The sequence below is a fragment of the Lepisma saccharinum genome, chromosome 22 (assembly GCF_977018435.1).
Source record: "Lepisma saccharinum chromosome 22, izLepSacc3.1, whole genome shotgun sequence".
NCBI lineage: Eukaryota > Metazoa > Arthropoda > Insecta > Zygentoma > Lepismatidae > Lepisma > Lepisma saccharinum.
Window position 1 is genome coordinate 65,297,696 of NC_139250.1, and position 144,179 is coordinate 65,441,874.

Sequence of the window (144,179 nt, forward strand, 5' to 3'; positions counted from 1 at the left end):
TGATCACCAAATCAAATGGTATAGGCACTCACAAACAAACTGGCATCATTGCAACATTCAAACCTAATATGAATTTATGGAGCCAATCATCTACACTCCATCCCCAATATTATATTTTCCTGTGTGCCATAATAGAATAGATTATATTGAATTGATGGTCACTAATGAAAAAGAAGAATTAGTTGATTTTGCTGGAGCCACAACAACTGCTATCATAGAGATTAATATTTAAATAAAAATACATACAAAAAAAAATGGAAAATATTGAGAGTTATGAGCTACAATCATTCCCTCCAAACAGGAGGACATTTGCAAATTTAAATCAACCCAACACAGAAATTGAGGTTGATCTTGATGTAGGGGATGGCTTTATACACCCCCACAGAGCAGATCTATACATCAAATTTGATGTTGTAAAGCTCGATGGAACAGATTATCCGGCAAATTCAAATATAAGATTGGTGGACAATTTTGTGCCGCATCTGTTCTCTGAAATTGAGATCAGAAAGCATGGTGTTGTTATAAACAGAGTGGATTATCCCGGCATTACCTCCACAGCTTTGGCCACTCTAAAATTATCCAAAACCGAGGCTTCTTACTACAAAATAGGTGGATTTGAGTCTGGTGATAAGATATTATCTAAGAACCACACAGTGCTGTTCCCGATGCGCCTGTTGCCAGGATTCTTCTCAGATTACAAAGATATTATGTGGAAGGGTGGTTTAAGAATCACATTTAGAAGAGCTGCCAATGATAATAATGCTTTGATGAGGTACAGCACATAAACTCTACAGGGGAAGCTCTGCCCAATACCCTACCTGATGAAGGCAAATGCATTATTCAGACTATGGAGCTAAGAATCCCAGTTGTTGAATATGAGGCCAGTTATGCTCTTAAATACAAAGCAGATATAATAAAAAATCCACAGATTCCTTTACTATTTTATACATATCAATGTGTACAGAAGCCCGCATCTGGTACTTATTATGAGTTTGATGCTACAAATTCATTCTCCAGTATACAATATGACATGCCGGATTTTGTGGTGGTATTGTTTCAGAATGGAAGACACAATAATCAGGAAAAAAATTCAAGTAGATTTGATAACTGCAACTTCAAAAACATATATCTTAAAAATGGCAGAAATGAGGTATTTCCTAGAGAAAATTATAATTTAGACATTTCCAAGGATGATTTCCTTAAATTATATGAAGCATTTACAGCATACAAAAGGGTCACTACTGGCAATACTGACATGTATTACACACCAGATGAATTCAAAACACAGAGACCCATGTTTGTCATCAGTGCTTCAAAAAGGAAACAAGTTGTGGTGAATGACAGGACAAACATTAAAATTATCTGTGAATTCCATGAGGCATTACCTAATGACACCATATGTAGTGTTATTCTCATAGGAGAAAAATCATATGTTTATGATGTAAGAAATGAGAGAGTCACAGAACAATTCTAGAAAAATTATATTATCTTAATACTAGATATACAAGTTGAGCCTGGTGCCCAATTGAACTTAAACCGGAAGTAAATATGTGTGTGTGTGTGGGTGTATGTGTGTGTGTGTGTGTGTGTGTGTGTGTGTGTGTATGTGTGTGTGTGTTAATACGTTTGGCGTAGTTTTAGGTGTGGGCAAAAAAAATCAAAAGGGGCATATTTTTAACAAATTTATGGACAACAATCTCACAGAAGTGCCTTTTATAAGTGTAGGCAAATCAATCTGAGGGGGCTCATCATTTCACGGGAACTTCCCGAGGGCATTTTTACAAAAATCTTTGATTAGGCAGGGTTCCACACTTGAGCAAAAAGCTCATATGGGCATGTTGAGCCTGTTTTAAGTGTAGGCAAATCTGCCTGAGAGGGGCTCATCCTTTCCGGTCCTGGTTGTAGCACAAATTACACTACTCAAACCAAACCTACATTACCATGTCCTTCACTCGAACCTATCATACCGTATAGTTATTTAAGAAACAATTGTGAGTTTTGTCCTAGGTTTGTTTCTTTACTCATGTATTTTTTTGTACTGATATTCATGATATTACAGATGATGCCGAGTAGTTGATGATTTTTTGTAATCTATCAGAACCCATCTATCGCGATATAAAGGACACATACCATAAGAGTAACGCATCATCATGACATTACTCTTTAATAAGGCACCGAGGACCATGGCTTCCTCATATGAAAACACTCAACCAACATCCCTGAACGACCTATGAAAGATTGTCGGTAGACTTCTGATCCATCCTATATGTTTACTATACCGCTATATCTGCAATTAAGAGATTTCATTATGGTGTGCAACCTTCATTTGCAGTGTCTTTTGGTGGTATCGCAGGATTGTTTTTTGGAGGAAGCCTTCTTTCAGTTGTAGAAGTTGTGTACATATTTACAATGTATGCACTTTACATATTTGGGAGAAGGAAAGTCAGTTCTGCCCGTATGGGATGTAACAGATATGATAAGAAAGTTTATACCAGGCAACACATACCAATCTACCAAGGCAGAAAGGAGAACCCTAGATTGTGGCGAATAAGGAATTATAAAGATAATGTTAAGCAGCCACCAATACATACAACATATCTAGATCAAAGGCAAATCAGGGGAAGATCAGTGAATTACAAGTTTAGAAGGTAAGAATAACTAGGATTGTAATTATACTACTACGTACAAAAAGTACCCGGAATTTGTGAAGAAAACACAAAATACGTAGTTAATCATCAACTTTTATTTTGTCGCCTTCAAAATAGGCCCCATCAGATGCAACACACATATGCGAACGCTTCACCCAGTTTTCAAAACACTTATCAAATGCAGAAGGCAGTATCGCCCTGAGTTCCTTCTGCGAATTTCCTTTAATGGATTCAATTGATTGAAAACGCTTTCCCTAAAGTGGTAACTTGAGTCGCGGAAAGAGAAAAAAATCACACGGAGCCATATCTGGAGAATATGGGGCTTGGGCGAGAACATGTGTTGAGTTTTTGGCCAAAAACTCGCGAACGAACAAGAGTCGACGTATGCGTCAACGCATTATTGTGGTGGAAAATCCAAGAATTGTTTTTCCATAACTCTTTTCTTTTCATTCGAACATTCTCACGCAGACGCCTCATAACGATCATATAAAACTTCTTATTCACAGTTTGTTCCGCTGGAAGGAATTCTGAATGCACAACACCATGATAATCAAAGAAAACAATGAGCAAGACCTTAATTTGCGAGCGACTTTGGGGTGGTTTTTTGGGTTTTGGTTCATTTTCGAAGCACCATTCCGAAGAATGTTGACCTGTTTGCATGTCATACTCATACACCCATGTCTCGTCACCAGCTATGATGCATTTCATGAAGGTTGAGTCACTAGAGGCTCGCGAAATCATGTCTTCAGCAACATCCCTGCTATGTACTTTTTGCAGGAAATTCAGCTCCTTCGGAACAATTCGTGCCGCGACGCGTTTCATGTCTAACATGTCATTCCAAATGTTGTGAACGGGCATGTATGATATGCCAATCTAACGAGCCACCTCTCTCACACTCACACACACACGATGGTTTTCAAACACCATTGTCCTGACTTTTCCGACGTTTTCGTCAGTCGTCGATGTGGAAGGTCGACCAGAACGGTTCAAATCGGCAACAACTTCTCTGCCTTCTATGAAAGACTTGTGCCATGCATACGCTTGTGTTTTCGACAGACACTAATCACCAAAGGCCTTTTGTAGCATTTTCAACGATTCAGCACACGACAGTCTGTTGGCAACACAAAATTTCAAACAAATTCTTTGCTCGATATTTGTCTCCATTCTGCAAATCGCAGGACACTCGTCAACACAACTAATGTAAACAGCTGCTGTACACAAACTAATTAGTAGATTACTCTACCCCTCTGCGTGGTCATTTAGTAGTGCTGCATTCCTACGGACAAAATTAATTCTCGATACCTCCAATGTGGGATTTTTTCCAGCCAAATTCCTGGTACTTTTTTTACTTTATAGATATTTGTGTTATTAGCGCGGTATGTGATACATAATTTTCTCATAAAATCTTAGCAACGATGAAGGATATGGTTCTAACATTTTTTGCCTTGCTAACACATACTTATTGATATAATTGCAGTATATTCATCATCTACAAAAACGAATTATAATTAGCACTGTATAAGATTTATGAGTTTTATAATAATTACAATTATAACACCATTAAGCCTTCTTTCCATGATATGAAAAACTCAATATGCTGACCAAGGCAGAAATTTATTTTATTATAAAATATAAACTAAACGTAACGTTTCAACCTTCTAGCAAGGTCTTCTTCAGTCTCTGTACCAAGTACAAATGTAACAAGATACACAGCAGGACGATATATATACACACAAAAATACTTCCCTCCAGACTATTACAAAGTAGTCCTGGCTGGAACAATCTAGCAGGTGGCTTTTCCTTGTCAACTGTACTTTCACCTGAAAGAGAATGTGGTTGGACTCTTTGTCTCATGCTCGTTCTCCTTCATTCTTCTTCCTTCTTCTCTTCTCTTTCTCTATTGTGTTTTCCACTCTTTCTAACACCTTCTTCCATTCATTATTTAACTTAAGTCCCCCATTCCAGTTCATTGTGTCTTCTTCACCTTTCTTCTCTATTTCCTTGGTCTCCTTCCATTTTCTTACTTGTATTCTCTTCTCCCTTCCTATCTGGTTAGCCTCATCCAACTCTGTGTCATGTCCTGTTTCTCTCGTGTGCTTAAATATCGCATTTCTCTCTCTCTTAAGTCGTACAACATCCCTATGTTGTTTCAACCTGTCTTTCAGCCTCTTTTTCGTTTCTCCTATTTACACACTCTGACATTTTTTATATTTCATTTCGTAGATAATTCCTTCCTCTTCTCTGTTTTCCTTTTTGTTGTTTGTATTCTTCACTATTGTTAAGATGCTTCTCCCTCCTTTCCTGTAAGTTTTAATGCCCGCTTTTCAAACCATTTTGCATATCTTTTCTGTGGTCTTCCCCACACCCCATATTCCAAACCTTCTCTCTTTCTCTTCCTCTTTTTCTTTCTCTTCCAATTCTCCCCTGCCACTTTTTCTTCCTACTTCTGTCTATGTCCAGTCTATCCTCCTTCTCATAGCCATTCTTTTATAGCTGTTTCTATAGGCTATTTTTCTTGTCCTCTTTTTCACATTCTTTCGTGCATATTTTCTATATTCTGTCCTCCATATTCTTTATTAAATTAATTCTTGTCACCTCACTTACATCGTTTCTTTTGTGGCAGAATACCCCTGCCTCACAGTTCTTCTGATGCCAAGCTATTTCAATTTTTATCCACTCTTCCTTTGCATCAATATATTTAGATAGCTAATCTTGTCTTCTTCTTCTATCTCGAGTTCGAATAATATCCCTTCTTCTTCATGTTGTATTTCTTTGGCAAATATGTCGAGCTGTCTTTTCATTCCCTTCCATATGCCAAAACAATCGTCCACATATATACAAAACAGAATAATTTTGTCACCTTATTTTTCTATCACTTTCTTTTCCCATTCATTCATAACCAATTCAGCCAATGCTTGGCTTAGGCTTAGGCTTAACTTTCTTTAATGTCATTTCCAAGGGTTCCAAAAAAATGTTTCTGCAGTACATTGCTGGTCCCAACATTATTTCTTTAATTATCAACTTATTTAACTTATCTCTTTAATTCGTGAATTTCTTCCCGAAAAATATATGCGGATTTTTACTGAACTACATAAAAATACACATAGGCTTTCAATATAGCAAATTGTGTTTAACCCATTAGTGCATAGAGTTTACTAATAATGTTTTTTGCATTTGTTCATATTTTGGTACTCATGAGGTGCAAATGTGAAACAAATGCCATAATTTCAGTTTTATTGTTGGTAACAATAAAATTACGGGGTGTGCAAAATGTTTCATGCTGTGCATAGTTAACATGTGTATTGTTTTTTCACATCACAATTAAATCTTGGTTTCAACTCAGAACATATTTTTCACTGAAACCTATGACTTTACTTAATGCTACAAATTGTTACAAGCTTTTACCATTAGCACACTTTAACATTTTTTGAATAATAACAATAATTATAATCATATATTATAACTGGTTATCAGTTTTCACGTGGTATTGTAGGAAACACTCAAGATGGAGTCCAACGTTACATTTGTTACATATGTATTTACCTCTCCCTGAACACATCTCCTGACTTCAGGTATTTTCACTAGCCAGTGATTCATCCTGTCATACCACACATCGACTAATGGAGTAGCAGCTTGCTTTCCCTGGTCTGTATCTTCTTCAATCATTTTAACAATGCAAGAACTATGTATCTTCGAAATGAGAGAAGGGATTCTGTACTGTTTCTTGAATTCACCTTTTTACTCAAAATCCAAACGTTGAAAACAGAGACATCCAAAAATATGCAAATACTGGCCACCACCACTTTTTCTGACTAATTTGTGTGCGGTAGGCAGCAACATTTTGGTCCATTTGGTCCATTTGGTCCACTCCTCCCATCCCTTTATTGTAGCGAGATATAAGATTCGGTTGCGTGACTGTATTTTTTGCTATATTTGCCTGAGACCAATGATTGACTTGCCCAATTGAGAGTTCATCAAAGTTTGTAGCTACGGTAACGACGCTATTGTCGTTCCACTGTACAAGAAGTACATCATCACACGAACAATAATCATGCTCTCCTCTTTCCTTTTTCTCATGTCCTTCTTTTCCACTAGAGGGCATTTTATTGTTCTTCCACCCTGTATTGTCCCTGTAGCGCATATGCCATATGCAGATAGCTCTTTCGTAAGAGCTACAGAGGTGAAATAATTGTAAAAAGAAATTTATGTCCTACATCAAAGATAACACAATATCTCTTCCATGTCCAAACTGGTGAATGCCACTGCTTTTCTTCCAGTATATATTTGCAATGTTATCAAGTACCCAGAACTAGAACACAGAGCCCAATTTCTAAAACTGAAAACAATTGGTTTTCATCTAATAAATTGTTTGGCTGAATGTCTTCCGTAATATGGTATCATGCTTTCATCGATATACAAATTTTCATCTATGCCCCCATATTTTTTGAAGGCAAATTTTATTTTTCCCAGAAACGGCAGCAATTTGAAAAGTCTGTCAGTGCCACAATTCTTACTGTTGTCATTGACATGCATATTCCGCAAAATTAATTCAAACCTGTTGCATCGTATGTTTTCTGCAAGAATCGTTGGACTGTCATTTTCTTTGTTCCAAAACATGCGTTTATTTGGATACTTGGCGTACACTGACAACAGCAAACCACCAAACACAACCAAAATTTCCTCTTTTGTAACGGAAAGATTTATGTTTTTTTGGGCAGCATACAGATTTGTTTGTTCACACATCAAGTCAAGAACATCGTCACTGAAAAATAATCGGAAGAAATCCAACGGACATTTGCATTCACTAGCCACATCTGGAGGAGGAACAGGAGTACAAACAGTAACCTTCTGAAACGAAGGTACCGTCTTCTTCCATGCGATGTTTCTTTTCACAACACTTACCTTGCTTTTCTTGCATACAGGTTCTGGTGTTCCCTCATCTGATCCCACAGGTTCCACAATTTCTGGCGAAAGAGAATGGTCAAGTCTGTCAGTCAATAAATTTTTCTCAAACTGTACTTTATCTGAATTATGGTCTTGAAGTGTTTGCAGTTCACAGGTACTCAGCAATATTCTCCGGCCAAGATGATCCAAGTTGGCATCATGGTCATCATCTGACTTATCACTGTCTTGATCAGTGTCTTCCGCCTCAGTTGGTGGAGTAATATATATGAGGTGTTCTTCTTTACAATCCTCCTCCTCCAGAGTTGTTAGAATTTCGTGCATATTCAACCTGAAACAAGGAAAAAGTTTTTGAGGAAGAAGAGCATAGCACGTATTGATAAATTAGTGTTTGAAGTAAAAACGAAAACAGTATGTGCCCTCTTTATTAAATGTCATTATTTTCTAACAATAACAAGCTACAAACATTGTTGTATAACAAGATTCAACAATTACTAGATAAAGAAATTATGAAGGAAAAGCTAGTGCAACATTTCAAGCAGAATGCAAGCCGCAATCATGAAACAATGGTTTTCAAAGAGGTTGCTATGCATAGCGTACAATTATTGTACACCTAACTTTTATTGTTTCCAGATATCTATGTAAACCGATTCTTTGTGCAAATATGGACTGTACACAATCATGCAATACACAGCTTCCTGGTAAGAAAAAAAAGTGATATGAAATGTAAAATAAAATTTATAATTTGAAATTTGCTTACCCAGTGCGTGTTACTTTGAGCCATTTTTGAGACTTCTTGTTCTTCTTCAGCTTCAACAATGACAATTGCCACGACGTTATTAAAAATGTGATTCTTGATGTTCCGAAAACCGTCTTATACAAATACAGAATCATTTTAAGAATTTGATAGAAGAATAGAAGAATATTAGTGAATGTACAATATATTGCACACTATTCACTAATGGGTAAATTTGTTAATAAATAAAATGCTTTTATTTTATAAGTAGTTTTTAACGGATAATATATTGTCGAAATAACGCAAATGAATCCATTATTGAAATTTTATCCGTTTTTTCATTGCACCATTTATATTCAAGTCATAATTTCAGAGAGAAATAATTTTTACTTAGCACAATATAACACAAAAATGGTAATGGAATCAATGTTTATGCACAGTTCTAGAAACGAGGCATCAACCCAAAGAAGAGTATATAGTATTTGGGAAACTCTATCCTCCTCAATTCAAGAATATGCTGAGAATTCTTCACTTCATGGCGTTTCGTACCTCAAGAAATCTTCACTACCTTGTTCATTCAAGTAAGTTCACCAAATTGGTTAATATTAGGTCCAAACATAAATTATTTTATTTATTTATTTATTTGGCATTTAAAGTGAAAGACGTATCTCCAACTACAGTGGCATAAATATAAAAATATGAATGTAAGTGAAATGAAATGGCATGCATATTACACGTAAGTACCTAGGTAACTGTGTGTTTCACCTACGTCACAAACTGTTTCGTTGTGGGTTATAGCAGCCATGATTGAGGTCAGTTCTTGTAAGCATACGGAATTCAATCGGGCGGGCGGCAAATAACGAACGCTACGTGCTGGATATTTCCTTGCAAACGATAATGAAATTGGCATCAGACATGGCGGCTGTGCGCATCCTGACGTCATGAACCCCAGCTATAGATATAATGTATTATAATGACGTGCTCGTATACTAAGCCCCGCGACAGGTTAAGTTTGAAGCAGGTTTTATGTATCATTCCGCCGAGATCTGAGCTCAGAATCTTCCGTGTCAGTCTTGCCTCAACCGCCGAGCTGTTTACATCGCAGACACTGAGAAATTCCGCAGTATTGCCAACCGCACAACACACGAAAACCCTCACATGCATGTAAAGCGGAATGTATTTTTGTCTCTTTCTGTCTCCTGAAACATATAGTTTTTAAAGTACTTTCTGCGCATAGATTATTTCAAATTCGATATTGTTTATTTGAGTGGGCGAGGTTCAGCCTGAGGCTGATCTGCCACCTAACCCATGTCATTGAGTACATTTAAATTTACATTTCTTATATGTACGTACAAAATAAACCGTATGATTTAGCTATAAAATACTGCTTTTCATCAAAAAATTATAATAAATGTTACATGAATAAAATGATACATGGAATGGTGAAAAGACAACATAAGAAAAAGTAAAATGAAAAATGAAAATGAAAATAAATGTGTCATTACTTAATGCAAATCGCGAAATATCTTCGAAACAAGAGGGCATGTGTGTACATTTTGAGCACGCAGAAAAGAAAAAGACAAAGGCAAAACTAAACGACAGACCCCTTTTGAATTCAATGACGAGTTATTGTTTTTTGGTTTCGAAAGAAATATTCTATCAAAAACTTGGCTGTTTCGTTCGCAACAGATCCGTTTCTATAAGACACACGCACTTCAAGTTTATAACACCAAAAAGGCATGATTTGTTGTTGGTGATATGTACAATGAAAAACATTGTCTGCTACTATTACTTTGTTTGGTTTCAATTTATGAATCACTTCACTAAACCAGGATTCAAATCTTCGTCTGTCCATTTCTTGGTAATAATCACCCTTCCCTTTCTTTGCATGGAAGAGTAAACATGCGTCTTCAAAAACACCTTCATTGCCACCAGTGGGTGAAACAATATACGCCCCATTCCCCTTTCCCGTCGTCTGCTTTAAGCCCTGGCGGTGGTTTGCAAGGTGGTATCACGCTTGATTCAATGTAAACCCCGCGTTGGCGGATGTCTAGTCCACATAAAAACATATTTCTTCTCACGGCGAAATCTTTTAATACCGCGGAAATTCTTTTGCCGTCAATCAACAAACAATCCTTTCCTCCTCCTGGCGGCAAATCACCTCACGCCCATATTTATTCTGGTCTTGTTGCTGTAAGGAGGAATATGTATTTAAAACAACTTGCTTGACTTTGAAGAGCCTTTCCCTTCGGATGGTGCCCAAAATAACACTCGGACAAATCCTCGCCCTGAAAGGCGATCTCGATGCATCCATTCTCGGCTCTGAATAGCACGATTAGCAATGAATCACGATAAAAGGGTTAAAATAGTGCGATTTGCAACACTGGTATCACCGACTTCACGAGCTCTGCAACATATTCAGTTTCGCTCGACTTGCTCTGGAGTTTCAGTGTCTCTTCAACGAAATAGACATCTCAGTTGACGAATCTGCGGTTCCACGTTCGTCTGATCAGTAAACGATCAAGTACATACCTGCTAATGGATGTATTATTTTGTCTGTATATTACAAGTTAAATAACTGTTTTCCTGCAGGTATGCAGTTGTGTCGAAAAAGAACCTGCCTCAGCGGAACTATATTCTCCGGGCATGTTTGGATCTACATATGCAAAAACCTGCTGCAAAGTTGACTTGCCGCCCAGTTTATATATATAGTACCAATTAATACAAAATCAACATTATTATTACAAAATATAGTCTGAAGTCAAATATTTCATGAAACCATGTGTAGATTAGATTTGGCTAGATAAAATATTGCCATAATAGGATAGAAAGAGTAACGCATACATTTTATATGCATAATGTTATAAGAGTAAGTTATGGTGAAATAATGAGGCTGTACGAATCCTTTTAAAACTCTACAGTGAATGAGTGAGTTTTGCCACACGATATATAGCTAATACACATGTTGCCTTTAGTTTCGATCTCATCAATGCTTTTTCACAGTTTTTGTAAATTTTGAAATGTTGTTTAACTCTGCATTTGCACATTTTTTGGAAAACGGATGAAATAACAGACAATAATAAGGTAATGCTTAAGAATTCACTATCCGCACATATCGTGGAATTCATAAGAGTAAATATCTCAAACGTTTGAAATGTTTATAATATTTTTTTTAATTATCTCGACAACTATCACGGAAGGAAATTATAATTATTGTTTTCTGTGTGGTGGGATGAACAGCGAGACGTGAAGTCATAGAACAAATTTTATGTTTCATGACACGGATACATTTGCATAAAGAAATATTGTGAGATCTGCAACACTTGCATAGTTTAAAATGACAAATGTTTCAATTGCAAACAACGGTGATATCGTTAGATCGGGAGTAAGAGATCAGGACACATTATCCATCCAAAATCCATTGGAGGTAGTGGTTCTTCCATGCCAGAGATCGTACACCATACAGATTAAGGTTTTCATTTGACTGACCCCCGTATATTATTGCAATTAACAAAATATTATTTAAAAGTTATCGATGCTACTTCGCTGACGAGTGTGATAGTTTCTGTCTTTTGTCATTCCTTTTTGGAATGAAGGGGAAGAGAATGCAAAAACTGTGATTAGAAATAAAAAAGGTTTGAGAAGATCTCACTAGCAGTCGCTAAAAAATGAGATCAATCACGACGTAGGATGGAGAGGTGACTGGAGAAGTCAAAGAAAAGGAAAGGAAAAGATAAGATCAGAGGACAAAGGAAAATAGATGAGAGGAGAGGAGATGGCAGGAGAAGAGAGAAGAGGAATGGAGAGAAAAGCTAAGAAGTGGAAAAAGAATTTAGGAAAGAAAGAAATTATATGCTCATCAATTAAATAATACAGCATATCTTTTAAAAATATCAGAACTCAGTAGTGTAATATGCGGTATTATTGGGCCAAAACTTTTCTTGTATTAAATTAGGCTAAAATGCCTATAAAAGTTTATTATTCAAGTGTCCCCCTCTATCAAATTTAAGATTTTTGTCAATATTACTGGGATGAAGAGGGAAGAGGTATTTTTGACTGAATAGAAATATTTAAAACTAAGGCAAAATGTCTATAAAATCTTATTGCTACTGTGTGTAACCTACGATTTTTGAGCTTCTGAGAAAGGATGACCTCTTTTTTTAGATTAATTTGGATACAGCTGTATCTGTCAGATTGTTTTTCATAAGATTGTTAAAAATATGATTCTCTCGACACTATTTTAGCTTTACTTAAAACTAATCCAATAAGCTCATAAGAGTTTTTTGATTACACTGTAGTATACTGTAATATAATCTTAAATACTTGTTTAAAATATTTTTGTACTATTATGTTAATATGTTGACTTGTAATATTCTGAATTAGAACTAGGCTCAACTTGCTTATCTAATACTAAAACAAAGTAATATGCAAAACTCTTCTAGAATTGCTCTGCTTGGCTTCGCGTGGCTATTCTCAATGAGTCTCGCTGCTTGGCTTCGCGTGGGTGAGTCTCGTTGCATGGCTTCGCGTGGCTATTCTTGATTTGTTGAGTCTCGCTGCTTGGTTTCGCGTTTGATAGATAGATACAGCAATATACAAGATCGAAACATAACACACGCTTTTGGGTCACTGCCACCGACGTGCCTGTACTAACACGCAATTGAGGAAGGTCATTGAATCTGCATGCCAGTGTTACTGTCGTTCAATACTTATTCTACTTTTGTGCACGTAAGCCATTGGCATTACAACCTGTCATTTATTAAGTATAAAATTTTGATTTGAACCCCAAGAAATTGTATATAATAAACCTAGGATAAAAAAATACATACACACTAAATATATACACTAAGTATACAAAACATATTGCTAAACCTTATTGAAATTTTATATTAAATATAGAGTTTTAATTTAAACCCCAAAAAATCTTATATAATAAATTAATAATAAAAATGCCAAATCAAAAATATTGTAATCAATGCAATAACAATATATCTAGCTCTAATTGGGCTAGGCACCAAAAAAATTGTAATAAACATAAAAATACTTATTATATACAACCATCTACATCTTCATCTGGTCTAAAAAGGAAACTTAAAACATCTAATAATACTAGATCAGCAAAGAAGCCACGCTATGCACCTATTCGTAGCAGTTTTAATGGTCAACTAAGTGATTACCGTTTTATATCAGACCCAAAATGTGATATTAAGAATTTTTTGAATAATATCAATTCTGATGTGCAGGATATTCTAAATAAACAAAATAGCTCTTATAAATTATCTTTCAAATTATTTACACAATATAAGAAAGCAAATGGAACAAAATTTACACACCCCCATATAACAGAAACTGTATAGCTGTTTATTCAAATAGAAATTTAAACAAAATAATAAGTAGTTTGATAGAGCAATTAATTATTAAACATTCAGAATTTGCTGCAAAAGAATCAGGATGGAGTTTATGTGGAAGTCCACACAAGTTATATATTAATATTTCTAAATTTAACCCACTACAAGGTTCGACATATGTGCCATTACCTGCCAATATTAAAAACAAAAGAGCCGTGATTAACATAAAAAAAAATAATGATGACAAATGTTTTCTGTGGTGTATTTTAGCTGCTTTATATCCAATTTTAAATCATCCAAAAAGAATAAGTTATTATAAAAAATATGAACACGATTTTGATAACGCAACGGAGGGCTTAGAATATCCAATGTATGTTCAGAATATTGATAAATTTGAAAAAAAGGCCATAGATATGAATGGTAAACCATTATCTATTAATGTATTTATTTGTTCTACTGGTGCTGGGAATTGCTTGATAGAACCTCTGAGAATTAGTGCACTTGATGACGATTTTGCTGTTCCAATTGATTTGCTTTTAATTGAAGGAGATGGCACATACCATTATACTTTGATACATAATCTTGAAGCTTTAGTAAGAAAACAAATAAATAAATCTAATACAATATTCAAGTTGTGCCGAAGATGTTTAACTGTATTTGATGGTAGAAAAATAATAAATGGTGTTCGTAAAGAGAATGCAGAAATTGCTAAAAGCAAATTAGTTGAACATTTAAAATATTGTGGGAATCATAAACCTGTTCATATGGTAATGCCTATGCCAACTGAAAATGCCAAATTTAAAAAATTTGAAGCTTTGTTGGAACACCCAGCATATATAGTTTGTGATTTTGAATCAAACCTCAAACCCCTTGCATTCTGCAACCCAGATCGTGATGAATCTTCAATTACATCATACCAATTACATGAACCTTCTAGTTTTTGTTATATAATTATACGGGATGGTGTAGCTAGTGAACCACACTTATCCATGGAACCAAATGCTATCAAAGAATTTGCACATAGAATAGAAAATGAGTGCCATGATATAGCATCTAATATTTTATTAAAATCAAGACCTATGATGCCTTTAACAAAAGAACAAATAAAAAATTTCAATAATGCAGAAAAATGCCTGGTATGTGATTGTGAATTTTCAGATACAAATATCAAGGTGAAACACCATTCCCATACAAGTGGTAAATTTTTAATGGCTCTGTGTAATAACTGTAATATTAAGATCCATAGACCAAAATTTGTCCAGATATTTTGCCATGGTGCATCTAATTATGATTTTCATCATCTGATCAGGTACGAGGGGTTTGACAAGCAGAATTTAAATATTTTAGCAGAAAATGATGAGAAATATATAGCTATTAGCAAGATAATTAAAGTTAATGGTGTTCCTATTCACTTAAGATTTCTTGATTCATACAGAATTTTGTCGGCAGCTTGGCTACTCTGGCCAGTCAATTATCTGATGATCAATTTAAAATTACTTGTGACACGTTTCCAAATCAGGACTTGAAATTAATTAGGCGAAAAGGTGTATATCCATATGACCATGTTACTGATTTTTCTAAATTTGATGAGTGTTCTCTGCCACCACAAAAAGCATTCTATAGTAAACTCAGGGCATCCGAAATCACTGATGAAGATTATCACCATGCTCAGTTGATGTGAACTAATTTAAAATGCCAGGTATTTGGTGATTATCACAAGGCATATTTAAAACTTGATGTAACTCTTTTAGCCGATATACTTCAGGCATTTAGAAAATCTTCAATAAAAAATTATAAGCCAGATCCAATTTATTTCTATAGTGCTCCAGGGCTAGCATGGTCTGCAATGTTTTTAAACACTAAAATGGAATTAAATTTAATCCAAGATCAAGATATGTACTTGTTAATGGAACAGTGTATAAGAGGGGGGCATGGTGCAATGTTCTCAGAGATATGCCAGAGCTAATAATAAATATATTTCTAATTATGATCCTGAATTGCCATCAAACTATTTACTTTATGTGGATGCAAATAGATTGTATGGCTACGCTATGATGGATAAATTGCCATATGCAGGACTTGAGTGGGTTGAAAATTTTAGTATTGGGGATCTTCAGGATTTTGATGACAGTCACTATGGTCTATTCTTAGAGGTTGATCTGATAATTCCTGAAGATTTACACAATAAGTTTTCTGATCTGCCCCCAATTTCTGAATTTAAGTGTTCACCTAATTCTAAACAAAAAAGCTAATGATGACTTTGAAAGCAAAACAGGATTATGTAATATATTACAAAAACCTTCAGTTTTTGATGCGTCACGGTGTTAAAGTAACTAAGGTTGGCAAACTTTTGAGGTTCAGGCACTGAAGATGGTTGAAATCATATATTGATACCAATACCGAGCTTCGAACATCTGCAGTAAGCCAATTTGATAAAACTTTGTTTAAATTAATTGAGCATAGTGATGTTAAATTAGTTACCGACCCCAGCCGGAGCAAAAAATTAGTGGCAAAGCCGAATTTTAATTATAGAAGAATTTATGATGAAAATATGGCGCTTTTTAATATGAAAAAACAAAAATTAAGTTTGATAAACCTATTTATGTAGGGGCGGTGATATTAGAATTGGCGAAATTACATATGTTAAAACTATATTATGATGTGTTGAAACCTTTTTATGATAATAGTATAAAATTAATGTATATGGACACAGATAGTTTTATTCTTCATATTCAAACAGAAGATGTTTATAAAGATATATCACATCCTGAATTATTTAAATATTTTGATACCAGTGAACATTCAAAAATTCAACCCCACAACAAAAAGGTGCCTGGCAAGTTAAAAGATGAGACACTTGGCGATGTTATTGTAGGACTTGCTGGGTTAAGAGCTAAAATGTATAGTTTTAAAACATGTAGTGGTGCTGTTGCCAAAAAAGCTAAGGGCATTGGTAGAGATACTGTAGATAAAGAGCTTGAATTTGAAGATTATAAAAATTGTCTCATGTCACAGAGGTTAATCAAAACATCAGAAAATAGAATTCAGAGTGTGGATCACTTGTTAACTAGCAATATTGTAAGAAAAGTGGCTCTAGACCCACATGACGATAAGAGATGTATTTTATCATGTGGCATACATACTCTACCGTGGGGGCATTGTGACTTGATAAGTGGTAATCAATGCCCAATTACAGAGCATGATTTAAAATAAATAAAACATGCCAATGAATTTATTTGGATTTAAAAAAAAGCTATTATGGACCTGCCAACACCAGCACCCTCTCCTGATATAATATCTAAAGTAAGTGCTTTGTTAATTATTCATCTGAATAGCATACTTACAGATGTTGATGATAAAACAGGCAAAACATTATACATATTTAACAATAATTTAAATCATTACCAATTACCTGTAGGTGGTCAATTACAATTTATTACAACTCCCGAGGGTGATGTCAAAATTTCAGTAGGGAGAAATATTTATAGAATTAAGCACTCAAACATGGTTTCTGGTACTGTATATACTGTTTCTGCTGGTGATTGTTTATATATTGAGGTCCCGGGATATTATGACAAACTTATACCTTTTTTATAGAATTAAGAATTAGATATTTTATAATAAATAACCCCTAAAACAAAATAAAAACAAAAATGCCTAATGATATATTTGGCCATACAAGACATGAAGATCACAGTGATGAGATTCTGATGCTAGATGTCAGAGTGAAAAAATTAAGAAGTGATTTACAAGTTTTACAAAGCACACTCAATGCCAGTCTTCAACTAGAAATTACAAATTTACAATCACAATGCATGGACCCTCTTCTTAAAATTGATTCAGAACTTAAATTATTGCTTCAAAAATATACTGATTTGACAACATTGGATAATTTTCAAAACTTAGAGGATGCTGTAGCAGCTCTTCAAGCCAAATTAAAAACTCAGAATACTAACTCTGAACAATTGAAACAACAACTAGAAGAGCAGATTAGTAGTGTCCAGGCACAGCTCCAAACAATTGTCAAAAGCATAAAATCACAAGAAGATTTTGATCTAGTAATTTCAACTCTAAAAGAACAGATTCAATCACTACAAATACCTAATCTGGACCCCTTGAACAACAACCCCTTGAACAACAACAACAACCCCTTGAACAAGAAAAAATTGAGACACTTGAAAATTTTATGAACAACTTACCATCTTCTGATGCTTTGAGTGCTATAACTCGTAGTGTAGCTAACATCAAGCTGCAACTTGAGACATATGAAGATTTTGGAAAAATTCAGAGTACCATAACTCACCTTGAGGGTACCATAGCAGCAGTACAAAGTGATCTGACAAATGTACAAGAAACTCTAGAATCCCGCTTGCCTGGTATTGTAGACACTCTTGTTAGTGTCCAGCAACAGATTACCAAACTTGAAAACCTCAACACCGAATCTGAGCTATCTCATTTTCATCACTTGATCGATGATATCCAAACAAAACTTGAAATTTTACAACAATCGACACCTACTCAGGCAGACATAACCCTGCTCCAAGATGCTATGTGTAGTGTGGCTGACGCTAGTGAATTAAATAGTGTGAAATTAGCACTTGAATCTTTGCAGAATACTGTAGCAAATCTGCCCACATCTCAGGAACTTAAAAATATTAAAAGAGCAGTGAATCGCATATTGAAATCAGAAGATATAAAAAATATCCAGACAGAGATCAAACAGCTTACTCAGACAGTGGCCACTCTACCAACCGATCAACATATTAATGAACTGCATGCTTTGTTTGAGGATATCAGAAGACAAGTCCATGATCTTACTGCCCAAAATTCTAAATTAGCTATTGTTGAAAATCTACAGCAAATTGTAGCCAACATCAAGCAACAACTAGGGACCATGGAATCCAACCAAGCAAATACCCTGTCTGTTTTTGCCACGCAACTTCAAGAAATTGTGCAACAATACAAAAAACTTGCTGTAGACATAAGAATAAAACGAGGCCACGATGAGATTGTTAAGACTATCAACGAGCATCTTGAATCTGTAATAAATAGATTACTTACAGCAGAAAAAGAAATAACTGGCCTAATCGAGAATCCTAAGCATACAATAATTCTTGAATTAAACAGTATCCCTAACAATGAATATAATTCACCATTTACACCAGGTGGGAAACTGTATAAGCTGTCCCCTGCACAATTTTATTACCAGTTTTTTCTTGGAGGTACAGTTAGACCAATTAAGATCAAACATTGGTTACAACCACAGGCACACCACTACCCTACCTTATCAATAACAAATGCTGACAACAAACCAAAAGTCACCAATATAGAGTTAGAAGATTTTACAGATCCCAATACATTAGAAACATCTTATGCTGAAGATGATGGATCTTTGGAATTTAAAATACAAATAGGAGACAAATGATATTTAGAAAATCCTGTAGTATCAGCTGCTGAACACCCCATAGTTGCAATATTCTTGTTTACATACTATGTCTAGACAAATTATTGTTGATGAATTACACAAACCAGCCAGACGTAACTATAAGCGACTGCCAGTGGTTACAAAAGGCATAGATGATTTATGGCAGTGTGACTTGGTGGAAATGGCACCTCATGGGGGACAGTTAAAAAACTTACACAAGGTCAACAAAGGATACAAGTATATACTTACTGTTATAGATACATTTTCAAAATTTGCCTGGGCATTGCCGCTAAAATCTAAGACTGGAAAATGTGTTACAGAAGCTTTCAGGACAATTATTAATCAGAGTTGAAGATCACCACGCTATCTACAAACAGATAATGGCAAAGAATTCTATAATTTGGTGTTCCAACAATTTATTAAAGCCGGTCAATAAAACATTACTCGAGTTACAGTGATCTCAAGGCCTCTATTGTAGAAAGATTTAACAGAACTCTAAAAAATCATATGTATAAACAATTTACCCTTCAAGGTAATTATCAATGGCTTACTATCCTACCAGAACTTTTAGATAGATATAATAATTCAGTTCACACTACAATCAACATGAAACCCTCTGAGGTAACTTCATCTGATGAGCAGAAATTAATTACCACTGTTTACTATCCTAAATACCAACCAACAACTAGAAAAGCTAAATACAAAGTTGGTGATCAAGTAAGAATTAGCAAATATAAGCACTTATTCAAAAGAGGTTTTACAAGAAACTGGAGTACTGAATTATTTACAGTGGTTCAAGTTAAACCTGGGGCTCGTAATACATATATAATAAAAGATCACCGAGGTGAAATTCTCAAAGGCAGGTTTTATGAAGAAGAACTTAACAAAACTAAACAGCCAGACACATATCTCATAGAAAAAATCATCCGCAGAAAAGGCAACAAGATACTGGTCAAATGGCTAGGTCTCCCAGAACACAGCTGGATCGAGGCAGACAAAGTGATACTATGAACACCTGGGATGTTATAAAGAGACTACCAGATCCTGAACAGCAGGTTAAGAGAAATGGCAAGCTGTTGCCTGATAATATTAGATGTCTTATTGTTGGACCATCGGCTTGTGGTTAAACTACACTAATGATTGATAATTTTTTATTGGCACCCAACTGGTTAGACTGGGAAAACAGGCACTTGTATGTTTTCTCTAAGAGCTTGGAACAATTAAAATATCAGCAGTTGATGAATCTATATGATGGACTGGATATAGCCACTTTTGAATCAGATGTTAAACCACTTCATGAATGTCTCTATAACTCTGTTGTTGTGTTTGATGACACTATATTAGAAAACCAAAACAAGGTTAGAAATTTTTTTACACAGGGCCGACACAAAAACATAGATTGCTTCTACCTGGCACAGACTTTTTCTAAAATACCAAAACAGTTGATAAGAGACAACAGCAATTTTATATGTGTGTTTCATCAATATCATACCAACCTCAAACACATACATGATGAATATGTAGGTGGTGACTTGAGCTACAATAATTTTTCTAAGTTTTGCAGTAGGTGCTGGAATCAGGATAGTTATGGGTTTGTTACAATTGATATGACAAGAAAACCTAATAGTAGTAAATATAGAAATAAAATTAACGATTTTCTAGATATTGAAACATATAAAAATAACCATGAAAAGACCAATTATTGATGATCTTAAATTAAGAGACTATCTTGTAAAAAGATTTAAGGGATGGAAAGTAGAGAACCGAGGTATCTATGAACAACACAAGCGCACAGAACAGCCGATTATTGATGCTATTAGTGAACTAGGTAAAAATATTAAAACTGTTACAAAGCAGAATCAAAATTTGATCACAGAGCTTGTACCTGTAGCTGCTAGGAACATATTAGATTATCCAATCACCGCATTTTCTAGTATTCATACACCTAGTCCTGTTGCTCCTCGAAGAATTGAAGCTACTCAGGATCCTATTGAATTGGGTCTTCTTGCTCAGAAATATTTAAGCACACCTAAAGACAACAAAGATGAGGTTTTTGGTTTATATGCCGACACAGAACATGATGGTAGCATCATACATAGAATTGGCAATTTTAGGGTAACATTTATGGGAGATGATCTAATAGTATATTCAGAATCTCATCTTGGAGAAAGAGGTGGTTTTGTTAAGTATCCTGGAACACCTGGATTATGGGAACTGATGACTCGTAAGAGACCTGGCAACTATACAGATCAAGATTATGAGCACTACAAAGAAATATTAATAAAATCAGAAGCTCTATACCAGAACAATGATCCCACACAAAAAAGAGTCAAGTCTAGCAGTGGAGCAAAATACAACAACTTAATCAAGCCCATATGGTCACAGATCAAGACAGGTAGTGGGATCAAACAGTACAACACATTGCCTAAAGAATTTGTCTGGGTTGACGATGTCAGGAAACTTGTAGATAGATTGCTAGTAATAGCTGGTGAAGAAAATGCAGGTAACCACAATTTTTACAATGAAAAGGTTGGAATTATGGACATGATAAGCACCAAATTGTCTAATTTTATAGTGAATGATACTAAGGGGATTGGATATCTTATAAAAATTATTAATACTCTACCACCTAAATTTTGGAATATCTCCGAGGGTCGGGGGCTAGTTAATGATATCATAAACAAGTTGCCATCTGAGCTACATATACCAGGCTATCAGTATTGTGGTTCCGGTACCAAACTAGACCATAGATTAAACAGAGGTGACCCTGTTGTTAATCCTCTAGATGCTGCTTGCAGAGACCATGACATAGCATACAACACACATACCGACCTTGACAAGCGACATGTGGCAGACAAAAAATTAGAAGAGGCTGCATTTGGTAGATTTGTAAGGAAAGATGCTTCTTTGGGTGAGAGAATAGCAGCATTGGGGACCACCATAGCTATGAACACTAAACAAAAACTGGGGTGGGGGTTGTAATATATTAAGTAAATTAGTTACAATTTAATTGAACTAGTTAATCCCAGAATATGTATATAATAAACCAAAAAAAATGAAGGCCAAAGGTGTTATGTGTCAGATACCTTAGGCAGGTCTTAAATCTCTTAAAACTATTGATAGTCTTCTAACCAAAAAACAGCGCAAGAAGAAAAGTTCTTGTCTTGCCAAGGTACATGGTATGAAATTGTTACTTAGTACCCCACAATTAAAAAAATTACAGCAATCTAGAAAAAAAAATCACATATAGGTGGATACATATTTAGTATCCCAGCTATTTTAGCAGCATTGTGGGCCGTGGGGAGCTTGGCTGGGGGATCAGCTGCTATAGCAAACTGTAATAGATGCCAAGAAAAATAAGACAAAATTAGATGAACAAAAGCGCCATAATCTCGCCATAGAAAAACAAGGCAAAGGTGTTAAGAGAGCTATGAATAAGTTAAAAAAAACAAGAGCCGCTTACCAACCAAGATATTGAAGCTTTAATCAAACCACTGGGCATCAAAAATTTTAGAGGAGTATACATGTCCGAGTCTTTACCAGAACAACCACTCAAAAAAGAGTGTGGCATAGTTAATTTGGATAAGTACAAAAATCAGGGCACTCACTGGATTTGTTATCTTAAATATTTAAACAATGAGGCATTTGTGTTTGATTCATTTGGAGGTGTTCCACCTGAGAATTTAGTAAAATATCTAAAATCAACTAATCTTTATTATAATAATACCCGTGTTCAAAATTTCAAAGATATTAATTGAGGACATCTATGTTTATCTATTCTTAGATATCTGTCTCAAATAAATAAACCATCAATTGAAAATTTTCAAAAAGCTTTGTGGTATCTAAAACATCATGGGAGTATTCCATCTTACCAGCCAAAATTCAATATTGAAACTCAAACTACATGATGATATAGTATATCCCAAAACAATAGCTCTTAGAGCATTCTAAGAGCTTGATACCTAATATTACACACCACAACAATACAATTGCAGTTGGTGACCAAAAAATTGTCATTACTCCAGGCCAGTATAATTTGTCTACTTTAAATGCTCAGTTACCTAGAGGTATATTGTTAACTCAAAATTCTGTTACTCACAGAGTAGAAATTGTGTCTGCTACAGAAACTGTAGATCTGGGTACTATAGGAGAGCTGTTAGGCTTTGAGAACAACACAAAACTTGAACCAGCCATTAAACACACTGCTATTAATATACCAAAATTCCTAGCTATAGAAATTCTAAATATTCACTGTAATGTGGCCGAGGGTATGATCACCAAATCAGATGGCATAGGCACTCACAAACAAACTGCCATTATTGCAACTTTAACTAACCTAACTCTGAATTCATGGAACCGATCATCTACACTCCATCACCAACATTATATTTTCCTGTGTGCCATAATAGAATAGATTACATTGAGTTGATGGTCACTAATGAAAAAGAAGAATTAGTTGATTTTGCTGAAGCCACAACAACTGCTATCATAGAAATTAATATTTAAATAAAAATACATACAAAAAATAAATAAATAAATAAAATGGAAAATATTGAGAGTTATGAGCTACAATCATTCCCCCCAAACCGGAGGACCTTTGCAAATTTAAATCAAGCCATCACAGAGATTGAGGTTGACCTTGATGTAGGGGATGGCTTTATACACCCTCACAGAGCAGACCTATATATTAAATTTGATGTTGTCAAGCTCGATGGTACAGATTATCCATCTAACACAAATATAAGATTGGTAGACAATTTTGTGCCACATCTGTTCTCTGAAATTGAGATTAGAAAACATTGTGTTGTTATAAACAGAGTAGACTACCCTGGTATTACCTCTACAGCTTTGGCCACACTAAAGTTATCCAAGACCGAAGCTTCTTACTACAAAATAGGTGGATTTGAGGCTGGTGATAAGATAATATCTAAGAGTCACACTGTATTGTTTCCTATGCGCCTGTTACCTGGTTTCTTCTCAGATTACAAAGATATTATGTGGAAGGGTGGTTTAAGAATTACATTTAGAAGAGCTGCCAATGATAATAATGCTTTGATGAGGTACAGTACATTAAATTCTACTGGGGCAGCTCTGCCTAATACCCTACCTGATGAAGGCAAATGCCTTATTCACACTATGGAGCTAAGAATTCCAGTAGTTGAATATGAAGCTAGTTATGCTCTTAAATACAAAGCAGATATACTAAAAAATCCACAGGTAACCTTACAATTTTATACATATCAATGTGTGCAGAAGCCTGCCACTGGTAGCTATTATGAATTTGATGCTACAAACTCATTCTCCAGTATACAATATGACATGCCAGATTTTGTAGTAGTATTGTTTCAGACTGGAAGACACAATAATCAAGAAAAAAATTCTAGTAAATTTGATAACTGCAACATCAAAAACATATATCTTAAAAATGGCAGAAATGAGGTGTTTCCTAGAGAAAGTTATAATTTAAACATGTCCAAGGATGATTTCCTCAAATTATATGAGGCATTTACAGCATTCAAAAGGGTTAAAATTGGGAATACTGACATGTATTACTCACCAGATGAATTCAAAGCACAGAGACCCATGTTTGTCATCAACACCTCAAAAAGAAAACAAGTTGTGGTTAATGACAGGACAAATATTAAAATTATTTGTGAATTCCATGAAACACTCCCTGATGACACCATATGTAGTGTTATTCTTATAGGTGAAAAATCATATGTTTATGATGTAAGAAATGAAAGAGTCACAGAGCAATTCTAGAAGAGTTTTGCATATTACATTGTCTTAGTATTAGATAAGCAAGTTGAGCCTAGTTCTGATTCAGAATATTACAAGTCAACATATTAACACAATAGTACAAAAATATTTTAAACAAGTATTTAAGATTATATTACAGTATACTACAGTGTAATCAAAAAACTCTTATGAGCTTATTGGATTAGTTTTAAGTAAAGCTAAAATAGTGTCGAGAGAATCATATTTTTAACAATCTTATGAAAAACAATCTGACAGATACAGCTGTATCCAAATTAATCTAAAAAAAGAGGTCATCCTTTCTCAGAAGCTCAAAAATCGTAGGTTATACACAGTAGCAATAAGATTTTATAGACATTTTGCCTTAGTTTTAAATATTTCTATTCAGTCAAAAATACCTCTTCCCTCTTCATCCCAGTAATATTGACAAAAATCTTAAATTTGATAGAGGGGGACACTTGAATAATAAACTTTTATAGGCATTTTAGCCTAATTTTATACAAGAAAAGTTTTGGCCTAATAATACCGCATATTACACTACTGAACTCTTATTACTTTCACAAATTATGTTTGTATATGTGATATATAAGTTATGTATATTTTATTTGTTTTGTGTATTTCATAACTTCGTATAGTGCTCACAACAATCTAGAATTTAACCTAGGACTATGTGTAATACAGATACACTGTCTAAATTTGGTTGTCTAGTATAGCTAAACTATCCTCGTTCAAAAACTTTTAATGAAAGCTGTATAAAGACAATTACATTGTGACAATTGTGACATCCAGACAAATTTACATTCATTTTTAAATTATTTTCTTAGCACTTTCAAATGATTGATTTGCTTTACTTTATTTCGCTTTTGTGCCACTTTGGCTAATTTGCGAAGATGTGGATGAGTGATGATATGATGAAATTGATATATAGACACTCACAAACATCCATACCCAGGCCGGTATCCGAACCCGCAAACCCTGGGGTCGTAGCGCATTGTGCTAATCACTCCACCACGGGAGCTGGCTTAGCACCTTCAAATATGTAACTCTATCAATTCATGTAATTTCGTTTTCCTTGATAAAAGATATTTAATAACAGAATATATTCCTCCCCCTCTTGATTCTCTGCTACAGAAAATACATTTTTCGTACTTGTGACATCACTATATGACCTTCCTCAGTCTTTCAGATAATCCTGTGAAATATATGAGTTTAATGAAACAATTTCATTATATTTTCACAAAGAGAAATTTATTCGATATTTAGATGCCATTAGATTCTAAAAATATTACTACCTTCTTTATGTATAAACATATTTTGCCTGCGACAAATTTTGTGGCGGGTGTAACATGCACATGTAAGATTATGAACAATGTAAATGGTATGAAAACTCTCATAAATAGATTCTTCAAACTAAGGTTTTTGTCACAAATGATGTAGGACATTTCAGAGCTTAAAATGGAAAGAATAAGCGAGACAATGTGTACCAAATGTGAACTATTTTAGTTTTGTTATGTTATAATACTGTATTATAACGAAACTAAATTAAGTTGTTACACCAGAAATAAAATCCAATTTCTTTTATTATTATTATTTATTATCTCCATAGGGTTACAATTAAGCCATACAACATTTCATTTTGAACGTAATTAATACAAATAATGACTTGATGCCCTATATAGTAAAAAAAATATGAAAAGCTACATATAAGGAAAATGTGATGAATTTTCATTAGTATATATAGTGTTCTATAGTAACAATGAAATAAAGAAAGTTTGAGAGTTATACACATTTAGAATAAAAGAAAGTGTAAAGTTGTGTGGGTTTGGATATCAGTGTGTATGGAATTGCTGTTCGTATTACAGGGATGAAAATTTTAAAATATATGTGTGTGGGTGGGGAATGGTAGGGGAGGGGAGTAAGAACAGAAAATAATATTACTGGAGTCAGAATTTATAGGCATATGAACGTAGAACACGACAGAACTGCGCTTTTCTGGTACTGAGTTCGACCTTCGTCGGGAGTGAATTCCAGGATACCGTTGCTAGGTACGTGAAAGACTTCTGATCAAATCTTCTTTTGTTAGGTTTGGATATTACTAGGTCTCTATGTAAGGACGATCTGGTGTTTCGGGTGCTGAACTCAGAACGGAGCTTAATCCTATGATGCAATGGAGATGATTTGTTATGTATACTACGGAATAAATTATCCAGGCTAATGTAATGTATTCTCGAAGTGACTGTGGGTATATTGTAAATCTTGCGCAATTGTTGGGAATTATATTCTTGGGGGTGCATGTGTATGATTCTTAAGCAATTGCTTTGGATTGTTTCAAGTTTCTTCAGATGAGTTAAGTTATCGCCAAAACTAAGACTATCACCATACTCGAATGCGGGCCGAATAAAGGGAGGGTAGAAATGTCTACTAAGATTTCTATTGAGATATTTACGAATTTTTCGAAATATGTACATTTGGTGATAGACTCTTCGAATATAGTTATTTATTTGAAGATTAAAATTTAGCTCAGGGTCGATAATGATTCCGAGATATTTTAAATGATTGCTCAAAAGCACTCTGGCGTCATTAAGGGTAATATCTATCGTGTTAGCCGGGATTCGCTTACCAGTGTGATGAACCATGGCCTTCATCTTTGCAACGTTAAGTTTCAGGTTGTTGATGTTGTACAGTGTCTCTCAAAAGTTTTAGGACAACGACATTTTAAACTAGGCAACCCAATTTACACAAGGCGTTGGTGGGTTGCGTGTAGAGTTAGGCTCAATTTCAGGGTTGCCACATGCACAATAAATATTTATAAAATACGAGAAAGAAATAGAAACAAGTATTAGTGTATAAAAGTATTAAACATATTACTATTATATCGCAAGTGACAAAATTCTTTCTGAAAGAAAAAGAATAGGTTTTCTAGTATTTCATCGCTGATGAGTCTACAGAAAGGAAAAAAGTAAGAGAAAACAAGAGGTGACAAAGGACAGGAGAAAGAAAAAGCGAAAGGAGAAGAGAAAAAGTAGAAGAGAGAAGAAAGAGAGGATTGACAAGAAGAGGAGACGTAGTGAGGAGAATGGAAAAAGATTCTAGGAGAGATGAGGAAAATTAAGCAAAGAAGAGAAAAGAGAAGGAAAACGAAATGAGAGAAGAGTGGAGAGTAGGGTAAAGGAGACAAAAAGAGAAGAACGAAAAGAAGAGTAGAAAAGTCCGTGGAGTCAGAAAACTAAGACAGGAAAGGAGATACGAGGAGTGGAGATGAGTTGGATGGAGATAAGATGCGAGAAAAGTAGGGAAGGCGATATGAGATAAAAGCAGAGCAGAAGGAGTGGAGAGAAGAAGGAGAAGGAGAAGAGAAGAACAGAAGGGACTGAAGAGAAGAGGAACTTGCAGAAAATATCGTCTCAGCGTGAACAATTGATGAATTGGCCAAATTATCGACATGAAACATTCAATAACATTTTGAAATGTATTGGAGAATGTATTAGATCGGTGCAAAATGCCTCTTGGCTTAGTTCGGAGCAAGCTAAAATCTTCCATGTAAGATCTTTAATTTTACCTGCGATTATACCACTAAAAACATGAATTTGTAATGTAATTTTAATATTTATAAGAATCATCCAATTTTTGTCCACTTCTCGGTTCGTTGAAATGGAGATATTGTAATTCAATATTTCCCCTCCCCCCATCGTTAATTCCAAACTGAACCATACCGTTTCACACGTCGTGGACAATGAACACAATGGGATAGGTCTAAAACTTACGAAAATTTTCTGCTACCGGAGGGGTTTGAACCTACGACCATCAGATTGACAGTCTTGAACGGTAAACAATACCCTACAAGCTTTCGCTCCTGAAAGTAAGTAGAAGGAGCTGATGACTGTGAAATGTAGATGCAACTCTCGTCCTACATGTAATGTGCAAACAATACTTGTTTGTAACAAAGAAAACGAAGGTAGTACGACTCGGCGAAAACATTTAATGGAGAATTGCACATGATGAGAACTTTTCATTCGATATTTGCGGAGGTATCCTTGCATTGAACTTGAGTGGGAAAAGTGGTAAAATTAGTATGTCCTGAATTGCCACAAATATAAATAGTTATTTCATTAATATTTGTCAATGTCTTTGAAGCAGTAGACAATTATCGTTAGAGTAACATAATTCACGATCTTATACATGACAATATCCCTTTGAACGTGTGTCAATTCATTTATTTGTTTATTTTTTATAAATTCCATTTGCAGAACAATGTAGCCACTATACAATGTTATTACAAATAATGTTACCATGCTCTTGTTTATAATAAAAGGAGAATTGAAAAAAGAACACCTCCTAAGGAGGATCGAACCTGGGACAGCGTTCAATGCTTTCACGAACTCTAACCACTACACTACGCCCTTACCTTGTATTGGAACAACAATTTTTAAGTATTCTGTCTCTCCAAACTTGTAAATGACGTTGGGATACATGTAGATGAACTTTTACTTTATTTTTGGATTGCTTTCTTGTAGTATAGCAAATATCTTCGACAAATAATTTTCGAAGTGATGAATAAAAACGATAATATTGGTAGTTGTGAAAATGCGAGTTATTTCTTCTAACTTATTAATGTGATTCAAACATTATTAATGAAAATATGTTGAGGCTTCAACATTGCAGGACGATGTTATTTTCCTGTGATACTGCAACAGACGAAATGCTTGTTTACTGACGCAAGTGTGGGGTTCAGAACAGGCTTATGAAATGTATTTGCTGCTGCGTAAGATAACACGAAATAATTACACTGTTTGCGAACTACTACTAAATCTGTGCAACATTATACGTAAAGAGGCGGAAAATTTTATTCACAAAAGCACTTCACATTTGACAGTATTAGTTAAGAGAGACTCGTGGGACACTGTGTTAAGGTGATGAAATAAATCCTTCTTATTTTTCTTCCTCGAAGAACGCCAATTTTTTAAGTAGAGGAACAGTACTTCCGCTCTGTCTTATTTCTTTTAAATTCTTCCACATTCCTTTAATTGGGTTAAATATAAATAAAAATATTGCTTGCATTTCTGTCATTGACGTAGACCAGGCCCGTACGCTGGATTTCTTTGAGGGAGGGGCCAGACCCAAATGTATATATATGAGAGAGAGAGACAGATATTACAAAATAGTTCAAATGGTGCGAGCGCCATTGAAATGTCATGATAATTCTAAGTTTAGAAAATAATATATTTAGAAATTAAATGTTGCGTACTAGGAATTATCATTACAATAAGGAACATGTCTAATTGTGAGTTTAGAAAAAAACAATAATAAAGAGAAATTCTCGCATCACGATTGCAGTTCGAAAAAGTCGGGACAGGGATTGAAAGTAACGCACTGTCCTGACTAAATCGGTGAATCGGACGACTGCTAGCCTTGCATTATAAAAATAAAACCATCAAATATTGGAGCCTGAAAACTTTTGCGCAAGAAACAGATTCATTTATGTAAGAACAAAATTGATATTTTTATACATTTCTAAAATCGACAATGTTATTTTCGTAGTTATTGATAGGTTCACATTTAAATATTTCAGGGTTCGACGTGGGCATGGCCCTCATGCCCCCCCTCTGGGTACTGGCCTGACGTAGACAGTGGGAGAGAAATTTTGGAGAATCTTTTTATTAAATTTGTTATTTACATCCACCATATGCTCAGATAGGTTTATTGACAATCGTAAACTTTTCGTTTAATAGATAATATTTGGTTTTAAATGACTGGAGAACATTGGTCTAATTTACATTCTTGCTCTTCTGAGAGAATATATATATTTCTACAATAGCAATCGCATTCGCAAACGGTGAAAAAAAATGACTTGGTTTTCAAAGCAGACAACCTTGTTAGCGTAGCTTGCTCGCGTTCAAAGTGACTCACTAACGCCATTCAAGGCCGCTTCTTATCGCAAAACACTGTGCGTCGATGCACAGTGTCTGCACCCAGCAAGTTACAAGTGACAAGAGTCGAATTTTAAAGGGAATCTGAAGAATGATAGATTTCATCAGAGGCGGATAGGTGGGCACTAGCTCAACATGCAATAGTTTAAGTGATAATTTCTGACAACCAAGAAACCTTATTGAATAAGTATTGGGATAGTAATACGTGTATCCGCTCTTTTTTAACAATGCAAGCTCCAAGACAATCTGTATTTCATTTGTTTTTATTGGAAACTTGGTCAACATGAGGTTATTATAAGGAACTATTTCTTAGATGTTCATGTAACCGTTATAAAATTACAAATAAAATATATTCACAAGCTTAGATATACTAACAACGAAGAAATAAATTCAGAGTTAAATTTCAAATGCATGTGTATAGGGTAATTCTACTAGTACTGAGCTACATCAGAGTATTGAACTTCTTTTTTGCAGGATAACGATTACAATATTCATGCGACAGATCAATCATGAACTGTTGCTCCAAGGGAAGCAAAGAGCGTGGTGTATTGGTTAGAGTTCTCGAAAACATTGGTCGTGGTCCCAGGTTAGATTCTCCTTAGGAGGTGTTCTTTTTTTAATTCTCCTTTTATTATAAACAAGAGCATGGTAACATTATTTGTAATAAAAGTGTATAGTGGCTACATTGTTCTGCAAATGGAATTTATAAAAAAATAAACAAATATATGAATTGACACATGTTCAAAGGGATATTGTCATGTATAAGATCGTGAATTATGATACTCTGACAATAATTGTGTACTGCATCAAAGACATTGACTAATATTAATGAAATAACTATTTATATTTGTGGCAATTCAAGAGATACTAATTTTACCCCTTTTCCCACTCGAGTTCAATGCAAGGATACCTCCGCAAATATCGAATGAAAAGTTCTCATCATGTGCAATTCTCCATAAAATGTTTTCGCCGAGTCGTACTACCTTCGTTTTCTTTGTTACAAACAAGTATTGTTTGAATATTACATGTAGGAGGAGAGTTGCATCTACATTTCACAGCGAAAGCTTGTAGGGTAGTGTTTACCGTTCAGGACTGTCAATCTGATGGTTGTAGGTTCAAACCCTTCCGGTAACAGAAAATTTTCTTAAGTTTTAGACCTATCCCATTGTGTTCATTGTCCACGCCGTGTGAAACGGAATGATTCAGTTTGGAAGTAACGATGGGGGGAGAAGAATTATTACATTACAAAATCTCCATTTCAACGAACCGAGAAGTGGACAAAAATTGGATGATTCTTATAAATATTAAAATTACATTCATGTTTTTAATGGTATAATCGCAGGTAAAATTAAAGATCTTACATGGAAGATTTTAGCTTGCTTCGAACTAAGCCAAAACGCATTTCGCACCGATCTAATGCATTTTCCAATACATTTCAAAATGTTATTGAATGATTCATGTCGATAATTTGGCCAATTCATCAATTGTTCACGCTGAGACGATATTTTCTGCAAGTTCCTCTTCTCTTCAGTCCCTTCTTTTATCTCATATCGCCTTCCCTACTTTTCTCGCATCTTATCTCCATCCCACTCATCTCCACTCCTCGTATCTCCTTTCCTGTCTTAGTTTTCTGACTCCACGCACTTTTCCACTCTTCTTTTCGTTCTTCTCTTTTCTCTCCTTTGCTCTACTCTCCACTCTTCTCTCATCTCGTTTTCCTTCTCTTTTCTCTTCTTTGCTTAATTTTCCTCATCTCTGCTAGAATCTTTTTCCATTCTCCTCACTACATCTCCTCTTCCTGTCAATCCTCTCCTTCTTCTCTCTTCTACTTTTCCTCTTTTCCTTTCGCTTTTTCTTTCTCCAGTCCTTTGTCACCTCTCGTTTTCTCTTACCTCTTTTCCTTTCTGTAGACTCATCAGCGATGAAATACTAGAAAACCTAATCTTTTTCTTTCAGAAAGAATTTTGTCACTTGCGATATAATACTGATATTTTTAATACTTTAGTAGTGTAAACCTATTGGTTCTAAGTAACCCTTGTAGGTATACCTAGTATTTAACCTCAGTTTTGACATGTTTTGATAATTTTGATGATTTTTTTATTTATTTTATTGTGTTTGACGATGTTCTAGCCCTATTTTTTCTCAATCTTATTTTTGGAGCTTCACCTTTGTAGGTATGCCATGATCTTGCGTGATATAACTTAACCTATTCACTTTTTTACAGCGTTTTAAAATAACCTACAAAGTGTAAAATGGCTGTTTCTATGTTATCCTTGTAGGTGGGCCTAGTATTTAGCCTAAGTTGTGACATATTTTGAAGATTTTTTATGGATGTTTATATCATTTGACTACGTTCTAGTATTATTTTTTGCTCAAAGTTATTTTGGGACCTTATTTTTGTAGTTGGTGCCCTCAACGTAAACGTCTACTCTGTATTTTGCGGGCCTTATTTTTTTTTACGTGGGGGCCCTCAGCGTGAACGGCTACGATGTATTTTTTATGATGTGTGAGCCCCCCCTTTTCACGATGTATGAGGTGGCCTTTTTCAATGGGTTCAATGCCCCTATTTTTGGAGGGGCTACAGTGGGGGCTCGCAATGTTGCCTACTTACTCCGCAAAAATTTCACCATGTGATATTTCACAGGCGAAGCTGACCTACAAATAGAAGTTGGCACTACTCAGTATTGTCATAAATTTCTATAGTATAGTAATTGTTTTTATGTCTGAAGAATGTTTCGGTCTAAGGTCAGTGTAATTTTTATAGAATTATCTAAATTTTTTTCCTTGTAACTAAAACTGTTCAATCACTCTTTCATTCTTGACATCATACACAAAAGTTTTCTCTGCAATAAGAATGACGCTGCATAAAGTATAGGCAGGCAAGGCGTCATGGAACTCGCACACAATTTTGATGTTGGTACGATCGTTAACAACCACCTGCATTCTCTTCAATGTGTTAATGACGAACATGAGTCTGCGAGCTATAAACTCATTGGGGTTGTAGTACACGTCCACATTGCCGGAGGTCACTCTCTTGTAAGCTGTGTATGCCTCGTATAGTTTCAGGTAGTCGTTGTTTGCAATGTTCAGGTTGTAGTTCTCACGTGGGAATATCTCGTTCCTGCATTTTGAGGTAGATGTTCTTGATCTTTCAGTTGTCGAACTGGCTCGAATCTTTTTCTTGGTTGTTGTCCTTCCCTGTCTGGAAGAGCACGACCACAAACTCTGGCATATCGTACCGAATGCTGTTAAACTGTGTGGTCACGTCAAATTCAAAATATTTGCCGGTAGCAGGTTTCTGCACGCACTAGTAACCTTAAAATTGGATGGGTACTTGGGGATTTTTCAAAATGTGTGTTTTCTACTTGAGAGCGTAGTTAGTTTCTTATTCCACTACGGGCATGCGCAGCTCCATGGACTGTATGATGCACTTGGCAGGATAGGGTAGTGTGTTGGGAATTGCTGAACCGTCTGCACTCAAGGTGCTGTAACGCATCAGTGCATTGTTGCCGTTGGTGCTTCAGCGAAAAGTGAAGCGCAAACCACCCTTCCACATAATCTCTGTGTAGTCGAAGAAGAAGCCAGGTAGCAGGCGCATGGGAAACAGTACTGTGTGACTTTGAATTTTGATTTCTGTACCTGCTTCGAATCCCCCTGCCTGGTAGTATGCAGCATCGGTCTTGGAGAGTTTCAGTGTTACCACAGCGAATCCCGGGGTAAACACTATCGATGACGGTGCCATGCTTTCTAACTTCCACCTGCGAGAACAGGTACAGCACAAAATTACATTCAAGTCTTAACCGTCCCCGACGTCCACGTCGTATTCTATCTCTCGATTCGCTTCATTGAGGTTGGCAAACGTGCGACGATTGGGTGGGAAGGACTGCAACTCGTAACATTCGATTTGCTTCATAATGGTCATTTATTATATGTTAATCTCTACGACGGCAGTGATCGTGGCTTCTGAAAAATAACCACCTCCCCCTTCTCGTTGGTAATTGCAAATTCTATGTTGTCTATGCGGTTACGAGATACAGAAAAGTTTATCGGTGGGGAGGGTATGTAGATAATTGACTCCATGAACTCAGAGTTCGGTTTGAACGTAGCGATAATACTTGTCTGCTTGTGACTCCCTGGGATGCCGCCCGAGGATTTGGTGATCATACCTTCTGCCACATTGCAATGTATGTTCAGAGTCTTGATGGCTAGAAATTTAGTAATGTTAGCACCGATGTGCTTGATGCCAATTTCGAGCTTTGTGTTGTTCTCGAATCCCAAAAGCTCTCCGATGGAACCCAGGTCTACGGTTTCCGTGGCAGACACTAGTTTCACCCTGTGAGTTACAGAATTTTGGGACAGCAGTACACTTCTTGGTAATTGAGCCTGCAAGGTAGACAGATTGTACTGGCCAGGGGTGATGCTTAATTTTTTGCAGCCAATTTTGATGGTATTGTTGTGTACCGTCACATTAGGTATCAGGTATATGCTGTAGAATGCACGAAGAGCAATGGATTTAGGAGAGATGATATCGTCATGAAATGCGAGTTTCTGAAGCGAAGTCACGCTTGTGAGATGGAATACTCCCATAGTGCTTCAGGTACCACAATGCTTTCTGGAAATCCTCGATTGTTGGGTTATTTAATTGCGAGAGGAAGACAAGCATGGAAACGCAGAGATGGCCACAGTTCACATCGCTGAAACCCTGGATGCGTTCGTCATTGTAGTAGAGGTTGACAACACTTAGATAATTTACCAACCCAGCAGGTCGCATGCCTCCGAATGAATCGAAAACAAATGCTTTGTTGTTGTTGGCTTTGAGGTAGCATATCCAATGTGTACCTGGATTTTCGTAACTGTCTAGGTTAACCACACCACACTCTTTTTTTCTTCACAACAGAGGGTAGAAAATCAGACATGAAAACGCCCCTGAAGTGGTTGTTCCCCAACGATTAGAAAAATGATTCAATATCGAAGTTGGACAGAGACTCTTCTTTAAACTTTTTAAAAGCTTCGAGGTTGTTCTTTCGCTTTTTGGTCACACCTTTCCCCTTCTTCTCCATATCCAGGTTGTGGCATTTCTGCTCTTCTAACTCGGCCTTGTTCTTTTTTGCATCGATGACGGTCTTGGCAATGGCGGCACTGCCTCCTGCCAAGCTGCCTACAGCACCCAAAGCTGCCAAGATAGTCGGGATGCTGAAACCTCCAGTCTTCTGCTGCTTTCGCGAACCTTGTAACCTGCTCAACTGAGGAATGCTGAGCAGCAATTTCATTCCATGACATTTTGCCAAGCAGGAATGTTTCTTCTCGTGCTGCTTTTTGGTGAGCATTCCACCTAATGTTCCGAGAGACTTGAGGTTTGCGTAGGGTATTTGGTAAAATACACCTTTGGGCTTCATTGTGATAGTATGTTATTTAGATATCGTGGGAGGGTAAGAAAAAATGTCTGCTTTGAATAATTCAATGAAGTGATGGTAGGTTGGTCATATTGGTTATACAAGTTGCTTTTTCTTCACAAGCGTTATTTAGTTACAATCCCCACCCTAATTTTCGTTTTGTGTTCATGGCGATGGTCGTACCCAATGCAGCAACACGTTCACCTAGCGAGGCATCTCTGCTGACGATTCTCCCGAACTTTCTGTCAGCATCATGACGTGCGTCAAGATCGGTGTGAGCATTGTAGGCAATGTCGTGGTCCTTGCATGCTGCGTCCAGTGGGTTCACTCCCTTGTCTCCTCTTTCCAGTCGCTGTTCGAGTTTCGTACCCGGACCGCAGAACTGGTAACCTGGCAGGTGCATCTTGAAGGGTAGCTTGTTGATAATGTCGTTCACCAAACCTCCACCCTCGGCTACATTCCAGAATTTGGGAGGCAGGGTGTTGATGATTTTGATAAGGTTACCTATATCTTTGTTGTCGTTGACAATGAAGTTGGCAAGCAATCGATCTACAAGCTTTCTTACGTTGTCTACCTAAACAAACTCCTTGAACAAGGTGTTGTAGAGTTTGACATCGCTGCCAGTCTTGAGCTGGGTCCATATTGGCTTGATGAGGTTCCTGTACTTTTCTCCACTGTTAGATTTCAGGCGATTTTGTGTTGCATCGTTGTTTTGGTACAGTGCGTGCGTCAAGATCAAAATTTCTGTGTAATTTTGGTAATCCTCGTCTGTATAATCTTTAGGTTGTTTCTTAGTGATAATTTCCCACAGTCCCACCGTGCCAGGATTCCTGGCCCAGCTGTTCTTCTCGCCCAAATTGACTTTTACATCGTCGCCCTCGAACGTGACTTTTGACTTTCCAATATTCCAAAGCACACCCTCGTTATGTCCATGGTCGGATACAATCCGAATACCTCGTCTTTTTCAAATTTCCCGGTGCTTAGGTAATCCCTCGCTAACGGACCCAGCTCGACTAGCTTGTCCAAAGAGATACTGCCTAGTGCCTGACGTCTCGGAGCCGGTCAATTTCGAACGGAGTATGTGAATGATGGATATCGGTGGGGGTATGGTGTAATTTCGAGCAGTAAGTGGCACAAGCTCGTGGATTAACTCTTTGTTTGCTCGGTGACATCTTTGATTTATTTACTAATTCTACTGATGGCATCGATGATACGTTGGTCCTGACACTTTTTCTCTTCCTAAATTCCATGTTTCTCGGATTTCCAACCCTTAAACCGTTTTGCCAGGTAGCTACGCAGCTTCAGGTTGTCGTCTGCAAGTTTACGTTTCATTTTATTTGTATGTAGTTATTTATAATTGGTCAAGACGTCTCTTGTAACGTTGCAACTTTTAGAAAATTATTAATTTTGTTTCTGTATTTTCCGTTATTGGTTTTCCTCGTCATGTCTATTATGACAAATCCGAAATCATCTTGGTTCCAGCATGAAGAGCAAAATTTGGAAAACTGATTGTAGTTTATGTCCCCACCTACATAATCATCGTAAGCGTGTTTCAAATTGGTGTAGTCTTGACGAAACAAAAAAATAAAATTAGCATTTTCTCGGAGAAGCTGCTTGGGGATTTTGGAAAAAGTCTGAGCAAGGTACGCATGCCTTTGTGCCGACACTGAGTAAAAAAATTGCGAATTTCGTTCTGGTTCTCCAGGATCATATCGCCAAAAACCACCCCCGAATTTTCGAGACAGCAGTCTAGTAGTATCACTTCAGAAGCAAATGTAGCTATGCCTAGTCCCTCATTCAGTTTCGACAGCTGGCGATACTTCGGTTGCTCCAAACTTTTGGAGAAAACATACAGATGTCTGTTCTTCCAGTTTAACCAAATGGGTGGAAGAAGGAAATTATCAATAAGTAACGTTGTTTTTCCACATCCAGAAGGTCCAACAATGAGGAAAGCGAATGTTGTCGGGTAGAAGCTCGCCATTTTTCCTATCCTGACGTTTCGATGGAAAATCTGGCAGTCGTCGTACAATCAACAGCAAATGAATTAGGAGAAAAAAGATTTTCTCGTCGAAAAATGAGTTGGCAATGCTGCGAACACCGAGGCAATCTTGATAAGAGGCTTGAGGAGCGGCGAGCAAACTTTCTTGAAAACCACAACTCAACTCCAGTATCGAAGGTCATGCTACACGTGGATTGGCAACTTTCGGGAGCATGCTGTCTGTCTACACAATTCTCCCCAAATGCCTGTTTGAATATGAACCTTCTGCTCGCATTTTATTTTTCAAATGTAGTTCTGACGTTGTAGTCATTTTACAATTATTTGTATTTGTTCTTATTTTGCTTTGCTTTTATGTCACCTTTACAATTAATCGAAACTATGAAGATGGATGATAATGAGATTAAATTGATGACGAGACACTTAAAACAGAGATTGCCAGACCAGGACTCGAACCCGGAACCTAAAGCAGATAAGGTGGGGTGACCGTCAATAACTCCCGGCCATGAACTGGAGTATAAAATTTGTAATTGCTCAGGAGTATTTTTTGTTCTGTTCATGACTAATACCTGCTTTCGGACACTTAATTTATAAGTGACATACTTCGTTCGGTGGGGACAAGCCACGTATTGTTTGAGAGGAGGGACACATCTCGTTCATATACTAGATACAATCATGGACTATACTTGAAATGTGACGTACTAAACAATATTTTCGGAGATCAGTTGGACATAGTAATTTTGATATACAAGTTGCATATTCTCTACTTATTCATTATGCCTCATAGATAATCTCACAACAACGCAAAATGTTTTAATTGACTCGAATTCACAATGACTAATATATACTGGACCTACATATTTTAAATGCAAAATCTAGATGACGAAAATATGCCTCAATGCAATATTCATTCAATACACTAAAAAAGCTAACCAAAGCAGACTTTGAACAACATTACACACGTAACGTTTTCATCCTCTAACAGGGTTTTTGTTGGAGTAAGATTCACAAGGCGTAATAGGATTATCATTCACTACAAAGCAATAGCTATAAACATGAGATAAACCTGAAATGAGCGGTTAGAATTCACCATAAGTACAGCAGGTAAAACAAAACACATATGTAAGGAAGAGGTGTGTAAGTGTAAGTTTCTATGTGAAAATTGACTGAGTGGTAGCACTAGACGGTTTTAGGTCAAGGATCCTAGGTTCGAATACCGGTCTGGACATTGGTGTTGTTTCTGAATGTTCTATGTATTTTATCTTCACCCATCTTCGTCGCCGCGATTGCCCGAAAGTGGAAGAAAAGCGACGCTAAATAAAAATAAGAAAATATGTGAAGATTAGAAGGTTAATTGTGACCTCCTCGATTGCGCAGTGGTAGCGTCGTCGTGCCGGGTTCGATTCCCGATGGATGCACTTAGTGTTTCGGATCCCACTTTAAACTGTAGGTCCAGTCCCGATTAGCCTTACTGTGCATAACGTGGACTTAAAACAACAAATCAACATAGAATGTTAATTTAGAGCTGATAGGTAAAATATACTCTATGAGCGATGCTCGATAGATGTTCTGTTAAGATGTCAAACCTGTAAGAAGCAAATAGCGAAGTTGTGTGAAGGATTGAAGATAAGCTTCGATAACATGGTCACCTGGATTGTCTCTAGCTGAACCAGTAAATGGGCGATGTTTAATCCCCAAGGCCATTCTGCAAAACGAATGCCAAAAGAGGTTCGTGTGTGGATTTGGTCAGCATGAAATTGTTGGGTGATGATAAGTGAATGGTATTTTTTCTGTTTTCGTTATTTTACGTTGCTTTTCTACCTCTGGATCTTGAATGACCAATAAATTAATTTGGTGAACTGATAAACACAAAAAATCCAACCCCGTGTCTAATTGGGTAGCGCACGCGCTTCGAAGTAAGGTGAAGATGTGTGATTGTCTGCATCCCACTTCCATCTATCACATCTTCAACCTTCATCATTGCGATTATCCGAGACTGCTAGAACAGTGACGTGAAATAACAAAAATATCACCCTCGGTGTCGATTTCAAAGTTTGAAGTATTGCTGTTTTTGCATTCAATAGCGGCTCTAGATTGTGACAGTGATGTGAAATACTTCTGATTTTATAAGAAATAGTAAAACGGGAAGAGCGATAGATATTCCTCTATTTTCAATTTTCTCTAAAACTATTTTCCCCGACTATGGTTATAATGAATTCTATGTAGTATGAGAAATATACTTTAATTTATACTAATTTATGCATATGCAACTGATTAAGAGAGCCTTCACGATGGCGCATGGAAATCGTCGCCGCATTGTAATCAAGGAGTTCTCGGTTCGATGCCCGGTGGAGGCACATAGTGATTCGGATTCTAGTTTAAACTGTAGATCTCGTCCCGGTTTGCCTGTTTGTGCATAAAACTCAGACTCAGAATGATTAAAGACTTTTCGAAATATTCTGTCTGTATCGGAATGGCAATTTTCTTCAGAACGAAAATGAGTTCGTAAAGCAATAATACGCACAGCACCTCTAATTACCCACTGCCATTCAACACGCTACTATTCGTAAATTCAGAATTATTATTTTAGGGTTCAAATTGTGGCATCTGAAAGAGGGACACTTGGCCCCAAAAGTTTCAGGTTTGTTAACATTCACTAGTTAAGGATAATTTTGTTAAGCTCCTGGGACCTGAGGAACAAGAATATAGATCTTTTAAAATGAATTGTCAATATAGAAATTATGCAGCACACTAGCCCAGGGACGCTATAGCTTATTCATGGGATGGAAAAATTGTCATTTCCTGTTCTCAGCATGGAGTTCTATCTCTGCAGTGTTTTCTTATGAATTTAATGTAATTATCATCCATCGTCATAGTTGCGACAAATTATAAATGTGTCATGGTAAAAACAAAGCAAAAAAAAAAAATTGTAACATTACTGCAATGTCAGAACTACGTTGGCAAAAAAAGAGAACACCAGATCATTTTCAAACAGGCATTTGGGGAGAACTGTGTAGAGAAAATGCTCCCGAAAGTTGCCAATTGACATGACCTTCGGTACTGAAGTTGTGCGTTGAGAAAACTTTGATTGAAGCTCCTCAAGCATCTTATCGCAAATACCTCGGTGTTCGCAGCATTGCCAACTCATTTTTCGTCGAGAAAATATTTTTTCTCCTAATTCATTTGCTGTTGATTGTACCACATCACAAGCACCCGTTACAGAATCACCTCGTTTGCTTCTATCCAACTTTTTTCCTCGAGTCCCAGCCATTTCACCAACAGTTTGGCACCTTTTCTACGTAATATTTTTTCAATAAGATATGTGTCGGGGTATTTTGTTTTATAAAGTTCCTCTTCGTAAAATCTTCCTTTCAGAATTTCGTCGGGATTATCTTTTATTATATACGTGTGACGGTTTCCAAGTAAGACTCGAACTACGGTGAAAAGTTCCGTAATCCAATTTTAGTGTAGCTTTTTTTTTTCTAACGCACGTTTAAAATTTATTGATTCACACCCGATCTTCAATTTTGTATTTCGGTTTCTTGCTTGTAAATTTGTATTTTGGACAATAAACCGTAGAAATTAAACGCCGCTCGTCAGATTTGTTTACGTCAGCTGGTTTCATGTTTATCGTGCGATGCAAACTGTAATTATAGCTGTTAACAAGTTCCAGAAGCATGTCGAGCCACTTGTAATACCTCTGAAGCGTGAATTGTTTCCACATGCGTGTTTTGAGAGTTCGGTTGAAACGTTCCACTATGCTGGCTTTGATGTGACTAAAGGTGGAGTAATGTTGAATATTTTGTTTTTGAATAAATTGCCGAAAGACAGAGTTGTAGAATTCTTTTCCGTTATCCTTTTGAAGAAATCGAGGTCGCCTGCCACTTTCATCGAAAATAGTTTTGAATGGTTCCACTACACAGGTTCTTGTTTTTGCCTTGAGGGTTGAAGCCCACGCAAATTTTGAAAATGTGTCTATAACGGTGAGAAGATACTTGTATCCCTTGCTGATTTTATGTAAATGTTTCAAGTTGCCACTGCTAATTTCCACAAGGTCAGCTTGCCACAGGTCGTCTATGCCTTTGGTCACTACCGGCAGTCGTTTGTAGTTTTGCTGTGCAGGATTGTGCAGCTCGTTCACAATAGCCTGCCTAGACATTTTGTGAAAATAAGAATATAGCTTGGATGGGATTTCTGGCCGCAGACAATGCCGGGTTTTCTATGTACAGCTTGTCACCTATTTCTATGTTGATAATTTGAGTGGCATCTTCGGCATAGGCTGTCTCGCGAGTTTCGGGGTGGGTGAAATCGACCAACTCCACTCCACTTATTTTAGGCTCGTCACCGATGTTCGTTACGGTCATGCTTGGGTAGTGGTTTGCGTGAGGCAAACATGTAAAGTTTGGAACCTGGATTGAAGGGCAAGGAAAACTCCCTGTTTGGAATTCTGTACAGTTCGATGACAACAGTGGACTTGAGATTGTCGATGCTGTCGTTCAAGGTGTTTACATCGGTTCGTACCTCGCTCTCCACATCTTCCAATCTACCATTCACCGATTCCAGATGCTCCTCGATAGCATGAACAACAGTATCATAGTCAGGCTTGATCTACACATCGACAATTAGTCTTCTTGAATTTTTCGTTTAAGTCATGTGGTTGGGTGCTGAAATTGCCTATGGTCGATTCCTGGCTCGCCTCGATGCTGGCAATTTGCTCTTTCACGTTGGGAATAATCTGCGGTAGACTTTCCACAAGTGACAACTTGTAGCTCTGTATTGCTAGGTCGTGGACCTGGGTTGTAATTTCCGCAAACAATTCATGTAGCTTGCTAATGTTCTGGTTGGTAGGCAAGGTTGCAACAGACTCCCGAAGCAATTCAATTTCGGTTTGTATTTTTTTGATGTCGTCGGATTTGAGTATTCTGTTGAGAGCCCTCTTCACGCTTTCCAGTTCCTGCAAGGTATGCAGGGTGGCTACTGTGTTTTGGAGCGACACCAAAGCTTTTTTCATCGCGTTCAACTCTGAGGAAGCAGCAGCAGCGCGTATGCCTTCTTGTAATCAAGTTATGTCGTCCTGGGTGGGGGTGAACTGTTGCAAAGTTTCACACTTAGTCTGTAAGTCGTCGATCAAGTGATGAAAATGCGACAACTCTGATTCGGTGTTTAGATTTTCCAACTTGGTGATCTCCTGTTGGACGCTGGCCAGAGTATCCCTGATGCAAGGCAGTTTGGATTCCAATGCTTCGTGTACGTTTGCCAGATCATTTTTGATGACGGCGAGAGCATCCTCAATATGGGCTATGGTGCCTTGCAGCTTCCCGAAATCCTCGTCAGACTCAAGTTGGAGTTTTATGTTGGCCACGCTACGGGCAATAGCATTCTGCTTGCTGGACGAAGGTAGATTGTCGATGAAGCCTCTAGCGTTTGGAGTTTAGTTTTAACTTCGTTGATGGCTGCATGCAAAGCGTCCGTTTGAAGCTCAGCCTTGATGCTTTCCAACGAAAGAATTTCGAACGATTGAAACTGTTCACGCAATTTGGCAATGCTGGCATTCACGCGATCGTAGTCATCTTGAGTTTTTATACTCTGGGTGTTGGTTTGCAGTTCAGTCTGGATGGTACTCGTTTGGTCCTGCAAGTGTCGCTTCAGCTGTTCCACGTCAGAAGTTTGCGCTTTCTGCAGCTTCACAATTTCGTTTTGGAGCTGGGCTACACTCAGTGCCAGGTTCTGGAGGTTGTTTATTGATGCGAAATCGGTATATTTTTGAAGCAGCGATTAAAGCTCGGCGTCGATCTTGAGTACGGGGTCCAGGCACTGAGACTGCAGGCTGGCTATCTCTGACTGGAGGCTGGAGTTGAGCGTGGACTTCAGAACTTGCAGGTCGCTTGGCAGCTTCTTCACCCTGACGTCGAGCATGAGAAGCTCGTCACCGTGGTCGTCGCGTTTCCTGTGACCAAAGATGTCATTAGGCATTGTTGCTATGGTTATTTATTATAGGGTAGGTGATTTTCGTTTCTATGAAAAGAGGGATGAGTTTGTCGAAGTCGTCCAAGAACTCGACGTACAGGCGATCGCCAGCAGACACATTGTACGTAGTGGTACTGTCCATCCTATCATGCTTGATGCGATAGATGTTCTTGCCAGAGGAAACCTTGACCTCCCCTTTGTTCTCAGGGTTCATGTTAAACTGCAATTTGCCAGAGATGAGGAACCGGTAATAATTGAAGTTGTTGTTTAATACATAGAAAGTTTTGCCCACGTAATATTCGTACTGAGTCAGGATGCTGTTGAGATGAATAATGAGCAAACCGTTGAGTTTAGATAGTAGGGAGGGCAACAGGTCCAAGTTTGGAGGTGATGATGATGATGCAGTTTGGACGGGCACTTCCATAATTTGCTTCCTGATGCCAACCAGGTTCATAGGCATGGTTATTTTATATGCTTGTGTTGATAGAAATATTGCCAGCCGTAAGGTTAGTTGCATGTAAAAATGATGTTTTTTGTATTATATTATTATTTATTTCTTTGTATGTGTACGGTGTTTCTTTTCTTTAAGTGCATTGTATGAATTTCTTACTACTATTTAAACGATAGTGCCCCGAAGGCAACGTGTGGATCCCACAAGACAAAATATATCTTTTTTCATCATGCGGATCTAATGCTACTTTCCTAACTTTGTTGCAATCACATGGTCTACAATTTGGATCCTTTTTTCCAATCGTAGCTGCGGCTCCAATTCCTTCAGACAATCAATATAGCCTTGAAATGAGAGTTTGTTTTGTACAGTATTTTAACCAACACCTTTAGCTTTCTTCATGATGCTGCTCTCAGTTCTTAGTGTATACATTTTGGAACGCAAACCTGCAAAGTCGAGAATGATGTCACCATTACACTCGTCTAGAACTTTTTTGTCACTAGATGGAATTCCAAATCTGTTTGGTTGAGGGTAGGAAGAAGTATCATAAAAGTCAGGCAAGGACAGATTTTTTATATCTTCATATAAATTGGACGTTTTAATGCTATAAATAAAACTGTCGGTGTCCATGTAAAGTAATGAAATGCTATCGTTGTAGAAATGTTTCATAACATTGTAGTGAAATTGAAACATGTGAAGTTTCGATAAATCTAAAACTGTTGCTCCCACATAAATTATTTTTCGGAATTTTATTACTTTTATATTTAGATTCAAAAGTGAGAGATTCTCGTTGTAAATTTTTCGTGATTTAAATCTAGGATCAGCCACCAACTTACTGCATTTATTTTCATTTGAAACCAATCTCACGTCCACGTGATTTCTCACGTTCTCCATTGACTTGCCACATACAGCATTTTAAATCAATTTGAAAAATCTTTGTCTAAATCGGAAGTGGAACTGTTCTATGTTGTGTGTCTGTTTCAATGTATGGTTTGAACCACTCGGAATGTTTAAACCTGAGGACTCTTCTAATATCCAATACCTTAACACCCATCGCAATCAAAAACTGTAGACTTTTGTAATGGAGAACGTATCTTTCTTTTTTCTCCAAAGTTAATAAAAGCTTGCGTTGATTAGAATTAGGTGGACATTTAAGTTCGGGTTCCGGTGGTAAATCGGAAAAAATATCATGCAAATTGTCTGGAAATTCAATATCCACTTCTGCAAAAAGAACCAAATTCACAATCGTGAAAATCAATAATATTTATGGAAGTTGGTTCTATCCATTCGAAACCTACATGAGGAAGTTTCTGTACCATAGCATATCCATAGAGATTATTAGCGTCGATGTAAAAAATGTAATTCGATGGTTTATTCGCATCATATTTTTCTTCCATGTGCATGTTGTTGGCTTCTTCATGTCTCTGTGCACCATCCCACCTCAAATCCCTCTCTCGATGAAAAGTAACATGTCTACATCTGTTAATAATCTAACTTAATTTTCGTTTGCAACAACATTGCAGACCACGCTAATCCCTGGAGGCTGAAGAAATGCGCAGGGTCCAAATTGTAAATAGACATTGACGTTTTCCCGAATGCTCGAAAAACATCCGCAAGTATTGTTACGTCTAATTTCAAGTATGCGTTGTGATAATCTCCGAATGTTTTACATTCTAGTTTATCCCACATCAGTTGTGCATGTTCGTATTCTATGTCCGAAATTCCTGCTTTTCTCAGTTGACTGACGAATTCTTTTTGAGGAGGGAGAGTGTTGTCATTAAATTTAGATTCATTGTTTATATATTCATACGGATAAATCCCTTTATTCTAATCAGTTTTATTTATATCTATGTTGGGAAAACTAGCTTTCGTAATTTTGAATTGTTCGTCACAAAGTTTACTTGCTAGATCGTCCAAACTTGCAGAGAGAAATCTGAACGAGTCAAGAAACCTCATTGCTATGGTTTGATTTGTCCCCGAAATCTTAACTTTCTTACTTATAGAAATGTATCGTTCTTCATTTTGAGCAAGAATATCTTTTTTGTGTGTGTCATATCCAGGTTTCCGAATTAAGAGATGAAAATCGTAATTCGATCCATTATGAATAAATATGGGGACAAATTTGGGCTTTTGAATTTTGAGGTTACAAGCATTACAGATTCCGCTGATGAAACGACCGTCTGTGTGCGAATGGTGAAACACTTTACGATTCTCGTTTGTGAAGTATTGATTGCACACTGAACACTCGACAGTTTCAACAAATATTTTTTGTTTCTCTGTTGTCAACAAATTCATCGGTTTGGTTATTTGCAAGAACCTGCCAATTTTCTCAACTTCCTCTTCCATCTTTTCAAAAAAGTGTTCGATAACAATCTGTCCGCGGTATACATATGGTTTATTTATTTCATATTGTCGTACGGCAATGTAACCAAAACTATTTAGTTCATAAAGCTGGTATGGCGTTGTGGAGGACTTTTCTGGATTTGGTTTCCAGGAGGAGAGTGGCTTCAGAAATGATTCAAAACCTGCGACGATAATGGCTGGATGATCAAACAAAGCCTTGTACATTTTGAATTCTTGGACTTCGTTCTATTTGGGCATCAACATTCGAGCTGGTTTGTTGTCACCGCAATATATTTCATTTTCGACACGTTTTTCAATAGCAATTTGCCGTGCGGTATATATTTGGTGATTGAATTCTCTTCGATCATTAAACGTGGTCAAACGCCTTGTACAAACCTCAATGTGATTTGCATACTTTGTTGCTTGACTTCTGATTAGTCGTGATAGTGAGCGAATAAGGCATTAATGGTTTATATTGTTGTTTGAAATTTGAAGAAGATTAATTATATGAGCATTATTATCGTTGATATCATTTATCCTGATGGGATGCACAAGATGTTTTTCTGACGTATAAGAATATACATTAATAGCAATGCGTTTGCCATTAGAATCTCGTGCGCGCGACTCGAACTTTGATATGTCTGACAATGCCACGGGGTATTCAATGCTAGACATTATATTTTCAAACTCTGTCTCGTACTGCTTGTAATGATAAACTCGCTCTTCATGATTTTTCCAATGAACAGGATAGAGAGCTGCCAAGATGCACCAAAGAAAGCATTTTGAGTCATTATTTTGAATATTTAACACTGCTTTCTTGCCTTGAATGTTCAGTGGTAGAGGAACGTAACTCGATGCAGAAAAAGGCATAAATTTATTAACGTAAACGGTTAATGTATGAGGACTACCACATAAAGACCATGCCGACCCCTTAGCCTCGAAAGTGTTATGTTTCATAATCAACTCATTTAACAGATTAGAGTAAAACTCGTCCAAAATTTTAAACATCTGCCAAATAAAGAGCCTGGTTTTTGGTACGATGATAAAAAACTTTTGTTGCACCATCGACTTTCTCATATCCGGAACATAAATCAACGTACACTTTTATGGAATTATTTTCAAGATTACTTTTCAAAGTATTCAGTACAAAAGTTTTTGCTTCACGCAAGAAACTAGGAATGTCACGGCCTGCTTCCGACGTAAATGATAAATCCTGAAGTCGACCATTAAATGCAGACCTAACTGGTATATATTTATTATTTAATTTAATTTATTTTGGAGCAGAAGCTTCAGCTTAACCAACTTAAAATTCAACCTGATAATACTATTCCCTATGAAAAACTCTATGACTTTACTTGGGTTTTTCCGCCAAATTATATGCTTCTAGTCTCTTATACTTTGGTGGAGTCCGTTCAGGTTCTATCCCCCGCGATGTGGGTTTCTCTGCCGATCCAGCAAAGGTGAGAAATCAGCACTGTGCTCTGAATTATATAGATTTATAGAGCCAATAGAAATCTTGCTTACTTAAACCAATCAGAAAACACCACGTATAAATTATTAGTCAATCAAAATCTCTGTTTTTTAGCTATCATATTAAAAAAATGCAAAATATCCCAGTTTCAATTCGATCCATCTGTCTGAACCGAAGAAACTGACAATTCACATATCCCCATATCATTGTATGCTTGCCCTATTAGCATCTTTTGCTGTTGTGCTCAATTAGTTTTCACTAATTGGCGATTTTCTTGAAGAGGTCTAATAGAACAAGATACGGCGGTATGAGAAATACGCAAATTTAAAGATATTTTAACGAATTACGCCGGCATAAGCTAAGTTCGTTGCAAGTCACCTAACCCATTCATTGGCAAAAAGAGTTAAAAATGTTGACGTAATGAAAAAAAATGACTTGTCCCCCTCAAGCATTCATCGAGTTCAGACATTTGCACATAGATGGCTCTGTTGTTGTCGCTTATCAAATATATATATATATATATATATATATATATATATATATATATATATATTGGAATATCTCTAAAACGGAGAGAAACAGGCAAATTCTGTTTGCAGATTTGTAATGTACACTCGAAGATAAGTAAAAGTATGAATACAATCTATGCTCGGAAATTAAAAATGGCGACCGGAAGTAGGTTTATCTCTTAAACGGTACGAGATAGCCAAAATTTGTTCGCAGATTTGTAATGAACACTCGAAGATAAGTAAAAGTATGAATACAACCTATGCTCGAAAATCCAAAATGGCGACCGAAAGTAGGTTTATCTCTTAAACGGTAGGAGTTAGCCAAAATCTGTTTGCGAATTTGTGATGTACACTCGAAGATAAGTAAAAGTTTGAATACAACCTATGCTCGGAAATCCAAAATAGCGACCGGAAGTAGGTTTATCTCGAAAACTGTTGGACATAGCCAAAATCTGTTTGCAGATTTGTGATGTACACTCAAAGATAAGTAAAAATATGAATACAACCTATGCTCGGAAATTTACAAAACAGAGTTAATATTCATTGTTATTTTATAGAAACATTGCCAGCTGTAAGGTTAAAATTTACCCCCTTCCCCCCACAAATCACATTACATACATGTGGGGGACAGAGGTATGCATGTTTCCGTCCGTGGCATTATAAGAGATGAACCTGCTTAAAGGTTTTGGTGAGCATGCAATAGATCAGTATGCTAGAAAAAACAGAGAAGAGGGGGGGGCATCAACACTGCACCACCAGCACTATTGCCATTTAGCATGTGTTAGCTCGTATTCATTTGTCACCAACTCTCCATCTTACTGCATAACTATCATCTTAGAAGGCTACAAAATATTACAGCATAGATCGTAGTCAGCGCTGTCAACTCCTAATTGTAGGTTAGCCTCGCCTGTGAAATATGATATGGCAAAATTTAAAAAAAAAGAAAATTGTGAAGCAACTTTCTGGTACTAGTCAGTGTTGCCAACTCCTATTTATAAATTAGCTTAGCCTGCAAAATATCACATGGTGAAATTTTCGTGGGGTGGGTTGACAACACTACGAGCCCCATTGTGGCCCCTCCAAAAGTAGTGGGGGCATTGAACCCATTGTAAAAAGGCCACGACATACATCGTGAAAAGGGGGGCTCCCACATCATAAAAAGTACATCGTAGCCGTTTAGGCTGAGGGGGCACCTCCCCCACCTACAAAAAAATAAGGCCCCCAATTACATCGTAGGCGTTTACGTTGAGGGCCCCACCTACAAAAATAAGGCCCCAAAATAAGATTGAGCAAAAAATAGGGCTAGAACATCGTCAAATGCTATAAAAATCCATAAAAAAATCATCAAAACGATCAAAATGTGTCACAACTGAGGTTAAATACTAGGCATGCCTACAACGGTGACGTAGAACCAATAGGTTTACACTACTTACTTTTATACACTAACACTTGTTTTTATTTCTTTCGCGTATTTTATAAATATTTATTGTGCATGTGGCAACCCTGAAATTGAGCCTAACTCTACATGCAACCCACGAACGCCTTGTGTATATTGAGTTGCCTAGTTTAAAATGTCGTTGTCCTAAAACTTTTGAGAGACACTGTACCACGTTAATACTTCGGGTAATGAGTTTTTCATTTTCTCCTTTACATCCTGGTACCTATCTCCTACATGGACGAGAAGGCAGTCATCTGCGTGCAGCGTAATCGATTAATCTAAATTTATTAGTGTGATATCGTCAATAAATAAGTTGAATAATTTTGGACCAAATCTAGAGCCTTGTGGAATCCCTGCAGACATTGACGGCTTGGTGGAAATTGAACATCCTACTTTCGTTGAAATTTTTCTATTTGCGAGAAAACTTTCCATCCAGAGAATTGTTTTGCTATTGAAACCAAATACGTTCTTTAATTTCTCTAATAGCAAATTGTGATCAAGGGTATCGAAGGCTTTGCATACGTCCAGGGAAATGAATCCAACTAGTGAATTGCTTTTTTTGTCCAGTGTCTCGCGCCATTCATTAATTAAACTAAGTAATAATAATTCTGAGGATACATCCCTCCTGAATCCATACTGTCGATCAGACATCAGATTGTTGACTTCCAGGAAATTTGTCAGTTGCTTCTCTATTACTTTTTCCATAACTCGGATTAATGTTTGGGTTAAGGAAGTCGGCCTGTAGTTACACGCTAGGGTAGGAGATCCAGATTTGTGAATTGGCGTTATTATGGAGTGCTTCCAGGTCGTTGGGAATTGGCCACTTTTGAAGGACGTGTTTATTATGTCGGCGAGGGGCTCCGCTATAAGTGGGACCAAAACCACCAGAACGCTGTTGGGAATGCCATCCGAACCTCCTGCCTTTTGTACGTTTAATTTATTAAGAATTGCCAAAACTTCATCTACAGTAACAGATTTTAATGTGTTGGTGTTGGACACCAGCTGAATTGGGATCTCTTCTTAGAATATTTATGTTCGAATTGCGAGGATTAACGTGCCCCGATGCTTTGCATATATTAGAAAAATGAATATTTAAATAATGAGCTATGTAGGACGGTCTCGTTAGGAGAACATTGTCGACTAGTAAATGATTAATTGTAGTTTTTGATTCTCTACCCGTGATATCATTGATTATCTTCCATTTGCAGTTGTTATTGCTAGTGGTCTGGTTCACCATATCTCTGTAGTAATTTACTTTTGAATGCCTAGTAATTGTTGTGCAATGATTTCTAAAATATTTGTATTGCTCCCACGTATAGTCACAAGAAGGATCCACCGCTTTCTGGAACAAGCCGTTCTTCTGTGATATAAATTTAATAATTTGAGGGGTGATCCAGGGCTTCCTGCTTTCTCTCACCCTGAGAGTTTTCGAAGGAGAAAATTCGCCGAATGTAGTCGTAATGATAGACTGCAGATGATTGACCTTGTCGTCCACTGTTAAGTCCGGGGATGTACTTGTGTGGAACGGAAGAGAGGAAGCGAATGTGAAAAAATTAGGTTCGTATATTTTATGAATTTTACGGGTAGTAATTAGCTTCCTTGGCGTGCGCGTTATATTAATTTTGAGTGTGGTGTAAACGAGAAAGTGGTCACTCATGTCCTCATAGACAGTACGTGTAACTGTGTGCAAGTGAGGGTTGGAGGAATAAGTGTGGTCGATTAACGATTCGGATGTCCACGTAATTCTTGTAGGCAGAGTAACGAGTTGTTTGTGTCCTAGGACTGATAACGTTTCCATTAATGTATCTGCGTTTTTGTCATCTTTCAGCAAATTTACGTTCATATCTCCAAGAAATATTCATAGATGGCTCGGTGGTAAGCTACTGATCCTTTGCAAGATTTCGCACGCTTTTCCAATCGATCCGCTAGAAGTTCTATATCCACAACCTACGATAATTGGGCACCTTCTCACCAATTCGAGATGAAGATATAACAGAAAATGAAAACTCTCTAGCAATCAACTCGCTAAAAAACGGAATGGCGGCAGGCAGGGATGGCTTAACCGCTGAGATTATAAAGGGCACAAATAAAAATTCACTAATGGCGAAAATGGGCAGGGAAATTATGAATGTGCTCTACCGGAAGGGGCTGTTTCCGGAAAAATGGTCGGATATCATCATATGCCCCGTCTACAAGGGTAAAGGGGAAAAAAGCAATCCTAACAATTACAGGGTGTTCTCATTACTGTTGGTACTGAGCAGAGTGTACTGACAGATATTATATAGACGATTACAAAAATGGTGCGAAATTTTTTATGTTCTTTCTGCTCTGCAAGCTGGATTTCGGAAAAATTTTCAGACAATAGACAATGTACTTTTATTGCAGACATTGATACAAGAAAAACTAGGGGTCAAAAAGGGAAAACTATATTGCTGCTACGTGGATTTCGAAAAGGCTTTTGACACGTGTAACAGGCAAATGTTGTGGGCAAAATTGTGGTTCGTTGGGGTATCTGCCAGAATTATCAGAGCTCTTCAAGCGGCATATGAAAAAGTTAAGTTTTGCGTAAAGTGCGGGAATGAAGGTGTTTCAGGTGCAAATTAATCAATACTGGTGGTGAAGCAGAGGTGCGTCCTCTCCCCTCTACTTTTTATCCTCTTCATCAACGATATCGTGGAGGAAATAACGCAGAGGGACACGGATCCACCAACGATATCCGACGTAAAGGTACCACTTTTGTCGTACGCAGGCGACCTGGTACTGATTTCGAACACAACAGCAGGTCTACAGAACGGTCTACACACGTTACACGGATATTGCGGGAAATGGGCAATGCGAGTAAGTATGAAGAAGACCAAAATAATGGTATTTAAGAACGGGTACGTATTTGGTAAGGATGAACAATGGAAATACGGAGAGACAAGTGTCGATAGGGTGCAACAGTACGATTATTTAGGCATGGTGATGACAATGACGGGTAGGTGGGCAAGGTACGTACACAGGAATAAATGTAAAGCAATTTTTACGTTAGAAAAAACAAGAAAAATAAAATACAAAGTACCAAATATTCCAATCAAAATTCTGGAGGGGGTCTACGAGACCACAGTTAAAGCAACACTATTCTATGGCATCGAAGTATGGGTCTGAGAGGGAGGGGAAACCGTAAACGTCGTACAGTCTAGATTCCTAAAACAAGGGCTAGGAGTAGGGAGAGGTTCGGAAACATGTGGGGCACTTAGGGAAATTGGAAAATTAAGAGAGGAAGTGGATGCCAAAATGAGGAGCATTAAATACTGGGCAAAACTGATCACCATGGAGGGGGGAAATTTGAAGAAACTCTGTGTACAATCACAGATAAGTGGGGTAATGGGGGGGCAATGGGTAGCAAAAAGATAGACCTAATTATACAGTATAGGGCTAGGATGGGTGTGGGAAGAGGGAATAGAGGGGAGAATTGATATGCAGATGCTAGGGGCCATACGTGTTAGACTGGAAGATATTACCAAAAATAAAATTTTGGCAGAATGCGACGCAAAAATAACGTTAACATCGGCGAAAATAGTGGATACGGATCGAGAATGGGGAAGGAGGAACTACATAGATTTGTGTGGGGCAAAAGAAAGGTCAGGATTGGCCCGGTTCAGACTGGGGGATGGGCACAAGTTAAACTTAAACGGGAGGACGGGAGCGTAGAATGCCCATTATGCGGCGAAGACGAGACGAAATTTCACATTCTTCTCCAGTGCAAAGAAACAGGGGAGGCAAGACAAAAATATATCAGGGAAATGAATGAAGATAACATTGAGAATATAATGACAAGCGTTATTAGGAGGGAGAGACCGAGGGGGGGGGGAGGCGCAAATAAGGAACCTGGGAACTTTCCCACACTACGCCTGGGTAAAGAGAGCAAAGATGCTCAGTGGGGATAGCGAACATGTGTGAAAGGGGGGAGGGTTGCTAAATAATTAAATTAATTAATAAATAAATTTCAGAAAATTTAGGAATCACTCAGGTAACAGTGCAAGTATAGGGAAAGATTTGAAATGAAATAGTGTTTGTGAACTCCCAAGCAGTGTGAAGGTGGAAGTAGACTAAAAGGAGAAAGGGTGTAGGGAAAGTACACGAAAAGTTTTCACTTGTATGATATGTATAGCTGTAACGGCTCATACTAGAAATAAATTCTATTCTATTCTATTCTATTCACTTTTATTTGCTTTTGGGCACGAGACTCGCATCCATAGTCCTTCAAGGTCACTTTCATTGACCGAAATTACGTTAGAGGCAAGAAGGTTGTTCTTAACAAAAATATCGGCACCGCCTCCCCGGGTGTCTCGGTCGTTTCTAAACAGATGGAAATTAGGAATGCTGTATAGAGGGTCAGTAATAGACGACTGCAGTCACGTTTCGCTCAATGCGATTACATCGAATTTTGTTATTTCGGATGCGGAGAATTCCGTGAATTTGTTGTCGACGGACTGAACGTTCACGTGGCAGACGTGAATGTGGCCTTCCCCCTACTAGAACTCGACGACCGGCAAGGTAGGATACAACCTCAAAAGCACTTGCTTTAAACCTGTCGGCCCTTTGAAATGTGGGTCAGCGGTCGGGGAGGGGGTGTCTTGGAGGCTAGCTACTTGGGGGTGGAAAATCAGCCATTTCTTGCAGATGCGAATGACCTGGTGTGACTGCAAGTGTTGCAAACTCAGTATCAGCTATGGCGCCATTAGTAAACTCTCTTCGTGTTGTTTGTTCAGTGCATCTGGGGGGATCGGGGAAGATAAGCAGGCCCGTAGCTAGAATTGATCTCCAGGGGGGCTCATGGGTTATCACGGGGGGCTTTGTAAACCAAGTCCATTTTTTAAGAAAATATTAAGTGAAGGTAAATTATGTGTGTGGGGGTGGGCGCTGATTCATTCATAAATATCATATACTACATAAATACTACATTTTTGTACATCTTTTAACCTTTTGTTTAACAGGTATCTATAAATAGATACCTCTAGATATACCCCTTGTTTATCAGGTATCTATATATAGATACCTCGACAAGGTCGTAGTTTGTACGTCATAATGTCGCTATTCTTCGCTGGAATTGCGATTTTCTTCTTTTATATTATTGTTAACACATATACTGCACCGTAAAGACTCTTTCCCCCATAAAAAGAGGAGGAAAATGGCGGAAAAATGGCGGCTTCCTTTGAAACTGAGTCAGTGGCGCATATACATGTATTTTGGGGGGTTACAAGTTGTTCTATTACTCGTATGATAATAATGCAATTATTTTCTTGTTCCAAATATGCATGCGATCATTTTCATGTGTATTTTGACAATGTTCTGTACTTTGTTGTCCAGGCACGGAGGGGGGAAATTTTGGAATTTATTCAGAAATTTTGGAATTTTCTGGTTCCTCCCCTCACCCGCAACCGTATATACACTAAATGTGCATAACTTTATATAGTCCGATTTTATGGTTTATTCCGCGTATAACGGTAGTTAATTCGTCCGTCTAGGGCAAGTAGCTTCGGATCTATAGTCGTTTCAAGGTAACTACGCAATTTGCTGAATAGCTCAGTGGCGTACAGACATATCGTTTTGGAAGGTACAAGTCGTGTTGTATTGTTCATATCATAATAGTGAAATTATTTGCTTGTTCCATACATGCCAGCAATCATTTCCATGTTTATTTTGACAATGTCCTGTACTTTGTTGTCCAGGGGCGGAGCGGCATTTTTCTGAGATTTTGAAATTTTCCAGTACCTCCCCTCCCCAGCATCGATATATACACTCAATATACATAAATTATATGTAGTCCGAATATATGGTTCATTCCGCTTATAACGATATATCATTCGTCTGTATAGGACAATTAGCCTCCGATCTTCAGTAATCTACATGAAACTCTGCATTTTCCTTAAAATTGTTGGCCCGGTAGATAGAAGGTTACCTGGCAAATGGGCTTGGTAAACAAAAGGTTAAAACATCTCTTGACGTCTTCGGAAATTATTCCTTACTTACCCCATACTATTTTAGATGATATAGATATGTATATCACACACTAAAAACGCACAATATTTAATCACAGTGCCTACAGTATATTCCACCCCCGGCCGAAGCAATCAAAATCCCCTTCCTTCCCAAAACTTGGGAGCTGTTGTTGACCTTTGACGCAGATGCGGAGGGAACTTGCATGATGACATCAAAGTCGCAGATTTCTGTCTAAACGGAAGGTTGCAACAGGGACAGTGAAGGTACAGATAAAGAAGCTCCCCTATGAAAGAACTTTTTGAAGTCTAGAGAATATTCTGAATATTTGCAGCTACTTCTGCTCATAAACAAAATGAGCGAATGTAATAGTTACTGTTCATATTCTGTAGATTTATCCTTAAAGTTGTGAGTTGTCTACATTTTCACTCTTCACTACAAACAAATTATGCAAAATAATTTACCTAATGTAAAGGAGGACTGATAACAGTTCCAGGGGAGCTGAGCCCCCTCTGGCCCCTGTCTGGCTACGGGCCTGAGGATAAGTACGGACTTGTGGGGTGAGTTTGTAAAAGTAGAATAATAATAGATTTGAAACAATGTTATTAAAATGCCACGGAACTAATGTTTGTATTAATTATTCCATATTCTCCATAGTTTTTTCTAATTTAATTTCATAGAAAATAAGTGATATTTTCAACAAAAATGAATTAACCTTATTTGTCCACTTTCACATGGAATGGCTCATAAGCGACATTACGAGTTGATCCAATTTTCCAGGCTCTTCTGGCTCTTGGTGTTCGTATCATCGGCAGTGGCTGCCGTCTACATATCCATCTCTCTTGGGAGCACCTACTACCACAGCTCAGTGGCGTACGAGATGGAGACTGGCTACTTGGGATGGAACGCGAGTTTTCCAGCATTCAGCTTTTGCCCTATGGGAGGTTTTGATTGGACTTCTCTGTAAGTAATATAAATCCATCAAGATTTATAGAACAGTGGATATGTAGGAAATTTGCGAATGTTTACAATTTTATTACTTTCTGTGCCTCGATAGTATATTTCAACTATGAAGCAATGTAATTCTGACGTTCTCTTCAACTCATATCACCTATAGCACGTACATGTGTGTGTATTTACGTGTGTGTGTGTGTGTATATATATATATAATTGATTGATTGAGTTGGAGTTTTTAAGTCCACTGTATGGACAGTAATTCTAATCGGGACTGTACCTGCACATATGAATAGGAAATAAGAGTTGACAGTATTCTTGTAGGGAAACCTGACGGTAAGAGCTTGTAGTAAGGCCGAGAGGAAGATAGAGGAGTAACTTTGAGATGAACTTAAAGGAAATTGTTAAAGATTTAAAAGATTGGATTGATCTTGCCCAGGATTGGAACAGATGGAATGCTTGTATTGCAGGAGCCATAAACCTTGAGGTATACTTCTGTATGAAGGGTAGAGAGTTAGTTAGTTAGATAACTTTTCCCAGAAAACATAACTGTCACGATTCAGTGGTTTGATAGTTGGTAAATTGATTTCTCAAGATATGGAAATTATTAATTATGCCTTAAATGCTGAGTTGCAACGCTCAATGGAAAATTAAAATTTAATTAAAACACACCCTTCTCCTTACCTACGCCATATGTTGGGTATTATAGCGTACAGTGTCATGTAGCTTAGCATAGCATTGTAGGACACTGTCAAATATATGTATTTAGTGATAGGCAAGGAATAAATTTATGGATTAACTATAAGGTAAGTCTAGGTTTTGGGGAAACATTTGAATGCATATCTGGAGAAAACTATTTCTCTACAAGAACACTAAACACCAGAGCTGTAGGAATCGGACACTTCATACGCAAATGTTTCTTTGTATACCCTAAAGAATAATTAAGTCCTGAACTCGTAAATGTGACGACACAGCACTCGAGAATCAACAGAGAGTAGACAACTTTCAGAAAATTGGTCAGTAATGGAGAAACACCACATGTCACCATTATTGGCGATGCTACATTGTGTACAGGAAATATCGCACAACTGTTGCTAATCTAGTGTAGATAAAGCATACCTAGCATGAAAATCATCAATTCAGCTCAAGAAGGGAAAGCATGATCTTCTTTTTATTTTTAGGGAACAATCAATAACAATGAATATATTCACTGCCTCGTACCTTAAGTCCGCACACAAAGCGTAGCTCCCGATGTATATGACACACAGCCATGGGCGTATATATAGCTCACGTGGGGGGTGGGGTTCAACTTTTGGTTCAATTAGGGTTCCTATATTTCAAAAGTGAAAATCCGGGACACTACTGACCGGTAGCTTATTAGGAAGTGGAGGGGGGGTGGAACCTATGAAATTGTATAGTATGTACAACATAATTGTCATTTACATCCACATTGTGGGGGAACTTTATTTGAAAACTGCGGACTGAACAGATAGGCACCCAAGCCCTGACTCTTTATAGTAAGCAGGTTACTATACAATGGAAAATAATCGTAACTGAAATTCAGCACCGCTAGCATACGACGCCGCCATCGTGAAGTCAAAGGTGTTTGCAGTACCGTCTGTACCTAGTTAACTCTTGTATTATGGAAAGGGAGTGCTTCAATGTAGAGTTAGATTATTTAAAATGAGCATTTCAAAATTTCATCCACGCATTTTAAATATAAAAGAAAAGTTCAGGAAAATAGGAGTCTTAATCATTTCTTCTTTCCCACCCGATTCCAGGACATTTGTGCATCCCGATGAAACTATTCGAAACACCGGGACAAATTATACAATTCACGGATTGTCTCTGAAAATTCGGGACGTATAGCGTCCCTAGATATGATCTGGCGGCTATCAAAATCCACTCTGCCACCACATGAAAGGTCACACATTTACTAAATTAAGTCTATCTACGAACTTCTAGCTTTTCTACATAAGATGAACGGAAAATGTTTTTGAAAAAGCTAATGCCAGCTTCTCTTTAGAAAGAATTACGATGTTTGAATTAGTCTTTTCCTCCTTGCAACAATGTTGAAAATAACATCCTCGATGTTATTTGAATATTCGTATGTATGTATGTATGTTTGTATGTATGTATGTATGTATGTATGTACAAGGTGGTTATAATTAAAGTGACGGTGTTCAGAGTGGTACAGCACGGGCTGTAATGAGAGTAGCAGTCTGAAACTTCGTAGATATGCTAATGAAGCAATGCGCTCGCGAATTATGCAAAAAAAAAAATAGTTCCAATTCTCGCTACCAGGGTAAAATATGGCGCTGTAAGCAGTCAAAACGTGGTATAGTTACAGGAAAAAGGCAGGAAAGATCAAACACATGAGAACAATGGCTCTGGCATGTTTATTAGGAACTATGGTTACAAGAACTGTTCAATATGGCCTCCCAATTCAGCAACATGCTGCATTCGTAACACGGCATGGTCGACGGTTGCTCGCAGCATGTCTGGTGAAATCTGAGCGACATGTCGTTGTATGCTAGCCTTCAGATCAGGCAGAGACCGGACATGTCCCTGATAGACACGATCTTTTAAATATCCCCACAGCCAGAAGTCACATGGATTTAGGTCGGGGGATCTGGAAGGCCAATCATCTGGAAACTGCCTGGAGATAATGCGGTCATTAGTGAAGGTTTCTCGCAGCAAATCTTTCACGTGGCGAGCGACATGTGGTGTTGCCCCATCTTGCATGAAAATGTTGGTGTGTTCACAGTTCCGTTCTTGCAAAGCTGGAATCACGTGTTGCACAAGGAGGTCCCTATAACGTGCAGATGTCACTGTACACCTAACAGGCCCTCGAGGTGTCATCTCCTCAAAGAAAAACGGACCAAGAATGAAGGAGCTAGTGAACCCACACCATGCAGTCACGTAAACTGAGTGCAATGGTTGTTCCTGCACAACATGTGGACGAGTGGAACCCCATATGCGACAGTTCTGAGTATTCACTGTACCGACCAGAGTAAAATGCGCCTCGTCAGTCCACAGAATATTCCCCGGCCACATGTCATCCACTTCCATGCGTGCCAAAAACCGATGGGCAAACTCACGGCGTTGTGGAATATCTTGGGGTTTCAATTGGTGCACAATTTGAATCTTGTAGGGATACCAGTGTAAAATGCACCGCAATACCTTGCGAACTGTTGACCAGGGGAGTGACAATTCACGTGCCACAGCTCTAGCACTGGTTGCAGAAGTTGAGGCATGTGCTGCACGGTCAGCTACAGCTACAGCAACTTCGTCCACAACTTCCACGGGGATGGGCCGCCTTCCTCTCCCTGGTGCAACACCCAATTCACCTGTTTCCTCGAATTTCTTCATCATCTTCTTCAGCCCATTAATTGACATGGGCCCTCTTCTCAGCCCTTTCTGTTGGCGATATTTCCGCAGTGCAGCGTTACTATTGCTCCCATTCTGGTAAAACAACTTCACTAGCAGTGCACGGTCTTTCTTCGCAATATCCATTGCTTTTTACACGGGAAAAATCAAACTTTTAATGTTCGGCGAACATTCACATCACTAAAGGGAAAAAAAGCAACAAGCGTCACCAACAACAACCAGGGAGCTCACACAATGGTTAGGCAATGTCACCGACTTTGACGTCAGAGTTACGGAAAATTCCACGTTTTGACTGCTTACAGCGCCATTTTTTACCCTGGTGGCGAGAATTGGAACTATTTTTTTTTTTTTGCATAATTCGCGAGCGCATTGCTTCATTATCATATCTACGAAGTTTCAGACTGCTACTCTCATTACAGCCCGTGCTGTACCACTCTGAACACCGTCACTTTAATTATAACCACCTGGTATTTATGTATGTATGTATGCATGTATGTATGTATGTATGTATGTATGTATGTATGTATGTATACTTAACAGTGCAGGTTAAATTAGTCGAGGATCTCCCGTTGAAATGCAAGGACATTAAGTAGGGAGAAAAAGTGAGTTCACCAACAGAAAGTGGTGCTTTTTTTTTGCAACCTTAACGGAAAATATCGTAAGGGAAACTCGAAAGTGGTGCGCTCGTGTATTTTTCTTAGTCTAACTTAACCTAAAGCAAGGAGCTGGCAACCTTGCTTTAGGCTTGCCTTATGTAGTTCCAGTGTATAAAGCAATGTTGCCAATCTACTGAGCTCTCGCCATAGCCTTTTACGATGGGGGTGCACCAACATCAAGAGTAGTGGTGTATGCCCGGTTCTACGCCCTTAAGTGGGGTTCAGTGTTGCCAACCCACCCCAAGAAAATTTCACCATGTGATATTTCACGGGCGAAGCTAACCTACCAATAGGAGTTGGCAACACTGACTAGTTGCTTCTCAGCGTCTTGGAAAACGTCTTAAGACAAATATCTTAATCTTTAAGAAAGTCGACTTTCGGTTTGTCAATTCCGGCCTGTCAAGATAATTTTCTTGAGACAAATATCTTAAGACGTTTTTCCACGACATTGATTTTCTTGGCTCCTAATTGTTCTAGGATGACGATTTTAGTTTTGTTGGATAGGATTCGACGAGAAGTATTCGACTGGCAAATAAAATCGATTCTACCTTCACCCCCTTCTGTATTTTCTAGCATACTGATCTATTGCATGCTAACCAAACTTCTTGGGAGGCAGGGGGCTCTTGTAACGCCACGTATGTATGTATGTAATGTGATTTGTGAGGGGGAAGAGGGGGCTAAAATTTTAATTTTAAGGCTAGAAATGTTTCTATAAAATAACAATGCCTATGAACCAGTTTGGCTTCAGGAAACAAGCTATGGAAGTGCCCGTCCAGCCTACGTCGTGGAGCTTCAACGAACTCCTGCCTTACATGCTATCTAAACTTAACGGTCTGTTAATTATACGCTTGAATAGCATCCTGACCCAGTACGACGAGGATGTGGGCAAAACTTACTATGTATTCAACAACAACTTGAATTATTACCAGTTCCCCATCTCCGGCAAACTTAAGTTCGACATGAACCCCGAGAACGAAGGGGAGGCCAAGATTTCTTCTGGCAAGAACCTCTATCGCATCAAGCACGATAGGATGGATGCGACTACAATGTACGATGTGTCTGCTGGCGATCGCCTGTAGGTGGATCTCTTGGACGACTACGATAAACTCATCCCTCTTTTCATAGAAATGAAAATCACCTACCATATAATAAATAAACATAGCAACAATGCCTAACGATATTTTCGGTCACACCAAGAGCGACGACCGCGGCGACGAGCTACTCATGCTCGACGTCAGGGTCAAGAAGCTGCGAAGCTACCTGCAGGCCCTGCAGTCTACGCTCAACTCCAGCCTCCAGTCAGAGATAGCTAGAGGCGATTGCTTTTGATATTGTGTTTTCTAATTAGTTAAAAAATACGTAATGTGATGACTCATATCTTCTGATTGCGCAACAAACTATGACGTAATATGATGACTCATATCTAACGTAGTCTCTTCTGATTGGTGGAAAAATACGTCATATTTAACGTGGTCTCTTCTGATAGGAGGAAAAATACGTCAGAAATAAACCGAGGTTATATAAGGGGGGCCAGAGCAGTCAGTCACAGTCTGCGAGAGCAGCTTAAAGAGTACGGACGTCCTGTCGCAGTGTTCCTCGTAGATTTGTCTTACCTGGTAATATTTTCTGTTTGATTTTTAAAAATTGTATACACAGTAGTTTGGTTTTTGTGAGACTGATAGAAGAGTAGTTATTTTTTCTTGTAGTGCTTTTTTTTGGGGGTATCTATTTGTGCAACACTCAGTACCTAATTGTACAATACTCTGTACCTAATTGTACTGCACTTTATACCTAATTGTACAATATTTTGTACCTAATTGTACAACAGTACGTGTGGATTCGACATCTAAAAAAATCATACATCAGCATATCTACATATATAAATAAACACCCCCCAAAATATGCGTCCTACGAAGATGTGTATTACATGTAAGAAAAATATTTCCAGTGCTCATTATGCACGACATAGTCGTACCTGTGTGCCTGGCAAGCATTTAACAGCAACCGAATTGTGTCCTAAGTGTAACAAACACTTTACAATTGCACATGCCAAAAAGCATATGCCTAATTGCGAGGGTACCGGAGACCCTGTGCTGCAACCATCGACCTCGGTCAAAAGAAAGGCTGAAGCAGATTTTTTTTAACATATTACCATCTGCCAAACGCGTCAAGTCGGCAACAAAAGCAAGCCGGTTTGCTTTTGATCATATATTAGAGGATTTTGATTTTACCTCAGATAGCTTATGCGATGTACGTAGCTTCCTAGAAAGTGTGCGACCCAAGATAATTTCTATCTTAAGTGATGTACTGGCTTTAAACTCTACTAAATTTCATGCATCGCTGTGATGCCAATACAAAAAACCATCTGATGAGGAATAGAGCTTTCACCATAATACCAAGGCAAAAATATTGCACTTGGCAGATGTTGCTAACCTCGAGAGTATCTACGACAAATTCTTGGAGGAGCTGGTTGCCAAAAAGGACGAACATCAGGCTGAAGGCTCGGGTGGTTCGTTGTGTGGTACTCCGCATAAACTTAAATTGAGTCTTAACAAGTTTGTTCCACTGTCTGTGTCTAGTTATGTTCCACTGCAGGCAATAATTGCAGTCAAGAAGGCTGTTCTAAACATCCAGAATAGAGATTCAAAATATTTTGTTTGGTCGGTGCTTGCAACGCTGCATCGTATCCACCGGAAAGATCCGCATCGTGTTACCCACTACATACCCTACGAATCAAAATTAGAAAATGCGATGGCTGTGATTACGTACCCAGTTCAGTTGTCGGACATAAACAAATTCGAGACCCGTGCACAAAACTTACTAAACCTGCAACTAGCTATCAATGTTTACGGCTTTACTAAGAACACAAATATTGTATACCCTATTCGAGTGAGCAACATGGAAGGTGAAGCTGTACAAGAAATCAATTTGTAACTTATCAAGAACGAGACTTGCCATCATTACACGCTTATTTGCTCTCTCTCCCGGTTAGTTTCAGGTCAAAAAACAAGCATTATGGTTGCATAGAAGTCTGTCGCAGGTTCTTGTCAACGTTCGATAATCAAAAACCACAAGATTACCAACACATTCAAGATCCCGACATTGCTGCCCAGAAGCTTGCACCACATGCGCTATTGTAATGACAACAGGCCTGGGGTTGCAGTCTTACGCGAGCCTGGTACTGTGAAGCAATTTCGGGCGCATAGTTTACAGGCCTTCCTTGAACCGCTGTCCACCTGTAAACCCAACCCCGAAGTTTCTTCTACCACGCCTTGTCAAATTCACAAGGTCTCCAGTTTTGCCTATGTTGTGGAGCGACGAAATCAATTAATTGCCCCTGAGCCATATGTATATCGCGGTCCCAATGCAGCCAAACATTTTCTGGAGAGGATGATTGTAGAAGTGAACGAGATACGAGAAGTATTGTTAGATCCTATAGCTATGCGAGACTTAACTCCCGAAGAAAAGCGTAAACACGAAGAGGCTATACACTGTCCAGTTTGTAACAAAAAATTTATTGATATTAGGAAAAAAAAAAGAAAGTTCGACACCACGATCACTTCACCGGAAGCTATATTGATTCTTGGTGTAACGGGTGCAACCTGAAGGCTAAGGACCCGCGCTTCGTCCCTGTATTCTTCCATAACGACTCCGGGTACGATTTTCACCACCTTATCAGGCATGTCGGATACGACGATGCGCGAATTAATATTGTAGCACAAAATGAGAAGCACTACATTGCCATCTCTAAATGGGTGCAAGGCATAGAACTTCGGTTTCTCGATTCCCTGAGGTTTCTCCAGGCAGGCATCGATGCTCTTGCTGCGATGCTCAACAACAATCAACTAATTATTACCTCAGTCAATTTGGATGCTAGTCTCTTCAATTGTAAGGGGGTCTACCCCTACGAGTATGTTAGCGACCCTTCCAAGTTCGAGGAGGAGTCGTTGCCTCCCCAGGCTAAGTTTCACAGCCGGCTGCGAGGTTCGGGCATCAGCGATGAAGAATATCAGCATGCTCAGTCCATGTGGCACAAGCTGGGTTGTCGAAATTTTGGAGATTACCACGATGCCTACTTAAAACTCGATGTAACACTCCTCGCAGACGTTTTTCAAGCGTTTCGCGCAAATGCAATGCAAATCTACAAGCTGGACCCTGCATACTTCTACGGTCTCCCCGGGCTGGCATGGTCGGCCATGCTTCTTCTGACAAAAGTCAAACTCGAGCTTATTTCCAATGTGGACATGATGCTTTTTGTGGAAAAGCTTGTTCGGGGTGGCATGGTCCAGGTGTCACAACGGTACGCTCGCGCCAACAACCAACACATGTCGACCGGGTACGACCCTTCTCAACCATCCAGCTACATCATGTACACGGATGCTAATAATCTTTACTGGCACTCCATGGTGCAAAAACTTCCATTTGGAGAATTTGATTGGGCTGATCCTTCCAAATTCGACGTAGAAGGTTTCGACGACTCGGAACGAGTCTTCTTTGTCTAGGTGGACCTCGAGTTTTCCGAGAAGCTGCAGGATGTGTTCTGCGACCACCCACCAGCATCGGAATTCAATTGTCCACCTACGTCGAAGCAGAAAAAACTCATCATGGATTTCGAACCCAAAAAGCGTTACGGGTTACACTACCGAAATCTTCGGTGGTTAATGCAACGAGGGGTCACGATTACAGCAATTCACCGAGTCCTTACTTTCAACCATTCAAATTGGTTGAAGCCATACATCAACCTCAATACTAAACATCGTACTGCTGCTACCTCGGAACTTGATCGCAAATTTTTTAAGGACATGAATAATATAATATTTGGCAAAACAATGGAAAACACGCGAAATCGTCAAGACATAAGGTTGCTTACTAGCGTCGACCGTTGTCGCAAACTTGTTGCAAGCCCACTATTTAAATCTCGAACAATCTACAACAAAGAGCTTGCTTTGGTACACATGAATCGTGGTGAGGTAAAGCTCAACAAACCAGTCTATGTTGGTGCCACAGTGGTAGATGTAAGCAAGATGTAAATGTTCGAGATATATTATGATATACTACGCTTGCACTATGATACCAACATCAACCTTCTCTACACACATACGGACAGTCTTTTATATCACGCCCACACTGCTAACGCATATAATGATATCATCACGATTCCAGCCCTCTTTAACTTGTTCGACACGTCGAGCTATCCCCAACCAAATCGATATGGAATCCTGGCTCGAAACAAAAAAGTACCAGGCAAACTAAAGGATGAAAAAGATGGGGATATTATATTAGAGTTTGCTGGTCTTCGTGCCAAAGCATGTGCAATTCAAGCTGAGAGTTCTGTGACCGAAAAAGCTAAAGGCATAGGCAAGCAGGTGGTTCAGAGAAAACTCAAGTTTGAAGACTACGTCGAGTGCCTCGAAACCAAAAAGCCAATTCTGCGAAAAGAGTATCGCATCCAGAGTGTTAAACATATACTTACAACCAACACCGTAAGGAAAATTGCTCTGGATGAACGAGACGACAAGAGATGTGTTCTCTAATGTGGGATTCATACCCTACCGTGGGGTCACTATCGCCTGAAAACAGGTAAAACTTGCTCTGTGTGCCCAAAATAAAAAAGAAAGAAATTTGCCCTCGAATGCAAAAACGAGGGGGTGGAGGTGGGATATTTTTTTCAAAATATTAATTTCACAGTTTTTTTTGTAATACATACTATATATTCAATCAACAGAATTTTTTTTGACCTACACAAAAGAATACAAAAAATTAACAATGTCTGTAAATATATAGTATGTATATTTTTTTAACGGAGCTATCTCCTGCCGTGTCCTACGGGACGAAAATTTGGGGCATGTGCAGGGCCAAATGGGAAGTTTCTTTGCGCGCTCAAGCATGGCTTTTTTTATTATTTCTTGTTATTTCCTATGCATATTTAAAACTGTTCGGTCACTCTTTCATTCTTGACATCATACACAAAAGTTTTCTCTGCAATAAGAATGACGCTGCACAGGGTGTTGGCAGGCAAGGCGTCATGGAACTCACAGACAATCTTGATGTTGGTGCGATCGTTAACAACCACCTGCTTTCTCTTAGATGTGTTAATAACGAACATGGGTCTGCGAGCTATGAACTCATTGGGGTTGTAGTACACGTCCACATTGCCGGAGGTCACTCTCTTGTAAGCTGTGTATGCCTCGTACAGTTTCAGGTAGTCGTTGTTTGCAATATTCAGGTTGTAGTTCTCAAACGGGAATATCTCGTTCCCTACCATTTTTGAGGTGCATGTTTTTGATCTTGCAATTGTCGAACTGGCTCGAATCTTTTTCTTGGTTGTTGTCCTCCCCCGTCTGGAAGAGCACGACCACTAACTCTGGCATATCGTACCGGATGCTGTTAAACTGTGTGGTCACGTCAAATTCAAAATGTTTGCCGGAAGCAGGTTTCTGCATGCACTGGTAACCGTAAAATTGGATGGGTACTTGGGGATTCTTCAAAATGTCTGCTTTGTACTTGAGAGCGTAGTTAGTTTCGTATTCCTCTACGGGCATGCGCAGCTCCATGGACTGGATGATGCACTTGGCAGGAACAGGTAGTGTGTTGGGAACTGGTGAACCCTCTGCACTCAAGGTGCTGTAACGCATCAGCGCATTGTTGTCGTAGGCGCTTCTTTGAAAAGTGACGCACAAACCACCCTTCCACATAATCTCTGTGTAGTCGGAGAAGAAGCCAGGAAGCAGGCGCATGGGAAACAGTACCGTATGACTTTGAGTTTTGATTTTTGTACCTGCTTCGAATCCACCTGCCTGGTAGTATGCTGCATCGGTCTTGGAGAGTTTCAGTGTTCCCACTGCTGTAGAGGTAATCCCAGGGTAGTCAACCCTATCGATGACGGTGAAATGCTATCTAACTTCCATCTGCGAGAATAAGTACGGCACAAAATTATCTTCAAGTCTTAAACTTACATTGGCAAGGAATGCTTCGCCGTTGTCTCTCTTCACAACATCAAACTTGATATAAAAATCGGCTCTGTGAGGGTGAATAAACCCGTCCCCGACGTCCACGTCGTATTCTATCTCTCGATTCGCTTCGTTGAGGTTGGCAAACGTGCGACGATTGGGAGGGAAGGACTGCAACTCGTAACTTTTGATTTGCTCCATGATGGTTATTTATTATATGTTAATCTCCACGACGGCAGTGGTCGTGGCCCCTGCAAAATCAACCACCTCTCCCTTCTCGTTGGTAATTGCCAATTCTATGTTGTCTATGCGATTACGAGATACAGGAAAGTATATCGGTGGGGAGGGTGTGTAGATAATTGGCTCCATGAACTCAGAGTTTGGTTTGAACGTAGCGATAATACCTGTCTGCTTGTGACTCCCTGGGATGCCGTCCAAGGGTTTGGTGGTCATACCTTCTGCCACATTGCAATGTATATTCAGAGTCTTGATGGCTAGAAATTTAGGAATGTTAGCACCGATATGCTTGATGCCAGGTTCGAGATTTGTGTTGTTCTCGAATCCCAAAAGCTCTCCGATGGTACCCAGGTCTACGTTTTCCGTGGCAGACACCAGTTCCACCCTGTGAGTTACAGAATTTTGCGACAGCAATACACTTCTTGGCAATTGAGCCTGCAAGGTAGACAGGTTGTAATGGCCAGGGGTGATGCTGATTTTTTCGCTGCCAATTTTGATGGTATTGTTGTGTACCGTCACGTTAGGTATCAGGTACATGCTGTAGAATGCACGAAGAGCAATGGATTTAGGAGAGATGATTTCGTCATGCAATGCGAGTTTCTGAAGCTAATTCTCGCTTGTGAGATGGAATACTCCCATAGTGCTTTAGGTGCCACAATGCTTTCTGGAAATCCTCGATTGTTGGGTTATTTAATTGCGAGAGGAAGACAAGCATGGAAACGCAGAGATGGCCACAGTTCACATCGCTGAAACCCTGGATGCGTTCGTCATTGTAGTAGAGGTTGGCAACACTGAGATACTTTACCAACCCAGCAGGTGGCGTGCCTCCGAATGAATCGAAAACAAATGCTTTGTTGTTGTTGTTGGCTTTGAGGTAGCATATCCAATGTGTACCTGGATTTTCGTTACTGTCCAGGTTAACCACACCACACTCTCTTTTCTTCACAATAGAGGGTAGAGAATCAGACATGAAAACGCCCCTCAAGTCCTTGACCCCCAACGATTCGATCAGAGATTCAATATCGAATTTGGACAGGGGCTCTTCTTTTTTTTAAACTTTTTCAAAGCTTCGAGGTTGTTCTTTCGCTTTTTGGTCATACCTTTCCCCTTTTTCTCCATAGCCAGGTTGTGGCGTTTCTGCTCTTCTAACTCGGCCTTGTTCTTTTTTGCATCGATGACGGTTTTGTCAATGGCGGCGCTGCCTCCTGCCAAGCTGCCAACAGCACCCAATGCTGCCAAGATAGCCGGGATGCTGAATATGAAACCTCCAGTCTTCTGCTGCTGCTTTCGCGAACCTTGTAACCTCCTCAACTGAGGAATGCTAATCAGCAATTTCATTCCATGACCTTTTGCCAGGCAGGAATGTTTCTTCTCGCGCTGCTTTTTGGTGAGCAATCCATGAAGAGCTCCGAGAGGCTTGAGGTGTGCGTACGGTATTTGGTAAACGACACCTTGGGCTTCATGGTGATAGTATGTTATTTATATATATCGTGAAGAAAGGTAAGGCTTTGCCCCCCTAATAGGTTGGTTATACAAGTCGCTTTTTTCACAGGATGTTATTTAATTACAATCCCCACCCCAATTTTCGTTTTGTGTTCATGGAGATGGTCGTACCCAATGCAGCAACCCGTTCACCTAGCGAGGCATCTCTGCTGACGAGTCTCCCGAAAGCTGCATGCTCCAACTTTCTGTCGGCATCGTGACGTGCGTCGAGATCTGTGTGAGTATTGTAGGCAATGTCGTGATCCTCTCATGCTGCGTCCAGTGGGTTCACTCCCTTGTCTCCTTTCTCCAGTCGCTGTTCGAGTTTGGTACCCGGACCGCAGTACTGGTAACCTGGCAGGTGCATCTCGAAGGGTAGCTTGTTAATAATATCGTTCACGAGACCTCGACCCTCGGCCACATTCCAGAATTTGGGAGGCAGGGTGTTGATGATTTTGATGAGGTAACCTATACCTTTGTTGTCGTTGACAATGAAGTTTCTAAGCTTGGTGCTAATCATGTCCATGATGCCCATCTTCTCGTTGTGGAAGTTGCGATTGCCTGCATTTTCTTCGCCTGCGATAACCAGCAAACGGTCCACAAGCTTCCTTACGTCGTCTACCCAAACAAACTCTTTAGGTAGGGTATTGTGGAGTTTGACACCGCTGCCAGTCTTGAGCTGGGTCCATATTGGCTTGATGAGGTTCCTGTACTTTTCTCCACTCGTTGTTTTGCTACAGGGCGTCCGTCATGATTAAAAGTTCTGTGCAATTTTGGTAATACTCGTCTGCATAATCTTTAGGTTGTTTCTTAGTGATAAGTTCCCACAGTCCCACCGTGCCGGGATACCTAGTCCAGCTGTTCTTCTCGCAAAATAAGATTTTCACGTCGTCGCCCTCGAACGTGACTTTCGATTTTCCAACTTTCCAAACCACACCCTCGATATGTTCCATGGTCGGGTACAATCCGAATACCTCGTCTTTTTCGAATTTCCCGGTGCTTAAGTAATCCCTCGCCAACGGACCCAGCTCGACTAGCTTGTCCGAAGAGGTACTGCCTAGGGCCTGACGTCTCGGAGCCGGTGCGAGTTCGAACGGAGTAGTGTGAATGCTGGATATCGGTGTGGGTATTGTATAATTTCGAACAGTGAGTGGCACAAGCTCGTTGATTAACACTTTGTTTTGCTCGGTGACAACTTTGATTTTACCAAGTCCACTAATGGCATTGATGATAGGTTGGTCCTGACGCTTTTTCTGTTCGTAAATTCCCCTATTCTCGGCTTTCCAAACCTTAAACCGTTTTAACAGGTAGCTACGCAGCTTCAGGTTGTCGTCTGCAAGTTTGCGTTTCATTTTTTTTTGTATGTAGTTAATTATGACATTTCTTTTAATGTTGCAACGTTATGAAAATTATTAATTTTGTTTCTGTATTTTCCGTTATTGGGTTTCCTCGTCATGCCTATTGTGACAAATCCGAAATCATCTTGGTACCAGCATGAAGAGCAAAATTTGGAAAACTGATTGTAGTTTATGTCCCCACCTACATAATCATCGTAAGCGTGTTTTAAATTGGTGTAGTCTTGACGAAACAAACAAATGAAATTAGCATTGTCTCGGAGTACCTGCTTGGGAATTTTGGAAAACGTCTGAGCAAGGTAGAAGCAGTTCTTGCCTCTGTGCCGACCCTGAGTAAAAAAATTGCGAATTTCGTTCTGGTTCTCCAGGATCACATCGTCAAAAACCACCACAGAATTCTCGAGACAGCAGTCTAGTGGTATCACTTCAGAAGCAAATATAGCTATGCCTAGTCCCTCGTACAGTTTCGACAGCTGGCGAAACTTCGATTGCTCCAAACTTTTGGAGAAAACATACAGGTGCCTGTTCTTCCAGTTGAACCAGTTGGGTGCAAGAAGAAAATTATCAATAAGCAAAGTTGTTTTTCCACATCCAGATGGTCCAACAATAAGGCAGCGAATGTTGTCGGGTAGAAGCTCGCCATTTTCCCTATCCTGACGTTCCGATGGAAAATCTGGCAGTCGCCGTACCACATCCCAAGCACCCGTTACACAATCACCTCGTTTGCTTCGATCCAACTTTTTTCCTCGAGTCCCAGCCATTTCACCAACAGTTTGTCACCTTTTCTACGTAATACTTTTTCAATAAGATACGTGTCGGGGTATTTTGTTTTAGAAAGTTCCTCTTCGTAAAATCTTCCTTTCAGAATTTCGTCTCGATTATCTTTTATTATATACGTGTGACGGTTTCCGGGTAAGACTCGAACTACGGTGAAAAGTTCCGTACTCCAATTTTGTGAACCCCTTTTCACCTGATCTCCAATTTTGTATTTCGGTTTGTTGCTTGTATATTTGTACTTTGGACAATAAACCGTAGAATTTAAACGTCGCTCTTCAGATTTGTTGACGTCAGCCGGTTTAAAATTTATCGTGCGATGCAAACTGCGATTATAGCTGTTAACGAGTTCCGGAAGCATGTCGAGCCACTTGTGATTCCCCTGAAGCGTGAACTGTTTCCACATCCGTGTTTTGAGAGTTCGGTTGAAACGTTCCACTATGCTGGCTTTGATGTGACTAAAAGTGGAGTAATGTTGAATATTTCGTTTTTGAATAAATTGCCGAAAGACAGAGTTGTAGAATTCTTTTCCGTTGTCTGTGTGAAGAAATCGAAGTCGCCTGCTACTTTCATCGAAAATAGTTTTGCATGCTTCCACCATAAAGGTTCCTGTTTTTTCCTTGCGGAGTAAAGCCCACGCAAATTTTGAAAATATGTCTATAACAGTGAGAAGATACTTGTATCCCTTGTTGATTCTATGTACATTTTTTAGATTGCCACTGCTCATTTCCACAAGGTCAGCTTCCCACAAGTCGTCTATGCCTTTGGTCACTACCGCCAGTCGTTTGTAGTTTCGCTGTGCAGGATTGTGCAGCTCGTTCACAATAGCCTTGCCTAGACATTGCGCGAAAATTAGAATATAGCTTGGATGGGATTTCTGGCCGCAGGCAATGCCGGGTTTTCTATTTACATCTTATCACCTACTTCAATGTTGATAATTTGAGTGGCGTCTTCGGCATAGGCAGTCTCGCGAGTTTCGGGGTGGGTGAAATCACTCCACTCTTCTTATTTTAGGTTCGTCACTGATGTTCGTCACGGTCATGGTTGGGTAGTGGGTTGGGTGAGGCAAAGACCAGTATGAAACCTTGACGAACTAAAGTGGGCCAGCAAGGAAAACTGGTGATAGGTTTTGGCAGGGGTCAGCATGGAGAGTTTGGTACCCGGATGGAAGAGCGAGGAAAATTCCCTGTTTGGAATTCTGTACAGTTCGATGACGACAGTAGACTTGAGATTGTCGATGCTGGCATTCAGGGTATTTACATTGGTTCGAACCTCGCTCTCCACATCTCCCAATCTACCGTTCACCGATTCCAGATGCTCCTCGATAGCACGGACAACAGTGTCGTAATCGGACTTGATCTTCACATCGACAATTAGCCTCTTGAATTTTTCGTTTAAGTCATGTGGTTGGGTGCTGAAATTGCCTATGGTTGATTCCTGGCTCGCCTCGATGCTGCCAATTTGCTCTTTCACATTGGCGATAATCTGCTGTAGACTTTCCTCAAATGTCAACTTGGAGCTCTGGGTTGCGAGGACGTGGACCTGGGTTCTAATTTCCCCAAACAACTCATGGTTGGTGGGTAAGGTTGCAACAGAGTCCTGAAGCAATTCAATTTCGGTTTGGATGTTTTTGATGTCGTCGGATTTGAGTATTCGGTTGAGAGCCCTCTTCACGCTTTTCAGTTCCTGCGAGGTAGGGAGGGTGGCCACCGTGTTTTGGAGCGACTCCAAAGCTTTTTTCATCGCGCCAATCTCTGAGGCAGCAGCTCCAGCGCGTATGCCTTCTTTTAATTGTGCTATGTCGTCCTGGGTGGGGGTGGATTGTTGCAAAGTTTCCAACTTAGCCTGTATGTCGTCGATCAAGTGATGAAAATGCGACAACTCTGATTCGGTGTTTAGATTTTCCAACTTGGTGATCTGCTGTTGGACGCTGGCCAGAGTATCCCTGATGCCAGGCAGTTTGGATTCCAGTGCTTCGTGTACGTTTGCCATATAATTTTTGATGACAGCGAGAGCATCCTCAATATGGGCTATGGTGCCTTGCAGCTTCCCGAAATCCTCGTAGGTCTCAAGTTGGAGTTTTATGTTGGCCACGCTACGGGCAAATCTCGTTCAGCTCGCTGGACAAAGGTAGATTGTTGATGAAGTCCTGTAACGTTTGGAGTTTAGTTTTGACTTCTTTGATGGTTGCATGCAAAGCGTCAGTTTGAAGCTTAGCCTTGATGCTTTCCAACATAGGAATTTCGAAAGATTGAAACTTTTCGTGCAATTTGGCAATACTGGCATTCACGCGATCGTAGTCATCTTTAGTCTTGATACTCTGGATAATATTTTGCAGTTCAGTCTGGATGGAGCTCGTTTGGTCCTGCAAGTGTCGCTTCAGCTGTTCCACGTCGTAAGTCTGCGCTTGCTGCAGGTTCACAAGTTCGTTTTGGAGCTTGCCTACGCTCAGCGCAAAGTTGTCGAAGTTGTCTATTGACCCGAGGGCAGTGTACTTTTGCAGCAGCGATTTAAGCTCGGCGTCAATTTTGAGTACGGGGTCCAGGCACTGAGATTGTAGGCTGGCTATCTCTGACTGGAGGCTTGAGTTGAGCGTGGACTGCAGGGCCTGCAGGTTGCTTCGCAGCTTTTTGACCCTGACGTCGAGCATGAGTAGCTCGTCGCCGTGGTCGTCGCGCTTGGTATGACCGAAAATATCGTTAGGCATTCTTGCTATGTTTATTTATTATAGGGTAGGTGATTTTCATTTCTATGAAAAGAGGGATGAGTTTATCGTAGTCGTCCAAGAGCTCCACCTACAAGCGATCGCCAGCAGACACATCGTACGTTGTAGTCGCATCTATCCTATCGTGCTTGATGCGATAGATGTTCTTGCCTGAGGAAACCTTGGCCTCCCCTTCGTTCTCGGGATTCATGTCGAACTTAAATTTGCCGGTGATGGGGAACTGGTAATAATTCAAGTTGTTGTTGAACACATAGAAGGTTTTGCCCACATCTTCGTCGTACTGGGTCAGGATGCTATTCAAGTGTATAATTAACAGGCCGTTAAGTTTAGATAGCATGTAAGGCAGGAGTTCGTTGAAGCTCGACGACGACGTAGGCTGGACGGGCACTTCCATAGCTTGCCTCCTGAAGCCAAACAGGTTCATAGGCATTGTTATTTTATAGAAACATTTTCCAGCCGTAAGGTTAAAATTTTAGCCCCCTCTTCCCCCTCACAAATCACATTACATACATACATACAAGTGGTGGCGTTACAAGACCCCCCTGCCTCCCAAGAGGTTTGGTTAGCACGCAATAGATCAGTATTCTAGAAAAAAATAAAGGGGGAGGGAGGTAGAATCGATTTTATTTGCCAGTCGAATAGTTCTCGTCGAATCCCATCCAACAAATCTAAAATCGTCATCCTAGCTCAATTAGGAGCCAAAAAAATCAATGTCTTTGAAAAACGTCTTAAGATATTTGTCTCTAGAAAATTTTCTTGACAGGCCGGAATTGACAAACCGGAAGTCGACTTTCTTAAAGATTAAGATATTTGTCTTAAGACGTTTTTCAAGACGCTGAGAAGCAACTAATCAGTTTTTCCAACTCCTATTGGTAGGTTAGCTTCGCCTGTGAAATATCACATGGTGAAATTTTCTTGGGGTGGGTTGGTAACACTGAACCCCACTTAAGGGCGCAGAACCGGGCACACACCACTACTCTTGATGTTGGTGAACCCCTATCGTAAAAGGCTATGGTGAGAGCCCAGCAGGTTGGCAACATAGCTTCATGCACTGGAACTACATAAGGCAAGCCTAAAAAGCAAGGTTGCCAGCTCCTTACTTTAGGTTAAGTTAGACTAAGAAAAATACACGAGCGCACCACTTTCGCGTTTGCCTTACGATATTGTCCGTTAAGGTTGCAAAAAACGCACCACTTTCTGGCGCAGAACTCTCTTTTTACCCCTACTACATTATTTCAACCTCCTTCATGTTAAACAAATCCTCTCGGTTGTTCAAGATGAAATTGGCAATTTAGCCAAGATAACCAACAACAAGAGTTTGTCACAATTTTCTACTGCCTACAATGCAAACCCAGGACATGTCTTTTCAATTACTGTTTGCCACATTTTTCGTTCAGATTTGAAAATGCATAAAAAAAATCCAGGCCATCCAGCATTTTCACACACTGTTCCAAAGAATGAGGAATAGGCATTTCATATTGTAATAAGTTGTTGCAATATATCAATATGTTGACTGTGTTCAGAGAAACGTGGGTTCATTTCTACTTCAAAATGGTCCAAAAATGGACAAGAGTAAAGTTTATACTATTAGTGCATATGATTTCACAAGTCACCTTACAGAGTGTTGATACTTTTCTGTCCATCTTGTGTCATACAACTTGAGAACGTTACAGTACTTCCATAGCTATCTTGCACTGCATCTTTTACAACCAAATTACTTTAAGAAGATTGATTCGTTTATTTGCATTATTTTACTTAGCTTTTTGTGTCACTTTTGGCTAATTTCCGAACATCGGGATGAGTGATGACATGATGAAATTGATGAATGGACACCCACAAACGTCTATGCCCATTCTGGGTTTCGAACCCGGCACCCGCGATGTACTAACCACGGGGGTCTGCTCCTTTGGCAAGACTCAAGGAGAACAATGTAACTGATTTGACAATCTCAATATCGCAGAAATTCCACAGAAATGGGCAATAGTCAGGGTTAAAATATGGGTGAACAATGTACAAAAATTGCTTTTGGGCATTTATCTGATATTATCTATCTATCTCACCCCCTAATTTTTACCACCCATTACATCAGTATCATGATATTCTTCACCAACCTTTTTTTTCTAAATACACACCCACTCAACCCAGAGAGAGTAGAAGTACTAATAGCTGAAGCTAACCCAGATTCAGTTACAATCTCCAATAGAGAGGGACAAGTTTCTCATTCCAATGTAATGTTTTGAAAATGGTTTATCTACTTTCGGGATTATCAAGCAGTTGGGAAATTTCAAATTATATAAAAAATAGAATTTGAGGAATACTTAAATCTTGAATGGTAACAATTCATATCACGAACTTCCAATGAAATTATAATCCTCGCGCTATACGTTCACAAGCAGCTGCTTCGGCCAGAAATTACATGTTTAATAATATAATTTGTGAGATGTCAGGAGTTTTCTGAGTATTTTTCAGAGAAATTCCAAAACTATGAGGAAATTGCAGATATTTGCTTTGCAGTCCCATCTGGTGTGTGGAATTAATTTATTTCCCATCCGTATCCCGTTCTATACGCTTGTAATTTATGAGAACAAAATGAGTCTGAAGAAATTTTTACGAACAAGTCTCTGCGCATAGCGGATAGAACAGGTAATCTGGTAATTTATGAACCAAAGGGGGATTTGGACCGTTGAACCCCCCTTAAATACGTCCATGCACACAGCTATATTATCCTTCTGCGTGTGTGTTAATCTCATGAACTGGCAATGGTTGGTACTGTACGACTTCATCCTACGCTCACGATTGTAATGTAACTTTGCTAAAGTATAAGATGTCACGTGCCAGTTTCGATGACCCAATGAATGTTGCAAAGAGGAATGGTTTCTCGGAATCGACGAGAGATGGCAGCACGCTATATAAAAGGATCAAAGGCAATTGTAAAAATTTGGAGCGGAGAAGAGGAATTATATATAGTGTAGTAAATTGAGAAATATTTAAAAGAAGAGTCTAAATACTATAGAAGAAGTAAATAGAATGGTGTATATAGTCAATTAAAATAATTATGAATATTGTCGCATACGAAACGTTTAGGGAAGTTATTAAGTAAGATAACGAATTCAGAAATGTATATTTATATCTCTGACGAGGAGAACATCGTCAGTTTTTTGTTTTTTTTGTCCCCGGTGGCGCTGTGTCAAATTAGACGCCCCGAAGCACTTTTCGGTTGCGCTTTTTCTTAGTCGCACTGGGCCATTGGCAGCGCTTGTTATTAGCGATCCTGGTTATTCCCCTTTGGTCGTCAAATAGGAGGTGGCGCTATTGTCAGTTTAGTCGACCCTACTCTTTCTACAAGTATAGCTTGTTTTGTTTGACAAAGAAGCGGGGGGAAAAGCGAGCACATAAATAAGATTACGCTTTAAAGGAAGATAATAAATTAAACGAAGAAAAGAAGAAGAAGCTTTTTCGATAATTAAAGAACAAGAAGCCTTTTGATGATAAAAGAAGAAGAAATTCATATTAAAAGAAGAAGAAGCCCTTTCCATAATAAAAGAAGAAGAAGCTTTTCCATATTAAAAGAAGAAGAAGCCTTTTAGAAGAAGAAGAAGCTTTTTAAAAGAAGAAGAAGCCGTTTCCATAATAAAAGAAGAAGCTTTTTCCATATTAAAAGAAGAAGAAGCCTTTTAATAGAAGAAGATGCCATTTAAAAGAAGAAGAAGCCTTTTTGATAATACATATATATATATATTCTCTGTATTTTGTCAAGTTCTCAGAATATAGATCCGCATTTTACTATATCCTCTTGGCTATAAAACGCTTTCTTATTTGGAATTCTCAAACAAAGAACCTATCCCCCTGAGATTAAGATATCTGTAGCCGTGGTAAATAACATGTAAGTACGTACCCAGAAGGGGCGTAGCATTAGTGGCGACCAACGTTGCGGCTAACAGAATTGTGAATAAGAAAGCGAAGAGAGAGAAAGCAATAATGGAGGAAGAAAATAAAATCGAAGGCGAGAACAGAGAAACTATAACGAAGGAAATGGAAGACAGAAAAGAAATATTAAACTGTTGTGGAAAAGAGGGAAATAAAGAAGAAACCATCCTATGCAGCTCATGCAAAGAAATGAAACATTGGCTATGTGAGAAGATAAGAAGAGAAAAGTCCATAGGAATAAGTGAAAGAGGAGATTACGTATGCAAAAATTGCAAGGAAGAAAGGATAAATGAAAAAGAAGAGAAGAAAAGGGAAAAAGAAGAAGAGAAAATGAAGGAAAAACCAAAGAAGACAGAAGAGGTGAACATGATAGAAATGTTCCAGAAGTTATCGATGCAGATAGATGAGAGTAGCAGAAAATTAGAAAGAAAGTTCGAAGAAAAATAGACGAGAACAGCAGGAAATTGGAAGCTTCGAGGTCCGAAACCCATGAGATGTTCTGGAGATTGAATGAGACCTGTGAAGGAAATAGAAAGTCGTTGGAAAGAAAGATAGAAGAAACAACGTTGTTAATCGAGAGTACAAGTTTAGATACAAATAGAAGAATAGAAGAGGAGGTTTCGAATCTCACAGAGGAAAATAAACAAAGAAATGAAAATTTGGAGAAAAAGCTGGTTGAAAGTAAATCTCGAATAGAATTAGCCGTTTCAAGAACAGAAGAAAACGAAAGCAAGATAGAGGAAGCTAAGCTCCGGATAGAAGATAGAAGTCTGGAAATGAACAATAGAATCGAAAGGGAAGTTTTAAAACTTAGAGAAGAAAACTTGCATGGACTTCAAGAAGCTCAAGAAAAAACTCTAAGTATAAAAAGGAGATTGTGGAAAATCGATCCAAAATGAATGCAGCAGATAAGGGAGGAAAGGAAATAGATAGAAAAATAAACGGAACAGTATCCAGGATGGATAAGACAGAGAAGAGAATGGAAGAAGTGGAAAGAAGATTAGGGAATATATCAGTAAAAGAAAGGAACGCTAGATCCAGTTTTCGATGCAGCGAGGAAGAGACTTATATCAAGAAAGAGATAAAAGAAGAAAGCTCTAGCGATGAGTCTACAACAGAAGAAGAAAGGAAAAAAGAATATAGGAAAGAATCTTACCAAAGGAGAAAGAGAAAATGGAAGAGTAGTGAAGAAAGTAGCAACAATGAGAAATTTTTAGATACACTAGAAGAAGAATACAAAGGCTGTGAAAGATATAAATCAAGGATACCTAGACCACAGGAATACAGCATATGCCTAAATTTAATGGAAATATATCAGAGAAGTGCCCAAGGAAATTCCTGAAGGAGCTTACCACGAACATACGTTTAATGAGAATCCCAGATCACATGACTCTTAGTCTCATTGACACGTGTTTCGAACAGTCAGCAGCCGGGTGGTACCAATTAAACCAACACAAATTCAAAGACTTTCGAGAATTCAGTAGAAAGTTTTTAGATTACTATTGTAGCAAAGACATCAAGGAAAGGCAATTGGAAGCACTAAAACGAAAACACATCGACTGGTCGAAAATTGAGAGTCTGGAGGAACGTACGTGGGAAACCTTGAGAAGCTTTAAGAATTTGAAAGAAGGATGCAGTGAAGAGGAACTAGTGAAACAAGTAATCCAAACGCTACCAGTACGAATCCAAAGAGCCATAGCAGCGGTGAAAATAAAGAAAGTGGATGACTTAATAGAATACCTAAGGACAGAAGATATGTTGAAGAAAACTCAAAACTCTTGGGATAGAGAGAGGAATGACAGGGATGGTCGACCTTATTCAAAGAGACGTTATGATGACGAAGATGATAGTAACAGGCAAAAGTTCCGAACACAAGAGCTCGAGGTTAGAAATCTGGATTTAAGAGGTCAGGACCAGGATAGAGGAAGAGGAACCAACTTGAGAAATAGGAACGATTACGTCCGGAATCAAGAGTTTGATGGAGAGAGAAGATACCAGGGATATGATAGGACATATAGAGGCAGAAATAGATTCCAGAGATATGGCAGAAGGGGAAGTCCTAGATGGAGAGAGGAAAGAGAAGAAAGACAGCAGAATGGACGAGCATCCAATGATGAAACTGAGAGAAGAAATATATCCCAGGACGAAGAGAGAAACGAGGCAATGGAGCTAACAAGAAGCTATTGTAATGATGGAAGAAGGTTCCAAGAAAGATCGCACGGAGGAGAACATTTGGAGAACGCCCAAAATAATCGAGCGTCAAACATGTAATGCTCTTGCAGCAATCCCCAGGTGTGAGAGCTAGTGAAAAGGAACATGAAGTGAGGGGAGAAACAATAGAGAAACCCAGCGACAGTCTAGAATTATGTTTAGTAGGAGAACCAGACTTTGGAAGACTAAAACCTGGGAGAACGTTTTATGTTAAAGCTAAAATAATAGAACTGGAAGTTAAATGTTTGGTAGATTGTGGAAGCGTAGTGGAAGTCATGAGTTACGAATGCTGGAAGAAAATAAGAGAGAAGTACCAACAAGCTAGATTACATACATGCGAGAAAGACAGGATTAGATTGGTCATGGCAGCCGGCAAGGATGAATACAAGATACAAGGATCGATAAAAATTATGATGAATATTCAAGGTGAAAATTTCTCAGTAAATTTCTTAGTGGTGAATGGATTACGGTGTGAGATTATTCTAGGAGTGTCTTTCCTAGAAAAGTATGATGGGCACATTCATGTCAAAGAGAGAAGGCTAAATATAGAATTGGAAGAGTCGTGTAGACTTGATATTCCTATGGAGACAATGTGTGAAGAGTCAACAAAAGAAATGTGTGTTCGAAAACAAGGTCTTGTGGTTAACAAAAGGGACGTTATGTATAAAGAAAGTGAATACGACGAAGATAAACATAGAGAAATATAGAAAAAAGAAAATGAATATGTGGCGTCCGTTAAAGAAATACAAGATAAAGTGGGCGAATGCATAGAAATCTCTGAAAAGGAGAGAAGAGAATTGAGAGATGTACTTGTCAAGCATAGGAATTTATTTAGCCAGCGACCTGGACTTACGAATGTGTATTCATATGAAATAGAGGTCGACACAAATCAGCCTATAGTATCTAGGCAATATTCTATACCGTTTACCAAGAGGAAAGCTGTTGAAGAAGAACTACAGAAATGGCTAGACTGGGACATCATAGAAGATTCGAATAGTATTCACATAAGCCCCATGCACGTAGTGGATAAGCCAAACGGAGGCGTGAGACCTGTTTTGGACCTGAGAGAGCTAAATAAGCATGTATTACTACCACGAAATCAAGTAGAAAAAATTAATGAGTTATTGCATTCATTTGCGGGAAGTAAGTACTTCACATCTTTGGATTTAACGCTAGGATACTTCCAGGTGGAGATTGAAGAAAAGTCTAGAAAATACACAGCATTTAGGTATGGGTCCAGGTTATTGCAATTTAAAAGACTACCTTACGGACTAAATTCATCGGTGTCGGCGTTTACAACAGCGTTAAACAGAATATTTGGTCTAGAAACAAAGTCATGGTTAGCAATATATGTAGATGATATGTGTATACATTCAAAGGACTGGATGGATCATATAAGCAAAATAGACTGGGTTTTATGTAAATTGAAAGAAGCAGGACTTACTGTTAAGTTAGAAAAATGTTCGTTTGCAAAGAAAGAAATCAAGTTCCTCGGGCATATAGTGTCTGGAGGAGACGTAAGACTTTGTAGCGATAAAAATGAGGCTATAAAATGTTTTCCAAAGCCTACAACTAGGAAACAATTGCAAAGATTCCTAGGGATATGCAATTGGAGGAGCAAATTTATTAGGAATTTCGCTTCAAAAGCCAAGCCTTTATACGATCTTTTGAGAAAGGATGTGAAATGGAAATGGGCACAAGAGGAGGAAAAGGCCTTTAATGTATTAAAAGAAGACTTGACATCTAGTCCAGCTATAGGCCAGCCAGATTTTAAAAGACTTTTCATCATAGGAACAGACGCATCAAATATAGGTCTAGGGGCCTATCTCTTCCAGAAAACTGAGTATGGAGAAGATGTTGTAATTCAGTATGCGAGTCGTGCACTGAAGGCGTTCGAAAGGGCGTATACCATTAGCGAACTGGAATGTTTGGCCATTATATTCGGTATTGAAAAGTTTGCGGTTTACTTGAAAGGAAGAAAATTTAAAATTCTTTGTGACCATAAGAGTCTTATATGGTTAAACTCTGCAAGGCAATGGAATCCTCGCTTGACAAGATGGGCATTACTTCTCCAGGAATACAGTTTTGAAATAGTGGATATTAAAGGAAAGGACAACAAAATTGCAGATGCCTTAAGTAGATCCCCTTTACATATGACGCAGGAACCAGAAGAAGTGTTTAAGTTATCCATAAATGCCATCATGGATGAAGAACTCGGGAACATATCCAGACAGGAATGGATAGAAAGCATGAAGAAAGATGAAGAATTAAGCGGCATCTTAAATGTCTTGAATGGAGATAGAAATGAAAACGAAAAGAAAATGAGAAGAGCGAAGATAGAAGGAAAATATGTAATTAAGGAAGGAATGATTTTTAGAGTAAGCATAGAGAAATCTAATCAAGTGCAACTCTGCGTACCTGGAGCATTAATTAAAAAAGTACTCGCAGAAGTGCATGAGAAGTCTGGACATTTCGGGATTGATAAAACATTGAGACTTGCCCGGAGATTTTTCTTCTGGAAATGTATGAAGAGAGACGTGGTGAATCATGTAAGAAACTGTATGTTATGTATAAAAACTAAACCTTCAAAATTAAAAATGGAAAGAGAAGAGTTACACGTAACTGCGAAAAATCCTCTAGATATGATATCTATTGATCTGATTGGACCTCTCCCAAATCGCGAGGATTTATATATATTCTCACATGCGTCGACGTGTGCAGTAAGTTTGTAATATGTTATAACCTCAAGAAGGCTACAGCAAAGGAGATAGTAAAATATTTAGAAGAAGGATTTGTCAAACACTATGGAGTTCCATTAAAAATTCTAACGGATAATGGTACACAATTTGTATCGGAATACTTTAAAGATTACCTGAAGTTTAAAGGAATTAAGATGATAAACGTTACTAGGTATCATCCAAGTTCGAACCTGATAGAGAGATATAACGGGGAAATAGTAAGAATTCTAAGAATGTTATGTCATGACAATCATACGAAGTGGTCTACAGCAGTTAACAGAGCAGTAAGATGGATAAATAACTCTATATCTGAGGAAACAAAGAAGAGTGCAGCTGAATTGTTTCTGGGATATATGGAAGAACCCGGAATCTTCAAGGAATTTGATTGGCCGAGGGAAGTAATATCCAAAGAAGAGACTAAGGAAGTATTACTAGACATATACATCAAGAGAATGAAGAAAATGAACAAGAAAGCAGAGAATGGTACGAAAATAAAATTAAAAAAGGGAGACTTAGTATTTTGCAAAACACACCCAATGAGCAAAGCATCAGAGAAAGCAATCAAGAAATTGTTCTTCATATATGAAGGTCCATACGAAGTCATGAATTTGTTTCGGAACACAGCGGTAGTAAAGCATACAGAAACAAAGATAGAGAGAAGGGAAAACCTGGAGAATATCCGGAGATACAACTGCACGGAGGAAGTAAAAAAGAGCTTGCTTAATGAATAATAGAAACAGTAAGAGAAGTCACATAGAACGTGGGAAAAATTTATAAATTTACAAATGAACTTTCCAATATATAAATTTTTTATCCTCAAGGAGGGGGATATTGTGTCACGTGCCAGTTTCGATGACCCAATGAAGGTTGCAAAGAGGAATGGTTTCTCGGAATCGACGAGAGATGGCAGCACGCTATATAAAAGGAGCAAAGGCAATTGTAAAAACTTGGAGCGGAGAAGAGGGATTATATATAGTATAGTAAATTGAGAAATATATAAAAGAAGAGTCTAAATACTATGGAATAAGTAAATAGAATGGTGTATATAGTCAATTAAAATAATTATGAATATTGTCGCATACGAAACGTTTAGGGAAGTTATTAAGTAAGATAACGAATTCAGAAATGTATATTTATATCTCTGACGAGGAGAACATCGTCAGTTTTTTGTTTTTTTTGTCCCCGGTGGCGCTGTGTCAAATTAGACGCCCCGAAGCACTTTTCGGTTGCGCTTTTTCTTAGTCGCACTGGGCCATTGGCAGCGCTTGTTATTAGCGATCCTGGTTATTCCCCTTTGGTCGTCAAATAGGAGGTGGCGCTATTGTCAGTTTAGTCGACCCTACTCTTTCTACAAGTATAGCTTGTATTGTTTGACAAAGAAGCGGGGGGAAAAGCGAGCACATAAATAAGATTACGCTTTAAAGGAAGATAATAAATTAAACGAAGAAAAGAAGAAGAAGCTTTTTCGATAATTAAAGAACAAGGAGCCTTTTGATGATAAAAGAAGAAGAAATTCATATTAAAAGAAGAAGAAGCCCTTTCCATAATAAAAGAAGAAGAAGCTTTTCCATATTAAAAGAAGAAGAAGCCTTTTAGAAGAAGAAGAAGCTTTTTAAAAGAAGAAGAAGCCGTTTCCATAATAAAAGAAGAAGCTTTTTCCATATTAAAAGAAGAAGAAGCCTTTTAATAGAAGAAGAAGCCATTTAAAAGAAGAAGAAGCCTCTTTGATAATACATATATACATATATATTCTCTGTATTTTGTCAAGTTCTCAGAATATAGATCCGCATTTTACTATATCCTCTTGGCTATAAAACGCTTTCTTATTTGGAATTCTCAAACAAAGAACCTATCCCCCTGAGATTAAGATATCTGTAGCCGTGGTAAATAACATGTAAGTACGTACCCACAAGGGGCGTAGCAAAGAAAAGCGACGCACAGACACTAAATCGTTAAGTTGTAGTTTTTTCATAATGCAGTAGTATGTGTTAATTATATAAATTAGATTGCACTCCAAAAACAATATGTTATATGTGTGTCTTTCTGCTTTCGTAGCCCATGCGAAGACATATTTCGCAACTGTACCATCAGTGGAGAGAAATACAACTGTTGCGCCTACTTTGAAAAGTTGCCATCAGATTTTCCGAACTGCATATCTATCAACTCCTACCAATTAAAGTGAGTATTGTTTGAATTTTTTTGCAATTTCTTAATGCCTCCTATTTGTACTACCAGAGTCCCGCACGTGGTCACGTGGTCTAAGACTCAAGCTTTGTGCTCGGGCTACGTGGGAAGGTTGGGGGGGGGTGAAAGTAACAACTTTCCTCCTGTGTATGGGACTGGTGGCCACTCACCATCGCGAGGAAATTGGGCAGCTACGAATAAATAGTGTAACCTGCTCATGGAAAACCTGCAACAACAACAGGTTGTTCGTTGTAATGATCACACGTCATCGTGTAACTGGTTGAGACATGTGGATGTGAGACCACCACGGGTTATTATTATTGTTGTTTGTTCAACAACGCTAATGTGCATACTAGGCGAGATAATGATGATGCGTGTTCAATCGTCCGTGGAATTTTTCAATTCCACTGATTATACTCGTTTACAAATTAAAACTTTTTTTTTTGCCGCTTGATGAGAATAGGTGATCTTTAATAAATCGGGTGTTATGATTTCAAAAACCATAACAAAAATGCTGTATCACGTACCATATTTGGCGGAAACCATTTGCAAAAATTTTCACCGCACATTAAAAGAAGGGTAAAATAAAGCATATTGCTCCAAACTTTAATATGATAGTGTGAATTGTAGTAATACATTGTGTTCATAGAATGCCAAATATGATTGTAAATTATGTAGTTAAGACATGCACTAAAATTTGCAGTTGTAATAAAATAGTTAATATTAAATTAAACAGTAAAACTAACGCACCTTCAAAACGTATTTCTGTATGATTTCACCTTGTAGCAGGCGTGTTGAACATCTGAGACTGTGTCCCAGCAGTAATCCTCTAGTAATCTGGGAGACCATCTGCCTTTATAACGTTTTCCCATTTCTGCGATTTTTGGTGAAATATCTCGCCCTCGTCACTCACTGCACCCAGATTAGAGGGGTAAGAGTCTAAATGGGAACACAGAAAATGTATCTTGAGAGACACATTGCATCCCATTTTTTTGTATGTTGCCAGCATACGTTCTACAAGTTCAGAGTAATTGTGAGCCCTATGGTTGCCAAGGAAATTGCGACAGACGCTCTTGAACGCACCCCATGCTGCTTTCTCTCATTCACTTAAAAGTTCTTCAAAATTGGGATCAATCATTACCTCCCGGATTTGAGGGCCAACAAATATCCCTTCTTTTATTTTAGCATCGCTTACACCAGGAAATTTGCTTCGTAAGTACGCAAACCCTTTCCTTCTTTGTTCATGGCCTTCACATAGTTCTTCATTAACACCAACTTGATGTGCAGTGGGGAGAGTAACACATTGTTGGCTTCGACAAGACGTTTATGAGAGACACTTTTTTCTCCAGGTGTGTAACACTCTCTGTGAGGACAGTGTTTAGTTTTGCAATGCATGTCCTTTGCTCTGCTGTCCCATAGACAGAGGAAACAACAGAATTTCGCGAAACATGATTGCATCCCCAAAGGAATTTCAAGTTTAGATCAGCACAGATATTCTACTGGTGTTTGTCGTAGCTAGCACTTGTGAGAATCAAAGCAATGTTTTCATATGTTTCCTTCATGTCACTCCCATGAGCAACTGGCACTGAAGGTTTCTCATTTCCATTATGCAGAAGGACCTCCTTCAAGCTAGTTTTTGACGCATCGAAGGAACAACCTCCATTCGTCTGATTTATAGTTTTCTCCCAACTCCTGAATTAATCCAGCGACATTGTTGCAGCATACCAGGGACCCATCCATAGAAAAAAGGAAGAAAATTTTAGTTGACGTTTTCTGAATATAATACTTGTCCCTGGTTCCAGCAGGTTCCACCCTTGCAGTCTTGAACCCAGCAGTTCCGCTTCTTTCTTTGTAAGGTTCAAATCACGTACTAAATTCTGGCTGGGTGGTTAGATGCGGTGTCTTCCGTGACTCTTGAAAGTCAGGATCATGTCCGAGAGAAGATATCGGTTCATCTGAGCAAGTTTCTGTTTCCTCTTTCAAGGACCATTCCAATGGTGGCTTTGGAACAGGTTTCATCATGTTACACTGGTCTTATCGCAGAAGGTAAATTTGGATATTGTAGAATATTTTCGGATTTTCTTGAGAATACCGTTACATTAGTTAAACAAAAGTAACAATGAGTAACGTGATATCGAGGTTCGGCCATACCATTGGAACAGCGAGGGGCATAGATAGATGGGTACAATGTAACCACCCTCGTAAATATCGTGAGCATCTACTGCAACAGACATGAGGAGCAAACACTTTATCTTGGTCTCCGATTTTGCATCCGAAATATAGCTTGTAAGCTTTCTTCACTATTGGTGTAATTGAGTTTCGTGGGGATTTTGTCGTAAACTCGCCGCACACATAGCAAAACAGATTTGGTTACGAGGCATCACTGCATTATTTTCAAGTACGACGCAAAACAATCGCGATGAAGCACACAACTTAACACACAACCTACAACACCCAACGCCGAGGACTTCTCTCCACCCGTTTTGCCATTATTCACTTCGGAAAATCATTTTCCTACGTTTTCAAACGTCAATAACTCGGCAACAAAGCCGTTTCCGGAATTTCGTTACATGAACTTTCCACCTTATTTTCACTCGTAAAATCACCTCCCAAAAGTTATAAACGAACTTACGAAACACCCTGTATATATATATACAATATAATTTTCTATATTTTCCATCGTTAGATTTTCTTATCATGTCGATGGAAGCAAATCCAAAATAATTTTCCCAGAAACGTGTACAGAAGTTTTGAAATTCTTGATATCCCATGTCGCCTCCCACATAATCATCATGTACATTTTTTTGTCATACTGCCGAAATAAGCATATAAAATTAGCATTCTCGCGAAGTAGTTGTTTAGGACTTATGGACAAAGTTTGCTGGTGATAAAAGCAGTCCATATATTTGTGACGCCCTTGTGTAAAATAATTTCTAATTTCATTTTCATTTTCGAGAATCACTTCATCGAACATCACAACAGAATTTTCGCGACATTAAGAGAGGGGTTTAATTTGAGGTGAGAATACAGCTATGTTTAGATTATCGTAAACTTCCAACAAATTGTTTCTTTGAGGGTTCCAAAACCATGAAAATTCATAGAATATCAATATTTTGGAAAAGAAAAGAAGGCCATTGCCAAAGAGGGAACGTTATCTCTACTTAATCACCTCATATTCATGGTTGATTTTTGAAAAACACAATTGCAATTAATAATAAGCAAACTTACAACACTCCATGTCTATCATAGCTTCTAAAAAGAGGCGTAGCGATGTGACTGCCTCATCGCCCAGTGATTCGTTCACTGCAGTTAGTCAACCAAAAAAGTGAAATGGTCAATATTTTGCTCTGTTGGGATTTACACAGCTGTCCTGTCACAGCTCAATGAGCGTCTCACGATTGGCAGAAATGGGGCATGGCTCATGGACTACTATGTGATCCTCCCAGGTAGATCCGAGGGATCCGCTGACCAACGACGAGTGCGGTCCTCCATTCATATTGGGGGTTAGGCGTAGAGCTGACAACTCTGCACTGTAAAAAAACATGTCAAGAATCAGCAATATGAGGCCATGAATTTTCCCAAGGTAAAATATTCCAGAGGTAAAATAGTCTCCCACTCGGATCTGTTTGGGAGATCCCTGGACTAAGGATAAGATCTACATTAGGAATAAGGATATTAAATTAGGCACTTGGAATGTTCTGAGCATTTACAGACCTGGGGCATTTCAGTGTACAGTTAATGAGATAGTTAAGTATAAATTAGATGTAGTACCTGTCCAGGAAGTTAGATGGCCAGGAGAAGGGAATTGTAAAACTAAAAACCATACTTTTTTCTGTGGTGGTACTGAAAATCATAATTTTGGAACAGGCTTTTTCATAAATAATAGAATTATCTCTAAAACAGTAGAATTTAATAATGATAGGATATCATATGCAGTTTTATAGGGTAGGTGGTGAAACATAATTTTAATCAACATACATGCACTAACGGAAGATAAAGATGATAATACTAAAGATGATTTTTATACAGAGTTAGAACAGATCATTGATGAATTTTCCCAATATGATATGAAAATTCTGTTAGGTGACTGTAATGCACAGATAGACAAAGAGGAGACATTTAAAGCGAGGACTGGTAATGAAAGTCTTCATGAATTAAGTAATGATAATGGTATAAGATTGATTACTTTTACAACCTCAAAGAATTTAATCGTGGAAAGTACCACTTTTAAACATAAAGATATTCATAAAGATACCTGGTCTTCTCCAGACGGTAAAACTCATAATCAGATAGAACATATTCTAATTGATACTAGTATTGCGACCGACTACCGATTCTCGTAGCACTTCTGGAAACTGGAGAATCGCAGGGGACCAACTTCCTTACTAGGATTTTTACCTTTCAGGCTTAAACAACATACGCTTACTCATGCAAAATTTCAAAAACAAGTCTGGGGTTAATAATTTCAGGTTTTTTATTAATTTTCACATGCAAACATGCTTGAAATTTATTAGAAAACAATCCGATTGATATGCATCCAAAAAAAATACAACCACGGCTTCCATTCAGCTAAGCCACAGAATATCTCCACACTCCTATTCCTCAATTTTATAAAATGCGATTGCCAATATGGCTTTTCTATACATCGTTGTCAAAGTTAAAACTCATACAGCGTGATTTCCATAGTAGCTTTTTGCACATTGCTGGCAAAGTTGTAATTTGTACATCGTGATTATTTTTTATATAGAACATTTTCGACTTGAGAACTTATGATCTATCATAAATTCGCAGGGGTTGGGAAATTTGACTTTCTTACTGACAATCAAGAAGAAATGTCAACTACTTGATGCATTACTACAATTATAACATTGTTTACATGCAAGAAATTAGTTACAAAACAAACCCCACATAAACAAAGATATAACATGTAAGATTATGACAATATATTATATTCATATATTAAATATCTTAACATGCATAAACACAAAACAGAATACATATGTACAGTGTGTATGCATAATCGCATAAACCAAATTTGTACAATTTTCATGCATCAACACAAAACAACACATGTGCAGTTCACATGCACCAGTAAAAAAAGAAAACACATTATGTACAATATATTAGATTCATATGTTAAATAACTTAACATGCATAAACACAAAACAGAATACATATGTACAGTGTGTATGCATAATCGCATAAAACAAATTTGTACAATTTTCATGCATCAACACAAAACAACACATGTGCAGTTCACATGCACCAGTAAAAAAAGAATACACATCATGTACAATTTCCACGTACAGATATAATCATCACATATGCATCTCACATACATAAATAAGCATAAATTAGCATGCAGGCATTTAAAACATGTATTATAGATATATGCATTTAAAACATGTATTATTATATATATGCACAAACTCCACATATCACAAATATAGTACCACTAAAATCTACAATTTGTTATTATGCTCTCATTAGATATAGTTAGACAGCATTATACAACTGAACCAAACCTAACACATGAAGTTGTAAATCAGCAGATATATATGCCTGTTCTGGAACATTCATTTTGTATTTATTCATTTTACCCCGATTTCAGCTAATTTTTCAAGAGAAAAATATCTAAAAACCAAATTTTATTATTTTTATAGTATAAAAAATAATTATGGTCTTTCTATGAAAGCTCAATCACTCATTTCTATAGGACAAAATTCACAAAAATCGTAAGATTTAGATAATTTCCCCTTATTTTATAAAAAATTCGCCTTTTCAATAATTAAAGCGAAATGTATTTGCTTTTCTAAGTATAAAAGAATAATTGAATCCAGGTTCAATTTTAAAAACATTTCAAAATACCCCAGTATACATTCGGTCCATTTATCTGAACCGAAGATACTGCACTTGCATATTTTCATATTACCATATGTACTACTTCGTCTTTTACACTGTTTGTGCTTGAAACTTATCAGTATCATAATGACAGTATGAAAAATATACAAATAGAAAGGTATTTTAGCAATATGCGAAGTCTAGTAATTAGCAACGTGAACTCGAGAGCGCTCTGTCACATGTCTTCAGCTAATCGTATTGCTACCGTACGATATTTATAATCATTGAGTAATGAATCTTTTTCCAACAAGTACATTTCGTTGCAACTAGAAGGCAGCATACTTACCGCTTTCATGTTCTCCAAGTACATCTATTTGCAACTAGACGGCATTGGTGATATATAAATCACTGTGTAGGAAGTACCGTCGGGAACCTAACTTGCGAGACATGCTAGAATTCTCATGTAACCTAGTTTTTTTAATCAGACAAATCAATAGTCTTGTCATGAGAATACTTTGCATTCCAAACATTCGTGAGTGTATGAGTGTGTGTCAAGATTGATGCACTTACGCGAGTGTGTGAATATTGAGGCATTGACCCGTTAAGAATGAATGAATCTGAGTAAGGTCATAGGTTTTCGTAGTGTTTTTCTTCTAATTTAAGAAAACTTTTTTCTTAAGCAGTAATTTCAAGCAAATTAAATATTTACACAAATGTTGTAAGAATTCTTATGTAACCTAGTTTCTTTACTCGGACAAAATCAATAGTCATGCATTCCAGACATTCCAGAGTGTGTTCGTGTGTGTAGAGATTGATGTGACGTCGACCTATTAAGAATGTCACATCAATAATACTGACTCGGGAATGTCATGACCTTTACCTCTCTATAAAGAAAGAAAAGAATCTTGTGACTTGTGCTGATTTTGTTTGGCTAAAGGGAATTCCCCGATTAATATTTTATTTTGTTACGAGAATTCTTTGTATTCCAAACATTCCCGAGTGTGTTTGTGTAGAGACCGATGCGCTTACAGCTATGTGTGAACATTAAGGCATTGACCTGTTAAGAATGTCACATCAATAATACTGGCTCGGGAATGTCATGCCTCTCCCCTCTCTACAAAGAGAGAGAGAGAGACTTGTACTGATTGGTTGGCTAAGGGGAATTTTCCGGTTGATAAATTGAGCTTATAAATAGAGGTTTGCTATCTTAAATTATTATTTGAGAATTATTGGTTCTGAGATGTTTGTTGATAATTAATTACCTAAAAAATTATTTAGTTTTGAGAAAACATATATAAAATGTAAATATTTATTGCAGTGCATAGTATTTTTTAAATGTTTTTATACATGTTGTTGGGGATCGGATTGTGGGAAACCTCTGAACATGCGTACCTTTATTTCGACAGGGTTGCCCACACAAATTGGTAGATACAATACACAGCACCCTGTGCAATAGGACGAAAACAGCCGAAGATGCATGCAATTATGTTACCGAACTCAGTGAAACAATGTAACAAAGAACCAATCTGTAAACTGGAAAAATCAAAGGAGCAGCCTTCATAGCAATCATTCAAAAAAAATAAAAAAGAATCCTAGATTAGCTCACCCCTAGGAAATAGCAAAAAGTAGCATAAAAGCACCGTGGAGTGGTTGGATTTGCAGTAAAATGACAGGTCTGTGATAGCTTTCATCCCCACAACTGGTAAAATGAATTATTCACCTAAAGACAAGAGAAGAGATCTCTCTCCAAACGTAGAATTAGAATAAATAGTTAAAAGCATTAATAATTTCCAATTATTTTTGCATGCTAATAAAGGACCACTGTCACTAATATTTAGAGAGTTGTCATATTGGAAAGCTTTAATATTTCTAGAAACCAAACCATGAGTTAGGCATTTCACACATGTTACTCGATACATTTCAGAATTTTATTATTTGTTAGAAATTATTTTCCCCGAAGTACCCAAATTCATTTTTTAAATATGGAATATTTACTTGTAGAAAATGAAATTTCATTAAAAATATATATCGGAGAATCATAACAGTTGATGAAAAGACGTTTGCATGCAATGCAACTTTATTGATTGGTAAACTTAGAGAACACGTTTATATATAATACATTTATCACATTATGGAGACATTTCTACTTTCGTCTGATGATTAATAATTATAAATTTCAGATTTCCAAGGATCCCACTATTTACCAAAAAATTCAAGGCTAGTCTAAACAATTAAATAAATTTATTTCCACTTATTATCGAGCATGTGCTTTAATTATTGTAAATTTCTGACCATTAAATACTGCAACAAAATTCTGGACCAAATCTTATGCACATACTAAATGGGGGAGCGCTTTAATTGGACGACTTTAGAAGTTCCCAGACAGGTTTGAGTCCTGGCATGGACATGGATGTTTTTTCGTGAGTATCTCTTCATCAAATTCATCTTATCACTCATCCTCATCTTCGCGATTAGCCAAAGGTATCAGAAATAGGATGTAAATTAGCAAAAAATATAAAATAAAATAAAAATCTTATACATTTATTATTCACAATCGATTTGCCGTAGTGCCGAGTTGGCAGGGTGTGTGTCTCTGATACGGGAGACTTGGTTTCGATTTTTGTGCTGAGTGTTTTCAGGTAGGAAGTTTTAGACAAAATCCCATGCATAGAGTGTCTCGGGAGCCTAGCTAGGCTGTAAATCAACGGTGCGTGGTGCTGATCACATCAACGATAACTATAGCCGAGTTCGAAAATTTCGAAAGCCCTTCTTTCACGCCCACTACGTGTCACCAAGACACTGTGCAAAAGCATTGGAGTTAGCTTTTTATTTTTACATGTATATTGATTGTTTGCATAACAGGTAAAGTTTCACAAACTTCTTGTTTGTATCGTCAAACCCAAAGGCGTTGGAAGTAAATATCTTATTGTGGATTACACAGTTTGGTGAATCACTTTGAGTTGGTGTTTTAAGTTCACTTTGTGCATAAAAAGGCTTATCGAGACTGGAATTCGAATCACAATGTGCCTCAACCGGGTATCGAACCTGGGACACCTTGATTCCAATGCGCCGACGCTATCACTGCGCCATCGGGGAGGAACTGAATCAGTTCGAATATGATTAATTGTTTGTTATCGTGTTTGACAAATCACATAAACTCACAGTTTGCAGTCAGTTGCAAACAACCAACCGTAATGTAACACAACTATAATGATATTTTGAACTGTTCATTGTGTCATAACTTGGAGATTAAAGTGCCATCTTTCAACATGATGGTGCTCCTCCACACCATGGCAACACCGTTAATATGATTCTGGATATGATATTTCCATAGGGCTGGATAGGAAGGGGTGGATTGAAGGCATGTTTACTACAATTGTCAGACTCCATTCCTTCAGATACTTCTGGGGCTACATCAAACAAAATGTGAACAGTGTTCGTGGCCAAGATATTGAACATTAGAAGGCGAGAATTCCAGAGACCTGTGGGTGGCGGGAACTAGAATATCGATGTAATGTAAAAGTTTTTCTTTATAAAAAAGTAAAGTTCTCCCCTGTACAATGCACAAAGCCATAAAGGTGTATAGTGGGTGTGGAGTTAGGGACCCTTATTTTCTCGATTACAGGCCATAATGTTTTGTCCTCCTCCGTAGCCGAGCGGGTTAAGGCGTTCACTCGTCTTGAGATCGTTCGCTGCGGAACGGCGTAGGCTAAACACCCGTCCCCATAGTCTGGCTGCAGATCTCCACGTCCCGCTGGTGGCTCGCGTCAGAGGGAGGCCAGCAGTCGGCAGGTAAGCCTTGGCCCGATATTGTGCTGTTGCGCTATTGGATTATTTATATAACTTTTTAGGTAATTAATTATTAACAAACATCTTCTCAGAACCTACAATTCTCAAATAATAATTTAAGATAGCAAACCTCTATTTATAAGCTCAATTTACTAATCGGGAAGACTCTCTCTCTCTCTCTCTCTCTCTCTCTCTTGGTACAGAGAGGAGGTGCATGACATTCCCGAGCCAGTATTATTGATGTGACATTCTTAACAGGTCAATGCCTTAATGTTCACACATAGCTGTAAGTGCATCAATCTCTACAAACACACTCGGGAGTTTGGAGTGCAAAGAATTCTCGTAACAAAAAACTATTAATCGGGGAATTCCAATTAGCCAACAAAAATCAGCAGATGTAAAGGTTATGACATTCCCGAGCCAGTATTATTGATGTGACATTCTTAAAAGGTCGACGTCACATCAATCTCTACACACACGCACTCACTCTGGAATGTATGGAATGCATGACTATTGATTTTGTCCGAGTAAAGAAACTAGGTTACATAAGAATTCTTACAACATTTGTGTAAATATTTAATTTGCTTGAAATTACTGCTTAAGAAAAAAGTTTTCTTAAATTAGAAGAAAAACACTACGAAAACCTATGACCTTACTCAGATTCATTCATTCTTAACGAGTCAATGCCTCAATATTCACACACTCGCGTAAGTGCATCAATCTTCACACACACTCATACACTCACGAATGTTTGGAATGCAAAGTATTCTCATGACAAGACTATTGATTTGTCTGATTAAAAAAACTAGGTTACATGAGAATTCTAGCATGTCTCGCAAGTTAGGTTCCCGACGGTACTTCCTACACAGTGATTTATATATCACCAATGTCGTCTAGTTGCAAATAGATGTACTTGGAGAACATGAAAGCGGTAAGTATGCTGCCTTCTAGTTGCAACGAAATGTACTTGTTGGAAAAAGATTCATTACTCAATGATTATAAATATCGTACGGTAGCAATACGATTAGCTGAAGACATATGACAGAGCGCTCTCGAGTTCACGTAGCTAATTACTAGACTTCGCATATTGCTAAAATACCTTTCTATTTGTATATTTTTCATACTGTCATTATGATACTGATAAGTTTCAAGCACAAACAGTGTAAAAGACGAAGTAGTACATATGGTAATATGAAAATATGCAAGTGCAGTATCTTCGGTTCAGATAAATGGACCGAATGTATACTGGGGTATTTTGCAAAAAAAATTTAAAATTTAACTTGGGTTCAATTATTTTTTTACACTTAGAAAAACAAATAAATTTCGCTTTAATTATTATAAGAGCGAAACTTTTATAAAATAAGGGGAACTTTCGACATTTTTGTGAATTTTGCCCTATAGAAATCAGTGATTGAGCTTTGATAAAAAAAAACATAATTATGTTTTACACTATAAAAATAAAAAATGGATTTTTTAGATATTTTTTTCTTGCAAAATTAGCTGAAATCGGGGTAAAATGAATAAATACAAAATGAATGTTCCAGAACAGAGCTATGTATCTACTCAAATCATTAGGCATGCTAAAAATTTTTGTTTATCCAAAGTTTTTGTTTGTTCAATAAACAATGCCAAACTTTGATATTTTTTACGGAAACATTTGCAATGTCTTGTCCATTGTTGCAGCATATGGCTTTCACGTTGTTATTATCATGAATTTGCATACAAACAAAAGGACGTTAGTATAATTTACAATAGTTTTATATAATGCAAGTGTAAGTGTTACTTTGAGGATGCAGTTTTATGAAGATCAGATCTCCGTGCTTTACTAAATTTTTGTTGCTTGATTTGCATGCTGTGTTATAATATGTTTTCGTCTCTTATTTAAACTACATATTTCTGCCATAAGCAACTTATTTTTCCACGACTCCACATCAGGAATGCGGTCCGTTAGTACTTTTTTACAGATATTTTCAGGTTCAATATTTAGCTAGAGTTCTATAGGAGCATAACCTGCACTGGAACAAATTGAATTATTTAACAGATGTGAAATGGCAGCAACATGGGTAGAACATTGCCTATGTTTACCATTGCAAAATATGCGTATCAATCTATATATTTCCTGGTGATATCTCTCCACTAAGTTGGCACTAGGATGATAACTGGGTATGTAAAAATTTTTTACATTGAGAGCGTTCATAACTTTTGTAAAATGTTCTGCAGGAAATTATGGCCCATTGTCATATTTAATGATTGTTAGTATTCCGAAATGGATGAAGTAAGAACGCGTTAGTTTTCTAGTTACGATGGATGCTGTACTATTGCCAATAGGATATGCTACAAGATAACGGCTAGCAGAATCTAATACTGCTAGTAAATATTTTTTACCTTTGGAAGAACGTATGAATGGACCTTGTAAATCAATAAATAATATTTCACCCGGTTTTGATGGTTTGTGTATGATTTCCAGATAATTAGAATATTTTGCATGGAAATTTCACAATCAGTGATGTAAGATTTTTGTCCCTTTTCATATGAGGCCAGTAAAATATTTGGTAAATTTTACCGAGTGTCTTGTCTGTACCAAAATGATCACCTTCATCATACTTGTGCAGTACAATATTTACTAATGATTGAAGCACACATATTCTTATCCGGTTTGGATTGTGAAAATGTTTGATGGTAAGTAGGTCATTGTGAATGAGGTATATATTCTTCCAGTTTCGATGTTTGTTCTGTTGTGAACTTACACAACCAGCGAGAACAGATTTAACACTACTGCAATACGGATCACTATTTTGTTCATTATCAAAATTGATTTTATCACATATTAGTGACTCATCAAGATACTCATTATTCATTCATTATTATGGTCATTAAAAGATCGGCCCAACAGGTTTGCCAAGAGGTTTTCTATACCTCCACAATACTCGACATGGAGTGAGAACTGTTGTATTTGAATAAACCATCTAGTAAGCCAAATGTTCCAAGTGTGTGCATATTCTAACCACGTGAGGGATTTATGATCTGTGATAACAGTAAATTTTCTACCTAACAACAGTGATTTAAATTTGTCCAGTGTAAAGTGTCTTGCTAACACTTCTGCTTCACAGGATGTATATGATTTCTCAAAAGGTTTCAAAATCCTTGACACGAATCCAATCGGATGCATGTTGTTGTCTACAAGTGGAAAACAATATACGGCAATGCCTATATTTGATCCATCAGTTTGAACATAGAATGTTTTTTTCAAATCTGGATTGTAAACATTGTTGTTGCAATAATGGACTGTTTCAACAACTCAAAGGAGCATTGTGCACTTTCATCCCATTCCCAGTTTTTGCCTTTTTTGAATAACTGGTACAGTCACGGTCACTTCTGGGATATAAAAATCCCATTAACTTTCAATGCAATCATTACAACCCAGAAGTGTCCATGACTATACAAGGGATGTGCCAAGATGGTATAATCTTTAACATATTTTCATAGCCAGTTGAAACTTCCCAAGACTTTCTGCAGTTGCTTGATATTGCAAGGGACAGGTAAGTCTTTTATGGCTTGAACATACTTGGGAGATTTTTCATAACCCTGTGCACTGATAAAATGCCTTAAAAGTTCCACCTTGACTTCACAAAACCTACATTTATCCAGTCTCAGTGTCATTTTGGCATCTCGTAACTTGTCAAAAATAAGTCTTAAGTGAAAAATATGTTGTTCGAAAGACATGCTTTTGACAATTACATCGTCTACATAACATACTGTAAAAGATTCCGTTCCTTCCAAGGTTCATGTCAGAGCATTAATGAAAGCAGACGTTTCATTGATTGACCCGAACACTACCCTTGTCAACTGGTAAAATTTTCTCTGAAATCTGAAAGCAGTATACTTTCTTGCTTTGGGGTGCAAGGAGACCTTCCAGAAAACATTAACCAAATGTAGGGAGAACAAACATTGACATCCATGGAAAGTCATTAAGAGTTCATTTATGTTCATAGGATGTAATTGCTCAAGCTTGACATGTTTGTTGATATTTCATTGGTCTAAGCAGATACGAAAGTCTCCTCCGGGCTTGACTACAACTTGGAGAGGACATAATTACTCTGATCCAGACTATTCAATTATGCCTATGTTGAACATTTGTTGTATTTGCCTGCCATCTCCGTCCCTACATGTTAATGGTATTGGATAGATTTTGTTAGCTATTGGCGTTGAAGTATCCAGTTCTATTGTGTGTGTACACTTGTTACAGAGACCTGGTAATTCAGAAAACAATGTTTTATGTTATTTTAACAACTGAAATAAAGCTATCCTTTGTGATTCATTCAAATGTTCACACTCCTTAACCCTTTTCCACAAGTCTTTATCAGAAGGATTTGAGGATGACTGTGGGGATATGTTAGATACAGAATACCTGAAATCTAACTCTTCTTCAGGACAACGTTAATTTGAAACAGCGATAAATTTGGAGAATTTGCTTCCGTCGCTCGATTCCAAGAGTAAGCCTCGCTGGACAAAGTCTAAAGTACTGTCAATATTGTATAGCACATCTAAACCGATAATAATGTCTACTTTTAAATGTCTGACTACCAGGAATTTAATGTAAAAGGAAAGTCCACAGATTTTCACATTCAAATGAGTGGAACCTATTAGTTTGTCTTTCTTTTTCCCTGTATGGAAAACAACTTTATTTCCCGTAACTGGCAATAGCCGTGGTTTAGAAGCCTGACTACAAATTGACTTCCACAGGATTTCCGAGAGAACACTGACCTCAGCGCCACTATCGAGTAAAGAAGTATATTCATTATTGTTTATTCTTACTTTTATGTGAGCAGAAGGTTTAAGCTTACTATTAGTATTTATGGGTTGCTTACATTTCTTAATTTCAGCACTGCAATCTATTTCATTACTTTCACTTAAGTTTATGAATTAAAAGCAGGATTTCTCGCATCACTCACATCACCTGCTTTTGACATGAGCTCATAACTAGTTTAACGAGTTAAACTGGTGTATGTCTGCCTGGACTGTGATTTCATTCTGATTGACATCATTGAACAGAATCTTTTGTTTCAAGAAATAAAAAACTACATTCATCCCAGACTTTGACCACTGAATTAAATCAATTCGGCCATTCCTTGGATTTCTTAAGCGTTTTTCAAATAGATCCAGTTTTATTCTAGAATCTGCATTCAAAAACAGATTACTAATATTCACTACAATGAGATTCTCATCATTCCCTAACTCCACTAGAAAATTATTCCACTGACTCCACTTACTCCACAAATCAGTGTTGTCAGCAGTTCAAAACTTTGGGATTGGTGGTAACGTGAGCAATATCAATTGATTAGTTAAAGGTGATAACTTGGGTATTAAACCTTTGAAGTTACTTTTCATTTTGTGTAGCTCTGTATATCTCATAAAATCATTCGTGCAAATAAGCAACATCAATGTTTGACCAACTTTGGTATCTGGATGGATTTTTTGAGATAGGTTGGAAATAGTTATGCCACTAGTACATAACCCTATGTTCCGTTTACCTAGTGAATCATATGAAACAGTGTAGTTTGCCAAGGTTTCAGCTACGCGGTTCATCATGGAATCACCTAGCAAATGAACATTATTGTACAAGGGTTGAATGACCTGTGCTTCGGTATTTGTTTTGACTGAACTATAAAATATTGTGTGTGTGAGATTTAGATTTCTATTGTTAGTTGTTGTAAAGGAGGATTGGTAGGTACACTCATGACACCTCCCTCTCGACATGAGCGACTTACTCGTTTCCAGAGAAAATAGACTTATTAGCATTGGTGATTACATTTCTTTTCGAGTTACGCTGTGTGCTGGCATGATCAACAACCTCGCACTTGACTTTGTCTCCCCTGTCTTTAGACTGATCTGTACATTTAGTTTGAATAACTGCTACGTTGCTATTATTATCAAAGTTTTTAGTTCTACTCTTAAAAACTGCCTGTGGCCTTTCAAGTAATGAAGCTTAGCTAAGGGCTTCGGAATTTTCTATTACCGTGATGGCTTCACTCAGCTCGGTAACAGGTTTCATAATGAAAATTTCCTTGATTTTGAAGAGCAGCAAAGTAGCAATTTGAGCTAGCCTTTGTTCTTCGTTTGTGTTAGGTTGAACAATCTGCAAAATTTGCCATTGGTCTATGAAAAATGTTAGCAGTGAACCATGAATATAATTTTGATACTGTGAATTCAAGATTTTGGTGAACATCGTTGTTTTCCAATTAGAATTTTGATAATGATTCAGAAACTGAATTTTGAATGACTCGTAATCTGAAAATATTTGGCTTGAGATCTTGTACCATTGCTTAGCATCCTTTGTTAGCAACGATGGTACAGAAGTCATAAAATCTGATTCTGGTATTTGAAATAACTCGAAATTCTCTTCGACATCATCTAGGAATTCAGATGGTATTAGTTCACAAGAAACCTATTTAATTGATCTGACTTTAAGTAATTTATTTTACTATCATGTGAGGAAACTTCATTTTCTTTGCACCTAGAAACACATTACTTGTTCAATTAGGGAAAAGTGTTGCTACACTATCATTATTATTCACATTGGCTAAGAGAGACTTTTCCTAGACCTATTATTTTTTATACTCTTATACCTAGATGAATGAAAGCTAATTGTGCTGGGAGAACTATCTGAATCAACTTTCCGAAACCTGTGTAGCATGTTTGTAGTTGAATTCTGTCGAACTTTAACTTGTTGAGCTGCACCTGACAAAACGGGCAACACTGTATTGTTCACAATACTCACTAAATGTTCTACCTCATGGTAAATATTACCATTATGTAATTCACTAGTTTCGATGGGAATATTTTCACTTGTGTGGGATTTACCAGCAATAAAATTAAACCATTCTTCAGCTTCTGATAACTCTTCAGTAGATTCCTGGTGATCTACAGGTGAAAATGCAGGCTTCGTTTTGACAGACTCTGGTACTTGTACTTGACGATGACACCATACAGTTTTGGCTTGATTCTTTTCTATTCTTTCTTTCTGTTCAAAAAGGTTCGTTTTTCACAACCACCAGTTCCTGACGCAATTCATCCTTTTCTTCTATCAATTTTCTCACTTCCGTGTAAACTTTCTGGGTTGCACTCCTAACCTTCTCATTCCTAGAAATGCATTCTTGCCTGTATAGTGACACATCCTTCTGCATGAAATTCAGTCGGATGTTCAGATCAGCTCTTATATATTTTTTCCAGATTCTTCAAAGCACTCTTAATTCTGCTTTCACTTGTCCTAACTCCTGTTTAAGTTCCTCTTGTGACTTCGAGATAGCTCGCAATTAGCCAATATTTGCTCCATAAATCTTATTTTTCACGTAAAACAACATAAAGTTCATTTTGCACCAAACATGAGAACTAGTTGAGCACCATCACAATAGTTGAATCACTTATTTCGTTTTTGCAAACTAGTTGCTACGATAATGTAAAAAAATCACATTCTATATCTTTAGACAAATAATCTTTGAAACAGCGTACTGAGTCTCATAAAATCTTTTGCGACCGCCTTCCAATTCTCGTAGCACTTCTGGTAACTGGAGAATCACAGGGGACCAACTTCCTTACTAGGATTTTTATCTTTCAGGCTTAAAAAACATACGCGTACTCATGCAAAATGTCAAAAACAAGTCTGGTGTTTGTAAGTTTAGGTTTTTATTAATTTTCATGTGCAAACATGCTTGAAATTTATTAGAAAACAATCCGATTGATATGCATACCAAAAACTTACAACCACGGCTTCCATTCAGCTAAGCCACAGAATATCTCCACACTCCTATTCCTCTATTTTATACAATGCGATTGCCAATGTGGCTTTTCTTTACATCGCTGTGAAAGTTATAATTCATACAGCTCGATTTCCATTGTAGCTTTTTACACATTGCTGGCAAAGTTGTAATATGTACAGCTTGATTATTTTTTATATAGAACATTTTCGACTTGAGAACTTATGATCTGTCATAGTATAAGTAATGTTCGTTCACATAGATGTGCTGACTGTGCCAGTGACCATTATATAGTATTTGCTAAATCATAAGCAACAGAACCTAAAAGTTATAAAATTTAATACAGGAAAATTTGCTGATGAAAGAATTAAGAAAAATTTCCTAATTAAACTGTCAAATAGATTTGATGTTTTCCATGATTTAAATGATGATGAAAATATAAATGAAACAGACGTAAATAGGTTTTGGGCGCACATACGTAATGCAATGTAATCAGCAGCTAAAGAAAGTTTAGGATACCTTAAACCAAGAAAAAGTAAGCCATGGTTTGATAATGAATGTCATAATCTAATAGAAATAAGATATCAATCTAGACTTAGGAGGTTATTTATATACATGATGATACAAATTTAAGCAATTATAATAGAGTAAAGAGAGAAGTCAACCACACGTTTAGAATTAAAAAAAATATTACTTGAAAAGTAAAATTAACAGCTAACCCAAGCGATATTCTAAATAGATGGAAGAACTACTTTAATGACCTTTTAAATGTTCATGTACGAGATAAATCAGAAGTAAATGAGGTACAACAAGCAGAACCTTTAGTTCCAGAACTTAACTTGACGGAAGATAAAGATTCTATTAAAAGGCTAAAGAATAACAATGCATATGGTATTGATTTAATACCAGCTGAGTTAATTAAATATGGTGGAAATTCGTTAATATGTCAAATTCATAAATTAATTCGTTTAGTATGGAATAAAGCATAAATCTCTCAACAGTGGCAAGAATCCATAATTGTTCCTTTTTAAAGAAGGTGATAAAATGAACTGCAATAATTACCGAGGAATCTCCCTACTCTCAACAACATATAAAATAATATCTAACATTCATTTAGCAAGACTAACCCCATATTCTAATGATATGATAGGTCATTATCAATGTGGATTTAATCGTAACAGAACAACTAAAAATCAAATTTTTAACATCAGACAGACACTTGAGAAAAAGTGAGAATATAATCAAAATGTCCGTCTGCTATTCTTTGATTTCAAAAAACCATATGATTCGGTGAAAATAGATCAATTATATAATATATTAGTCGAGTTTGGAAAACCTAAGAAGCTTATTAATATGATAAAAGTATGCACCAGTGAAACAGAAAATAAAATTCGTGTGGGTATTAATGTGTCTGACAAATTTTTAATTCATGATTGGTTCAAACAAGGAGATTCATTATCTCCATTGCTCTTTAATTTTGTCGTAGAATATGCTGTTAGGAAGGTAAAAGCAACTAACGAAGGACTAAAATAAATAGTGTTACTTAGTTGTTATATGCAGATGATGTAGACTTATTAGGGGATGATATAAATACAATCGAGAATAATGTTAAAATATTTTTCAAAACAGCTAAAGAGATAGGTTTGGAAGTTAGCAAAGAGAAAACTACATATGTGCTTGCGAGTCGAAACCAAGTGTTAGGTAATAATGAAAATCTAATTATTAATAACAACTTGTTTGAAACAGTTTCAAAATTCAAATACTTGGGAGTATTATTAACAAATGAAAATTATATTAAAGAGGAAATAAAAAGTAAGCTTAATTCAGGAAATGCTTGTTACTCTTCTCTTCATAAACCTTTTTTCTTCTCGCTTAATATCTAAGAAACTAAAAGAAAAATATACAAAACGGTAGTTTTGCCTGTAGTACTATATGGGTGTGAAACTTTGTCCCTTACATTGAAAGAGGAACATAAATTGAGAGTATTTTAAAATAAGATCCTTATTAAAATATTTGGACCTAAAAGGAATGAGTATACAGGTGAGTGGAGAAGGTTACATAATTTAGAACATAATTTTATTCATGTCCAGGTATTATTAGAATAATTATATGAAAGAGACTTACGTGGGCAGGCCATGTTACACGTATGGGAGAGGAAAGAGGAGTTTACAGAATTCTAGTTGGTAAACCTGATGATAAGAGACTGTAGGAAGGGAAATACGAAGATGGAGGGACAACGTTGAGATGAACCTAAAGGAAATCGTTAGGGATGGAAAAGAGTGGTAAGCTCTTGCTCAGGATAGGGACAGAAGGAAGAAGGCCTGTGTTGCTGCAGCCATGAACCTTCAGGTTTAGGAACGCTAGATAGTTAGTTAGTTAGTTAGTTACTCACAACACTCCACGACAACCCACACTCTACACTCTCCTCAGAAAGTGTTTACATTGATTACAGTGGTTTCTGGAGAGTTTCTCTCGAGCGAAAAGATGGATGTGGGAGGAAATAACTCGGTAAGCTCCTTGGAGAGCCACTAGACGGTGCTGACTACTGGAGCGAATACTTGCTGTAGTACTCTTCCCAATTGTTTACACGAGGAGAGTTGCTCGCTTTACCCTACTCGCTCCAGCTACTCTCCCGGCTTCTCGACTAATGTAATCCAGGGTTCATAATAGAGATGTTCTGTCACGCAACTCGATTGTGTTGTGGGTGTTCATTGTCCAAGTTTCGCGAAGACAATGAACATCAAAGAGGTAGACGTCGTTTTGTATGCGATGAGGAATGAGTGATTTGCCAACCAGAGTACCATGGGATCAATAGCGATGCATGCTGCTGCATTAAATCTGTCAAGACGTCGTTTGTGACGCATGTTAAAAAATGTACCGTTTCATTTTTACAATCCAACTAAGTCATACACTGAAACAACAACGAGTCGATATACGTCAGGCAATAATGGATGTCATCACTGAACAATCTGCTCTTCTCAGATGAGGCTTATTTTCATTGTGAACGGACATAATTGTCGGTACGTAGGGACGATAAAACCAGATGAATTTCAGCAGAGTACATTGCATAGCTAAAAACTATTAGATGTGCAATCTTGTCTTCCTCCATTATTGGATAGAACCTTTTCTAAGATAACTATCGAAGAAGCGATTATAGTGAATGCAGAATGCTACACTACCATGATCGATGAATTACTTACCACCTAAATCGCTAACCTGTGCTAAAATGTAAAATAAATCCAGAATAAATCTACAACCACTTAGTGTAGATAGCATAGATTGTATATCAGGAGAGGGTGCTGGTGTTGGCAGGTCCATAATAGCCTGTTTTTTTAACCCAAATAAGTTAATCGGCATGTTTATTTATTGCAAATCATGCCCTGTGATTGGGCATTGATTGCCACTTATCGAGTCATAATGATCCCTAGGTAGAGTATGTATACCACATGATAAAACACATCTCTTATAGTCATGTGGATCCAGAGCCTTTTTTTTCTTACAATATTTGTAGTCAACAAGTGATCCACACTCTGGATTCTACATTCTGATGTTCTGATTGTACTACATGATTTGAGACAATCTTCGTAATCTTCAAATTTGAGCTCTTTGTCTACAGTTACTCTACCAATGCCCTTGGCTTTTTTGGTGACAGCACCACTGGATGTTTCAAAGCTGTACATCTTGACTCTTAACCCAGCAAATCCTACAATAACAATGCCAAGTGTCTCATAGTTTAACTTACCAGGAACCTTTTTGTTGTGGGGTTGAATATTCAGATGGCCAGGCAATTCGCTAGTATCGAAATAGTCAAGCAATGTAGGGTCTGCTATATCTTGATAGACATCTTCTGTCTGAATATCAAGGATAAAGCTATCCGTGTCCATCTACATCAGTCTTATACGATCACCATATAAAGGGTTCAGCACATCGTAATAAAGCTCCAGCATGAGTAATTTGACCAATTCTAATATTACAGCCCCTACATAAATAGGCTTATCAAACTTGATCTTTGTTTTATTCATGTTAAAAAGCGCCAGATTATTGTCATAAATTCTTCTATAATTGAAATTGGTCTTTGCTACCAATTCTTTGCTCTGGCTAAGGTCAGTAACCAATCTGACATCAGTATGTTTTCTGACATTTTCTATGGTCTTACCATACACCGAATTGACCATCAATTTTAACAAGGTCTTATCAAATTGGGTTACCGCACGTGTTAGAAGCTCGGTGTTTGTATCAATGTATTGCTTCAACCACCTTGAGTGCTTCAACCTCAACACTTTGCCAACCTTGGTCACTTGAACACCATCACGCATCAGGAACTGGAGGTTCTTGTAGTATATGCCATAACTCTGTTTTGGCTCTAGAGTCATCATCAGCATCTTCTATTTAGAGCCAGGCGGACACAGGAACTCAGCGATTGGCGGCAGATCAGAAAACTGGCTGTGCAAATTATCAGGAATTGCCAGATCGACCTCTAAGAACAGGCCATAGTCACTGTCATCAAAGTCTTGAAGATCCTCAATGTTGAAATCTTCGACCCACTCAAGCCCTGCATATGGCAGTTTTTGCATCATGGCATAAGCATGCAGGCTGTTGGCATCCACATAATGTATATAGTTCGATGGTCGCGCAGAATCATAATCGGGAACACACTTGTTGTTGGCTCTGGCATATCTTTGAGAACATTGTACCATGATCCCTCGTATACAATGTTAGATGAAATGATACATGTCCTGGTCCTGGATCAGATCCAATTCCATTTTAGTCTTCAGAAACATGGCAGACCATCCTAGGCCTGGAGCACTGTAAAAATGGACCGGGTCCAGCTCATAATTTTGCATCGATGATGTCCTAAATGCTTCAAGTACATCGGTTAAGAGCGTCACATCAAGTATCAAGTATCTCTTATGATGATCACCAAGCGTCTGGCATTTTAAGTTGGTCCACATCAACTGGGCATGGCAATAATCATCATCGCTAATTCCTGATGCTTTGAGTATGCAGTAGAACTCTTGTTGCGGTGGCAGAGCACACTCGCCAAATTTGGAAAAATCGGTAACATAGTCGTATGGGTATACACCCTTACGCCTAATCAATTTCAGGTCCAAATTTGTAAACATGTTACATGTGATTTTGAATTGGGCATCAGATAATTGGCCAGCCAGAGAAGCCAAGCTAGCCGACAGAAATCTGTATGAATCTAGAAATCTTAAGTGTATAAGCCTGCCATTAACGTTGATTATCTTGCTAATAGTAATATATTTTTCGTCATTTTCTGCTAAAATATCTAAATCCTGCTTGTCAAACCCCTCGTATCTGATCAGATGATGAAAATCATAATTGGGTGCCCCGCGACAAAATATAGGGACAAAGTTTGGTCTCCGGATCTTAATATTACAGCTACTACACAGAGCCTTTTTATATTTGCCGTTTGTATGACAATGGTGATGAATATTTTTATTTGTGTCCGAAAATTCAGAATTGCATACCGAGCATCTTTGTGCACTGTTGAAATCTTCGTTCTGACCCTCTGTTAAATGCAGCATAGGTATTGATTTTAATAATATATCATAGGCTATGCGACGGCACTCATTTTCTATTTTACGTGCAAATTCTTTGATAGCATCTTGCCCCATTTATAAGTGTGCTTTACTAATAACACCATCCTGTACAACCACATAACAAAAACTAGAAGGTTCATGTAGCTGATACGGTGTACTTGAAGACTCTTCGGGATCTGGGCTGCAGAATGCAAGCGGTTTGAGATTTGATTCAAAATCAGAGATTATATATGCTGGGTGCCGCAACAAGGTTTCGAATTTTTTGAATTTGTCACTTTCGTTTGGTTTAGGCATAGGCATATGAACAGGTTTATGGTTGCCACAGTATTTTAAATGTTCAACCAACTAGTTTTTAGCAATTTTGGTATTCTTTTCATAAACACCATTTACTATTTTTCGACCATCAAACACAGTCAAACATCTTAGACACAACTTGTATATTCTATTGGATTTGCCTAGTTGTTATCTGACTAAAGCCTGAAGATTGCGTATCAAAGTGTAATGGTATGTACCGTCTCTATCAATTAAGAGAAGATCGATTGGGACAGCAGAGTCATCATCAAGTGTACTGATTTTAAGAGGTTCTATCAAGCAATCGCCACGAGCAGCAGAAAACACATTAATAGATAATGGGCGGCCATTGCTATCTCTGGCCTCTTTTTCAAATTTATCAATATTCTGGACAAAATTGGATATTCTAAACCATCCATAGCATCATTTAAATCATGTTCGTGCTGTTTATAATGACTTATTTGCTGTGGATTATTTAAAACTGGAAACAAAGCAGCCAAAATACACCACAAAAAGCATTTCTGGTCGGTATTTTCTACGTTAACCACAGCTTTTTTGTTTTTGATATTGTCAGGTAAGGGCAGATATGTAGAACCTTGTAGAGGTCTGAATTCAGAAATATTAACATAGAGCCTGTGTGGAGATCCACGAAGACTCCATCCTGATTCTTTAGCAGCAAACCCAGAATGTTTGATAAGCAATTGGTCTATCAACATGCTTAGTATTTCGTCTAAGTTTGTATTTGATTATACAGGTACAGTTTTTGTTATGTGGGGCTGTGTAAATTTTGTACTGTTTGGTTTCTTATATTGAGTATACAATTTGAGGGATGGCTTATAAGAGCCGTTTTGTGCGTTTAGAATAGCCTGCACATCAGAATTTGCACTATTCGAAAAATTCTTAATATCATATTTTGGGTCTGATACGAAACGGTAATCCCTTAGTTGAACATTAAAACTGCTATCAATCAGTGCTTTGCATGGCTGCTTTGCTGGTCTAGTATTATCAGATGTAACAAGCTTTCTTTTAAGACCAGAAGAAGATGTAGATGGCTGTAGGGACGATGTAGATAGTTGTGCGGAAAAGGAGCCTATATGCCTATTGAAGTATGCCATGCTAAATTTTGTTTGGCATTTTGGGCATATTTTAGTGGGCATTTTGCGTTTCTCAGAATCACAATTAGTTTGGTGCTTAGCCCGATTAGGGATAGATATATTCTTATCGCATTGATTACAATATTTCTGAGTTGGCATTTTTGGTTTTGGTATTTATATATAATTGTTTGGGGCTCAAATCAAAAACTATATACTTAATACAAAATATCAGTTGGGTTCAGCAGTGTGCTTTGTATACTTAGAATTTTACTATTTTTGGTTTTGGTAATTATAAATAATTTTTTGGGGCTCACATTAAAAAACTATATACTTAAAAAACTGGAAAAGCCCACAGGTTTCGGTCAAGTAAACCGGAAGTAGATAGGAAGTGGACCGGAGTTAGACCGGAAGTGGACCGGAAGTAGACCGGATGTAAATGTGTATGGGTGTGGGTGTAGGTATTAGTGGGTGTAGATGTAGCTAATAAGATTACATTTTACAGAGTAATACACTAAAGGCAATAAGCTCGTATGAGGATCTTGGCTTAGTTTTAAGTGTAGCCAAAACAATGCCAAGAGGGCCATATTTTTTACGATCCTATGGACAACAATCTGGCAGATGCAGCTTTTGTACGTGTAGCCAAATCAATCTGAGTGGGTCATACTTTTCACGGGTAATCCCCGAGGGCTATTTTACTAAATTCTTGGATTCGACAGAGTAGCACACTGTAGGCAATAAGCTTATATAAGCATCTTGACATTGTTTTAAGTGTAGCCAAACCAATTTGATGGGGGTCATACTTTTGTGTTCCAGTAATAGTATATTTTATACTACTCCTTTCCTTTACAAAACCGGCTCAAATGTCCATAGTCGCTACATTTATTACACTTTGGGACGACAATGTAATCTCTAATGGATAAGGACAGGAATGCGACGAAGATTTTTTTAATTTTTGGAAAGGATTTTTCTTAAATCTGGAGCCACCTCAAAAACACAGTGGTAGGTTACCCTATTTCATGGACCAGTCTTAAACTTCAAGTAAAACTTTTTAATGAACTCATCCCAGGATATCTTGTCTTCTAAGTTTAATAAATATATCTCCTTGTACAGATCAGTTTCTTCCTTTCGTGCAGGGACTTCATACAGCATTAAAAATGGGTTTCTATGGGTTTGTTCGCCTCCTATTTTGTATCTATCTCCACAATCAGCATTTTGTTTGTTTGTCCCATTTGTTTAATCCTGATCCCGTCTCTGATGGGATTTATTACTTTTGTGAATGTTTCTTGTACTTTTTTGCATCTTTATTTCTGTTTTCATCTGAAATGAAGACAGTGTACTTCAAATTTTGAACAGCTTTTTAAAATTTGAGCTGCCCTTCCTGTTTGCATGATAGCTGGTGGCGCCGCTGTTTGTAGTTATGATGGTTTAGCGTTGCCTTCTGTCTTTGCTGCACTTTGAAGTACGTCACAGGCGGTTTTTAACGATTTGTTGTCAGCCACAGTCTCTTGATAAACCTGACCCATTTTGGCTACTATTTCGAGGATTGTTGATTTATTTTCCGGATTTAAGTTTCTATCTTTAGCTATAATGGTATTTAATTCGAGGGACAGCTTCATAAACAAGCCCAGTTGGATATCAGCTGTATCTGGGATATTATCCATTGCAACATTCATTATATCTTGACCAGCAGGAGCACCAAGACTTGGGGAAGTGGGGTTGCGGTGGTGGTCTGGGAGCTCCCACTCCTCACTAAGTTTTTCTCTTCCTGGTATCCTCTAGACTTTCTGGTGATCGTTTAATTTTAAAGTTCATCGCATTACACACGAGTAAGTTTAAACCGTATCGGTCCGAAACCGGGTCTCCTATTATAAACGAGGGAGTGTCATTCAGTTGTGGGTTTTGACCTCGGGATGTTTGATGCACGCGGCTGTTTTGCTGACTGTTCAAAGTGCTTCGCGTTAGCTTCCTCGAACGTGGGAAGATATGGAGGGCAGTTCACATAAGTAACAGTGGGTAAAAACACAGTACTTACCAGAATTCTCTGCGAGAGTATCCCTCCACTTTTTACCAACACACTAACACTCACACACATTCACATATACTCATTCATATACAGTGCTCGAAAAATTTTCTTGAAAGCTAGGCGCCAGCTCTGAAAATCAAGCGCCAGGAAACTGCCTACTAGCAATTGTGCATATTGCAGAGTGTTTCAAATGTCGCCCAGCTCAAATTTTGAAAATGTATATCATGAAAACCGCAAGAGGTATTTACACCAGGTTTTCTGCATTAAACTAATCATGTACGCTATCACTGGGTTAATAAATGTATGTTTATATGTATCCAAATAAAAGCACTTTCATTATTTTTTTTAAAAAATATAGTACATTTTCTGAAAACATCTGAGAATTGATTTTCAACAATATATACCAACGTAGAAATTTTCAGCAAAAAATGCAGGTTCGGCCAGTACTCGAACACGGGTCTCTAATATACCGTACCATTGTTCTAACCACTGAGCTACTGAGCCGGCTTGGCCTCGCCTGATTTTTCGCTGTCGCTGTTTTACCTGCGTGAAATCTTCTCTGCCAGTGCTACCGCAACGGGATCTGTTCGCTTTGAAATACAGTAGACTTCGATGTTGTCTGGTTCCTCCCAGCGTAGAGTATTGAAGATCAGGCACACACAGTACTACGTAGAAATTTTCAGCGAAAAATGCTTTAACATCTCTACCGCAGGGGATTTTACTTGAAAACCTCTTGCACATGAGTTTAAGAATGAGTCGTAAAATACTGTTCAGCAATGTACACGCGCCGCTCCAAAGATACGCAATGCTGAATCAGTTAAAAGAACAGGCATAGTAGCGTCGAAAGTCAGCGAAGAGAATTCAGTGTAACCAGAGGCAGACTAGGATTCTCTCAAGAGTCTAATTTAGGCACAAAGTATTAGTTTATGATTTTTCACGTAAATGTAAAGCCAATACTTAGGCACATGAGGCGTGCGTCCGTTGACAATATTTCGACCTGCTAGCATTGCATATATGTCCCAAAAATGGCACTTTTTCACTCAACCAAAAAATCGCTAATAACAAAATCCATCAAATGTTGCACGTGACCAATATTGGTCGCAAACGACAGATTGATATGGCATCAGTCATCAGACATCTATAGATAATTATAATTATGACCCTTAAATAATTTCTTACGTATTTTTTTAATTGAAAAGTGCATTTCTGGAAAACAATTTAACGATGCCTTCCGCCAGTTATTAATTTATCTAAATTTTCTGTATGGAGAAAACTGATAATTTTAAGCATTTAAAAATATCTTAATGGATGAGACTTTATAATGCAGAAAACCAGGTATAAATACCTCTTACGTTTTTAATGATATACATTTTCAAAGCTCGGGTCCTGCAACTTTTGAAACACACTGTATAAGAAGTTGAGCATCATGGTATTCAAAACATCGCTAAATCATTCGAGAAAACAGGAAATAGTGTGTTTGCGGGGACAAATCGTAAGAAATTATTACTAACTCCCTGGAATGTTTACAACGTTGATTTTAAAAAATGAAATGATTTACTAACTTACGCTGTATTGAAATTTGAACTTAGAATCATCAAAATTTCGTAGATATTACAGCATAAGATCACAGTCGCCAGGCTGAAAATTTTAGTCGCCATGGCGATCTGGCGACCGCGATTTCTCGAGCCCTGTTCATATATATAAAGAGAGAGAGAGATAGAGAGAGAGGAACCAGTCCATTGAGACTCTGTAAAAGAGGTAAAATATCTCGCCAGACATCTGTGCTCGGTCAAGCAACAATTTACAACACAAGGCAACATTCCACAAATAGCGGAAGCACATGACCAGGAGACACGGCATTCTTCAATACTACCGGTTTCAAGCTCGTCATCGGCTGGCAAATACGGAAGTGCTGTCCAAGCAGCTAGGAAGTATTTACAGCAGCTTAAAAGAGCTAAGCACCGGAATTCGAGTCAAGTCTCAGAATTCAAGGACCACCAGAAGAATATCAGCTACCAGGCGAAGACCTCGACACTTTCCAGGTCTCAGCCCGGCTCGGGAAACCGAGACGAAGCTTTCGCCTATAGCAACCGCAGTACATACAATAGTTGAATACCTTCAGTATCACGACCTGCAACTTGTAGCCGTCGGTCAGACCTTCATCCCGGCGCCTTTTCTAGGGCCAATTCTTCAAGACCAGCGTGTGCTTCGTCACCAAGCCACGGCCAAGAAGACCGTGGGCCGTCAAACTCAGGTCTCCGTGCTCTGTCGCCTGACGTCCACACTCAAGCGCTTGGCCGAGAGGTAAGATGTACGTCGTCTACTTCCCTTGAAATCATTCCACTCCCTGACAGAAGCCTAACAGCGAGATTGTATGGGAACCATAAACGTAACCTATCTCTCCCATCTGACCCCTAAAGATTTCATACTAACGATCCTAGTAGTTTAAGTAATTTAAAACAGTGAATGCATCAATATATATATATATGAATTGAACATACGTAAATAATTGTATTATCTTCTTCCGACAGGAACGCTAAACGTTTACCTGCTTACATGAGCGCCTTACAGTACCTAGAAAGCACAGCGTCTGTTCTATGGGTTTCTTTGCCTCAAATGGTAAGATGGTTTTGTAGTGTATATATATATATATATATATATATATATATATATATATATATATAATATTTGTAAATATACAGGCCTCCCCGATGGCGCAGTTGTAGCGTCGTCGCCTTGTAATCAAGGGGTCCCGGGTTCGATACCCGGTGGAGGCACAAGGGTTCGGAAACCACTTTAAACTTTAGGTCCAGTCCCGATTAGCCTTACTGTGCATAAACAACAAATCCAATTAAATGTACATATAAATATATATATATATATATATATATATATATATATATATATATATATATACATATATGGGGTTGTGTGTGGGTATGTGTAACTTTGAAATACATTTCAATAATATGTTATTATTTTGTTGAGATACAAAAATAAAATGACTGCTCCGAAATGGGTCTCATTGGTTCCTAACCGCGAGTAGTAAATTTAGATCACACCAGTTTTCCTTAGAAAAATACTCGAGTGGAAGATTTACATTCTCCCCCACACGATTGTTGAAAATATCACCTAGAAGTATGATACATAATGAATCACAAACAGATGCTTAAGGTAGAGAAAGCCACATAATGTCTTCGAGGTAAGGAATCACACATAACCTAATCCAAAAAAAAGCCAAAATGTTATTGAAAGGAAAGAAATGTTTTTCACGAGATATTTTGGTAAAATTTAATTTGAATTAAACAACTGAACAAGAGACATTATGGAGCGCTATTACAATGCAAGTAAATATACATGTATTTTTCTAGAAAGAGAGATATCGCTGATTCAAATGCTATTTATTCCCTTCATCATCAAAGTGTTGTATTGACTGGATCAACGATAATACTCATTTGATATTAAATTGATTTAAGAATATTGAATCTCTTTGCTAGTTAAACAAAGTTAAATAGAATCAACAGTGTCATTTAACATTTATTATCCTAGTAAGTTACGCAAAAAAGGGGTACAAGTCGGTCTTAAATCATTTGTGTTGGAACAAACGATTTGAAGTATGTTTTCAACGTTCAGTTTCACACAAACTGCATTTTCGAAAGACAGAAAATATATGATAAATACATTCCGAGTATAATTCTTTTTATACATATCACATGTAAAACTTCCTTGTACTATATATGTATTACACATATGCAACATGGAGCAACGTAAAATAAGAAAATACTTGCAAAACATGCTACCACTAAATTGTGCATGTATTCAAGGTTTCTTTCATACACATATGTACAACATATATTATTTAAATACGTACATCACATAATCAATTCATCACTTCATATAAACCAACATCATGTACGCTCATGCACGCTCCCTTCCCTCCAAAGAACTGTTCGTGAATTGAAGACAAAATCAATTAATCAATTGCCGTGGTAATGTACAATGCATTACAGAAATCAATGAGATTGCGAGCGAGTCGATGAAGAACATTTTCAGATGAAATATTTTGCAAATTGAAAACAATATTGATTTAATAAGGTGCAAATAAGTTCAAAGTTCGCCATAGCATTATTTCTTTCACGAGTTATTTTATTTAGATCTTTTGGTATCTAGACCCGACACCTGTTGCCCCTTAGCTACAAATCTGAATTTATTTAAACGTAGGTAAGGACATATTGCGACCGAAACGAGCAAGACAAGTAGGGTAATCATGTATGTACTGCAACATACTTGATAAGAGGCCTATTATTTTTATTAATTTAAGCACAATAGAAAACCTATTTTGACGATGTTTTTGTTGATTTTATACTATTGCAAATCTGTGTTTTTTCATCTCATACTTGGTACGAGTGGTACGAGGTCTATTATTTTTATTAATTTAACCAAAATGGAAAACCTATTTTCATGATGTTTTTGTTGATTTTATACTATTGTACATCTGTGTTTTTTCATCTCGTACTTCGTACGAATGTCATAATTTCTTACGAGTTAAAGAACGTAATGCCTACACCCACGCACGCCTACACCTATGCACGCCTACACCCACGCACACCTACACCCACTCACGCATACATACATCCACTTTCACCCACCTACGCACACATACGCACACCCACGCCCACCCACCAACACCCACGCACAAGTTATTACGCTATATTGCAATGGCTCGTAAGGGTAAACTATTGCATCATGTTGCGCAACAAGTTATAATGCAATATTGTTATGACCCTGTATCTGATGTGTTGTTTTCTGATTGGTTGGATTATGACGTAATGGGTGTTTTCTGATAGGCTCACTGTTTCTGATGTTTTCAACGCGTCCGCACTTAGGTTACTTAAATGTGAAAGGATTACAGGTCAGTCAGTATCGTGAGAGTGTTTGAAGAGTGCGGACGCGTTGTTGCAGTGTTGCTCATAATTCTTTTCATTGTGCTAAGCACAGGGTGATATTTTTTATACTTAGTACAAATATATATTTTATATATAATAAAAATAGCTAATATAAAACAAAACGTCATGAATATTTTTGGGTTTAAAAAAGCAACAACATAATCAGCCTGTAGAGAGAATTCCAGTGAACATGGATGTCTTGAGAGAAATTTACCATCAATTGAAAGTGTTACTTCTTGTTCACTTGAATAGTATTTGGTCTCATGTTGACGAGGATACTGGAAAGCACTTATTTGTATTTAATAATAACTTATCATCATATAAGTTACCTGTTAGTGGGAAAATTCAATAAGCGTTTCACCACCCAATGCGGCAGTTTTGCACATAGGTCGAAATTTGTATAGAATTAAACATAGTACATTACTTCCTGATACGTCTTATGATGTGGAAGCTGGTGAATTTTTGTATGCTGAGATAATTGGAGAGTATGATACATTGATTAAACTGTTTATCGAAATAAGAATAATCTATCCTCTTATTAATATATAAAATACCTAAAACGAAAAAAAAATGGATATGTTTGGTAATAGAAGGCGACAGGAGATTCCAGATAATTCCAGCGAGATTGCTAGTTTAGATGCACGTCTAAAGAAACTGAAATCAGATTTACTCATATTAGAGAATTCGCTAAATCTAAATATTCAAGCAGATATTACAAATCTTCAAACTCAACTTATTGATCCTATAGTAAAAATTGATGGAGAACTCAAATCTTTGCTTGAGAAATATACTAATTTAGCTTCAATAGATAATCTTCGGAATTTAGAAGAGAATATTGCCAATTTGAAAAAAGAACTTGATAAATTTAGACAAACGCAGAGAACGAATACCGAACAGCTGAAACCGAACTGCAAACCATTATCCAGAATATCAAACTGAAGAAGAATATGAGCATCTAAATGCTAGTATTGCTAAATTGCAAGAACAGTTTCTATCTTTCGAAGTTCCTACATTGAAAATGTATCAAATCTAAATTACAGACAGATGAACTGCATACAGCTATAACGGAAGTTCAATCAAAACTACAGACATTGATTGATTTTACCAATAATTTACCTTCATCTTCTGAATTAAATGCTATTGCTCGGAGCGTTGCCGGCATCAAATTGCAGTTGGAGACTTATGAAGATTTTGGGAAGATACAAGGTACCATAGCTCACATAGAAGATACTATGACAACTGTGAGAAATGAGCTAACAAGTGTACAGAAAACTCTGGAATCGAAACTGCCTGGCATTACTGATGTCCTAGCTATTGTTCAACAGCAAGTTACTAAGCTTGAAAGCTTGAATACTGAATAAGAATTATCGCATTTCCATCCACTTATTGACGACATTCTGAGTAAATTACAGACACTGTAACAGTCTACACCTACGCAGGATGACATAACGCAACTGCAAGAAATTTTGAAAAATGGAGCTGATGCAACAGAACTCGATGCTATAAAATTAACTCTCACCACACTTCAGAATATTGTAGCTGCTTTGCCTACTTCTCAGGAAATCAGAGCTATGAGGAGAGTAGTACATCGAATTTTAAAATCTGAGGATATCAAAAACATTCAAGCAGAAATTGCGCAAATCAAAGAAACTGTTGCTACTCTCCCCAACAATCAAATACTTAACAAACTGCATGCATTATTTACAGAAATCGGAAGTTAAGTACACGATCTTGCTACCCAGAGTTCTAAATTGAAACTTGTAGAAAATTTACAAGAGATTATTTATAATATTACGTCACAAATTACCACTCTTGATGCAAGTCAAGAATCTGCTTTATCAGGTTTTGCTACTCAACTTCACGATCTCAAAGAGGAATATAAACAACTGTATGTTGATGTAAAAATCAAACCTAGCTACGATGAGTTGGTTCGTACTATCAACGAACACTTGGAATCGGTATTAAGCAGACTAGATGACGTAGATACTCGTAAATTTTATTCTATGGAAATTGTTAGGTTACAAAGTGTTCCAAATGCTCGAGGGCACTGGACGTACGCCAATGCTTGCAATGTTTACAAATTATATCCGTAGAATCAGGTACATGAATTTTTTGTTGATGGTAGTTTAAGATTTCTGAAGTTTAGTTTTCTAAAACATGGAAAACATATTGATGTTCCTCAGTTTACAATAATGCGAAAAGATGGTATACACAAGGCAGTTCAAATACCTTTTGCATACTGGGATGAGTCTACCAATAAATATAAAGTACATGACGACGAACAATTATCAGTTTTTGATATTGAAATTAATGACAAGCTAGTATTTGACATAAAGCTGTTATACCCAGAGGACAATCCATTTTATGCGATATTCTCACTTCGAACTCGATGTTAAGGCAAGATATAGTTCATGAATTATACAAACCAGCCCGTCGGAATTACGAGCGATTAAGTGAAGTAACAAAAGTATAAAAAAATTCTTCCAGGCTGATCTGATCGAGATGGCTCCTCGAATAAAGGGGGCACTTTAAAAAAATTGGATAAGATAAATCATGGTTACAAATATATGCTTACAGTTATTGATACTTTTAGCAAATATGTATGGGCTGTTCTCCTAAAATACAAGACTGGTACTTGTGTTACCGAGGCCTTTAAGTCGATATTCAGTGAGGGAAGGATACCAAAATATTTACAGACAGATAGAGGGAAATAATTTTACAATGCTACATTTGCTAAGTTAATGCAACAACATAATATTAAACATTATTCTACGTACAGTGATCTGAAAGCTAGTATAGTGGAAGGATTCAACAGGACATTAAAAATCGCATGTGGAGACAATTCACTCTACAGGGCAATTATAAGTGTGTTCAAATTTTACCCGAGCTAGTTCATGATTACAACAATGCAGTACAGAGTACTATTCGCATGAAATCTGCTGAGGTAACCAAATCTGATGAGCAACGATTGATTTCTACTGTTTATTGTAAAAGGTATTCATACACTACCAAGAAGCCAAAGTTTAAAGTAGGGGATCAGGTAAGGGTCAGTAAATAGAAACAGTTATTCGACAAGGGATTCATTAAAATTGGAGTACGGAGTTATTCTCATTGGTTCAAGTTTTACCAGGGAATAGAAATACATATATCATAAAAGATAATCATAACAAAATATTGAAAGTGATATTCTATGAAGAGGAACTTAGTAAAACAAAATATCGAGATACATATCTAATCGAGGAAATATTGAAGAAGAAAAATAATAAATTGTATGTGAAATGGGTAGGTCTGCACGACAAAAGTTGGATAGAAGCAAACCAGGTGATTCTTTGATAACAACATGGAATGTGGTACAGCGTTTACCAGATGTATTGGAAACTAATAAGAAAAATGGAGAGTTGTTACCTGATAACATAAGATGCCTTATTGCAGGCCCATCAGGTTGTGGAAAAAAATACTTTGTTGGTTGATAATTTCTTGCTTGCCCCCAATTGGCTAGATTGGAAAAATAGACACTTGTATGTATTCTCAAAGAGTTTAGAACAACCGAAATACCAACAACTCATGAATCTGTACGAGGGACTGGGCATAGCTACATTTGCATCAACAATAAAACCTCTCGACCAATGTTTAAAAAATTCTGTTGTGGTATTCGATGATGTTATTCTGGAAAATCAGAATGAAATTAGAATTTTTTTTTACACAGGGTCGTCACAAAGAAATAGACTGCTTTTATTTAGCTGAAACTTATTCCAAAATTCCCAAACAGTTACTACGAGATAATACAAACTTAATCTGTTTGTTTCGTCAAGATCGTACTAATTTGAAACATGTATACGATGATTATGTGGGAGGAGACTTAAATTACAATCAATTTTCAAAATTCTGTTCATCTTGTTGGAACAGCGACGATTTTGGATTTGTCACTATCGACATGACTCGTAAACCTAACAATGGTAAATTTAGAAATAAAATCAACGACTTTTTAAACGTTGAAACGATATAAAATAACCATTAATAAAAAAAAAATATATGACGAAACATAAAATAGAAGATAATTCGAAATTATGAGAGTACTTGTCCAAACATTTCAAAGGCTGGAAATCAGAGAATCGAGGTTTTTACTAACAACACAAGCGTCAAGACCAACTTATTATCGATGCAATCAGTGGTCTTGGTAAAGAGATTATGAGTGTGACAGAACAAAATAAAAACCTCATCAATGAATTGGTACCTCTTACTGCTAAAAATTATGCAGAATTTCCTTCTACACCATTCTTTAGCATCCACACTCCTGTGGTACTCAAGGAACCACCTGCTAAAGTAGCTATAGAAGAGTCAGAGAAAATCGAGTTGGATCCCCCTGCAAGGGATTACCTGAGTACAGGAAAATTCGAAAAAGATGAAGTATCCAACTATGGAGGGTAATGAAGGCGTAGTATGGAAAATTGGCAAGTCTAAAGTTACAACATAAAAATTAATTTGAGTGGGAGAAACAGCTGGTCCAAATATCCTGGTACCGTAGGGCTATGGGAGCTCATTACTAAAAAACAAACAACACATTTTACAGACGATGATTGTCAAAGTTACTCTGAAATTTTGACACTCTCTGATGCTTTGTATAAAAATAAGGATGCTAGTCAAAAGCGTGTGAAATCGAGCAGCGGGGATAAATTCAAGAATCTGATTAAACCTATCTGGAATCAACTCAAAACCGATAGTGGTAATAAACAATACAATACTCTACCTAAGCAATTTGTATGGGTAAACGATGTGAGAAAACTTATAGATAGGTTGCTTGTTATTGCAGAGGAGGAAAATGCTGGGAACAATAATTTCCATAATGAGAAAATGGGTATTGTAAACATGATTAGTGACAAATTAGCTAATTTTATTGTAAACGATCCTAAAGGCATAGGATACTTAATTAAAATTATCAATACTCTACCTGCTAGATTCTGGAATATATCAGAGGGTCGAGGTTTAGTGAATGATATTATTAATAAACTTCCGTTCGAGTTACACGTACCTGGTTACCAATATTGTGGTCCTGGTGCAAAACTTGAGAAACGAATAGAAACAGGGGACAAGGGTATTAATCCTCTGGATGCAGCTTGCAAAGAAGATGATATTGCATACAACACACATACAAAGATCTGAATGATCGTCATGTGGCTGGTCAAAAACTGGAAGAGGCAACTTTTGGAAGATTAACAAGCAACGATGCATCATTAGGTGAAAAAATAACAGCATTGGGTACAACCATTGCTATGAATACAAAACAAAAATTAGGGTGGGGATTGTAATATAAATACCCTGAAAATAATAAATATAATAATAAAACAACATGAAACCAAAAGGATTTGTGTACCAAATACCGTATCATGGTCTTAAAAATTTAAAACTTAATTCGATTTTAACTAAAAAACAACAAGAAAAGAAGAGGCAATGTATAGCCAAAGGGAACGGAATGAAATTATTACTCAGTACACCACAATTAAAAAGAATGAAAGATGCAAGAAATAAACGCACAGTGGTGGATTCATATTCAGCATTCCAGATATCCTGGCTGCATTGGGGGCTGTTGGGAGCTTGTCTGGGGGTAGTGCTACTATTGCCAAAACTGTGATTGATTCAAAGAAAAATAAGGCAGTACTAGAAGAGCAAAAGCGTCATAATCTTGCCATGGAGAAAAAAATAGGCAAAGGTGTGAAGTCTAGTAAAAAAGTAAAAAAGAAGTAAAGTGCTCCCCTGTGCATAGCACCACGACTTGAGGGCGTATAGAGGGTGTGGGGGTAACGCCCTACACTTTCTTGATCCGGTCGTGAGTGGAAGTGATGTGATCAGCATCACGCCCCTGACCGCCTTTACCCCCCAGGGTTTCCCCCAGGTACACATGTTATTCGACGCTGGGTGGGCAACGGGGGTCGCTTCCAACGTTAGAAAAGTTCCCGGATTTGAACCGGCCGGGGATCGAACCCGGGACCCTTAGCATGGTAGTGAGACGCGTTACCGACTGAGCCACCGCGGCCACCTAGTGAAGCCTAGATCACTCAGAAAATTAAAAAAAAGAGAAGAAGCTCTTACCAATCAAGACATTGAATCTTTAGTTAAAGTATTTAAAATTAAACACTTCAGGGGGGTTTTCATGTCTGATTCTCTCCCTAAAGGTAGTCCTCACTCTCGAGAATGTGGCGTGGTGAATTTGGACAAGTCCGAAAACGTTGGTACTCGCTGGATATGCTATTATAAACAAAATGACAATAATTTTATTTTCGATTCTTTCGGAGGGGAACCCCCTACAGAATTAATTCGTTACTTGAAACATGTAAAAATTTATTACGACGACATCGTATTCAAGATTTCGATCAAATTATATGTGACCATGTTTGCATTACGAAGCTCAGAATTTTAAATAAGATACCAAACATCAAATTAACAGATTTTCAAAAAGCTGTATTATATATTATGTATGGTAATTTTCCATCTCTCCAGCGAGACTTCGGTTTTGAAATACATCTTCACAATGATATTATCTATCCAAAATCCATAGCTCTTATAGGATTCTACAGTATGTATCTGATTCCGAATGTAACTACCTACAACAATACTATATTAGTAGGTAATGAAAAATAATTATTCCTCCCGGACAGTATAACTTATCTACTTTACAATTTGAACTTCCAACCACTGTCTTGCTTTCTCAAAATTCTGTAACACGCAGAGTGGAGATTGTAACTACTATCAAACAGTGGACTTATCTACCATGGGGGAACTTTTAGGATTTGAGTACAATAGCAAATTAGAACCATGTGTTAGGCACGTAAGTTAATTTATACCGAAATTATTAGCTATAGAGACATTGAATATTCACTGTAACATTGCCAAAGGTATGACTATTAAAGCAGAAGAAAATCCGATTGGCAGTCACAAGGAGACAGGTATCATTGCTACATTTAAACCGAATTCGGAATTTATGGAACCTAACTTCTATTCCCCAATCCAACCAGTCTATTTCGTTGTTGCTATTGCTAAAGTTAATTACATAGAGATAACTATTACAAATGAGAAAAATGAGATCATGGACTTTGCCGGTGCTAATAGCAATACGATAATAGAAATTAATATTTAAAATATATAAATAAATACCAAGATGGAAAATATCGAGAGTTATGAATTACAGTCCTTCCCTCCAAACAGGAGGACATTTGCAAACTTGAATGATCCCAACAAAGAGATACAGTATGACATCACAGTAGGGGATGGGTTCATTCATCCACATAGATCTGATCTGTATATAAAATTTGATATTGTAAAACAAAGTAATGGTGAAGAATATCCCCTTTCAGGGGATAAAATGAAACTTATAGATAATTATGTTCCATTCTTATTTTCTCAAATTGAAGTCAGGAAGCATGGTACAGTGATTGACAGGATTGATTGCCCTGGAATTACATCCACTACAGTGGGGACATTGAAACTGTCCAAATCAGAGAGTGCATGTTATAACGTTGGTGGTTTCGAAGCTGGAACCAAAATTCAAGCAACAAGTCACACAGTACTGTTCCCCATTAGATTGCTACTTGGATTGTTCTCTGATTATAAAGAAAATATATGGAAAGTCGTTTGAGTGTCATATTTCGCAGAGCACCCAATGATCATAATGTCATCATGAGATAAAAACTTTGAATGCAGAGGGAACAGCCAATGAGGCTAGTTTACCCGAAGCTGCGAAATGTGTGATCCAGGCTATGGAGTTGCGAATGCCTATAGTTGAATGTGAATCGAATTATGCTCTCAAATACAAAGCCAACATTTTGAAAAATCCCCAAATTCCGATTCAGTTTTATACATACCAATGCATACAGAGGTCAGCGGGGGGTAAATTGTTTGAATTTGATCTTGCTAATCAGTTCCAATCTTTGCAATATGACATGCCAGAGTTCGTAGCTGTGCTGTTTCAGACAGGGAGAGATGAAAATCAGGAAAAAGATAGCAGCCAATTTGATAATTGTAAAGTTAAAAATGTGTATCTGAAGAATGGCAGAAATGAAATATTTCCTCGTGAAAATTACAATTTAAACTTTACAGAACAAGATGATTTAAAATTATATGAAGCTTATAGTGCATTTAAACGAGTAATAATTCACAGACCAATGTTTTTAACCAATGCGTCAAAAAGAAAATTAGTAGTTATAAATGATCGAACTAATATAAAATTGATATGTGAATTTCATGAAACTCTATCTGAAAATACTACATGCAGTGCAATGTTAATAGTGGAGAAATCATATATTTACTATGTAAAAAATGAAAGAGTGATAGAAAAATTTTAATAGTATAGTAGAGAATAATATATAAAAAATTAAACTACGTGTTGACTGCAATTATTATTAACTTCTAAACTAAAGTGCCCCCAAGGCAAAGTATGGATTCCACACTCGAGAATATATCTCTTGTCGTCATGTGGTTCCAGGGCTACTTTTTTTTTATTCGTTGTAATCTCATGGTTTGAGCTTTGTATTCTATTATCCTCTCGAAGTATTCTCGACTGTGAAGAAAGACAACAAATATAATCCTGGAATATTAGAATGTTTTCCACAGTATCTTTGCACGTTCCTTTTGCTTTCTTCGTGACGCTGATCTCTGTTCTGAATGTATACATCTTCGAACGCAAACCAGCGAACTCAACAATAATATCACCGTTACACTCATCTTTGAACTTGTCGAGAACCTTCTTGTTGTGGGAAGGAATTCCAAATCTGTTGGGTTGAGGATAGGAAGAAGTGTCGAAATTCCCAAGTATGGAAGGATGTTTAAGATCTTCGTAGAGGTTAGATGTTTGTATGTCATAAATAAAACTATCAGTGTCCATGTACAAAATTGACAGCTTATCATTATAGAAAGGTTTCATAACATTATAGTGAAATTCGAACATGTATAATTTCGACAAGTCGAGAACTGTTGCGCCAACGTAAATAGGTTTTCTGAATTTTATCAATTTTATATCTAGATTAAAAAGTTTTAAATTCTCATTGAAAATTTTTCCCGATTAGAATTTAGGATCAGATACTAATTTTCTACATTTATTGTTATTCGAAACTAATTTTATGTCTACATGCTTTCTGACGTTCTCCATCGTCTTTTCATAAACGGCATTATTCATTAGTTTATAAAAATCTTTATCTAATTCTGAAATGGCAGCTGTTCTGTGTCTCGTGTTGGTCTCAATATAAGATTTTAACCATGGAGAGTGTTTGAACTTGAGAATTCTTCTCACATTTACTACCTGAACACCCTTCCCAATCAAAAACTGGAGATTCGTGTAGTGGACGACATATCTCTCTTTTCTCTCTAGAGTTAACATAAACTTGCTTTGATTAGAATGAAGTGGACACAAAATTTCTGGAGCCGGAGGCAAATCGGAAAAAATAGCATGCAAAGTATTTGGAAATTCAATGTCCACCTCAATGAACAGACCAAATTCACGATCGTCGAAACAATTAATATCAATTGAAATAGGATCCAGCCACTCGAATCCTCTGTATGGAAGTTTCTGTATCATTGCGAACCTGTAGAGATTGTTTATGTCAGCGTAAAATTTGTAATTCGATGGTCGATTTGCATCGTATTGATTCTCAGACATGTGAATGTTGTTGCCTTTGCGTATCTCTGCGAACATTGTACCATTCCCCCACGTATCCCCTTTTCTATAAAAAAGTAACATGTCCACATCCGACATCAATTCCAACTTGATCCTGGTCTGGAGCAACATAGCAAACCACGCCAAACCAGGAAGACTGTAGAAGTATGTTGGAACTAATTGATAAATATTTATTGCTGTTTTTCTAAACACTTGGAATACATCAGCAAGTATTGTTACGTCTAATTTGTGATACGCATCGTGATAATAGCCAAGAGTATTGCATCTCAATTCCTTCCATATTAATTTCGCATGTTTGTATTCTTCGTTCGTGATTCCGGTTCTTTTCAGTTGACTGAAGAATTCTTTTTGAGAAGGGAGAGTGTCGTCGTCAAATTTAGATACATCGGTTACATATTCGTAAGGATAAATGCCTTTACGTTTAATCAGCTCTAGGTGTACGTTGGGAAAACTAGCTTTTGTAATTTTAAAATGTTCATCAGTAAGTTTACTCGCTAAAGCATCGAGACTTGCCGATAGGAATCTGAAAGAATCTAGAAACCACATCTCTATGATTACATTCGTTGCTGGAATCTTAACTTTCTTACTTATAGAAATATAACGCTCTTCGTTTTGAGCAAGAATATCTATTCTTTGCGTATCGTATCCAAGATTTCTAACTAAGAAATGGAAGTCGTAATTGGATCCATTGTGGAAAAATATTGGTACGAATTTGGGCTTCTGGATCTTGAGGTTGCAGGTATTACAAATTCCACTAATGTAGTTTCCAGTGAAGTGATTGTGGTGAAATACTTTCCGATTCTCATTCTTTAAATGTTGATCGCACACTGGACACGTCTCAATGTTATTGTAAGATTGAAGTTCATCGCTTGATAGTGGAAGCATTGATCTCGATTGACATAAGTAGCTGCCAATGTTCTCAACCTTCTCCACCATCTTTTTGAAAAGGAGTTCAATGACATTCGGTCTGCGATATATATATGGCTTATCTATCCTTGCCAAACAACAACGTATCCAAAAATATTTGTATCATGAAGCTGGTACTTTGTTGTGGAAGACAATTCTGGATCCGGATCGCAATAAGACAATGGTTTGAGAAAAGCCTCAAAGTCCGCAATGATGATGGCCGGATGTTCCAACAAGGCCTTTTGCATTTTAAATTTTTCAAATTCATTTGCTTTGGGCATCAACATGCGAGCCGGTCTGTTAACTCTACAGTAGACTTTATGTTTAGCAAGTTTTTGTTTGGCAATTTCTTGATTTTGGAAATATTGGTAATTGCGTTTGTCACGATCGTCGAATACAGTTAAACACCTTGGACAAATTTCGATGTGTGCACCATGCTTGGTTGTTTGGCTTCTGATCAGGCGGGATAGTGAACGAATTAGCGTGTAATGATGAACATCATCGTCAGCAATGAGAAGCAGATTGATTTGCATGGCTTCGTCATCAACAATATTACTTATCCTAACAGGATGCACAAAATACTTAACTAAACTATACAAATATACATTTATAGCTAATCGTTTTCCTTCTCTATTTCGTACCCTGTTTTCAAACTTTGTTATGTCGGAAATAGCAACAGGGTATTCGATGCCTGTCATAGCATATTCAATCTCATCGATATATTGTGCGTAGTGACTAACTCGATATGGATTACTTGAACGATGAACCGTGTAAAACGCTGCTAAAATGCACCACATGAAACACTTATCGTCAGTGTTATAAATGTTCAGAACATCTTTCTTATGCTGAATTTCTAGCGGAAGTGAAACGTAGCTCGAAGCAGAAAAAGGTGTAAATTTGTTTACAAAAGCGATTAACCTGTGAGGACTTCCGCATAGAGACCAACCTGATCCCTTAGCCTCGAACTCATCGTGTTTTCTAATCAATTCACTTGTAAGATTAGAATGAAAAACGTTCAAATTATCAATGTTTGCCAAATAAAGAACTTGGTTTCTCGTTTTGGGAAAGAAAACATTTCTTGTACCATTGGGTTTCTCATATTCACAAATTAGATCAACATATACTTTTATGCAGTTGTTTTCTAGTTTATTTTTCAGAATATTTATGATAGATGTTTTAATTTCACTCAAGAAACTAGAAATATCACAGCGTGGGTTCGAAGTAAAACAGAAATACAAGAGTTGGTTGTTGAATGCAGATCTAATCGGCTTTTGGTCATTAGACATCTTAATTTGTTTAGAAGTAGAAGCTTCAGTTTCAGGACGATCAATTTTTCTTTTCAATGTTCCATGTCTGGTTGATGCTTTGCAACTTTTCATGTATTTACTTAAATTAGCAATGCTAATTATTTTTTTCGCAATGAGTACAAGGCCTAATAGGTAACAAACGATTTATTTTCGAACCTGCTTCGCAACATCTTGCCCAATGCTTGCTAATATTACTTTTGGAGATGAAATTTCCACAAATGACACATTCGATGAAAGTGGTAGATGACATTTTTTTAATATGCTTTAAGTAAATAACAATAAGACGCACAATCAAGACAAGATTCAATAAGACAATTTTAAACTTACGATAATTGATAGAATGTAACTTAAAAAAGACAAAAGTTATAATTATAATCATTTTTTTAGCTCAGGTATTTATATACAAATTTTCTCCGAAAAAATACAAAATTCAATACAAATACAAATTCGTACAAATTCATACAAATTCAATCTGTATGAAAAACGACTTGAACCCTCTTCAGAATAAAATAATTTTAGCTTTACGATAAAATTTTCAGCTATGTTAATTATACAGAATTTGCAGAGACAATAGAAGCAGACCGGAAGTAGACCGAAAGTAAATTTGTGTGGGTGGCGTGGGTGTGCGTGGGTGTATGCTTATAAAAACTGGAAAAACTCACAGGTGTTTGTCAAGTAGACCGGAAGTAGACCGGAAGTAAAACGGAAGTGGACCGGAAGTAAATAGGTGTAGGTGGGTGTAGGCGTAGGTGTGTGTGGGTGAGTGTGGGTGGGTGTGGGTAGGTGTAGGTGGGTGTAGGCATTACGTACTTTAACTCGTAAGAAAATATGACATTTGTACGAAGTACGAGATGAAAAAATACAGATTTACAATAGTATAAAATCAACAAAACATCATCAAAATAGGTTTTCCATTGTGGTTAAATTAATAAAAATAATAGACCTCGTACCACTCGTACCAAGTATGAGATGAAAAAACACAGATTTGCAATAATATAAAATCGACAGAAACATCGTCAAAATAGGTTTTCTATTGTGCCTAAATTAATAAAAATAATAGGCATCGTACCAAGCATGCTTTTAGGTGACAAGTTTCGTTATTAACATATGTTATATTTTTTTTGGTACTCAAACTTTTGCGTTGCTCAGTAAAAATATATAAATGGTTTGCAGATTTTAACAGAAAATGTCATGCCAAGCAATAGAAAAGAAGAACTATATAATAAAATAGTTTACAAATTTTGTAGCATGTATCTTCCGCAATTCAATGTTTCGTATACATTTTGATTCTGTATCTTCCACTTGTATTGGTACAGTCACGGACACTTCTGGGTTGTAAAAAGTCCGTGGATTTTCAATGGGACTATTACAAGCCAAAAGTGTCCGTGACTATACAAATCTACACCAATGTTGTCTGAGCGTATCTAATGCTAGACAATAGCAGAAAGCAACCCGAACCTTTACTCAAATGCAACTTCAACTTTATCACAGCATCCTAGGATACCAGGGGTCTCGTGTTCAAATCCCGACCTGGGCATGGGTGCTTTTTTTGAGTGTCCCTTTATCAATTTCGTCATATCATCACCAAAAATGGCAGAAAAAGGGCGAAAAATAACAGATAGTCGATTATTCAAAAAAAAAAAAAAGGTAAAGTGCTCCCCTGTGCATAGCACCACGCCATGAAGGCGTATAGGGGGTGTGGGGGTAACGCCCCACACTTTCTTGATCCGGTCGTGAGTGGGGGTGATGTGATCAGCATCACGCCCCTGACCGCCTTTACCCCCCCAGGGTTTCCCCCAGGTACCCATGTTATTCGACGCTGGGTGGGCGCCGGGGCCGAATCTTTCGATTATTCATTGAATCAATTTTAAAATTACATCAAATACGACGATTTCGAGTAAACAAGACTATATTTACTAAAAAAGTGCTTCTCCGTATATCATCATTCTCTCTTCCTATATACTACTGACTGCCAGTGACCATTATTTAGTAATTGCTAAGTTCAGAGAAAGACTCTCGGTGATCCAATTATAATAGAATAAAGCGAGAAGTTAACCCTATGTTTCGAAGTAAAAAAAGAGATTGCTTGAAAAGTAAAATTAACGAAATTGAAACAAACAGCAAAAAAAAAAAAATTATATAAAGAGGTAAATTAATTTAGAAAGAGGTTGCAACCTAAGTAAACTTCATAAAAAATTAAAACAGCTATTTTTGACTGACCCTTGCGCTATTTTAAATAGATGTGAGAACTACATTAATGACCATTTAAATGTTCATGTAGGAGATAAATCAGAAGTAAATGAAGTACACGCAGTAGAAGCTTCAGTTTCAGAACCTAACTTGACTGAAGTTAAAGATGCTTTTAAAAGGCTAAAGAATAACAAAGCACCTCGCATTGATTTAATACCAGCTGAGTTAATTAAATATGGTGGGAATTAGTAAATAAATCAAATTAATAAAGTAATTTGTTTCATATGGAATAAAGAAGAAATCCATTAACAGTGGAAATAATTCATAATTGTTCCTGTGTTTAAATAAGGTGATAAAAGTAACTGCAATAATTACCGTGGAATTTCTCTACTCTCAACAACATATAACATATTATCTAACATTATTTTAGCAACATTTACCCCATAAGCTAAAGAAATTATAGGGGATTATCAATGTGGACTTACGCGTAACAGATCAACTACAGATGAAATGTTTCACATCAGACAGACACTTCAGAAAAATTTGGAATATAATCAAAATGTCCGCCAGCTATTCATTTATTTGAAGAAACCATATGATTCAGCTAAAAGATATAAATTATATAATACATTAGTCGCGTTTGGAATACCTAAGAAGCTTATTAATATGATAAAAGTGTGCACCAGTGAAACGAAAAGTGAAATTCTTGACGATATCAATATTCCTGATAAATTTACAATTCATGATGGGATAAAACAACGAGATGCATTATCTCCATCGCTCTTTACTCTTGCCTTAGGATACGCTGTTAGGATGGTAAATGAAGTTTAACAAGGATTATAATTATACGGTGTGACTCAGCTGTTAGCATATGCAGATGATATAGACTTATTGGGGGATATATATATACAATTAAGAATAATGCTAAAATATTTTTCAAAACAGTTAGCAAAGAGAAAAATAAATAAATAAATATATATATATATATATATATATATATATATATATATATATATATTACCTAAACAAAGTTTTAGGTAATAATCAAAATCTTATTATTTATAACAACGCGTTTGAAGCAGATTCCAAATTCAAGTACTTAGGAGTAATACTAACAAATGAAAATGGTATTAAAGAGGAAATAAAGAGCATGCTTTATTCAGGAAATGAATGTTACTTTTCTCTTCATAAACTTTTGTCGTCTCGTATAATATCTAAAAAACTAAAAGTAAAAATATACAAAACATTAAGTAATTTTGACTGTAATGTTACATGGATGGGAAACTTGGTCCCTTACATTGAAAGAGGAACTTAAATTGAGAGTATTTGAAAATAAGATCCTTAGGAAAATATTTGGACCTAAATGGGATAAAGAGACTAGTGAGTGGAGAAGGTTCCATAATTTAGAAAATACATTATTTGTGTTCATGTCCAGATATTATTAGAATGATTAAATCATGAAGACTTGGGTGGGCTGACCTTGAGGCACTAATGGGAGAGGAGAGAAAAGTTTACAGGATTCGTGTTGGGAAACCTGATGGTAAGAAACCAGTAGGAAGACCAACGACGAAGACGGAGGGATAATGTTGAGATGAACCTAAAGGAAATCGGTAGGGATGGAAAAGAGTATGTTGGTCTTGGTCAGGATAGGGACAGATGGAAGGCCTGTGTTGGTGCAGAGATGAATTTCGGGTTTATGAAAGCTAGAGAGTTAGGTAGTTAGTTAGTTAGTCAAACAGAAAAAAATGTCCTTCAAACGTAATCATAATGTCTTATTCCACGTATTTCAACACAACATAAAACTTAGCAGCAATTCACCCAAAAACACTTCCATTTCAAGACCGTATATTCGACTATTTAGAGTCGCCTCCTGGATGGCTCAGTGGTAACGTCATCGCCTTTTAATCAAGAGTTAAATGTTCTATACCACATGTAGCACATAGTAGTTTAGATCCCACTTTAAACTGCCGGCCCACCGTCGCGGATTTGTTAGCACATCGCAGTACGACTCCGAGGGTCCCTGTTTCGAACCCCGACCTCGGCATGGATGTTTGTGAGTGTCTATTCATCAAATTCATCATATCTTCACTTATACCCATCTTCGCAATTAGCCTAGAAATGTCAGAACAGCGAAGATAAAATAATCAAATCAATCAATCAGTAATCCTACTTTAAACTGTAGGTCCAGTTCCGATTTCCTTTTTGTGCATAAAGTGGAATTAAAACAAAACTCACTCGACTTTCTAGTTTTATAATTTACATAACTAGGACTAGGCATATCGAGTCCACATAAAATTTCTAAGATTTACATAAAACACAAAATGGTTATTTCATTTAATTTCTATCCTACATAGCTTTTTAAATGTAAAAACAGCATTAAAGCAGATATGATGGAATTGATGAAAGGACACTCCCAAAGAACTCCAATGCCGAATTCGAATCCGAGACACTTGTTCTCGTAGCGCTAACCACACCACCACGGAGGTCGACTGCCTTTGATCGATCCATCCAATTTAAACTTCAAGACAATTTATTTTTTCCTTAAAAAATGCATAATTTGCATTTCCACCTTTACGAAAGCTATATAACGGAAAACTAATAAATTGCCTCACAATATAAACATACATGTTCGAAATAGGGAGTGAAATATTTAAACCTTCAAGAATTTTCCTCTCTTAACCCTCTACTGGTATCGGAGAGACGTCTCGTTTCTTTCTCTCGCACACCCCTCTCTTCCCTGACGTGGTATTGCTCTTTCCCTCCCTGTACCTTCGAGTTGGATCGTTGTCTACGTGCAGAGAAAGTCTCTCACTTGTATTGTCATCTGACCCCTTGTTCTATCGTGTCAGTTTTGTTCGTCCGTCTCAGAGACGTACGATGATAACAGTTACGGAACATTTTCTTGTAAACCTTGCGTTCGCATTTTTGTGTTTGCTGTGACTACTTTGGTTTAACAGGGAATATAATTCCACATGACACTCCTGAATTCTTTGATATTAAAAAAACATGCACTTTTTGTGATCCAAAATTTAAAAGGGGAACGCATTTCCCTTGCCAGAAGTATAGCAGGCCTACCTGCTGAGAAAACAAGCGATTGTACCTGCATTTGTTGTCTGTTTCTCGCACATTGTTGTAATATAAGTATATTTTCTACGTTAATACAGACGATAATTTTCACTACTAGTTTGCATGAGAAGAAAATATTTATTAATATGAGTACTTCCTAATAGGAAAAACTTTGAACTTCAAGAAATAAAAGTATTTAATCTCGAAAATGTTAGAATAAAACTTCAAATTCTTTCAAAATTTCCATTCTTATTTTAAATTGAGTAAGTTATGAAAATTAATAAAAAATAAAACTTAAAAATATAATTATAATAAACAGAATTATACATATTTTTTTAAAAAATGCTACATTTTACATGAGTCGTCTTCGAATTTGTATTATATATTTCTTGTCATCATTTCTTTTTAATTGTTTCTTTCTTTAAAGTACTTCAAAATGTACGTAAGAAGGACATGAAACAAATAAATTACTAAAAAGAGACGAAAATAATGTTCTATAATTAAATATATTAGGTGTCTATCAGACACTATGATACCAGTTACTTACTTTCTGAGATGATACCAGTAAAGGGTTAAATCATGAAATATAATTAGTTGCAACTTGTTAAAATTATCTCAACTAAATTTGAATTTTCATTATAATGTACAATATTGTGTAGCTTCATTTTCGAATTTGAAATACATCACTCTCATATCTTTGAATAGACAAAACAAAGTTCCTCTGTACCTACCTCTATTTCCAAACGATATATGCCGTGGATACAAATGTACAAGCTATCGTGGAATTGATTTAAATGTTTGCTAATGTACCTATTTTGCAGATGAGCGTGCACGGTGCTTATGACGTACCTTTAGCGATAGGTTCTTCACATGGGACACTATTACATACCGATTATGAGGGCCAATTGGAGATACATTTGTCCGTCACGGACGAGGTGGCAGACGAAGATGTTCGCAGCCTTCCGGCAGATTCCAGAGGCTGCAGGTTTCCAGATGAAACGGAAGGTCTCTACGCCTACAAGTACTACAGCTTCAGCGCATGCATCGCTCAGTGCAGGATGGAGAAGAAACTTGAACTCTGCAACTGCACCGACGCACCTGTAGGCTACGGTAATGCAATCTTATTTACATTTAGAAAAATTCACTACCTGAGATTTCTTCGCAAACAATTAAACTACATGTCCGGCATAATCATGTCTGCCCATTACACACTGCGTTCCTTCAGAAGTTCTGAATCTTAGTTGAGTATACGAGCGCTTTTAAATGACACCAGAGGGAATGAAATCCCTTGGTGGATTGGATACATAGTCACCTCCACCCTTTCGTATTTTGTCGGCATCTGCCTTCACTCACTCACAGTGATCTGAAACGAGACAGGCTAAACTTCCTATGTAACCTGACTTTTGACTCACCCTGTATTTAGTTTATTCAACACTGCCATTATTACTCGTATGATGCATTCACAATTAAGAACAAATTTATCATTACTGGTTAAGTACGTTAATTAGTTTAATAAATGTAGCTCATTTTTACCACTTGTGAGTAACTTGTTCTCTACAGGCAGGCGAGAGAGTGATAAAAGAATCTTGGCCTTCATTGAAAGTACCATGACATCACTAGCCTGGTGTATGTTAACCGCAATACATGATAACGAAATTGTTTCCTTGTCAGTTTCTGAATTGATGTGTCTCTTATGTTGTGATAGTTTATTTTCAATGACGTATGTTTAGACGTTTTACAACTTAAATTTCATTAGTGTTTAGTAGAATTTATTACAAGTTCAAATGTATTACCACTTAGTCTCTTCCTTTACTCTAGAAGTACAAAAGAGCCTACCGATGGCCTAGTGGTAACGTTCTCGCCTTGAAATCAGAGAGTCCCATGTTCGATACCCGGAGGAGGCTCATTGCACTGTGGTTCGGATCCCATCTTAAACTTTAGGTCCAGTCCCTATTAGCCTATCGTGCATAAAGTGGACTTAAGATAACAATTCAAACTTCATCTAGAAGTACACGAATATTTCAAATTTGCAAGAAAAAATAAAGAAGATTGAAGAACGGCGACTTTAATTCAGAATTGTATCATAATAGAAATTTAGTATGGCTGTTCAACTTTTAACTATACTTGTGCTATGGTTTTTATTTCGAACATTTTGTTGTGCCTTGTCAGTCAGAAATTCTTTTCAGCATGTAATTAAATACGTATCATCACAGAAATCTGAGTTTAAAACGTTTAAAGTAAATGTCAAATGTAGTATGAATGCAAACACCATTGTGATTACTGACCAATTAGAAAATAAAGATGGCGGTCTCCGTGCCAGAATGGTTAGGAAACCGCTCTACGACGCCAGAGGTCTCGGGTGTTCATTGTGTGTCGCTTCATCTGTATCATCACTCATCCTCATCTTCGCGATTAGCCGAAAGTGGCAGACATGCGAAGTGAAATAATGCAAATAAAATCAAAATCAGAAAGGAAACATATGTACCGAGTCACATATTTTTCTACCTTATCACCGAAATTCTGAGAACCTTTAGCGCCCCTGGCACAACTGTAAAGCCTCTGAAGAAGGGTTCTCTTCAAACATTTGGCAAAGTAAAGTAAAATAGAACAAAACACACGTCGCTCGAGAAGTTATTATCGTTGAGAGATGAAATCGGTATTTGTATTCATGTCTAGATATTATTAGAACTATTAAATCAAGAAGAGTTAGTTGGGCATGCCATGTAGTACAAATGGGAAAGGAAAGATGAGTTTACAGGATTCTTGTAGGGAAACCTGATAGTAAGAGACCTGTAGGAAGACCAAAACGAAGATGGAGGGTTAACGTTGACCAGAAGAAAATCTATGGGGATGGAAAAGACTGGATTGATCTTGCCCAGGAGAAGGACAGATGGAATGCTTGTGTTGCTGCAGCCATAAACGTTGGGGTTTTAAGAAGGCTAGAGAGTTAGTTAGTTAGTTATTACTTGTAATTGCGATGTAACCGATGCTGGAAATTTCTACGGAAAATACTTCCCTTGTAATATAATTTAGGCATTCTATTTTTATTGAGGAGGACTGGTATATCAGTTCGTAACAATGTCAGATTTTCTAGCTATAAATGAAAATATTATTTATTTACAGATAGGTCACCACTATGTAACGAAGAAGGGATGGCATGTCTAGAAAATGCAAGCGGTAAGTTGATTTGAAGAGTCTTCATTCTTCTTTAATAACAGAACTAATATTACAGACATTAAGCACTAGATACTATTAGAGACGAGATGCAATACTGTCACAAACATGTGTGTGTGTGTGTGTGTGTGGGTACGCAGATATATTCTTCTTAGGACCGGCGTATCTTTAAACACCTTTCTTAATGGGACCAAAAAAATTGTTGGGACTTTTTGCCGGTCTCAATAAGGAAAAGGCCATTTCGAGACTCCTGAGACCCCTTGCGACCTGTACGCGAAGTATTTCGAAGGTACCAAAAAGTTCATATTTGTTGGATTAGTGTTTATGTGGCTGTGTTACACTCTGCCACCTGCTGTTGAAAGCTGGTACCTTCAAGGCTGTGTAAAACTGTGGTGTTTAATCGCATCTCTTGGTACCGTGAAGTGTGGGTGTGTAAAATCTTGGATCTATTTCGCATGTATTGGTACCGAACATCGCAGGGGGTTGAGTGGCAAGGAAAGGTTCGTTCGGCGGCCGACGGGATTCCCCACTCGCCTGGCCGTCCTGTTGCTCCCGAGCTGTCAATGTTGCCAACTTAAAACTTTGGAACCAAATCTGTTCTTCTATTATACTTTATTCCTATACTCAAACAATACTCTAGAAGATAATTTCTTCTTCCAAATGTGATCCTTTTATGTACCCATAACAAATTATCAGTTGGTTTTAATATAACACTAGTAAATGCACTATAAATGCATTTCTAAAGCACATTTTCTTCCATTGCCAAGAAACAAATAGCAGAATTTTCAGATTTTATTGTTAACATCTCGTTACTTGTTTCGGTCATGCTGAAGAAAAATGAATTGATAACGAAATAATAATAAAATATTTTTTAAAAGAAATGAGAATAGAGATTTCTGTTCAAAAGTGACAACCGACGGAGCAATAGGGGTGGGGGGGTTATATCGAAGTGACACAGGTACCTTGGTCTATATGCAAGTATTCTCATATCCGCCAACAACAGACCAAGACGACATGATGCATAACATTCATGGAACTTTCAGACCGAAGTGGTAGGCGACAAGTGACACGTATCGCTTTGAGACAATTGCAACACTAATGAATTCAACATTTCGAAAGAAAGCAATGTGACAAGTTGCACGTCTCGCTTATTGCTTCCGTGTTGCACAGAACGGGCAGTTTTCTAAATGTCCTGAATTATGTCGCATCGGTCTGGTGTTCGGGCTTTCGCATTTTAATGCTTTCTTATAGACTAAAGTGACCCGTCTGACTTGTGACTTGTCACTTCGATGTGAACCTTAATTGTCACTTGCCGCCGTTGTGTGATACTTGTTCCCTGTAGCTTCAGTTCGAAGTCTCTCCGTTAAAGAACATTCAACGCGTGGGCACGACCCCAGACGGGAGAAACACGGCAACGCTCATTGCGAGAAACACGTAAGCGACACATGTTGTTTGTCGTGTCGCATTGGTTCGAAAACGACGCACGGGTCCCGGGTTTGAACCCTGGCCTGGGCATAGATGTTTGTGAGTGTTTATTCATCAATTTCGTCATGTCATCAGTCATCCCCATCTTCGCAAATTAGCCAAAAGTGGCATAAAATGCGACGTAAAATATAGCAAAATAGCATTGGTTTCATTTATATTTTATCGAATATTTCATATATATAAACGCTCATACTAAGAATAACAGTGTGTACAAACTAAGGGGTTCATACCGAAGTAACAAGCAACACGCACCTCTTAAGAATATAAGCAAGCATTCAGTGCAGCTGCGCTACCAGAAGACGCCACCAGATTAGAACGACGCAATGCGACTGGACATGTGCACCTTGCCATGTCACTTCGAAACGTCACATATACTTTTGAGTGTTTGTTTCCAAGTTATTAGCTTCGCTTCTCACTTTGGTCTGGAAGCTCCCTAAACTCGTACAGGATTCGAACACAGAATCCCCAGTGTAGAGCACGGAGACAAGTCTTCATACGTCTAAAAGCTGACTGCTTGGTATGAGTCCTTAACTTCAATGTAGTTCTTTTTCTACGACCGTGTTTGGCAACACTGTTGTTTTATGCGATCCACCTCTGCGGCCACTGCGCCGTGCATGAGTTTTTTTGCTACGTTGCCACACTTTTTGGAGTCTTCACTTCCCGCCCTCTCTGCTTAAAGTGCGACTTGAAAAGTTGAGAAGCTCCCTACCTGACAACGTTGCGGGAGAACACATGCACGCTCCCCTCTTGCAGAAAAGGATCAACGCGACTTGCCAAGCTGCCTGTTATCACGTTCATCTATCGCTCCATTGCTTATCAGCTTCACAAAGTAGGAAACCCATCATTTCGTATGTTGAAGTTGATACAATTCCATTTAAGTTACATTCTGTGTCCTGCTCTTGTTGTCGTGTTGTTTATGTGCGTGTATTCAAGAGAAAATATTAATAGATAACATACAAATTCTTACGCAGGGATATTCGAATTATTATATGCGTATCATCCTTAACCCTAGAACACTACCGTATGTAAAATTTACGTATGCTTCGCGCTCAATTCCCTCCCCTACCTCCCACATCGCACCCACCTACCCCTCCACCTATGGTATTCCTCGAGCATTCTGTCAGGTGCGTGGCAGCACTGTGGTAAGGAGGGCGGAAGCAGTGAACGTCTTTAGTTTGTGCATTATGTGAGACTCTGTACGTCAATAATACGTAGCGATAGTAACAGAAGAAAAATCTTGCACGTAATTTTGACGTGCATGTAGTAATAACGCCATTTGTATTCAGGTAAGATTTGCGTGAATTTTTCTATAATATCTCATTTTTCTATATGATCAAAGTAGTGTAATTGGATTGTTTCAAAGTAGTACTTAGTAGGTATCCCCTTTTTTTACCAATTGAATATCATTTTTTGACATATTTTGACAATTTTTTGTCGATGTTTTAGCGTTTAGCAATGTTTTTAGTACAATTTTCACTATACTCATTTTTCCCCCACTCGTACTTGGTAGGTATATTATGATCTTACGTGATACAACTTAACCTATCCTTTTTTTTACGATTATTTAATTTTTTTTACGATCCTAAGTGATATAACTTAACCTATCATTTTTTTTATTTATGCACTGTTTGAACGTCATCATTTGAGGATCATATTTTGTAGGTATTTTTTTTTTATTAATCGAATATAAGTTTTTGACATATTTTGACAATTTTTTGTCGATGTTATAGCGTTTAGCGATGTTTTAGTACAAATTTTCGCTGCACTCATTTTTTCCATTTATACTTGGTAGGTATATCACGATCTTACGTGATACAACTTAACCTATTTTTTTTTTTACGATTTTTTTAATTTTTTTACGATCCTAAGTGATATAACTTAACCTATCATTTTTTTTATTTACGCACCGAACTAACCTACAAGGGACTCTGTTTGTTTTAATATTTTAGTATTATAAGGTTTTCACAAATTTTATATAACCTAAAATGTGTTGGATGTTGATTTTTAGTATGTGGCAATTTTTTATGAATTTTAAAACTGCTCCGTGACCCTTTCGTTCTTCACGTCGTAGGCGAAGGACTTCTCTGCAATCAGGATGACACTGCATAGGGTATCCTCGGGCAAGGCATCGTGGAACTCGCAGACGACCTTGATGTTGGTTCGATCGTTGACCACAACCTTCTTCCTCTTAGATGTGTTGATGACGGTCATGGGTCTCCGGGCTTTGAATTCGCTGGGCGTGTAGTACATGTCCACGCTTCCCTCGGTCACGCGTTTGTAAGCCGAAAACGCTTCGTAAAGTTTGAGGTAATCGTCTTTGGTCACGTCGAGGTTGTAATTCTCGCGCGGGAATACTTCGTTCCTACCGTTCTTCAGATAAACGTTCTTGATTTTGCAGTCGTCGAACTTGCTGGAATCTTTCTCCTGATTGTTATCGCGCCCGGTCTGAAAAAGCACTACGACGAAATCTGGCATGTCGCACTGTATGTTGTTGAACTGCGTCGTCACGTCGAATTCCATGTGACTTCCCGACGCCATCTTCTGCACGCACTGGTAACCGTGAAAGTGAATCAACACCTGCGGACTTTTCAAGATCTCCGCTTTGTACTTGAGGGCGTAGTTCGTTTCGTATTCCACCACCGGCATTCTCAATTCCATGCTCCGGATGACGCATTTCGCCGCTTCGGGTAAAGTGTTGGCTATCGGCGTGGTGCCGTCCGGACCCAAAGTAGCGTATCGCATCAGTGCGTCGTTGTCGTTGGCCGCTCTTCGAAACGTGACCCTCAGTCCTCCCTTCCACATGATCTCCTTGTAGTCCGAGAAGAAACCTGGCAGCAGACGCATGGGAAAGAGCACCGTGTGACTTTTCGTCGATATTTTGGTCCCGGCTTCGAATCCCCCGGCCTGGTAGTACGCTGCGTCCGTTTTGGATAATTTCAACGTTCCCACCGCCGTCGACGTGATGCCTGGATAATCTATTCTGTCGATGACGGTGTTGTGTTTCCTCACCTCCACCTGCGAGAACAGGTGAGGCACGAAGTTGTCCACGAGTATCAAGTTTGCAGCTGCGGGAAACGCGTCTCCGCTTTCCTTCTTCACCACGTCGAATTGAAGGTAGAGGTCCGCTCTGTGAGGATGAACGAACCCATCGCCTACGTCCACGTCGTATTCGATCTCCCTGTTCGCCTCGTTGAGATTGGCGAACGTGCGACGGTTGGGAGGGAAAGATTGCAATTCGTAACTTTCGATTTGCTCCATTTTACATGTATGGTTATTTATTATACGTTGATCTCCACGATGGCCGTCGTAGTGGCACCTGCGAAATCCACCACGTCTCCTTTCTCGTTCGTCACCACCAACTCTATGTCGTCTATGCGGTTGCGACATACTGGAAAATAGATCGGCGAAGAGGGCGTGTAGATGATCGGTTCCATGAACTCGGAACTTGGTTTGAAAGTGGCTATGATTCCCGTCTGCTTGTGACTTCCTAACAATCCGTCCGAGGATTTCGTGATCATACCTTCCGCCACGTTGCAGTGTACGTTCAGAGTCTCTATGGCCAAAAATTTAGGAATGTTGGTTGCTACGTGCTTGATGCCAGCTTCGAGTTTTGTGTTGTTCTCGAAACCTAAAAGTTCTCCCATGGTGCCCAGGTCCACGGTCTCCGTCGCGGATAGGATTTCCACTCTGTGCGTGACCGAATTTTGAGAAAGATATGTGCCTTTGGGTAATTGAGCTTGCAAAGTGGAAAGATTGTATTGACCTGGCGTGACGACGATGTGTTCGCTTCCGACGCTAATTTTGTTGTTGTGCTGGGTGACGTTAGGTATGAGGTACATGCTGTAGAATGCACGCAGAGCCACGGATTTAGGATAGACAATGTCGTCGTGCAGCGTGAGTTTCAAGATTGAAGATTCGCTCGTGAGATGGAACACGCCCATCCTAGTGATGCTGTTTGAGGTTCCACAATGCTTTCTGGAAATCCTCGATCGTAGGGTTATTTATTTTAGAGAGAAACGCGAGCACGGAGAGGCAGAGATGACCGCAGTTCACGTCTCCGAAATCTTGAATGCGTTCGTCGTTGTAGTATATGGAGGTTTTGTTCGTTTTCAGATAATGAACTAAATTTGTAGGTGGAACACCTCCGAAAGAATCGAAAACGAATGCTTTATCATCATTTTTGTGGTAACATATCCAATGCGTGCCTGGATTTTCTTGATCGTCCAAGTTGACTACGCCGCATTCTCTTTTTTTGACGGTTGGAGGTAACGAGTCGGACATGAAAACTCCTCTAAAGTGTTTGATTTGTAACGGTTCGATCAGAGATTCAATGTCTCGGTTGGTGAGTGCTTCTGTTTCTTTTTTTTATATTTCTTCAAAGCATCGAGGTTGCTTTTTTGTTTTTTGGTTATACCTTTCCCCTTCTTCTCCATGGCCAGGTTGTGACGTTTCTGTTCTTCCAATTCCGCCTTGTTCTTCTTCGAGTCGATGACGGTTTTCGCAATGGCGGCACTTCCGCCGGCCAAACTTCCAACGGCCCCCAATGCTGCCAGGATGGCCGGGATGCTGAATATGAAACCTCCGATCTTTTGCTGTTTCCGCGAACGCTGCAATCTTTTCAATTGAGGTGTGCTGAGAAGTAATTTTATTCCGTGTCCTTTGGACAAGCAAGAACGTTTCTTCTCGCGTTGTTTCTTGGTGAGTAACCCATCGAGGGCACCTAGATTTTTTAGATTGGAGTATGGTATCTGGTATACGACACCCTTGGGCTTCATGTTGATGCTCTATGTGTTATTTTCACGGTATGTTATTTATATATATATTCTGAGATTTTTTCTTGTGTAGTTTTTTACGGTATGTTATTTATATATTTTCAAGGCCTCGCAGTCGTTACACAAATTCTATTACGTGCTTTGTTTTCTTGCCAAGAAGTTCCTTTGTCCCCTTGTACACGATTCGAGTTTTGTTCTCGATTAAAATAGATAGCTTCTCGTCGGATAACATGTTAGCGTATCGATCTGGTAAAAATAGACTGTATTGTGCGTTGAGCAACAGGCGTACCTTGGGACCATACTGGGTAGAAACGATTGAACCGGAAGTTATCGTGTAAGGTTTGTCGACTTCCAATTCCTGAATTTTTACATACTCGACTGACAAATTTAGCATTTGTTTTAATGCTTGGAGATCACTCATTTTTTCGGTCGTCATATCA